Source organism: Panicum virgatum, chromosome 6K (genome assembly GCF_016808335.1).
Source record: "Panicum virgatum strain AP13 chromosome 6K, P.virgatum_v5, whole genome shotgun sequence".
Taxonomy (NCBI): domain Eukaryota; kingdom Viridiplantae; phylum Streptophyta; class Magnoliopsida; order Poales; family Poaceae; genus Panicum; species Panicum virgatum.
Window position 1 is genome coordinate 16,863,264 of NC_053141.1, and position 144,179 is coordinate 17,007,442.

Consider the following 144,179-nt stretch of genomic DNA (forward strand, 5'->3'; position numbering starts at 1 on the left):
AGGTGAAACAGTGGTTTTATAAGGAAAAAGACATCGACACCTGGGCCAAATGCTCCAAGGCGTTTCTCGCAAAATTCTTCCCGCTAGGCAAAACAAATGCTCTGCGCGGGAGAATTTCAAGTTTCCAGCAGACGGGGATGGAATCCATCCCAGAAGCCTGAGAGAGGCTGCAGGAATACATCCTGGCCTGTCCTCACCATGGCATGGACGAGTGGCTCGTCCTTCAAAGCTTCTACAACAGGCTCACAACGACATCTAGAGCCAATATTGGTGCCGCTGCTGGAGGAGCCTTTTCTTGACCTGACCATAACCAAAGCCAAAGAATTGGTCGAGAAAATGGTCTCCAATCAGGGGTGGAGCGATGAACGACTCCAACCCCGTACAAAAGGCATGCATACTGTCAAAGAGACGGATATGATTGCCGCGAAGCTGGACCTCCTAATCAAGAAGATGGAGGAACGGAGCAAACAACTGATCCATGCTCCCGTTTACGCCATGGGTTCACACTTCACGTGCGAAGTCTGCGGTAACAATGGACATTCGGGGAATGATTGCCCCGAAACCCGTGAAGACTGCGCATACCTCAACAACAACAACAACAATGGGTACCGTCCACCACAAGGAGGCCAAGGGTGGAACCAGCCACGTCCACCTTTTCAGGGAGGTAACAACTATAATCCTTCTTATAATTCGAATTTCAATTCGAACCAACCTCCCTTGAGAGAACTTGTTCTTGGCCAAGTTAAAATCAATGAAAATATAAATAAAAAGCTTTTGGCCAATGACAAATCCATGGAAAGTTTAAATGTCAAGCTTGAAACTTTGTCTTCAACTCTTAAAAACCAGTCAAGTTTCAATAAAAAGGTTGAATCTCTTCTTTCTCAAATAGCTACTTCTGTTCCTGTCTCTGAGAATGTTAAAGCGGTGACCACGAGGGGTGGTAAGTCCACTCGTGATCCACCACACCCTAACCATGCAGGAAAAGCACCGGCAACCCAGGAAGAAGTACAACCAACGGATCAAGAAGAAACCAGGGAACCAGAAAAGGGAACGGCTCCACAGGATTACATTGAGACCAGTTTCTTGCCGTTCCCCACCCGTAACAAGAAGGCAACTATGGATGAACAATTCACCCATTTTCTTGAGATGATCCAGAAGATACATGTTAACGTCCCTCTACTGGACGTTATGCATGTGCCGACCTACGCCCGATATATCAAGGACATCATTAACAACAAACGGCCGCTGCCCACCATAGAGGTTGTCAAGCTTATAGAAGAGTGTAGCACAGCTATACTCAACCAACCCCCAAAAAATAAGAAAGATCCAGGATGCCCCACAATCACGTGTTCAATCGAGGCACAACACTTCAGCCGTGCCTTGTGTGACTTGGGAGCAAGCGTTAGCGTGAAGCCAAAAGCTGTCTACGACAAGCTAAACTTCACACACCTCACGCCAACTTTAATGCATCTCCAGCTAGCAAACTCCTCGGTACAGTATCTGGAGGGGATTGCAGAAGACGTACCGGTAAAAGTCAGGGACTACTTCATCCCTGTCGACTTCGTGGTATTGGACATGGACATTTCCAAGGATACACCACTTATCCTAGGGAGACCATTCCTAAGCACTGCAGGGGCACAAATCAATGTTGGAGCCAGAGAAATCCGCTTCAAAATCAATGGCAAGGAAGAAAGGTTCCCATTTCCGCCCAGGGTTGAGCTATGCTCTATGATCAAAATCAAGTTTGGGCCAAATCCACGAGGCATACAACAAGTCGTGGTAACACCACGAAAGAAGGACAACATGATCGGCCTCGTGAAAGAAGTCATAAAGGAGGGTAATCATGAAGAGGTGGTAATACCAGCCCAGATAACTCTACAAGGTCAACCCTCCTCATCAAGAATGAAAAAGGCGGAGAAAGCACAGCAATCCGTCGCTGCTCCTCCTAGGACGGATGCTCAATCATAATCAAAGAGGAGTCGTGCATGTCGGACTTTAAACGATGCGCCCTTGCCAAAGGTAAATTGGTATTTATCTCATGTTTGTTTCATCCGCTTTTCAACATTTTCTTTGCATCTTATTTGTTTTTCTCCACTGCATGTTTTAAATTTTCAAAATTGTTTTTTTCATGCTGGAATTTTTCTAGCACTTTTCTCTTTTTACAGAAAGACCAAAATATTTTCTGAGTTTTAAAATCCTTTGGGAAAAATAATTTAAACATCTTTTTGAGCAAACTTTTGGCCGTGCACCATATTTCCAAAGTTCATAACCGTTGAATAAGCATCTGGCCAAAGGGGGGAACCAGGGGGCCCACCCTGGGGCCGGCCGACCCCACAGGTCGGCCGACCCAGGACCAACGGCTGCTGGGCCCCACCTTCTCTAATGGCTACCTGACCATTGTGCCTGGCTCTTCCTCAGGTGCACTCGCCCAAATTCCTTTAAATAGAGGCCGAGAGAGGGGTGATGAGCTCTCATGCTCACTCTCTCCACTCTCACTCCCTCTCACACATTCTTGCTCGGGTTTCCTTTGGATTTTGACTCAAGTTTGATTGCAAGAACACACACTCTCTCTCTCTCTCTCATTTCTTTGCTGCAAGATTGATCACATATTTGGAGGAACAACTTTTGGGTAAGAGTTTCATATTCATTTCACTAATGTAACCCGAATCGAGTTGTTCTTGTTCGTTCTTGTTGCAAGCGTGAGAGGTGCAGGGCGGAAAATTTCCGGATCTCTCAAGAGGATGATGAGGTTGGGCTCGTTTCGTTCGCAGGGCAAGTCGAGCTCTCATCATTCCCCCGAACCTAAACCAACACCGACTACAATGGATTATGAGAAAGACGAACAAGAAGAATAGTTCGAGGAGCAAGCTGCAGAACCGCAAGCCGAGGACATGGAGATAGAGGAAGATGATGCACCATACCTCGACTTGCAAGATGACCGCGAGCGTCAAGCCTACGCCATGATCAAGAATCGAAGCTTTGGTCATACCAGTGCCTTCGATCCGGACCTTCTCGAAAAAACAGGTATGGACATTGACTTCGCTCGTGTTTGGCATGTGGTTGGATGGGATAGTTTTGTGCCCATTGAGGAGAATGGTTCTCGTCTCCTCACCATCCAGTTTCTTTGCACTCTTCGAGAGGTAGACGATGGTGTTTCTTTCCGACCTTTTAGAGTTGAAGGCTATTTTAATTGGAAAAATTTCAGTCACCTCCTTGGTTTTAGCGCGCGCTTGCCAGTTTCCCTTGCAAAAGCTTGCCGCAGATTTGGTCGACATGAGTTTTGGGGTTTTGTTTTTGGGTCAAGTTGTTCATGGCAAGTTTGCACCTCGGTGCAATGACATTCAAAATCCGACTCTTCGTTTGATGCACAAGTGGGTGTCTATCACTCTCTTTCCAAGAGATGATCCACGACCAGTGCGGAACGATGAGTTGATGATATTATACGCCATGGTCAACAAAATCCGAATCTCCCCCGCACAAGCAATGGTTAAGGAATGGCTCACAAATTTTCGGATGATGGGTCCTATTGAATGCACTTCTTTGATCACCCGCATCGCATCAAACATTGGAATCTTAGATGGGAACCCCGTTCCCTTTATTGAGGAGCCCCGTGTTATGATCGATGAGACATACTTGGTTCAAGGCCACACACTCAAGAAAGGCCCGGATGACTCCTTGATTTTCTTTTCGCTTGGTTGCCAAATGCGGGGTATCATCTGTATAACTGCCGTTCGCTAACCATCCCTCTTGTTCCACAAGAGGAGAGCCGTAGGCATAGTGTTTCTGGTCTTCCTGGCAGGGTTACAAGAAGCAGGGCCAGAAGGGAGGAGTTCATGCAGCAGCAACCTCAGCCTCAACCACAGCAATATGAGGCTGGAGGTTCGTCATGATAGAGTGCCAGCTCCACCGAGTGGGCATGGCAGGTCTCAGGGCACCGGTCCACCAGTTCCAGCTCCAGTGGTCCCCCGTGACGTACAGCTTCTTCTAGAGGCTTCGCCACTCTGACTCGGCAGATGGGCGAGCTGAACGTGCGCACCACCAACATCGACGAGTCGCTGGGCCAGCACATCGAGTCAACTCAAAACTGGCAGCGATACATAGGTGAAAGGATCCGCAACCTAGAGCAGCAACAGCAGCAATCCTAGGAGGAGTGGAGGGCCTACTACCGTTGGGCTGGGTTTAATCCCAACCAGCAGCAGTGAGCCTGAAGCTAGCTTGGGGGAGGACCCCCATGAGAGGTACTTTGTATCAAACTCTATCTTTACTGCTTTCAAAACCTTGCATGAAACCAAACAAAAATTTGCAAAATTCTGAAAATCCATAAAAATTTGCAAAACTAAAATCAAACAAAAATTGGCAAAACTTTTAAAAACCTGTTGTCGGTCAAAACCCACCGGCGAGTAGCGACAGGCAACACGAAGAGCTGGGAGGTCACCGGGGCGCTGGTAGGCACTGCTCCCTCGTCAACGACCCACAATCCTGGCACTCGCCGCGGCTTTCTAAGATGCAGGGCGTGCCACCTGACCTATACCTGATCAGGAAGGTGCGGACGTGCTTGCAACGATTTGCCTGCATACACAAACACGTGTAAACATTAGTCTGAGCCGTGGTCGGCTCCTCGGGATAACTCTTGCATCGGTTTTAAAGAGCCGATCGAGTCCCGGTGTCAGATTGGATCTGCATATCCAGATGATAATGGATAAAGCAAATAACTGTAAAGCTACTTCAATTGAATCTAGCTAATCTAATCCACGACGGTAAAAGCTTCACTGCTAGATTAGAACATCCTACACGTAGTTAGGCCTAGCGAGCGTAAGAGATAACCGAACCTTAACCAGAAAAGAGGCCTAAGAACAAGCGAAAGCTGATTCCCAGATCAATCCCTATTAAGATCAAGGCAAAGCATCTAATACGTCGCCGGATCGTCCGATCCGTTTGCAAGGCCTAAACTAGCAGATATTACGCCAATTCTTAAGTATAAGAACAAACCATAACAGATTAGATCTACTAGATAGAAAAGAAGCAGGGTGTTGTCTCCGCGCAACTAATTCTATGCAATGAGAATTAGCATAAGATTAAAACATGACTGCACAGAAAAAACATGATATTCGTAGATGATAAGCAACAAAAGCACGATGAATCTACTAAAAATCATGCTACGAATATCAGGATAACTAGTACTACTCGCCATCAAAAATGCTTCAGTACGAGTAATATCAAGGTAAAAGCAAGAACAACGCTGCCCTGATCACAAGAAGCCATCAGGGTAGCATGGCGCTTACTTGGATGAAACCCTAGAATTAGGGGTGGCGGTGCGCCAAGAGTTGTTGTTTGCGAAACGTGATGACGTTCCCCCTTTTTACAAATATCATAGGGTACATATTTATAGTCCGGAGACTTGGAAAACAATCTAAACTAACGTGTCCATATCGGACTCTATCTCTAACTCAAACTGAACTAAATCAAGGATACATGGCCCACATGGCCCAAAAGCTCACGCAGGAGCCGATTCGCAAGCCTCCTTCAATTTCTTCATTAAGCCCAACTCACTCGCGGCCCATTAATTAACCTATTAATTTATGGCGATAACACATGCCCCCTGGTTTTGGCAATGATAATTCCAAAACCACTCCGTCGCTTCACCTTCCCGTTGATGCTCCATTAAAATGCACAACAACCGCCATGGAAGACACAACGTCTCTGCAACTGGCTTCTCGTAGAATGTGAAACTGCCGATCCGTCTTCCACATTTTTTACTATTTAATCTCACCCCGAATCGAATCCTTTCACCACAAACTCATCTTCTTCCCGAAGCCAAATAGCACAGAAAACCCCAAACCTTTAGTAGCCATGGCGATCTCTTCCTCATCCGGCTCCAACTTCATCGACTATCCTTCTTCCCCTTCTTCTTCAAGCTCCTCCGCCTCCTCCCTCGACTCTATTTCTGAGAGTCGGGAACTGACGCCGGAGTACGACCCGATGGCAGCGTATGAGGCGCTCGCTCCTCTGCACTGGGATGAAGAGGAGTTCGACTTCGGGATCGTCTCCGAAGACGACGAGCCCAAAACCGATGGCGAAGACCTCCGACTCCTATTCCAGGAGGAACCGGAGAGCGGCAGTGATGAGGGCTTCTCCTGGGATGGAGCCGATTCCTCCTCGGAAGAGGAGATCGGCTCCTCCTCTAGCGGCGACGGCCCGACGAATGGGAACAACTTCCTGTTCCTCGGGTCCTCCGAAGAGGACAGTGAAGAAGAACACAGCAGCGGCGGCGGCAGTCAAAGCAACGACGCCGAGACCGGTGGCGGCAGCAGCACCGCCGCCGCCGCCGACGACAGCGACGGCGACGACAACAGCAACGACGGAGATGCACCGGCGCGAAGCCCAAAGCGCCGTAGGAACTAGGTACCTATGAGCGGTAGATGTACGTAGTACTGTAGAAGTAGTACTGTAGGAATAGCATTATAAAGCCGAAGGATTCATCCTTTGTAAGATCGGCTCTTTTGCTTGTAAAAATCCAACTTTTAAATGAAGTCTTTTATCTTTCAACTCGTTTGCTCGGATTCCTCCCAAAAAAGCTGATGGCATCGCACCAGGCTTTACTAATATCCAAGAGCCGACGAAATTCAAAATTGGAAGCAACCCGCATAAGAACAGAACACCACTTCCACTCTGAATCCAACTCGAAATAGACACTCCAAATCCGAGCGTAATTCGAGAATCCCGCTCCATAAGTTCGAGCAAAGACTCGCAAAGCATCCAGAATTCGAACCAGAGCCCGCAAAATGACCAAACCCTAAGTCAGTAGATCTGAACCATGGCGGATTCTGCAGCTCAAACAGCAAATTCTTCAATCGACGATGCGGCAATCTGTAGCTTGAAGGTAATATTCTGCTTGCCCTTTTAACTTTCTTCAACTCATTAAGCCTCCAACAAATTAAACTTTGAAATATGACACCATATGTAAATTTCTGAATCTCTAAACTCTAGGTGTCAGACATCCTTCTGCCGCATCCTTCCAATCCCAAATCCTTTTGTCTTGGCCCACGAACTTATGAAAATCCCACAGATTTAATCTCCTGTGAAACAAATAGAATCCCTTTCGTGAGTCAAGGCATTGATTTAGATTCCTGGGCCGACTGCTTAAGAGCCTGGCTTAATCCACCCGAAAGCTGGACTACATGGTATAGCAGAGTAGCGAAAGCTCATATGCCCTTGTGGCAGGAATTGAACAGAGCTGATGCACTTAGTTTATCACTATCACCCCTTGATAAAGATGAAAACCTTCTGAAAACCATCGGCTATTTTTGGTCCGACGCTCTGAACTGCTTCCTCTTTGGTCATGGACCCATGACCCCTACTCTGCTAGATGTTACCATGATCACTGACCTTGACATTGGATCCCCTGATCGTGCAGCTCACAGAATGGTAGAAGTCCCCTTCAAACTTTCATCTAAAATAGACTGCACAAACTGGAGCACTTACATGAACCAGCACATGAAAATGAAAGGGCCAGTAAGTAAAAAGGAACACACAGTCTTTCTAAATCTTTGGTTAGAATATTTCATCTTCTGTGGTCCCTCCTTAGCCCCAACCAAGAATTACCTTCCTTTGGATTACCATCTAGCCCATGGCAACCGCACCAGCCTAGGCAAGCTTTTCCTCGGAGAAACATACAGATGTCTCCATTTGATGACAAGTAGCTTGCTCAGCCAAAGGAAACTCAGAATTGGAGGCCCTTGGTGGTTCATTCAATTATGGGCACAACTCTACTTCCAGCATCAGATTCCAAACTTCCAAAGCTTAGCCAAGAATTCCTTCCCTGAAGAGAATGGCAAACCAATTAGATGCACCAGCTATGGCCAAGCCCTATTCAGCCTCCTTGGCAGTAAACTGAACTCAACAGATGCAGCAAAATGGTTTAGAGTTTTGTACAAAGGCCTAGAGAATCCCCTCTTCTTTCCATTCACTGAATCTGAAGCTTTTGAAAATCCATCTACCTTCAGGCTGGATAGCTTTGCCGATGACAACAGCACTCGGCATCTATATTCTCTAATGATCCGACCCGGCTTCCTTCCTGTCGGCATAAGCACTTCCAACAGAATCATCAAACCAGGTTATGAAACATATCAACCAGTCATAGCAGCTCGGCAATTCGGCCTAGGACAAGTCACTCCTCACTTCCATATTCACCACTTGGTGGAGAGTAGAGCCGATCTACCTGACGGTCTTACCAGTTCAAGATGCTACAGCATGTTTGACAATCTCCACATTCCAATACCAGCCGATCTATCCTTTACTCCCTCATCAATCGGTTTTAACACTTGGTGGGAAATGTGGAAAACTCATGTATTCAGAAGAGCTTTAGGCCCTTTACTGCAGCAAATTGATCCTGAATATGCAATCCCCGAGGAAGAGGTACTGAATCTGTGCTCTTATTTTTTCTAGGCCCTCTCCCATTTCTCTTGGCTAACCTTGCTCACCTTGCTTGCAGCAACAAGATGGTCCAGAACCCATGACAAATAACGGGGAGCCATTCCACTTTCTCCCAACCGCCCCTGATGTTCTCTTTTGCAAGGGATTACCACCAATGAAGAAAGTGATAATGACTGTTCAGCTAGACTCACCCCAGTAGGCCTCTAAGCGGAGACAAACCTCTGGAAGTACTGCCCCCCGAGTCCCAACTAAGAAAAGGAAGATCTTCACGAGACGGGTCATCAAAAAGACAGCACATCCTTCCCCAAGTCCATCAGACTCCAACACCAACCAGGTAATTCATCTCTCTGAAATCTCCTGAACGTTTTTTTATATATATGCACATATACTCTGGTTGATTGTAATCCTTTCTCCAGGACGCAGCTGAAGACATCCTTAGCACCGGAAGCCCATCACAACATGGAACCGCTGTTCATGAAGTCAATACCGGAACAACTGAAATCCCTAAACAGCAAGAACCAACCATCATCCAAGCAAAAATTCGCAGCGAAGAAACTGCAACAGATGACGTGACGATGGAAGCCCAACCCGGAACTCCCAATGCTCCGGTAGAGGCGCGTGACGAACAAGCTGACATAGCCGATGCTACTGTCGCTGTCCCAACTAAGTCGATCACACTAGGACCGACCATCGCTTCTTCCTCACAACAGGTAACATCGCATGAGCCGATTCTAAATCAGCCGATAACTCTGTTGATATACCTTGCTCCCAAAACTAACTCTGATATCTCCACAGGGCTTCAACATTTCAGATTTGCTCTCCTTTGACCCGGCATCAATGGGTCTGATCGCCCCTGGAGTGAAGGTACCACCACCACAGCAGCCGGTTGACCTCGCGGATCAACTTCAACACATCAAAAATCTGCTATCTGCTCCACTCAGTACCCTGGTCGATGACTCCAGCGAAATACAGAAAGTCCTCGAGCAGATAGAATCCCAACTCCCAGAGTCACTTCGGGTCAAGCTCTGGCCAGCCGGCCATCTTCCCTTCTTTCGGGCAGAGGTGAAAGCAGCACAATAGAGGATAGAACTAAGACATTCTCAAATCCCTCTGAAAGCCGACATCGCTGAAAAGTGCAAGATGCTAAACCAGAAGAAAGCAACTCTGGATGCCAAAGCCAATATCTCAGCTAGTACAAGGCGACTCAGCCTCCTGGAGAAAGAACTGGCAGAACTCAAAGAAAAAGTCCGCACTACACAGAGACTGATCCAAGAGGAGAAAGCCTCGATTGCAAACTCCAAGCAAGAAGCCCAAGAAATAACCGAGTAGATACGAGCAGAGTTTGCAGAAATCAACACCTTGAGTCAACAGATAATAATGGGCGATGACAAAGACGACAAAGCAGCCATAGCAAGAGCCGACACCATACGCGCAGAAGCCGTCCATGCCATAGAAAGAATCCTGAACTAGTAGAATAATTCAAAAAACATTTAATGTTGCCTGTTAAACTGAAACTCGTATCTATTAAAAACATCTTAAGTCGATGGTTACACATCGGCTGCTTTGCTTCTCATATAATTTTTACTTGTTGGCCAACTAAACGTGTTGGCCTCTCTCACTTTCTTTCTTTTTTTTTACTGGCCAACTCAACGTGGTGGCCTATCTATTATTTTTTTACTGGCCAACTCAATGTGTTGGCCTTTCTCATTGTTTTTTTTTCTCTCTGGCCAACTCAATGTGTTGGCCTTTTATAATGCAGCCAGACGGATCTCATCGGCTCTTGTTAGTCACCTTCCCACATGCTCAGAAAATATTTCTTGAGGTGTTGGCCATTGACGGCTACAGGAAACTTGACACCATCTAATTCTTCAAGCATGTACGCATTTCTAGGCAGGACCTGATCAACCTTGTACGGTCCATGCCAAGTAGGGGACCACTTACCATACTTACTGTCTTTAGTTCCCAATGGTAGCACTGCCTCCCAAACTAGGTCTCCAACCTGGAATTCTTTCGGCTTGACCTTTTTGTTGTATGCACGAGCAACTTTAGCCTTGTTTTCCTTGATCTTCTCAAGTGACCAAAGTCTTAGCTCTGTAAGATCCTCCACATTATCGCTCATCAAGGTTGCATACTCTTCAGCCGATAGATCATTCTGAAACTCAACACGCCTTGATCCGGCCGTGATCTCCCATGGTAACACAGCGTCTTGACCGTAGACCAGATGGTATGGTGACGTCTTGATGGATCCGTGACATGAAATACAATATGCCCACAAAGCCTCTGACAACACCTCATGCCAGCGCCTAGGATGTTCATCGATCTTCCTTTTGATCAGCTTGATAAGGCTCTGGTTGGATGCTTCAGCCTGTCCATTAGCCTGGGCATAATATGGGGATGATCTGATTAGCTTGAACCCCGTGTCATCGGCAAACTTTCTAAATTCCTCCGATATAAAGACCGATCCTCCATCGGTCGTAATGGTCTGAGGAATCCCAAACCTATGAATGATGTGCTCTTTAACGAAACTGATCACATCTTTCGATGCCACCGACCTCATGGGTACCGCCTCCACCCATTTTGTGAAATAATCCGTGACAGCTAACACCCATTCGTGACCTTTGCTAGATGGCGGGTTAATCTGGCCAATCATATCCATGGCCCAACCCCTGAACGGCCATGGCTTAATGATAGGATTCATTACTGATGCCGGCACCATCTGAATCTTGCCGAATCTCTGACATGCCTGACATCCCTTGTAATATTTAAAGCAGTCCTCAAGCATGGTAGGCCAGTAATATCCCGATTGTCTAACCAGCCATTTCATCTTATGAGCCGATTGATGAGTACCGCAGGCTCCTTCATGAACCTCATGCAAGAGCCGATTCAACTCCGAAGGCCCCCAACATTTAAGCAGCAGTCCTTCCAAAGTCCAGTAGAACATGTCGTCCCCTATCAGAACATACTTCATAGCTTTGAGTCTTATCCTTCTGGGTGCCCCCCAAGCCGAATCCTTCAAATAATTGACGATATCAGCTCTCTAGTCTCCAGGCTCTAGAAACTGAACCACTACATCGACCCCATCGGCTATTTCCTTGTATCCGGATGCCATCTATGCCAAGTCATTAGCTTCACTGTTCAAAGTCCTTCGTATCCAGTGGAAATTAATGTACCTAAATTGTGACATCAACTCATGGCACTGCATCCATATCGGAAAAAGAGCCTCGCTCTCACATTTATATTCCTCCGTGAGCTGAGAAATCACCAGTTTCGAATCCCCAAATATTTCCACCGCTTCTGCACCAGCTTCCAGGAGTAATTCCATCCCCTTGCGAACGGCCTCATACTCTGCTAAATTATTGGTGCACGGAGTAGTCATCCTGATGGAAAAAGAATAAGTCGCCCCACGAGACGATACCAAAAGAATTCCTACGCCGCACCCATCATCACAAGCCGATCCATCAAAAAACATGGCACATGCACATACAAAAAGAGCAGACACGTCAGTGTTGTCCCTGTCTGCAATGAGATCCACCAGTGCCTGTCCCTTGACTGCCTTTGCAGGTTGATATCGGATATCGAATTCTGACAACACAAACATCCATTTTCCTAGTCGGCCTTTTAGAATAGGAGCCGACAACATATGCTTGATGACATCCGATTTACATATGACGATTGTTTCCGCCGAGAGCAAAATATGCCAAAGCTTTGTACATGTAAAGAATAAACAATGGCAAAGCTTTTCAATCTCAGGATACCTGGTCTCGGCATCCAACATGCGCCTGCTGAGGTAGAAGACAACCCTATCTTGATCGTCATGCTTCTGGATCAGAACCGAGGTGATGGAAGTGTCACCCATGGACAGGTACACGTAGAAAGGCTTGTCCTATTGAGACGGAACCAATACTGGAGGCTTCGACAAATATTCCTTGATTTCATCCAAAGCCTGCTGCTGTTCTGCCCCCCAGTGAAACTTATCCTCGGACTTGACCTTCACCAGACCCATGAACGGCTCGATACGCCCAGACAGATTGGAGATAAATCTTCTGACAAAGTTGATTTTGCCGATGAGCTTCTGTAACTCCTTCTTCATAGTAGGCGGCTTCATTGTCTTTACCGCTTCTTGACTCTTCAAGCCGATCTCGATTCCTCGCTCATGTACCAGGAATCCTAAGAACTGACCGGCCGATACGCCAAAGGCACATTTCTTCGGGTTCATTTTGAGCCCGAACTTCCGAGTCCGCTCCAAAACCTTATGCAAATCTTCCAGATGCCCCCCAGCCGATGTGGACTTGACCACGACATCATCAATGTAGATTTCTACCAACTTGCCGATGAGATCATGAAAAATGTAATTCATGGCGCGTTGATACGTTACACCGGCGTTTTTCAATCCAAAGGTCATAACCAAGTACTCGAACATGCCGACCGCGCCTGGTACTCTGAACGCGGTCTTGCTATATCCTCTAGGTCCATGAAGATCTGATTGTAGCTGGCATTACCATCCATAAAGCTCAGCATTTTGTGACCGGCAGCGGCGTTGATCAATGTTACTTGCAACGGGCATCGGATATTCGTCCTTTGGCGTTGCTCTGTTGAGGTCTCTGAAATCCACGCAGACTCTCCATCGGCCATCCTTCTTCTGTACAGGGACCACACTGGAGATCCATTCTACATACCTACATGGCCTGATGAACCCTGCGTCTAACATCTTTTGCACCTCTTTCTTGACCTCCTCCAGGACTTCAGCCTTCATCTGACTTGCTCGTTGAAACGTCCGAAATCCTTTCTTAAGCGGGAGCCGATGTTCGACGATGCTATTATCCACACCAGGCATTCAGTATACTCCCACACGAAACAATCCCGGTATTCCTTCAACAGTGCTATCATCGGCTCACACTGGCTCGGGTCTAACTTCTTGCTGATAAATGTTGGTCGCGGCTTATCCCCGGGACCAATATCAACTTCCTCCAAATCGTCAGCTGATGTAAACCCGTACCCCAACTTGCCGTCGCCTGTAAAATCAACTGTGGACGCAGGCGACTCGTCATCATCTGCCACATCAACAGGAAACACGGGGAGATGACAAAAGGAAATTTTCGGCCGACCGCATGGGCCGGCCGTCTCTATATTACCCCTCGAGACTGAATGCTCATTAATTAACCAACTGCCAGAGCAGGCTAAAGTCTGTCCGCAATGTAACAGTTTCGACTCTAAACAAGGATTGACTATTTTTTGGGGCCGATCGCCGGGACCGGCCTCTCTAAACCTGCTAGGCTCCGTAGCGTGCCAAGATGTATTTATTCTGTGAGGCCAGTGGATAAGACCAGCCTCAATCTGTTTTTTGTCTCTTCGATCCGATCACAGTCTTCCAGCGCGATCCCTGAGATCGGCTCTTGCCCTTCCGCGTCCCAGGCGTTCATGTCTGCAAGCGAAACCTCACTGGAGTCATCTGCACGGACCACCTCCACTTCATCGCCATCCCATTGGACCAAATACTGGTGCATCATGGATGGAACACAACAATTGGCGTGAATCCAATCCCTCCCAAGCAGCACTGAGTACGTACTCTTACTGTTGACGATGAAGAACGAGGTAGGGACAGTCTTGCTGCCAACTGTCAATTCCACATTGAGGACGCCCTGTGCCTCCGACGGCTGGCCGTTGAAATCATTGAGCATCACGTTGGTCTTGATAAGATCATTAGCAGAAGGACCCAATCGGCGCAGCACTGAGTACAGCATCAGATTGACCGCGGCGCCAGTGTCGACCAACATCCTGTTCACAGGCTTGCCATCGATGAGGCCCTTGAGATATAATCCCTTCAGGTGCTTGTAGCTTTTCTCCTTGGGCTTCTCGAAGATGATCGGCTGTGGGCCAAGATCCAGCTGCGCGATGGCCAATTCCTTCGGTTGGGGCGCCCAAAACTCCGACGGGAGTACGAACACCATATTCACATCAGCCGATGGCTTTTCATCGGCTCTTGGCTGCTTGGGGGCGCCACTCCCTCCTTGGAGGGCGCCTTTCCACCCTTCGCGGGTGCCTGGCTTGCTCTGCGAGATCCGGACGCGCTTTCCTCAGCACGTCGAGGTACCTTGTTTCTGCCTCCTCGAGATTGCGTAAGCGCTGCACTCTTCGCTTATGTGAGCGGCTGAGCCCGTCAGGACACCATCGTGGATGATGATACTTGTCTTCCCCTTCTAGCTCAAGATCATCCCTGGATGGCTGCTCGATATAGTCGTAGTGACGTGTTTTGGGCCCCAAGCGCTGGAACACCGACGTCCCGCCTGGCTGGCGTCCCCGAGGCCTGCACTCCATACAATCATCGATAGTAGGAAATCGGCTCATGCCGGAATTCCAACAGTACCTGAAGAACGGGCAATGCCAGTGGTCGCGTATAGCCTGGCGCCTCCCCAACGTCCTCCCTGTACGGTGCACATACTCCTCCTCTTCCGATTCATATCGGCGGTGCAACTTGTACTGATACTGGTATTTTTCAAGAAGCCGATTGGAAGCTGGGAGTTGATTGCAGATGTGACGCACTTGTTCTTCAGTAACATGTTGCTGCTCCGGCTCGTCTTCATCCTGGGGCCGTTTGCCAGAAGCAGCCTCTTTCCTCTGCTCGTCACGACGGCGCATGGGTCCTGCCATGTTAATCTGGAATGCCAAATTCTAGCCCTTAGGTCCGAAATCCGACAGCTCCACCACGTTAGCTTGTGGGAATGGTTGACTGTCCACCTTCATCGTGTGTTGGGCCAAAATTAATCGGCCTTGCTCGATAGCCGATTGGATCTGCCGACGCAGCTCCTTGTAATCATTCGTGGCATGGGTGAACGAGTGATGCCACTTGCAGTACAGCCTCCCCTGCAGCTCTTGCGTCGTTGGCAGCTTGTGATTCTCTGGGAGCTTCAACTGCTTTTCCTTGAGCAGTAGATCGAATATCTGTTCTGCCTTGGCCACATCAAAGTCAAAGCCCTTCACAAGCCCCTTCTGTTTGACCCACTTGCACGGGACGGCGTTTGCCCCCCCCAGTCCATTCTGCCACAGCAACTTCTTGTTCCCCGCCAGAATCATCGGAATCATCTGCTTGGGCCATGTTTACATGGCGCTTGAATTTTTCCTGGTACAGCTCCGGGGTGATAGTGTTCATATGCCGTGAGCTTCTGCAACATGTGCACCAAATAAGTGAATTCCAACTGAAAAGCCAGATCCTTGATCGGCTTAGTGAGCCCCAAAACTGCCAAATCGACTGCCTCCTTCTCTGTGATGCGCGATGAGTAGCATCGATTCTTAACTTCTCTGAAGCGTTGCACATACTCCGACACACTTTCCCCTCGCTTCTGCTTGACTTGGGCGAGGTCGGCAATCCCGGCTTCAGCAGCCTCTGAATGATACTAGGTGTGGAACTGATCTTCCAGCTGCCTCCAAGTCCGGATCGAATCTGGGGGCAGTGACGTATACCACCCAAAGGCTGAACTCGTGAGAGACTGGGAGAAGAAACGGACCCTTAGAGGATCCGACACTGAGATCATCCCGAGCTGCGTTAGGTATTGGCTCACATGCTCGATAGAGCTGGCCCCTTCTGACCCGCTGAACTTGGTGAACTCCGGGAACCGATACTTGGGTGGCAACAGGATCAAGTCGTAATCACTTGGATACGGCTTAGAATAGCCGATCGCCTTTCTCTTGGGTAGGATGCCGAACTGGTCCCTTAATATTGTACTGACCTGCTCCACACTCAGAACTCCTAGGGCCGAGGGCTCAGCACTCGGCCCGGTAGCGTACTTCGCTAGCAATGCCTATTTCTCCGCATCTGCTCCTGAAGCTCCTGTACCCACCAGATGTCCCGCGCGCATTGGACTGATGCTGTCAGGTATGTACACGCATGTGTAGCCGTGCGGGATCTCCTTAGGCGGCTCGTTCAGGAACTGGCCTTCTCCAGGCGTGCCAGAATGTGTTGTCGGTCAAAACCCACCGGCGAGTAGCGACAGGCAACACGAAGAGCCGGGAGGTCGTCGGGGTGCTGGCAGGCACTGCTCCCTCGTCAACGGCCCGCAATCCTGGCACATGCCGCGGCTTTCTAAGACGCAGGGCGTGCCGCCTGACCTATACCTGATCAGGAAGGTGCGGACGTGCTTGCAACGATTTGTCTCCATACACAAACACGTGTAAACATTAGTCCGAGCCGTGGTCGGCTCCCCGGGACGACTCTTGCATCGGCTTTAAAGAGCCGATCGAGTCCCGGTGTCAGATTGGATCTGCATATCCAGATAATAATGGATAAAGCAAATAACTGTAAAGCTGCTTCAATTGAATCTAGCTAATCTAATCCACGATGGTAAAAGCTTCACTGCTAGATCGGAACATCCTACACGTAGTTAGGCCTAGCGAGCGTAAGAGATAATCGAACCTTAACCAGAAAAGAGGCCTAAGAACAAGCAAAAACTAATTCCCGGATCAATCCCCATTAAGATCAAGGCAAAGCATCTAATATGTCGCCGGATCGTCCAACCCGTTTGCAAGGCCTAAACTAGCAGATATTACGCCAATTCTTAAGTATAAGAACAAACCATAACAGATTAGATCTACTAGATAGAAAAGAAGCAGGGTGTTGTCTCCGCGCAACTAATTCTATGCAACGAGAATTAGCATAAGATTAAAACATGACTGCATAGAAACAACATGATATTCGTAGATGATAAGCAATAAAAGCACGTTGAATCTACTAAAAATCGTGCTACGAATATCAGGATAACTAGTACTACTCGCCATCAAAAACGCTTCAGTATGAGTAATACCAAGGTAAAAGCAAGAACAACGCTGCCCTGATCGCAAGAAGCGATCAGGGCAGCATGGCGCTTACTTGGATGAAACCCTAGAATTACGGGTGGCGGTGTGCCAAGAGTTGTTGTTTGCGAAACGTGATGACGTTCCCCCTTTTTACAAATATCATAGGGTACATATTTATTGTCCGGAGACTTGGAAAACAATCTAAACTAACATGTCCATATCGGACTCTATCTCTAACTCAAACTAAACTAAATCTAAGGATACATGGCCCACATGGCCCAAATGCTCACGCAGGAGCCGATTCGCAAGCCTCCTTCAATTTCTTCATTAAGCCAACTCACTCGCGGCCCATTAATTAACCTGTTAATTTATGGCGATAACAAAACCCAAAAAATATTTACTTGCTTTCTAGTATGTGTAGTAAGCATGTGTAGTTTTTTCCTTGTTGAGATGATGAATAGTTGCTCTGTTAGTGTAACACCTGGTTTACAAAAGGACATAAACCGAGCAATCATATACGTGCCAGAATCAAGTCACACGTATATACAACAGAATGAACAGTAGTATCACAGCACATATCACGTAAAAAGATATAATAAAGCGAGTATGAATGTTATTTATTCCATTAATGACAAAATATCTGATACAAATATGCGGAAGCGTAGAACAAGTACGAAACTCTCTCTGAAGCTGGGCGCCACAGGGACGTCGACTGGGAGACTGACTGCCTAGAAGTCCTCGTACTCCTGGTAGCTCCGGGTGGCCTCCTCCGCGTCGCCGGAAACTGAGCAGCAGTAGAGTATCCCCAAAAAGGACAAGGGAAAAAGAGTAGAGTAGGCAAGTGTGAGTACACAACTAGTACTCAACAAGTATAACACAAACTATGAGGCTCTAAGGATGGCTGACTCAACTGCATTAGCTTTTAATCTTGGCAAAATTTTATTAAAGCTATTTACTACAAGTTGATAAATTAACATACCCGAGTTACATAGTAATTAATTAGAATTAATTATGAAACTACTGAGAACCAAACCAATCCAAACCAAACCACCCGGGGAACCCCCCTAATCAAAGGAGAATAACCCCACTAATCAAAAGGATGATCTGGGCCGCTCATGACCGTGAGCACGGCTAGTATACCAGTTTTACACTCTGTAGAGGTTGCACATCTTTACCCACAAGTCGTGAGCTACGCTAGTTGTTCATCACACTTCCATAGGTGAGATGACTAGCAAACTCACTACGAGGCCGTTACAATGGACCACGTTGGTAAGGTGTAACCGCTAAGGATTCAAGCTCCGCAATGATGGGGCCCACCTCGAGGGGGTACAAGATAACACAGACCAAGCCTCGCAGTGCAGGGACCATTGAAGCTCACCCCCCTCTTGCCCCATCGGTAAGTTACCCCCGAACCAAAATGACCTAATTAGTAAGCCAAGACCGTCCCATTCTAGTCTTGTGGTAGCGTTGTTGTCCCAGGTTGTCGCTCTATGAACCTGTCCATATGGAGAGTGGCCAACCCAGCACTAAGCACTGTGCTGGCCCCCTAAACCATGTTTCTAACAAAACACATTTTAACGAGACGTGAGCCACTCAAGTACACCGCACAGAGGGCCACTCTCAGAATTAAGTTGCATATACCATTAATCAAATTAATTAAAAAGGACCAAGTGTGTTATAGCGCGGCACCTAGCACAACTAACCAAAATGCAACCAAAGGGATATATATATAAAGGATATGAAGTGGCTAGGAAAGTGCTTATAGGCATACAGTATTAAAATGCAGTATGAAATTGTATTTAAAGGTGATAGGTGTTGTTCATGTTATACTTGCCTTCCTCAAAGTTATCCTACTGCTCAAACTACTGTGAAGATGGTGGCTGCTCCGGGTACTGGTACTCTTCCGAAGGATCAACGTCTACTCATGATCGCAACGCCAAAACAAGTCCAGCACATACACATACATGCAAACAAAGGCAAACACTAAGAAACAGTATAACAATACATAAAACCAGCAAACAAAACTAAGCTAGAACTGTTCTACGCGTTATAACGATCGCGTGGACATAAAGAACACCTAAAACGGAGCTAGAACGTGAAATCTAGAGCTAAAACAAGGTCCAGGGGCTAAACTGTGAGAAAACTGAAAGTTCTAGGGGTTCTGTGCAAAAACCGAGGACCTAAACATAATTAAACCTTAGTTCTAAGGGCTAGCACGTAAAAACACAGGGTCTGGACTGCGAGTTCGAAATCTAAAAAGCTCAGGGGTCTAAGTGCTAAAAAACTGGGCCTGGTTGGAATTAAATTTGAACTAACTGGTCCGCGGGTTGATTCTAGAGAAACCCGGGGTCTCTTTTGCAAAACTTGCAGGTGCTGACCGGTATCTGCTCCTTTGACTCGCGCGCGGGGCTCATTTGGGCCATTGGATCTATATCGGACGTCTCAGGAAGCGGGGTCGCGAGGGGGCGGCGGCGCTGTCCGCCGGAGCTGAGTTTCCGCGGCGGCGCTTCACCGGGACTCGTTGGAGCAGCCGGTCTGGGGGCTACAGCGGGTCTTTTGGCCTGCGGTTTGTCCGTAGAGCACGAGCGCGGGATGGGTAATCGACTGGTGTCCCTAGCGAGGCATGGGGAAGCCTGGAGCGGCGGGTTCGACGGCGATGGCGGCCCTATGCGACAGCGCTCGCCGGCGCGTAGGCGCTGGGTGGCTCTGGGGCTCGGATTCAGGTGCTGTGGCTTCTGCGTGCGTGCGTAGAACCATTGCAAGCCAAGGCAAAGCATGTGTGGGGCTAGGCTATGCTGCAGTGAGCTCACCGCAGGCGGGCGGCGATGGAGCACCGGAAAGCCGGCGTTCCAGCCTTTGTTACGTGCTACGGGCTAAGACAACCGGTGCACAAGATAGAGGGGATCAAGGTGGTGCTCACCTAGGGCTCGGGTCGGGGTGATTCGGTGCACAGGGTGGTCGTCGGCGAGGTCCGGGCGGCGGGTCGTGGCGGAGCTCCCGGAGGAGGTCGCTGCTGGGCGTCTCCGGGCTCCTGGATCCGTCGAGGAGATGCGGGGTTGTGCTGCGGAGGTGTAGAGGGGGTCAGACAAGCCAGAGAGCCACCGGCGGCGAGCAATTGCACGGCGGCCGAGCTCACCTTCGGTGGATGTCAGGCGCAATCCCGGCGCGGTCGAGGTGGAGGACGAGGGCAGTGGCCTCGGGAATGGTCCTGGGCTCAGGGCGAAGCTACTGTGGTGGCTTGTCGGGGCTGGGTTGCGACGGCGCGGCGAGGCTACGGCGGCGCAGGGCCCTGCTCCGGCGCGGAGGTCGCGGGGCGGCTGCGGCTAGGGTTTGGTGGCTGCGGGATGGGAGGATGAGGGCACAGGGGGTCGCGACGCTAATTAAAGGAGGGGGCCGGGATCTCGGCATGCGGGCTCGAGGGGAATCACGGCGAGGATCACGGCCGTGATTCGGGAGGTCGTTGAGTGCGGGCGCGAGGAGGACGCGGAAGTTGACAAGCGAGCCCAGGCTGACAGCGAGACAGGGGAAGACCGCGGGCGACGCGCGTGCTGCGGAGGAGCGCTGACAGGCAGGCCCGAGATGTCAGCCGCATGGGACGCGAGCGCGTGCGGGGCGTGGAAGCTGGGCTGCGGGGAAAGCGCTCTGCTGGTCCGAGGCCGCGCGGGGGAGCGAACCGGGCCGCTGCGCTGGATGTGGGCCACGTGGGAAGGAGGGCCAACTGGGCTTAGCGCGGGATTGCTGGGCCGGCACAGGGAAGGGGAGAGGAGTGCGGGCCGGACTGGGTGGGCTGCCGGGCTGGGTTTGGTTTGGTTTTGGGTTTCTTTTCCTTTTCTATTTCCTTTTCTTTTTCAAACTAACTCACACTAACTATTTGAATTCAAATCAAATTTGAATTCAAACTCCTATGCACTCAAACAATTAAAACTTAACCACCAACATGTATGCACAAACATATTGAACATAAATAAATTTTATTTACTTGTGAAAGAAAATTAAATTAAATGCAAGGCTAAGCATAATAAACTTTAGAAAATTAAATAAAGCCAATTAAATTTATTATTAAATACTGAAATTTAAATTAGGGTGTTACAGTTAGTTCCTTTCATATGCCTAGTTACAACCTTGTGCTCTCACTAAGTTCTGAGTTTGGTGGCTAGATGTTCAAACCTTAAGCTTGAAACTTATGGGTAGCGAAAAAGTAGAATTCGAATCTAGGTTGTTGAGGGTTATGATATGGCTGAAAAGAGTTGCTATGATCTTCTCCTACATGATGCTTGATTTCTGGAGTATTTCTTTTCAAAAATACAAAAATAAAAATAAAAGTTCCTTGGTGATATGCAATTCCCATCCAGAGCCATATGAGTTACAAGTTTGAACAACCTTTCCACATATGCAACTTGTCTTCTCATTGAGCTTTGTCAAATTGTTGTGTCCCTTTGTGAGAATCACTTCATACGCCCATGATCAAGATCACGTACACGACCACTCACATGCTATACTTCTAACACCTGGAAGATAGCAAGTACATCCATCCATCCACAAATAAAACTCCATGTTGTACCATGTTTATCTCTCTCCAAAGTTATCATCATGATGTATGGGCTATACAAAAAGAAATAAAAGATGCATACCCAAAGAAGGTATGCCACATGCCCACAAGGCATTTCAAAAGAGAGAGAGAGAGAGAGACAAAAGATGCATACCCATAGAAGGTATGCCACATGCCCACAAGGCGTGTCAAAAAAAAAGAAAAGAAAAAAAGAAAGAGAAAATATAGCCCATACCAAAAAAAATTATAAGGGAAAGAATTCATATGAAGGAGTTTCATCCACCATCCACCAAAAATATCCACACACTTGCACATCTTGATCAAGGCTTATGACTTGTTTCTCCTGTTGATCCGGCCTTTGACTTAGCGAAATATGAGAAGCAAGTTTGCCATTATATCCTTCATACCTACAGATCCACCAAAAATAAGCCATTAGAAGTAGGATGGAAAAAAAGGCGCATAAAAAGGCCTTGGTGAGGAATGAAACACATTGAGCAATCGAAGAGATCACCCGAGGAACTACAATATTTCTTTTCAAAAACTTTATAAAACCTCCGAATTGACGGTTGAACAAAGGAGTGGTAAGTGGTACTCTACAAGCCGTTCTGACCCTCAACCGCCAAAGATGAGGATGATGCTATAAGCCCCATAGGAGTAAGGTAAATGGTGCGAACAAGGCCAACTTATTCAGAATAAAGGTAAGAACACTCGGTTGTGCCTTGGGCATAAATCAGGAATGCGACATTGTAGCAACTCCTGATCAACAACCTAAGGGCTAGCTTGGGGGAGTTGTTGACGGTGCTTAAGTGCCATTATCACCCGTCAACTATACTCAATAATAAAGGAAAAACTACATGCCTTACTCACATATTTGAATCACTAACCTCACTCCACAGTTGTTTTCGAGTTTTGTACATTTCAGATGAGCAGGAGCGGAATAAGACGAAAACACGCAGCAGACGCCATACAACTACGCAAAATATCACATCTGGCATAACAACCTTACAAAGAGGGCCCACATGTCAGAGGAAACGGGGCCTCCACGCAAGATGCACTAGAGGATAAGGATAAGGATCAAAGAATGTACCATCCAGCAGAAGATCAGGCCGAGAGGCTGCCAGGTGGGGTCGGCCGACCCCCTGGGTCGGCCGAACCTGGCCTGGTTCCTGTCTAGGTGCACTTCAAGGAGGAGTGGCTGCCAAGGCACCTGATCACCTTCCATATGTGCGTTGGCGGGAAACCAACCTCTAGAGCTATAAATAGGCCTCTCCTCCACCCCCCTCAACACACATGCACACACTTCATTCCATTCTCTCCAAGAAGGCTCTCCTCTATCTTGCTCTCTTAGCTAAGTAGTGGAGCTAGGCTAGTTCTCTTTAGTGAGCAAGTCGTCCTCGGGGTTGTTGAGCAATCCTCGGCTCCCGGTATGGCTTTGTATCCGACTTGTCAGACTTCTATTCATAATATAGAGTTTTGCCATGGTTGCTTTGCTATCTTGATAGTTTATCAATCCATGCTTAGTTCGTTCATAAGTTATGCTACGGTCTTGGTTAGGCTAGATGATCCGGGTATGGATAGAGATTCGTTGTGCTTTCGGGCTTGCTCTAGTGTTTTACTCGTCCATCCGAAGGGTGGGAGAACTGGGGGCACTAGAGTAGTGACTTCATACACGAGCGTGGTGCTCGGGTATGCGGGATCCTTCAGATATGACCGTGCTCCACGGTGTGACTGGGGTAGACGGCAGGTGGTGACAGCCCTGTCCGTCCGGTGTAACAGCGGTGTTGCGTTTAGAGTACTCCCCAATGTTCGGGTTCGGTGTAGGAGTTCATGCAAAGAGGTAACGGGATTGGATGTACTCTGGTGCGGGACCTTCTCCCCGCTATCTCATTTTCCTGGCACCTGCAGTCCTAACCATGATCTAACATGACCCTAGCTTTGGATAGAAGCACTAGCACACCTAACCTAGCCTAAGCTCCAGCTGACTTGACGTAGGATAGAGTAGTTCTTTGTTTTATAGTTTCTCTCCTTTATTCCTTCCTCTTGGAGTGTGGATGTGTGCTGTGTTGCATTACCCTTGCTTATTCTTTATCTGTACTTACCCCTGTTAGAGTATTGCCTATTGCTTGAGGCACAATGTCATGGTTAATGTTGAGTACAATACCTTTGCTGCTGCCGTCCTTTGGAACACAAATAAATAACGATACCCTTACTCTCCGGGTGAAATGCTACAATGGTATATCCGTGCACTTGCGGATCCATCTGTAATCATATTGATTATACCACGAGAGTGGCACCCCTTGGGTGCAGCTACTAGGATGGGTTCGGCGCCCTCATTTCTAGTGATTGCACTAAGGACTGCCAACAGGCATTTCTGGCGCTGTTGCTAAGGATTAACCATTCCTAGTAATTGCGCTAAGAAATGTCAACATTGTTCTAGGGTCGGCAGGCCACCTAAAATGCCCTCAATCGACGTAGCGACAAAGGAGGAACAGCAAGTAGTAGATTGGAAAAGTTTGGGCAAAAAGAAAAGATAAAAAGATAAAAGTTGTATATTTGATCGATTGAATGCCTCAATCGGCCGTGACGCTTTATATTTATAGGGTGGCGTGGACTTATCCCACAAGAAATCCTGTTTACATATCTAAATCTATGAAAATCTCTAGTTGTACTCAGACTCTTCTTGGACCGGTCAGACCGGTCAGGCCCACCGGTCAGACCGGTCGGTCTTGCTAGACCAGCTACAACACCTAGACCGGTCAGACCAGTTGATCTTGATTGCTGCCAATTTTGGTCATCAATATATTCTCCGAAGTATATTGAAATCATTAGTGGCATGATAAAAAGTATTATGAAACTTGCAATAAGCTCGCCACATTAATTCTTCAGGCGGCGGTATAGTATGCGACATCTGATGTATCCATTCTTATATAATTCATCAAATATTCTCTCGCATTTAGACTCATCAAAAGTAAATCTTTCTTACCGATCTTGGTGAATCGGCTTAAGAGAACCACAAATGCAAGGTTTATCATTGGAAGGCCAAACAAATTCAGCAGCGTAAACAACTTTGCCTTCATCGTCCAGACAATTTGAATCACATCCAAGCACATAAACAGGATGATTAGGTTTTTCATTGGACTTTTGAGAATCTCTAACCTCTTTTGCTTGGCTTTCATTAGCCAGATCTTTTGTAAGACTTGACTAACATCTAGAAATTTTTGTTCCTCTAGCTTTGTTTTATGGAAATCAAGTAAACCAGCAAAAGCTAGATCAGCTAAATCTCTATCAGAAATTGTCAAATTATAGCATCGGTTTCTAGTATCTCTAAACCTTCTAATATACTCAGAAACACCTTCATGTATCTTTTGTTTAACCGATGTAAGATGTGACAATTTCAATTCAGTTTCACCAGTAAAGGAAATAATCATGAAATTTTTGCTCTAAATCAGCAAAAGTGAAAACTGAATTGGGCAGCAATGAAATAAACCAAATAAAAGCAGCAGCCGATAGAGACAAAGGAAACAACCTCAATTTGTAAATATCATTAGTACTAGCTTTACCACATTGTATAATAAATTGACCTATATGCTCCAATGTAGTTCTACTATCATTACCAGTGAATTTAACAAATTTAGGAATTATAGTCTTTGATATGATCGGCATTTGATTTTAGGTTCTATACCAAATGTTTGCCGAAATATCTTAATCACCTCATCCTTAATACTACCTGATCCAACATCATCAACATTTGGCAGATTAGTGATCGGTGTATTACTAGGTTGAGCAAAGTTCGGCGGTGTAGAATGTCGCAACGAACTTGCTGCCCCATATGGCACAATTGTATTAGGTGATGCATTATAATTAATTCGGCTATGCTGATTAGCCGAATTACTCACAATAGCATTATTAGTTGGAATTCTACCGCTAGCCGAACCACCCATTGTCTTTTTTTTTGAACCAATCCACCCATTGTCTTATCGGTATTTGATGTAGATGCATTATTACTGACAGATTTCATACCAAGATGTATTTCAATTCGGCTAAAGAGATCATCAAACATATCATGCATATTTTGACCAATAAATTCCAACTTATTATTTACATGATAAGCAATAGCACTATCTATCATATTAGTTACTTCTGAATCAAGAGCAGGCTGTTTATTCACATCAAATTTTACCTCAAATTGAGAAGAGTTGAAGGCATCATCCTTTGTAACCTTCCCCTGTCGGTCGATGGAGAAGTGCGAGATGTATTGCTTCATGGCTTCTTCTTCCAGCCTCTGAATCTCCTTCTCCTTCTCTTTTCTGATCTTTTTTTGGATGTCATCAAGAACCTTCTGATGCTCGGTTGAAAGTTGCTGAAAAATCGGCCTCTTGATGTTGGCAGCATCAATTTCGCCAGGTTTAGGAATACCGGCCAAGGCAGACGATTTATTTTGTCGCCGGGTATACCGGTCAGACTAGTTGTCGCCGGCAGACCGGCGATGAAACCAACGAACATCGCCCGGGAAGGACCCGTCGGGGCAGGCGCACGCAGGGTTGTTCTCGGGTCGGCAGGCCACCTAGAACGCCCTCAATCGATGTAGAGACGAAGGAGAAACAACAAGTAGTAGATTAGAAAAGCTAGGGCAAAGAGAAAAGATAAAAATATAAAAGTTGTATATTTGATCAATTGGATGCCTGAATCGGCCGTGACCCTTTATATTTATAGGGTGGGGTGGACTTATCCCACAAGAAATCTTATTTACAGATCTAAATCTATAAAAATCTCTAGTTATACTCGACTCTTCTTGGACCGATCAGACTGGTCAGATCCACTGGTCAGACCGGTCGGTCTTGCCAGACTAGCTACAACACCTAGACCGGTCAGACCGCTTGGTCAGACCGGTTGATCTAGACTGCTGACAATTTTGGTCGTCAACATATGCCCCCATGTTCTTTGGCAAAGCTTGCGTGCCAAAGAACACTTTTCTGGTCCAAAATTGTCTAATGACGATGAATAAAAGCATCAGCCATATTTTATACTAAGGGTGACAAAAAAAACTATCAGCCATAACTTGCTTTTTAATTCAGGTTGACAACGAAACAACTTGCTTTGGCTTCTATATCTTCTTTGTAGTTACTGACCTTGTTGGCATGACCTCAACATTGGGTAAATGTTGTAATCTTCTTTTTTGAGTATGAAACAAGCTTGCGGGACACCACCTCGGCATTAAATATTTTGAATCTTGTTTTATGTCCTTCTCACACTCTTTGCTACAATTTATGTCTCTTTTGACCAGATTATCACTAATCGGTCTTTATGAAGCACAATTTGGATATATATATAGGAGGATAATAAATGTAATACGACTTCATGTGCATTTTACTATAATCCAAAGACATATAACAAGGATACCAGCAATACCATGGAGCAATCAGCTTACCAAATGCATACGACTGAGTATAATCACCTTGACTTGGACGAGGATCCGATTGTTCTTGATGCTTTGATGGTGACTTTGTATCCTTGACTTTATTCTGTTGTCTCTTCTGCTTCTGGATGACTCCTTTCTTCTCATATTTAGCCAAGAGTTCTTTAAAAATCGGCCTTTCTTTTTCCCTTTTGTTTCTGGAATTTTTTCTAGAATTCCCAGAGCGACCGGTCAGACCGGTTTCCAAACTGGTTAGACCGGTCTCTGCAGACTCGACTCCTTTTTTTCTGCTTTTGCCGCCCGAGCTTTGAATTCTTCAATGAATCTACAGGGAATTTCTTTGCTGGGACTTCCTGGTAAGATTTTGAAAGCTCAGATCTCTCTTCACCAATAATTATATTTTTCCTTTTGCTGATTTGGCTTGATTTGGCCGAATTAACACTTTGGGATTATTCAACTCAAGCACATGTGTATGTGCAGGAAAGGGATTCTGATTAACTTTCATTTGTGGAACAATTATTCGGCCTTCACTAACAGCCGATTGAATTTGTCTCCGAAGTACATTGCAATCATTAGTGGCATAATAAAAAGTATTATGAAACTTGCAGTAAGCTCACCATTTTAATTCTTCAGGCGGCGGTATAGTATGCGACATCTTGATGTATCCATTCTTATATAATTCATCAAATATTCTCTCACATTTAGACACAACAAAAGTAAATCTTTCTTGCCGATCTTTGTGAATCGGCTTAAGAGAACCACAAATGCAAGGTTTATCATTGGAAGGCCAAACAAATTCAGCAGTGTAAACATCTTTGCCTTCATCATCCGAACAATTTGAATTAGATCCAAGACCATAAATAGGATGATTAGGTTTTTCATGGGGCTTTTGAGAATCTCTAGCCGCTTTAGCTCGGCTTTCATTAGCTAGAGCTTTTTGTAAGACTTGACTAACATCTAGAAATTCTTGTCCCTCTAGCTTTGCTTTATGAAAATCAAGTAAACCAGCAAAAATGTCTCATACCGACCTATGTTATCCAGAAAGAGCTAGAAATATTACTACATTGGAATTCGGGCAGAAATACAGGTAAAACAGGTAAAACAGGCTCCAAGCATGAAGATACAAATCCGACCATCAAAGCAAGCTATCAGCTCCTGCATGGGCGTACGAAAGACGAGCGTCAACACTAGTGGTAGGAGTTATTGCTAACAAATTCCACAAAGTGTTGGTGTACATATTATGTGCAGGTTGCCTATGCTTGGAAATGAGAGGAGAATGCAGCCCAAAGAGCAAGGTGACACATCATGCATCCGAGGCAACAACTTCTCGACGAATCAGACATGTTCATGAGGATCTACGGGCCCACCAAAGCACCAAAAATGACTCAAGACAAGACCATACCCATATATATGACTTGGGGGCCCACCTAGAAGTCTTCTGACCAAAGATTGGGGCAAACGGCGCCAGCCCACGGTCAGCCGACCACCATGGTCGGCCGAGCATGTGGTGGCGGCCCACGGGCCCCACTGCCTCTCAGATGACACGTGGCGAGGTGTGGTTGGTCACCAATGGTGGTTTGGCTCAATCCCCCGTCGAATGGCAGGTGGTTCCCTCCTATAAATACAAGGGGAGTGGGTGCAAATGAGAACACACTCCACACAACACATTTCACTCTTTCCTTGAGTCCTCACTTGAGGTGTAGAGTTGTCTTAGGGAGTTTAGGAGTAGAGGTACTCAGGAGGGGTTCCGGTAACGGCGCTCTTCTCCAATTAGTACCTCTACAAGAGAGTGAGGAGGAGTCGGGAGATGTGCCGGGCTTGTCGGCGCTCTTCTCCACTTGTACCTCGACGGATGCTAATTCAGTTGTAAGTGTTCGATACTTCCTTATTTAGAATTAGAGTTAAGATTGCAAGTTATTATATGTGCCTTATATTACATGAGTGTATGCTTAGAGAGTAGCATTTGACTCTAGAGTTGGGCTCCGGATAGAAAAGGATAACCCTGATCGCCTCTAGAGTTAGTAGGGAATAGCGTAGACGTGGTGTCTAGGCTGGACTATACCACTCTGTTGTCTGATAGTACCACGGTTTGTAGACGTAGCCGGCAAGTGGTGGCAGCCTGTTCGAGCCCTAGTAATCCTCCACATTTGGATATCGAATAGAGCACGTATTATTGGAGCTATCGGCTTGTATAAGCCGGTCGAAACCAGTAGCTCGAAGTATAACGGCGACGAGATCTCTTCTTCTAATCATAGATTCTAGATCTTAGAAAGTTCTCTCTTCCTATCCTCCTGCACCAGTATGTGTGTGTCCTTGGACGAGTCTGAACCCGTAGAAAGTGCACTCACGTTCCCCAGTGGATACGATACCCTGGAATGCTCTTGGGTGAAAGCTACAGCGGTATCCGTACGCTTGCGGATTTTATTCTTGATGTTACAAAGTACCAACAAGGTTTCTGGCACCGTTGCCGGAGAACGGCAGCTACATTATCTTCAGACTCAGTCATCCTCGTATCTTTTTCCTTTTCTTTATTTCTACCTCAACCCCCGCTACCCATGGAGCAGCTATCCTTTTCACAGGTCTCTACCCTAAGGGGCGAGTTCTTTGAGCCATCACCATCTTCCTCATCTAACCATGAACTCGACCCTGGCTTTTTAGCCATGGTTCGGAAGCGACTCTTCTCTGGAACAATCAATGATGATCCCATTGACCATTTGCAAGAATTCGAGGAACTGTGTTCGAGCTTGGTAATCCCAAGCATGACACAGGATGTCTTACGGTGGAAATTGTTTCCTTTCTCTCTCATTAGGAGGGCGGAACAATGGTACACCCTCATGATAGGGAGTATGAGCGGTGATTGGGAAGAGCTTCGAGCTGACTTTTGTCGCTCGTTCTCCCTCACTAAACGCATAAACTCCCTACCGATTGATGTCCTCGACTTCGAGCAATTAGAGGAGTCTATAGGTGCAGCTTGGGCTAGATTCTTATATCTTTTGGTATCTAGCTCAGACTTATCTATACCCGATGATGTATCATTGAACATCTTTTGCTCGAGTTTAGACATGAGGTCTGCTCTAAAACTCGACATCGCCGCCGGAGGTTCGTTTGCACACATAACTCCAGCGGAAGGGAGAGCAATCTTGGATAATTTCTTAGAAATCTCTTCCTTTCCTACTGACCAAAGAGAACCCCGTCGTGTGGAATCCATGTCGAGTCATGAGAGTCTCTCAACACTCGAATCTGAGCTTTCATCTTTCATATCCCAATATTCATCTGTTGAGCCCTCTCCCGAACCACGAACACCGGAGGAAGAAGAAATTCAACCTTCGGAGTTCTCTTTCCAATTCGAGGATGATCCTTCAGGAAACATCCAGAACACCTCGAATCTCCATGACGCCCGATTAAGGGAGGAACTTTCTTCTGTCAGTATCGATCAATTACACAATCTCCTGACAGAACCTTCCCTTAGTCCTACGGTACCTCCTTCTCCTACCAATTCTCTTAATAAACCATTTCTCGAGGAGGTCATAAAGGAGGAATGGTCAGATAGAGCAACATGCTTTTCCAAAGATGTTTGAACGAGTATACCCTCCACGTTCATTCCATGCTCTATAGGAGGAATTACCGTAGAAGCCCATGTTAGTCCCATCATGGAGATTAACATCATGCCATGGCACTTAGCGTATACTTTGTTGGGCGATGTTACACTAAAACCATCTGACAAGCTACTCAAATTTTATCCATTTGGACACATTATTGAATGTCGGGGGGGGGGGGGGGTCGCAAGTGCTGTGTTGCTAACCTTAGACAAAATCGAGGTACACCTAGACTTTCATATCTTCAATGTCCTCGATTTTAATCTTCTCATAGGCTACCCACTCAAAATTTCACTCACATCTCATCAAGGGAGCCTAGCTGGACTGCTTAGGGAAACTGCTTTTGCCACCGCTACATCTTGCTTAGAAAATCCTCTGGCTAAGCCTCTTCCCGAGCAAAACCCGCTCGAGGAGATGATGCATACATCTCCATTCATATCATCTGAGCCCGTTCTCTTGGGAGTTTTAGAATCCTCTGAAGAATACGACTCGGAGGGTAGCCTTCACTCTTGCGAAGATGAACGATCATCATCATCCTAGACCAAGTTTTAGCCACTTCCTGCAGGCCTAGAATATGTTGTTCTCGACCTTGATCAAGATGCAACTATAATCTTTTACGATGAATCTCTTGAGATGGAGAATCAATGGGCCATGGAACTTTGTGAGGTGCCAACTCTGGAGTCCAAAGAAAAGGATTCCACAAATGAGCACGAAAGTTTCACTCTTGAGATGCCACAGAAACCATGCTCATTCAATGCAACTCCAGAGTCAGGCATGCTTAGTGCACTGTGCACACACGAGGACTACAACCACCTTATAGTCCTCTTCTGCAAAATCTTCAGAAGGTTGGTTGTAGATGTATACGTTTATCGCAAACATTGCAGATTTCGTGGGTGCACCGTGGCACTAACCTTGTAGCTAGCTTCAACAATTGGTGGTGAAACAATGACTCATCACCAATGATGGCTACAAGAGTTATCATGGTCGAGCTTATGACTAGAAACAAAGCACTGCCGGGAGATAGCCCGGACTATTATTTGTTTATTTACTTATTTATTTCCCTTTCAATAAAAAGCAAGAGCATGTTCTAGGATATAGTTTTCCTTCAGGTATTTTTGGTCGCTAACCTTTCCAGGGGAAGATCAAGAAGAATGATGGACAAGCAACACCTACGAACATGAGAGCTACACCGACTACAACACCTCGATATGCCTTGATGAAGGAACAACTAAAGGAGACTTGAACTCCATACACTTGAAGTTTTGCAAACTCCAAGTGTGGGGGAGGTATGTGTGTACCCCGAAGTAAGTTCTTTTCCTCAATTCATATCTTGTCTTGGAATTGGTGTATGTCCTCACATCTTGCTCTATAAAAAAATGAAAAAAAATAAAAGGAGTTTCCATGGCGACATTATTGTCTCCATCAACAAAATGCCGTGGCAAGTACTCTCAATGTCCTGCTTTTGACATTAAATAAAGTCCTGCCGCGAGGTCGCTCGAGGATCACCAGGTTCGTGCTCATGCTCATCTCTCTTTTGAAAGATGCTCAATCATGTTGCATGCTCCCTTTATCTTTCCTTGTATGCTCTAGTTTGAATGTGTGTCCGGAAATACATTTCATAGGCGTTCTAAATCAAGTATGGTGCTTGGGTTAAAATGTCCTCTTCAGTCAGACTAGACTTTGTGTCAAGTTTGATTGACGTTCTTAGAGTTAATACTTCTATAGATATTGGTTGCATATATGGACTAACCCCTGCAGAAAAATCAAATCCAATTGGGTGAGTCAATGAGCTGAATTCAAATGGAAAGTTAAGACAAGGTTTTGGATTAATGTTGCACAACATATGCATGTTAATGCAATCTTAATTCGTCCTTGCTTGAGTAAGTATAATGGTGAGATTAAATTTTTGTTTCAAATAAATTTTAGGAGCTATCTTGTTCTTAAAACCACTAGAGCCGTTAGTTTGTTTCCATATTTTTGTTTTTGAATAAGCACCAGGTACAAGAATAAGTGTGAGGGACATCTCTCGGAACTTTCAAGCATATACACTCGAGATCTCCCACAACACGTGCACAACACCGAACGAACCAGAATGCAAAGAGCCAAGACGAATCAGAGCTAGTATTGGGCAGTGGAACCTCAGGTTTGGCTAACTAGCACTAGCTCTGCTCATCTTCATCGCGACGGTTTGTGCACTCTAACCCTCACTCTCTCTAACCTATGAGTTTAAATGAAATCTTGGTTAATCATTAAAATTAAACTCAAGGTATCCTCTGGTATTGTGCTTCTCAATGATTGGCTTGCATACCTTTTATTCTTTGCTAAGCCTGAGCTTGTGAATTATATCTTAGGGAACCCATAATTGTTAAGTTGTTGACTGGTGAGATATGGTTTGATGGAAGAATCCTTGCTTTTTTGTTTATATGTCTGGGAAATTTTTATCAAAAGGAAAACCTCCATAGCTTTACAACTCCACATGTTTGTCCTACCAATGCCATATGATGATCTTCATGATACAAATCTTTACGCATATGTGCCTTGTTGTTGCATTGAGCTTCATCAAACTTTGTGACCCTAGTGAGATGTCTTTCATACTTGTTTGATCAAGATCATGTGCACTCCACCAGCTAAACTTCTATACTAGAAGTTAGCTATGCCATTCCATCCATCCACAAAATAAAACTCCATACTTAATGATCTCTCTCTATCTCTCTAGTATCTTTCAAATGAGGCATGGGCCATTAAAAAAAAAAGATGGTATGCCCAAGAAGCATGACTCAAAAAAAAATGGACACACAATGTCCATGAAAAAAAAGAGAAAAGAAAGAGAAGAAAAATATATATATATAGCCATGTCCTCATGTTATCCAAATAAAGGAGAGAGAGACTCATAAAAGGAGTATTTCATTCCATCATCCACCTTCCACACATGTGCACAATCTTGATCAATTTGTGTGATTTGTCATCTCCATGGATCCAAGTGCTTGCTTCCACTTCTCCTACCATGAGATCCACATAAGCTATCTTTAGAAGTAGGATGAAAAGAGGTAATGCCTTGGTGAGAATATTTACACAATGAGCGACATGAGAGATCCTATGGAGAAGTAAAGCTATGGTTGGTCTTTACAAAAAATATTTTCAAAACCCCAGTCATATAGCAGGAAAGTGGAGGAGACTGAAGTCAACACCGTTCTGCTCTTCAACTTCCCAAATAATTCAGGGTAGACACATCAATATTCACAGGTAAGGATAAAATTTAGAATAATCTATATGCAGGTGCCATATCATATGAAGTCGGGTCCGCCTTAGTTCTTGCCTTTACTCGAGGACGAGCAAAGAACTAAGTATGGGAGATCTTGTTGACGCTCGCTAACTACTTATTTTAAGCGTCAACTGGAGCTTGAAATCATGAGAATAATGCCACATACCTACCTATATTATCCAGAAAGAGCCAATTCCACGTTTTATCTTAGAAATATTACTACATTAGAATTCAGGCAAAAATGCAGGTAAGACAGGCTCCAAGCATGAAGATACAAACCCGACCATCAGGGCAAGCTATCAGCTTCTGCATGGGCGTATGAAAGACGAGCGTCAACACTATTGGTAGGAGTTATTGCTAACAAATTCCACAAAGTGTTGGTGTATATATTATGTGCAGGTTGCTTATGCTTGGAAATGAGAGGAGAATGCAGCCCAAAGAGCAAGGTGACACGTCATGCATCCGAGGCAACAACTTCTCGACGAATCAGATGCGTTCACGAGGATCTGACTCAAGACAAGTCCATACCCATATATATGACTTGGGGGGCACCTAGCAGTCTTCTAACCAAAGATCGGGGCAAACGGGGCCATCCCACGGTCGGCCGACCACCATGGTCGACCGAGCATTTAGTGGCAGCCCACAGGCCCCACCGCCTCTCAGATGACATGTGGCGAGGTGTGGTTGGTTCCCAATGGCGGTTTGGCTCAATCTCCGGGCAAATGGCAGGTGGTTCCCTCCTATAAATACAAGGGGAGGGGATGCAAATGAGAACACACTCCACACAACACATTTCACTCTTCTCTTGAGTCCTCACTTGAGGTGTAGAGTTGTCTTAGGGAGTTTAGGAGTAGAGGTACTCAGGAGGGGCGCCGGTAACGGCACTCTTCCCCAATTAGTACCTCTACAAGAGAGTGAGGAGGAGTCGGGGGATGTACCGGGCTTGTCGGCGCTCTTCTCCGCTTGTACCTCGACGGATGCTTATTCGGTTGCAAGTGTTCGTGACTTTCTTATTTAGAATTAAAGTTTAGATTGCAAGTTATTATCTCTTCCTTATATTACATGAGTGTATGCTTATAGAGTATCATTTGACTCTAGAGTTGGGCTCCGGATAGAAAAGGATAACCCTGATCGCCTCTAGAGTTAGTAGGGAATAGCGTAGACGTGGTGTCTAGGCTGGACTATACCACTCTGTTGTCTGATAGTCCCACAGTTTGTAGAAGTAGCCGGCAGGTGGTGACAGCCCTGTTCGAGCCCAAGTAATCCTCCACATTCGGATATCAGATAGAGCACGTATTATTGGAGCTATCGGCTTGTATAAGCCGGTTGAAACCAGTAGCTCGAAGTATAACGGCGACGTGATCTCTTCTTCTAAACATAGATTCTAGATCTTAGAAAGTCCCCTCTTCCTATCCTCCTACACCAGTGTGTGTGTCCTTGGATGAGTCTGAACCCATAGATAGTGCACTCATGTTCCCCAGTGGATACGATACCCTGAAATACTCTTGGGTGAAAGCTACAGCGGTATCCGTGCGCTTACGGATTTTATTCGTGACGTTACAAAGTACCAATAGCCTACACACTAAAGCGCTAGAACGCGCAGCGAGCGGCGGCACGACGCAGCGCTGATGCTCAGACCGGTCGGGTATATCGGTTAGACTAGTTGTCGCCGGCAGACCGGTGAGGAAACCAATGAACGTCGCCCGGGAAGGACCTGTCGAACCGGCGCACGCAGGGTTGTTCTAGGGTCGGCAGGCCACCTAGAATGCCCTCAATTGATGTAAAGACGAAGGAGGAACAACAAGTAGTAGATTGGAAAAGCTACGGCAAAGAGAAAAGATAAAAAGATAAAAGTTGTATATTTGATCGATTGGATGCCTGAATCGGCCGTGACCCTTTATATTTATAGGGTGGGTGGACTTATCCCACAAAAAATCCTGTTTACAGATCTAAATCTATAAAAATCTCTAGTTGTACTCGGACTCTGCTTGGACCGGTCAGACCGGTCGGTCTTGCCACACCAGCTACAACACCTAGACCGGTCAAACTGCTTGGTCAGACCGGTCAGACAGTCTGATCTAGACTGCCGCCAATTTTGGTCATCAACATGTAGATTTCAAAATGTATCTTTGCCATGTCACAGTCCATATGTAATACCATGTAGGCAAAACCCCGCCTTCAAAATCAACCGAGGGGGTTATTTTGGCAGTTTTTAAGAGTCGAGGGGTAGAATATCTAGTTCTATATGTGAGGGAGGTAAATAGAACCTTGATAGGTCAGTAGGTAAAATAGACTTATTTCAGGAATTATTGGGTTGTGAAGTTATGAGGGATGATGAGATAACGGATTAACCTGTTTTCATATCTCAATTTTCAACATGTTTGAAAGATAAGTACATAACTGGATGGGAGTTAGGGTCGCTAAATTCACTCACTCCAGCGGCCCCACTGTCAGATTAAAATGGGCATTACCAACAGTTTGGGTGCCTGTTGGATTTAAGTCAATGGTGATGGGAGGCATCACTGCCTCAAAAAAAAAAGAAGAAAAGGTCTGATCACATGCCCCCTCCCCCAACCCCCACGTCGGCGGTCGCACATGTGCTAGCGGTAAGTGCACGTATGGCGCCTGTTGACACCATTTTTTTTTTGCACGTGTCAATCTGTTGGGCGGGCGGCTGATGAAAAATGGGTCGACACGGGATCAGAAGGAAGAATGAAGGACATTGGGCCTATGGGCCAAAGATGGGCGTCGCAGCCGATGTAGCTAAGAAATTAAAGAGCTGGCGGTTAAATGTAACAAGTTATCTTTTAGATTTTCGTGTCATTGGGTTTGGAAGGTTTATTTTTTTGATTCCCAAAGGTAATCTCGTCATATCGGCAAGGGAGGTCTAGGTTTAGGCTATAAATAGCTGATCTCTGTCATTTTGTAAACTTTGATCAACCACATCCAAACAAAACTCAATATTTTTAGCACAACTACATTCATGTCGGTGGCTTCGCCAAACCGGTAGATGCAGTAGTTTTTTTCTTTTATGAGTTTTTCTTAGCAGGTATGCTCGTATTGACCAGAAACTTGACCAGAAACTACAGGCGGAAAGCTGGTTCAGTTACTCTGCTGCCCCCCCCACCCCCCCCCCCCCCCCCCCCCCCCCCCCCCCCACCACCCCACCCCTCACCCACACAGAAACCAGTACGAACTAGGAAGTAGTCATGCCTGAAAACTGACATAAGAAAACCACACGGGGGGTTGTGTGGAATTCAGAGATTATTTTGAGGTTGCTAGACATGCTCACATGGTGTTATGATATTCTATTGCCTACCCTAGAAAAGATTCCTGCGATAAATTTTTTTCCCTATAATAAGGCGTAAATATATATGTTGCTCGACGTGCTCGTTGCCGAGGACTGTGGTTAACAGGAAGTCAATGTATATGCATATATATAGCTCACATGTGGCGATGTGAGCTGGTGATTTGGCTAATAATCAACTTATTCATGTCTTCGTATTTACTCTCTCTATTCTAAATTATAATTCATTTTATTTTTTTATTTCAAGTTTAACTACTTATTTTATTCAAAAATTTATACAAATATCACTTTTTATTGTGATTTGCTTTATTAATAACAGATTTTTTTCAATCAAAGCCGTCCATTTAATAGAATCGTACGGTGATACCTCGATTAAAGTACGTGCTACAAAAATGCGGAACCAAGTACCAAATAGAGTGGAACTGAATGCTAATTTAATTTAATTTTTTATAGATCAACGGTCAGAAAAAATTTAAGAGAAAATTACCCGAAAGTACCCTATACTTTACAATCATTGTAGCAGAGCTCTATTGACAAAAGTTCTTCGTAAATAATTTAAATTTGACTATGTTTGTATAAATTTTTTGAATAAGACAAGTGGTCTAATTTAAAATTAAAAAATTCAAATGACTTATAATTTGAATCGAGTGGAGTGTATGCTTGTATTTGTTGTCCAAGTCTTGTCGAAGAAGTCAATGGTACCGGGTCTTGTACAGTTAGGGCAATGTGAGGATGAGGATATGCCGATTAAAGTACGTGCTACAAAAATGCGGAACCAAGTACCAAATAGAGTGGAACTGAATGCTAATTTAATTTAATTTTTTATAGATCAACGGTCAGAAAAAATTTAAGAGAAAATTACCCGAAAGTACCATATACTTTACAATCATTGTAGCAGAGCTCTATTGACAAAAGTTCTTCGTAAATAATTTAAATTTGACTATGTTTGCATAAATTTTTTGAATAAGACAAGTGGTCTAATTTTAAATTAAAAAATTCAAATGACTTATAATTTGAATCGAGTGGAGTGTATGCTTGTATTTGTTGTCCAAGTCTTGTCGAAGAAGTCAATGGTACCGGGTCTTGTACAGTTAGGGCAATGTGAGGATGAGGATATGCCGTGGAGCTAACAAGACCGGCGTTCATGGGCTCGATTGGATTTGATACGCGATTACACCGAGATCGTGATGTTGGACCAAGCTGCACCGACTCTTCTTCGTTGCCTACTAGTGGCAACGATACGTGATCCCCTGCTTACATAATCGACTCATTCATTTATCGCCATCGTAGCGCTCATTTCCCCAACAGTACCACTGTTTTAATCACTTATCCGTGCTACTCGTGTGGCATAGATATTTTTTTGAAACACGTGTGGCATAGATATTGATGGTTGTGCTAAGCTAGTCACGCTGGAAGACACGATCGAGCTTACGTGGTAAAAAGGTTACGGTAAATTTAGAGGTGAATTCTGAACACAATTGATAATCACAATTTATTTATCACAGACAAAAGAAAGGGTCGCTCACCCGTCATCTTATTATATATCTCCCATATTAGTATATTGCGCATTGGTGGTGTGCATATTTAATATTTAAGATAGGGGTTCTTTGGATCGAGTCTAAACTTTAGACCATTTCACATAAAAAAGAATCTTACTATTTTGAACATGATCTTAAATCGCCGGCTAAACCATTTAGCGGTAAGGTCGCGCGTTTAGCGGGCTATAACTAGCATTTAGCGAGCTATAGTTGGCTTTAGCGGGTTAAATGCCATAGCGGTTGTCCTTCCTAGAAGCTATAGCCGTCTATAGCAGAAGCTATAGCCGGCTATTTAGAACTTTGATTTTGAAGTATTAAATAAAATTTAATTATATAAATAATTGCAGAACCCGAGCTGAACTTCGAGACGAATCTAATAATGTATATTAATTCATAATTAGAGGATGGTCACTGTAGCATCACTGTATCAAATCATGAATTAGTTAGGCTCATTAGATTCGTCTCATGAATTAGCACTTATCTGTAAAAGAATCTATAAATATATTTTATTAATACTCTTAAATAGCAAGATTCTTTTTAATGTGATAGAGCTAAATTTTAGTCTCAGAAAACAAACAGGGTCTTAGTTGCGGTGTTGTTCCATAGAGTAGAAATTAGTACGAAATACATAAAAATACCAAATTATACTTCTGAGTTAGCCAATAGATATGGTTTGACCTTCTGACAAGACAGCTCAGGGACCATCTTCTAATCCAACAATGATACGCCACCCCCTGGAGTAACATACATTTTACAAACCACTCCCTCGCTGGTCACACTTGGCACCTCTTATAGCAATTTGTCATTTCCCACCAAATGCGGCACGGCATCATCTCCGTTTCTGCAAATCACGCAAACCTCGGCAGAAGCAAGCCAAGCCCGTCGCGCCTTGCTTTGATCCATGGGGTCCACCGAGCAGCAGCAGCCGCCGGAGCCGGTGGCCGCCGCCGTCACCGCCGTGGAGGAGGCGTCGCCGGAGATCATCTTCCAGTCCAAGCTCCCGGACATCGCCATCACCAACACCCTCCCGCTGCACCGCTACTGCTTCGAGCGGCTCCCCGAGGTGGCCGACCGCCCCTGCCTCATCGACGGCGCCACGGGCGCCGTCCGCACCTACGCCGAGGTCGACCGCCTCACCCGCCGCCTCGCCGCGGCGCTCCGGCGCGAGCCGTTCGGGCTCAGCCGCGGCGCCGTGGTCATGAACCTGATGCTCAACTCGGCGGAGTTCGTGCTCTCCTTCTTCGCCGCGTCGCGCGCCGGCGCCGCGGTCACCACCGCCAACCCGATGTCCACGCCGCACGACATCGCCAACCAGATCGCAGCGTCGGGCGCCACGGTCGTGTTCACCGAGTCCATGGCCGTGGACAAGCTCCCCGCCGTGGGCGGCAGCCTCACGGTCGTCCTCATCGACGCGCGCCGCGACGGCTGCCTCCACTTCTGGGACGACGTCATGGCCAGCGTCCCCGACGACGAGGCCGCCGCCGGCGGCGGCGGCGGCGGCGGCGACGAGGAGTTCGACCCCGACGACGTGGTGGCGCTGCCGTACTCGTCCGGCACGACGGGGCTCCCCAAGGGCGTGATGCTGACGCACCGGAGCCTGAGCACCAACGTGGCGCAGCAGGTCGACGGCGACAACCCCAACATCGGCTTCACCGCCGACGACGTGATCCTCTGCTCGCTCCCCATGTTCCACATCTACTCGCTCAACACCATCCTGATGTGCGGGCTCCGCGTCGGCGCCGCTATCGTGGTCATGCGCCGCTTCGACCTCGCCAGGATGATGGAGCTCGTGGCGCGGCACCGGATCACCATCGCGCCGCTCGTGCCGCCCATCGTCGTCGCCGTGGCCAAGAGCGACCAGGCCGCGGCGCACGACCTGTCGTCGGTCAGGATGGTGCTCTCGGGCGCCGCGCCCATGGGCAAGGACCTCGAGGACGCCTTCATGGCCAAACTCCCCGGCGCCGTTCTCGGACAGGTGCGTGCGCGTGCGCCGACGCGCATCGATTTTCTTTTTTACTGCATTGCGAATATTTTTCTGTTTAGTGCGCCTACCAATTGACAAATTGCCGGTGAAACGATGACGACGGCATTGGATAATCTTGATAAGTTCTAGATTGCCGTTGGTGATTCCTCAAATAATTTTGATTGCCTTATGTCCTTATCTATTTTTGCATAGGTCAAACCATGTAATCTCGTCGTTCATTTGCGCATTCTGAGTAATCCGATGGCTTAGATTTGTCATCTTTCGCTTAAGAAACACCTCAGTTACTCAACTTGGGCAATCGGTTAGTGTCAGCGGTCATTCCTGAGGGATCGAAAGGGCGACCAGAGGGGGTGAATGGGAGCCGATTCAAAATTCTTGGAAACTCAAGCTCCGGCTTAATCCCAAAGTGCACACCCAATCCTAGAATCCTAGGCACTATGTGGAGTAGCTATGAAGGAGCTATACCAACATGAAAAGCCTTAGGAACCAAGGTGAACTGATGCGGAAGCAAGCAGAGAAGAGATTGTGCAAGAGACAGCAAGGTATATATCACCGGTTGATCCGACGCACAGCAGATGAGTACGTCGTTCAAACCGATGACACAGAGCCTGCAGCGAAGAAAAACAGTCACCGGTTAAACCGATGCCCCGGTTTGAACAGCGTTGATTCAACCGGTGATAGGGCACCAGATGATCCGACAAAATCCAACACCAACGTCAGTGCAGTTGTCCAGAGGGACTACAAAACCGACAAGCCAAGAACCGGATGAACCGACGTCCACAACCACAAAGCACCGGTGCAGTTTGTCCAGAGAGTCTGCAAGACCGATCACCCAGAGCACCGGTTAAACCGACGTCTAGAAAAATCTATACATCGGTTGAACGGGCAAAACAGCAAGCACCTCAGTAACGTCGGTTGATCCAATGCATGTAGTTACTAATGCACCGGTGCAACCAAAAACCAAGGTTGAAAACCCTAACGCAGAACAGCCTATTCACCGGTTGAACCGACGCACCATGTTCAAAGCGTCGGTTTAACCGGTGATAGGTAAAACCTCAGCCCGATGCAAAAACCCTGTTTCTCAGCCCGCGCCTCGTCAAAAATTCGATGTTCGAGGGATCAAATCAAGTCCAAATCTTACCAAATTTTGAGGGCATGGTCACAAAGGACTTGTGAACACATCCACAGAAAGAATCAACGAATCACTCCATGGTTTGAGAGGAATCGATGAAAAACCGAGCTAGAATGGGGTTTTCTCTATAACGTGAACACTTCAAGAACTTCAATCCTAAAAGCTCGTGATTCCCAGAGGTTTTGCACTAGGCAAGAGGGATTAGAATCACTTCAAGGAGCTCAAAGAACCATCACAATCTCGTGCATAAGAATCGACAAAGGAAAATCGTATTCATTCAAAAGCAAGCACAAATCGTACGAGATCGAAATGAATTCAAAACCCCGGAGGGCACAAGGAGGGAAGGGCCTCCTTTCCCGATCAATCTCAGTACAAAATCCTCAATAATACATGGCTAAAAACCTACCCTAGAGAGGAGAAGGAAGGAACCAGCAAGGAGGACGAGGAGGAGGACGCCAGCCAGGGGGAGGTCGCGTGCTGTCCAGGCGCTGGAAGAAGAGAAAGAGACAGGGGAGGGGGGAGAGAGATATTTAACCCCCACTAACTCTAAACTAAAAGACTAAATTACCCCTAGACTTAACTAGACACTAGAAAGCCCGTAGGGACAAAACCGGAAAAAGATACAGGGACTCATCCGATGGTCGAGGTTCTTTCTTCGAGTCGAAGTCTTCTCCGCGATGCCGCCGTGTGGATGAAGATCCGGTCCGCGGTTTTGGAGGGTCCGCGAAACCCGGGTAGATGGCCGGTTTTGAGAAAACTGCCAAAACTCCATGCGCGGGAAGATTCCCGCCTCCACGTCATGGCCCTAGACGCCGTTCCCGCCTCGGCCTTCTGACAGTCCTAGACGCCGCCCGACGCCCGTCACCTCCTCGCCCGCAGCGAGGCCCTAGACGCCGTCGACGCCCGTCACCTCCGTCAGTCCAGAGACCGACGCCCGTGCCTCCACGACTTGGCGTCTTCAACCGCCGTCCGCCTCCTTGGTTTTGTGGCGCAAACCAAGAAACCCGCCTTCCGTCGCCGCTTGCGCCCTCGATCCAGGAGTGGACACCACAGCTGCCGCCCGGCCCGAGCTCGTCCACGGCAACTCTCCGTCGACACTCGACGCCCGTGTACCTGCAATCCAAAGACCAAGCGCACGATCATACCGCACGGTTGACAATTCACTCATCACAAGTAGGATAGAGTACTCAACATTCCTCAATCTCCCCCTTGATGAGTGCATTGTCCACACACCACAAACAAACCAAGATTGAAACAAAAATAGTGAAGAACAAAGAAGCAAGAGAGAACTTGAACAAGTGACAAAAGCTCGAAAGAAGCAACAACAAGTCACTTGACCAAGCAAAGATCGATTCCCTCAGACAAGGGCAATGGCTCGACGCAATCGATCAAACACAAGCTTGACTCCTCAAAGACAGAGGCAGGGCTCGACACAGTCATGCTAGAAGCGGAGGGAAAACCAGGAGCTAAACAAAGCAAAAACTCCCACTGAATGCATTTCCCCCTTACCAGTGCAACTCTCACCAAAAGTATGCACTCTCAAAGCCCTGTGCACAACAAGTTTTTGGTTCTCTCAAAAATCAAACAATTCTCCCCCTTGTTGGCACATGCACACATCAAGGCTAAAAAAATGACCTAAAGCTCCCCCTGAAACTGAAACTCCCCCTGAACATATGCTATGCAATGAATGCAATGCAGGAGGTGTAAGTGAAAGCATTCAGGGATACAATGATATGAGCAACAACTAGTCACAAGCACGTGTGCATCCATAAACAAGACCTGCATGTAGCTCAACAGGGTATATCAAATCAGTCTAGAGCTAAGCAAGTTCCAGTTTAGGAGAAAGAAAAGCATCACCCTTGATCTAGCACTAGCAAGTAGGGAATGAAAGACAGTGCTAATCAAACTCATACAGGTGGGCCAAAAGCATCCAAAGCATATTGTAAACATTAATTTTGCAATCTCATTATATCAAGCAATTTAATGCCAGGGGTTGAAAGCTTGTCAAGCTTTACTTAGCAACGAGACCAAGCCTATGCCAAAGACAATCAGAAGCTTAAGGCACTCGTTTCAGTCATGCATAGCCTTGCCCGGGTTCTCACAAGTGCAAAGTGAGCCATCCCGAAAGCTCGATCAGTGCGACAAGCAATCCCACCTGGATCTTTCCAATCCATTTCAAGCACAATTCAAGCAATTTTATCAATTTTAGATCATGTCACGTATGAATTGCTGAATGAAGGGCTACACTAGCATGAATGAGATAGCAAAGCATATCAACACGCCCTAACATGCTAGTAGTCAAGACAGGGTGACCATGTTTTCAAATTTTCAAATCAAAATAGCTTAACTCAGATGATGTCATATACACAGTGGAGCAAGCTATACATGATCACATTTATAAACTCACACTAGCAAGCACTAGAAGATCATAGCAATGTATACAAGAATGCTAGTGCAAGTGAAGCAATGCAAAATGCATAATTGTACAATGCATATGCACAATGCAACTACCAAACCTAGAAAACAAAGAGAAAAACAACCAAGACCTACAAAGCTAACCAAAGAAAAGTCAGCGATCAAAAGGGGTAACAAACCCCAAGCTCCCCTCGCAAGCGAGCAAAGGTGTCCTGCTCAAGAGGTTTGGTTAGGATATCTGTGGTTTGCCTCTCTGAAGGGACATGGATCAAGTCTACGTGTCCTCTCTCATGGTTATCTCGCAGGAAGTGGAACCGGATATCTATGTGTTTGGTTCTGGAGTGTAGGACAGGGTTCTTTGCAATGCTAATAACAGACATATTGTCTATGAAAATGGGAACCATATCATAACTCAGTCCATAATCCTGCAAGGTTTGTCTCATCCATAGGATCTGGGAGTAACAGCTAGCAGCGGCAACATACTCAGCTTCTGTGGAAGAAAGCGCTACGCTAGCCTGCTTGCGAGAGGACCAAGACACCAAAGATGTACCGAGAAATTGACAAGTGCCGGATGTCGACTTGCGATCCAACCGACACCCACCGAAATCGGCATCAGAAAAGCCCACCAAAACCAGAGAAGAATCCGCAGAGTACTAGAGACCAAACTCAAGGATGAATTTCAAATACCTGAAGATGTATTTCACCACCTGCCTATGGGAGGTGCGCGGCGAAGCCTGATACCGTGCGCAGAGGCCGACGCCGAACTGAATGTCTGGCCGCGTCGCCGTTAGGTACAGGAGGGAGCCGATCATGCTCCTGTACTCCTTCTGGTCCACCGCCTTGCCGTCCAAGTCCTCATCAAGCGCCGTCGAACTTCCGCAACAAGTCCTTGGTGTACTTCGCTTGATGGACGAACATGCCCTGACGAGTTTGCTTGATCTGCAGCCCGAGGAAGAACTGCAGCTCACCCATCATGCTCATCTCGAACTCCCTGGACATCTGCTCAGAAAACTTGGAGACAAGAGCGTGAGAAGAGCCACCAAAGATAATATCATCCACGTATAACTGAACTAATAGGAAATCATTGCCAGACCGCATGAGGAACAAAGTTTTATCCACACATCCCATTTTAAAACCCTGAGCCAGCAGAAAAGTTTTCAATCTATCATACCAAGCTCTGGGTGCCTGTTTCAAACCATAAAGTGCTTTCTGAAGTTTGTAAACACGGTTTGGAAACTTTGGGTTTTCGAAACCAGGGGGTTGTTTCACATAAACCTCTTCTTCGATAAAACCATTTGAGAAGGAAGATTTAACGTCCATTTGGAAAACTTTAAAACTCTTAGAAGCAGCAAATGCAAGAAAGATTCGAATCGCTTCCAAACGAGCAACAGGGGCAATAGTTTCCTCAAAATCAATCCCTTCTTTTTGGCAAAACCCCTGGGCAACAAAACGAGCCTTGTTTCGAACAACCAACCCATCCTCACCTTGCTTGTTTTTGAAAACCCACTTCGTTCCGATGGGATTACAAGCAAGTGGAGGCTCGACTAAAACCCAAACTTAGTTTCTTTCAAAATTTTCAAGTTCCTCATGCATGGAATTGACCCAATTAGAATCAGAAAGAGCATGTCCAATATCTTTGGGCTCAAAAGAGGCAACAAACGCTGAATGAGCAAGGCCAGCGATACTTGTTACCTTGGATCGTGTGACTCGCTCATTGAGGTCACCTAGCATCTGTTGAGGTGGATGACGACGCTGAATGTGTCGCGGTGCTTCCCTTGTAGAAGTCGCCTCCTCCTCAACCAAAACTGGTGCCTCCTCAGGTGCAGCTGGGGAAGGCTGAGTCACCTGCTCGACTGGCCCCCGAGAAGTAGACGTAGTAGGATCGGGGCCGTCATCATCGTCCGAGCTCGTGGCAGAGGCGACTGGGTCCACAGCTCGCGTGGTAGCCTCAGCATCACCCTCCGCAACTTCTTCTTCCTCATCTTCAAAGATGGAGGTGCCGAGCTCATCTTCTCCTGCAACTTCAAAGACAGAAGCATTGCATGGTGCAGTCTCGTCGAAAGTGACTTCACAAGTCTCTCTGACGATGTTAGAATCAATAAGCAACACACGGTATGCTCTGGAATGAGATGCATAACCGAGAAAAATGCCGTCAGACGAGTGAGACTCAAACTTATCAAGATTTCCTTCTTTCAGCACAAAGCACCGGCAACCGAAAACTTTGAGATGGTCAACACGGGGCTGGTGTCCAAATCGCAACTCATAAGAAGTCTTGTGCATGAATGCACGCAAGAAAATACGGTTGGACACATAACAAGCTGTATTGACTGCCTCAGCCCAGTACTTTCGAGGAGTCCTATGCTCGTCGAGCATCGTCCTCGCCATCTCAACCAGCGTCCGATTCTTCCGTTCTACAACTCCATTCTGCTGTGGAGTGTAGGGAGAAGAATACTAGTGTTCAAGCCCGTGCTCACTGCAAAAGGTGTCAAAATGAGTGTTTTTGAATTCTGTGCCATTATCACTGCGAATCGCTCGGATGGCCTGGGGTAGCTCATTTTTCAACCTCAAGATCAAGTCTCGAACAAACTCGAAAGCCTCATCCTTGGTTATCATGAAAGAGACCCAAGAATAGCGAGAAAAGTCGTCCATGATCACAAGAGCGTACCACTTCCCACCAACTGACATCACCCGAGAAGGATCAACTGTGTCCATGTGTAGCAACTCTCCAGGGTGAGTGGTCATCACCTGATTAGCAGGCGGATGAGAAGTAGAAATCATCTTCCCGTGGCAACACGGATGGCAAACAAGGTCCTTTTCAAACTTTAATTTGGGCAATCCTCGGATTAGGCCAAGTGAGCTAAGTCTAGACAACAAGTCGAAGCTCAAATGTCCAAGTCTCCTATGCCACTTCCACAGATCAGAAGAAGGACCAGCCAACAAGCAACACAAAGGGCCAAAAGGAGTTCTAGAGAAATCGACCAAGAAAACTCGGTCACGAGGAACGATCCGGCAAACAAGGTCTCCTCTGGAATCCAAAACTCGAGAACAACCCTCCTTGAAGCGAATTTCAAACCCCTCATCAAGGAGTTGCGAAAAAGAGAGTAAATTAAAGCCAAGATTCGAAACCAAAGCAACCTCTCTCAGGGTGAAGCGATCAGAAACTCGAACAGCGGCAACACCACGTACCTTGCCCTTACCATTATCCCCAAATATGATGTATTCTTTGTGGCGCGTTGGGGTGAGGCTGGAGAACCATTTGTCATTCCCGGTCATATAGCGCGAACAACCGGAGTCCATGATCCACCTGTTCTCCAAGCCTCCAACCTGCACAACAGTAGAGAGACAAAGGGTGAGCAAATGTCTCAACACTGGGGTTAGCAAAGTGAGAAGCAAACCAGTGTCGAGCCATTTGCTCTACAGAAGGGTTAGCAAGATCAAAAGCGGGTCCCCTGTCCCGTCTACCGCGAGGCTGACGACCACCACCACGAGAAAAACATGGTGCATCGTAACCTCCTCCAAAGCCTCGGTCCCGTGGTCCATAGCCGTACTGAGGACGACCAGGAACACGACCGGCAAAGCGACCACCCGCTGGAGCATGGTAAACACCACCGTCTCCCTGTCCTCCACCTACACGGCGCGCCCTAGCATCTTGCCTATCACCACGCCGAGGAGGACCATGCACCCGAGCAGAGTACATGTCCGCGTTCCGTCTCTCCTGCTCACGCCTCACAGCTCGCTTCCTTCTGAAGCAAAACTCCTCCAGGTGACCTTCTCTGTCATAGAATTCGCAGTGGTACCTCACCTCTCTCTTGGGAGGTGGAGGCCTAGCCTGCGGACGGGGAGGAGCAGCCCTCTTCTTCTGGGCAACCTGAGCTGCGGCAGCAGGGAGCGTGTCGAGGGGATTCCTCAGCTCATTGGGCTTTGGAACCCAAACCTGCTTTTGTGGAGGTGCTTTTTGTGGTTATTTTAGCATACCATCCACGGGGTCAACAAACGAAGGTTGCGTGCTCGTGCTAGCAGTGTTTAGAGCACTTGGAGCTCCAGCAGCCTTGCCGATCTTACCATACAGCTTGTCAAAGTCTGACTTTGTGTACGTGTAACCGACCCCAAAACCATCACCACGCTTAAACTGCTTGATCATCATGCTCAACTGCGGCTCACTGCTAGAAACCCAACTCAGAATCGCTCTAAGATAGGTATTCTCATTCTCCAAGTTGGCTTTCTCTACCGCAAGATTATCCAAATCAGAAATCAAACCAGGGCAAACATGACAATCAATAGGTGGGCTAGACTCCACGACCTTAGTCTTCCCTAAATACTTAACCAAGGCGTTCTTCTCATCTAGCTCCGACCTTAGCGTGGGACAAAGCTTATAAGCACCAAGCAGAACAGGCCTAGACCTAAGCTCCTCTAGTTCACACACAACAATAGCAAACTTTGACTGTAAAGAAGCTAGATCAGCCTTAAAGATAGGACACTCATCACATTCAAGCACATCACTAACAATGGGAGCGTCCTTAACCAGTTCAAGTTCATGCTTGGCCTTAGCGAGCTCATGAGACACGTCAGCAAGCGAAGTCTTAGCAACATCTAAGTTCGCAACGTTCTCATCATGCTTGGCACGGAGAGCAACAAGATCGTTCATGTGAGATATGCAGCCAGTGCACTCATCCTCACTAGATTTCTCCATAGCACAAGCCAGCTCAGCCCTAAGCTTTCTAAGCTCTCTAGTTGCTTCCTTAAGCAGCTTCTTCTGGTTGTCGAGAGCGGCGTACAACTCCCTAACCTCCGTATCAAGCAGGTCGATTATGGAGTTTATCTCTGAATCACTCTCGGATCCAGGAGAAGAGTCGACGTGCATCGTTGTAGCATGTCCACATAAAGACGCACGAGCACCATCGACTTCGCTCGCCATGGTGCAGAAACCCTTGCGCCGACCGGCCGCCAAGCACAGACCGATGAAGCCGGTGGCTTCCTTGTCCCGCTTCTTCTTCTTCTTGTCGTCGTCGTTGGAGGTTGGTGAAGAAGAGCGGTCGGTGTCGGAGCTCTTGTCGAGGTCGCTGAGCTGCGCTAGGAAGGCCTTCTCCTGCTTCCTGGCCTTGTACTGGAAGCACTTCTTGAGTGACTCCTTGTCGAAGCGTCTTCCCTGGTCACGACTGCGGTGCTTGTGGCGCCGACGCTCCTTGTTGGAGCCTCCCTCGTCATGGTCGCGGTGGTGGTAGTAGTCGGGGTTATTGTTCTGGCCACCGCCGGACTTCTTGGGGCACTCAGCGATGAAGTGGTTCAGATCGCCGCAGTGGTAGCACCCGAGGTTCTTCCGTCTCTGCCGGTTGTGGTAGACACGCTGGAACTTGTTGATGAGAAGGCACAAGTCATCATCGCCCAGCGTCTCTAGCTGCTCATCTGTAATAGAGGGCAGAGAGGCAAGAGAAAAGCCAAGAGCAGAGTTAGCGTTAGAGCTCGATCCACCTGGGCCAGTCACAAGAGCGACGCTCTTGGAAGGAGGGGCACCATTGAGCTTGGCTCGTGTCTGGTTATCCACCTCTGTGGCCTTGAGCTTGCTGAAAAGCTCATTCACGGTCAGAGTCTCATAGCCTGCAGACTCGATGATCGTGTTCACCTTGAGATCCCACACAGAGAGGTCAAGTGCGTAGAGCAACTTGAGGGCCTTCTCATGCTCTGTGTACTCAAGGGCATCAACAGATCTGTTCGCATTGACTTTGTTCACAATCGATTGAAACCGACTGAACATGTCGCCAATGCTCTCACTCGGCCTCTGTGTGAAATTCTCATATTCACGACGGTGAGTCTCGAACAGTCTAGCCTTCACCTGAGGTGTGCCCTCATGGTAGTTCTCAAGCACGTCCAAACTTTATGGCCTTCCTGAAAACGCTGGATGCGTGAGAACTCCGCACGAGAAACGCCAGCGAGCAAGGCATTGATAGCCTTGGCGTTAGCCTCGTGCTCGGACACCTGAAGAGGAGTGGTCCGAACGGCAAGCACCTCGTAAGCCTGGTTCTTGCTAATATCCCAGACCTCGGGTCCCATGCTTTGCAAGAAGGCACGCATGCGAACCTTCCAATATGCATAGTCCTCGCCGGTAAACATTAGGATCTTATCAAGACTCGCCATGGTCGCCAAGTGGTTTCCGAACCGGTTAAGGTACTGAAAACCTCAACCAAGCTCTGATACCAATTGAGGGACCGAAAGGGCGACCAGAGGGGGGGTGAATGGGAGCCGATTCAAAATTCTTGGAAACTCAAGCTCCGGCTTAATCCCAAAGTGCACACCCAACCCTAGAATCCCAGGCACTGTGTGGAGTAGCTATGAAGGAGCTACACCAACATGAAAAGCCTTAGGAACCAAGGTGGACTGATGCGGAAGCAAGCAGAGAAGAGACTATGCAAGAGACAGCAAGGTATATATCACCGGTTGATCCGACGCACAGCAGATGAGTACGTCGGTCAAACCGATGACACAGAGCCTGCAGCGAAGAAAAACAGTCACCGGTTAAACCGATGCCCCGGTTTGAACAGCGTCGGTTCAACCGGTGATAGAGCACTGGATGATCCGACAAAATCCAACACCAACGTCGGTGCAGTTGTCCAGAGGGATTACAAAACCGACAAGCCAAGCACCGAATGAACCGACGTCCACAACCACAAAGCACCGGTGCAGTTGTCCAGAGAGTCTGCAAGACCAATCACCCAGAGCACCGGTTAAACCGACGTCTAGAATAATCTATACGTCGGTTGAACGGGCAAAACAGCAAGCACCTCAGTAACGTCGGTTGATCCGATGTATGTAGTTACTAATGCACCGGTGCAACCAAAAACCAAGGTTGAAAACTGTAACGCAGAACAGCCTACTCACCGGTTGAACCGACGCACCATGTTCAAAGCGTCGGTTTAATCGGTGATAGGTAAAACCTCAGCCCGAAGCAAAAACCCTGTTTCTCAGCCTGCGCCTCGTCAAAAATTCGATGTTCGAGGGATCAAATCAAGTCCAAATCTTACCAAATTTTGAGGGCATAGTCACAAAGAACTTGTGAACACATCCACGGAAAGAATCAACAAATCACTCCATGGTTTGAGAGGAATCGAGGAAAAACCGAGCTAGAACGGGGTTTTCTCTAGAACGTGAACACTTCAAGAACTTCAATCCTAAAAGCTCGTGATTCCTAGAGGTTTTGCACTAGGCAAGAGGGATTAGAATCACTTCAAGGAGCTCAAAGAACCATCACAATCTCGTGCATAAGAATCGACAAAGGAAAATCGTATTCATTCAAAAGCAAGCACAAATCGTATGAGATTGAAATGAATTCAAAACCCCGGAGGGCAAAAGGAGGGAAGGGCCTCCTTTCCCGATCAATCTCAGTACAAAATCCTCAATAATCCATGGCTAAAAATCTACCCTAGAGTGGAGAAGGAAGGAACCAGCAAGGAGGAGGAGGACGCCAGCCAGGGGGAGGTCGCGTGCTGTCCAGGCGCTGGAAGAAGAGAAAGAGACAGGGGAGGGGGAGAGAGAGATATTTAACTCCCCACTAACTCTAAACTAAAAGACTAAATTACCCCTAGACTTAACTAGACACTAGAAAGCCCATAGGAGCAAAACCGGAAAAAGATACAGGGACTCATCCGACGGTCGAGGTTCTTTCTTCGAGTCGAAGTCTTCTCCGCGATGACGCCGTGTGGATGAAGATCCGGTTCGCAGTTTTGGAGGGTCCGCGAAACCTGGGTAGATGGCCGGTTTTGAGAAAACCGCCAAAACTCCACGCGCGGGAAGATTCCCGCCTCCACGCCGTGGCCCTAGACGCCGTTCCCGCCTCGGCCTTCTGACGGCCCTAGACGCCGCCCGACGCCCGTCACCTCCTCGCCCACAGCGAGGCCCTAGACGCCGTCGACGCCCGTCGCCTCCGTCAGTCCCGAGACCAACGCCCGTGCCTCCACGACTTGGTGTCTTCAACCGCCGTCCGCCTCCTTGGTTTTGTGGCGCACACCAAGAAACCCGCCTTCCGTCGCCGCTTGCGCCCTCAATCCAGGAGTGGACGCCACAGCTACCGCCCGGCCCGAGCTCGTCCACGACAATTCTCCGTCGACACTCGACGCCCGTGTACCTGCAATCTAAAGACCAAGCTCACGATCACACCGCACGATTGACAATTCACTCATCACAAACAGGATAGAGTACTCAACATTCCTCAATTCCGATCATGGATTTCATGATACTTATAGGCAAGTTTTAGCATTCCATATTTGGAATTTTTAACCATGCTGGATAAAAATTTGCAAAATACCGAGTTGGTAGACCACTAAATTAACCTGTATTTTTGTTTTGGGTTTTCATCAAAAAGAAAATTAAAGCAACAATTTTCATTAGCTTTAAGATCTTTAGAATTCTTGGTGCAGAGTTGTTGGGAAGTTTGACTAGATCATGCGCCCTCCGCCCTGGCACAGTGGCGCCTAATAAGTTGGCCATAAGTTGGTACGGTAGTTCCGTGGTTGGGTAATGATTGATGTTGATATTAGAACGTTGCTAACTCATTGATTTTGATGGTCGAATACAGTATTGCATTTCATCTACGAGGACTTTGTCTAAGCTATTTCCCTTGGGTTTTCCCCGAAATTTTCAAAAAAAGCCTAAGAATCCCCATGTTATTTCTTATCTTAATCGACTACTCCATCCAAGAATGTCGTCAAATATGAAACATTGAGTGTCTGGGCTAACAGATATACCCCGTCATGATCTGTCACCTTCACAGTACGGCTGTATTAGTATCTTATAACTCCTGACAACCAAACAAATTTTCTACTTCCCAAAAAGAACATGTCAAGGATGGAAGTCTATTAGACAGAGAAACTTAAAAGTTTTCTAAAAAGATTTTGGGAAAATTCTGTATTGACTTGTTACCTTGGCTTTTGGCTCTGATATTCTCCTTTTGGCCTTGTTCTACCCACATAATTAAAACAAAATATTCATCCGGCCATCTTTTCCCAAAAGGAAAACACACTTGAAAAGGACGGTTCATACTGATGACTAATACAAGCAATCAAGTTGCCGCTGTTTTGTCATTCGAGTATTCGATTTCGACCACGCACAAGCCGCACCATTGGAGAATATTAATAGAACTAAGCATTATTATGGGCTCTTAATTGTCTCGATTATATTAATTTGCCTCAACTTGCCGTAGTTTCATTATTCTGAGAAGTCCATCCATGTTGCCTCCCGTGTGCCATGCAGGGCTACGGCATGACGGAGGCCGGTCCGGTGCTGTCCATGTGCCTGGCGTTCGCCAAGGAGCCCTTCAAGGTGAAGTCCGGCGCCTGCGGCACGGTGGTGCGCAACGCCGAGCTGAAGATCGTCGACCCCGACACCGGCAAGTCCCTCGGCCGCAACCAGCCCGGGGAGATCTGCATCAGGGGGCAGCAGATCATGAAAGGTATGGTGCAGAACACATCCCATGCCTTCCCTGGTCTCCTGCACGTTCCAACGAACCTCCAAATGTTGACTTCAGCAACCACTTGAATGATGAGCTGGCCCACAGGTCCCCAGAACTATAATCTGACTTGGAACCATATAGTACAAGATATGGAGCAAGTGGTTCACCAGTTGCATATGCACATTAGTGCCTCACATATCCTTGATCACTTCTCAACTTGCACGAGTAAAAGTAGGCAGGTAAGCACACCATGATAATGTGAAGGAAATCTAGGTCAACAGGATGAGAGGTGTGCCACTGCCTTGCAAGAAACGATTTTTTTTTTTGTTTTGAAAATGCAAGAAATGGTCAGAAAGACGGTATTGCGTGTCTGTTTGTCGACTAGGCCTTTTCGATGTCTCATTGGTGCAGAGGTTGAAAGTTGTACATTATTGTGGAAAAAGTATTAATTGGTTAGATCAGGGGAGGCATAATTAGCACACCTGCAAATTTGAGATGAACCGTTCCATTCCCATATGTAGCTTTCTGTCCAGACTGGAATGAGGACCAGGCAAAGCATGACCTGGGAAAAGAAATAAATAAATCTTACTAGCTTCAGACTGGCTATGGAAAGTCTGGGTGTGATAGCTGAAATAATATCATCATGAATGGAGTGTTCAGAATCTGAAGTTCTGAACGCATCACCGTGAGGTCTGCAGATATGCTTGTTTTCTATACTAAATTTGTTGGGTTTGCGTGGCTACACTTTTTTTAATAAAAAATATTGCAATCTCTGAACAACTAGCATTGTCGATGATCTTTTCTTGTACTGCTGCTGCTCAGGTTACCTGAACAACCCGGAGGCGACGAAGAACAGCATCGACGCTGACGGGTGGCTGCACACCGGTGACGTCGGGTTCGTGGATGACGACGACGAGATCTTCATAGTCGACAGGCTCAAGGAGATCATCAAGTACAAGGGCCTACAGGTGGCCCCTGCCGAGTTGGAGGCCCTTCTCATCACTCATCCGAGCATCGTTGACGCCGCCGTTGTTGGGTAATGACTTGGCTCTCTCAAGTCTAGATCGTTTAATTTGGTGAGGAAGCCATCACATGAACTAGAACTTGACGTTTCAGTTGTTGAGATGGAATTTTGTGGTATCCATGATCATCGCAGGAAACAAGTCGAGCCAGAAATTGGAGAAATCCCGGTCGCCTTTGTGGCCAAGGCAGAAGGGAGTGAGCTCAGCGAAGATGACGTGAAGCGATTTGTGGCAAAGGAGGTAGTATTTCTTTTCTTGTGCTAAAATCTTTACTCTCCGTTTTAAGTTTATTATGTTGTCATGCTAAATGTGAATACTAGGAATGGTTCGAAGTATAAAATTCAACAAACAGATACAAAGCTAGAAATATGTTCGTTCAAAGAATGATAAAGCCACAAGCAAAACAAAAACAAAGAAAGGAAAAGAAGATAAAACCAGAAATTCATATGTTGCCCCCTTTTCGTTTGACTTGAAGGATCCTGTTCCTGTTTTAGGTGATCTACTACAAGAAGGTCCGCGAGGTGATTTTTGTTGACAAGATCCCCAAGGCGCCATCGGGCAAGATCCTTCGCAAGGAGCTAAGGAAGCAGCTTCAGCAGCATCACCCACAAGCTGTGTGATTAGAACAGCCCATGCATCGATCGGTATTCATGATTTGTTCGGCTGTTGACATGTGGAGGAAGAACTTAATTCAGAGGCACAGAGTGTTTTTATCTGTTGTTGTGTAATGTAACTAGCTGGCTGGTGAGACAGATAAGGATGGATTCGGATGTCTGAACATTCGAATTATCCGTATTCGTATCCGCTTAAAACGTAAATATGAATATTCGTATCCGTATTCGAATTTAATATGGATGTCATATGGATGCATCCGAATTCGATTTTAAGAACTTTTCTCTATCCGATTCCGTATTCGTATTCGAAGAATATCCGATCACATCCGTATCCATCCGTATCCACAAAGAAAAAATGACTAGTGAGACAATCTTAAACTTATCTTTATACCTATTACTTAATGATGTACACTATTTAAATTATTTAGAAAGCTAGATAACTAATAATATATTTATTAAAATTAATAATGATATAAAAATTAACTTTAACTATTTAATATATTTATTTCATGATTAAAATTATTTAATACGAGTCAAATTAATTACTTATTTAATGATAAAATCTTTTTTTATATCGTAATTATTAAGTATTTAAATATTTATTTATTTTACATTTATAATTAGTATTATATATTTAATATAAAAGCTATGCATAGATAATTATATTCTTTTTTTATTAGCTATCTCCTAATCCTTTACTCCCTACTTGTATAATGATTTTGATCTGCTATAAAATTATTGAAAAAATAAATATACTTATGATAGCTTTATGTTTCAAATCGAGAAGGTATCCGGATTCGTATCCGGATTCGAACTATCCGTTTTGTATTCGTATCCGATGAGATCCGCATTCGTATTTGTATCCGGATTAAAATGTGGTAAAAGGTGACATCCGGATCCGATTTCATCCGTATCCGATCCGAATCCATCCTTAGAGACAGAGAGGATCGATTGATTGGAAAAATTGGACTTTTGAAGTACATCATGTTGGGGAGTCATGCTCGCGGTATGTTTGTTGTCGTTCGTGATGCTTGTGCTGCCTGCCTGTAATATTTCTCGTTGTCCGGTACGTTTAATTTTCGTCACCGCAGATTGGAATGGAATGAACCGAAAGCTGTTAATATTTAATTATATAGATGCATACAAGCGCACAGCGCCCATGGCCTAATGGATAAGGCGTCTGACTTCTAATCAGGCGATTGTGGGTTCGAGTCCCTCTGGGCGTGTTTTGTTTTTTATATTTGTTCTTTTGCACATTGACTGCGTGTTTTGTTTTTTATATTTATTATTTTGCACCTTGACTGATTTCCACATATTATGGTAATACTAGCAAAATGCCCGTGCGTTGCTACGGTTAAACAATTATTATGCTACTTTTTGAAGAATCCTACAAAGTTTCTTTTTTATCTTTTCTACTTACACTTTACATTGCGCTTAATGAATCTCTCTATATATATTCTCCATATTTCCTTCCATCTATGTACTCATTGCACCTTTGCCATTTTTATTTGTCGATAGAGTTCCTAAACAGTAGCGATAAAAATGATTAAAACCATAATTTACCTATGACGCATCTTGAGATGGTGTGAATACACAAGTAAATGTAATTGCAGAAGATGATTCATAAGCAAATAAGTAAAAAATAAAAACAAAAGGAAAGGTATATTATACTGCAATGAGCTGGCCGATGGAGCCCACTGCCCATTTAATTCTAGCGCTCCTTTCTCTCGAGCCATGACTAATCTAAGCCGTGTGTTCCTTTCCTCCTCAATTCTCTGACTGTTCTCAGGTAACTCAGTGCTACTGCTGACAAAATCGATCACCGTCAGACAACATCTCGCAAAAGGGTCTAGAAAAATCGAATGCCAATGGCGTGGTCTTTCCTCCAGTGCTCCAAAATTTGTTGGAGATGGCATAATTAACTTGAGCTAGTTGTTGCAGCGGCTTCCCAAGAATGGTCCTCTTCTTCTAGGTACTTATTAGCGACTGAATTGAGTAGGTCCTAGCTAGTAGTTAATTGCAATTGCAAGCAAGGAAAAAAGGGCGCAATTGAATTCTTTTTCTGCTACTGTTCATCTTACTGGTAGGCAATGGTAGCACCAAAGCGGCACCAAAACAAAGAGCATAGTATTGTCAGCCTCAAACTCGTCCATGGACTTAGGGGTGATGTTAGACGATGACACAGGATGGAGGCTGAATCAGACTCAAACTGGCAACGGATAACGTGTCACGTGATGGAGGTGGAATAAGACTTGGCCCAACTTGCGGAAGGACTAAAGGGGGGTGATCCGCGAGAATTAATATAACGTGTGGGACCCACATGCCGACGTCTAATAACGGACCAAAAATCAAAGTACCACAGAAACAGTCCACTCTTTATAAATAGAAATATACTCATTGCTGCAAGCATCAAACCCAAACATATTATTGTGTGGAATTGAACCAAACGTCAAACCCTTAGAATGAGTCCCATTGGTGGTGGTTATTTTTTCCTAAATATTTATATATTTTGCATCTTGACCTTCCACACATTTTTCTTATTTATAAAGCACGCAATATTCTAATATTGCAAAAACTTTTTCATAATTAATATTGCAAAAAACCTTGCCATTGCAACTGAACAAAAACTAACCAACAATGCATCTAGGAATTACGTTGTCATTAACGAAGCTAATAAAAATCAATAGACCATCAGGCTTAGCAACTGTACCTGCTGCATTAGAACAAATTTCAGAATCAATAATAATTTCTACATACTATCACAAGATCGAAGGTTTCGATCTCTCTGCAATACGCTCTAAAATTTGTCTATGCATGAAGCCATGTGCTCAAAGAGAGACATGTTACTGATCGCCTGAAACTGTTGCCATAAGGCTGTCCAGACTCAAACTGCTCGCAATTATTCTCACTGGGCTCAATTGAAGCCGCAGAGTCTGCGGTGTACTTTGAGGAGTTGCCGAGAGCAGCTATCTCGAGGTGTGCACGGGCCACACATGAGGTATATCACGTTACCTAGGGGCCTGACATAGATATTATCCTCTCTGCGGAGTTGCTGTACCAAGGAACTTGCATAGAGTGACGCGTACCTGGAAAGGGAACAGCATGAAATTCATAGCATAATGATAAATAACTATCAAGTATTACTTAATAAATTATCACAATTAAGCATGGATGTTTTTCCTAAACTGAAACTGTAAGAACCTCTATGCACTGAATTGAGCCTGCCTTACTATAGCAATGATGGGATCGGAAAATGGTCCATCATTATTTGCGGTGATTCTAGCGCAATCGTGTACATGAATTTTTTTTATACGTGGCATCCAGTATAAAATGCAGAGAAAGCGAGCTGCCCGGGTAGAGGTGGTGGCTCAAGAATCAGCAGGGTCGGCCTGTACAGAAGATCAGGCTTGACTTCCTTATGTTCAATTAGTTACCTCAGGAGATTTGTTACTTAGATTGTTACAAATATTAGTTGGATTGTTAGGTAGTTAGCTGGCCATATATGGTTGCTGTCATTATCGTCCACGCAAATAAAAAAGATCAATCTATGCCCCCAACACATTTCTCGAATTTCTCATCTACCTTCAGCCACCCAACATGGCAGAGGCCGGCCAAGAGGCCAGGAACATCCCACAGTCAACCCATTTGGTCATCTTCTGCAAGGACGTCACAAAATCACTACACAGAGGTTAGTAATCCATACTACAGGTTTCTAGGAACGGATTACTCACATTTTTCAGGTATGTGGTATGGATTGCTTAAAATTCACAAATGGTGACAATGGGAGAATAAAATTAATCATGCATTCATGCTTTTATAAACTGGGAGCACAGCAATAATTTCAATAAAATTTCTTTTATAATCAGAAAACATTCTCTAGAGAAAACTCTAAATGACCATAACAAAACTCAGCACAGAAAAACAATGGCAAACTGACCATCATTGGATTCTCTTTGAAAAACTTGTTATGCAAACAAAAAATACCAAAAAATCATCAGTTAAGCTTTTACTATAAAGACTCATAAGAGACATACCCAGCATCCAATCCCTCAGCCTTGAGCTCAATTGCACAGAGAGTTCCTATTGAGACCACTCTTTTCACATTCGGTAGTGATGATAATTGCTTCACAATTGCATTGTCCCATAGCTGCAAATCGAGAGTAAACATTATCATTTGTATTTTTAAATGCATAATTGAATGCATGACTTGACAGATATGATGTTAACATAAGAGACATGCTCCTTCAGATCATATTATACTTGTATAATAAAGTTTCGGTTCAATGGGGTATGTTTAGTTTGAGGGCAAGGATGGAGGGGATATGACTATCAATGTTTTTTTGGGATGAGCCATTTTTTTGTTTGTTGGTCCAATGACGGTGGATGGAATGAGAATCATGAGAATAATTATAAGTGTTTGTTATTTCCCGGCATAGAATGAGGCTGATGTCTGGATGCTGGCAGGCACCAAGGGTTATCGAGTCTGGTCACTGCTCGACCTGGCAGTTAGCAGCGTGTGGTGGTAATTGTGGTCACCTCATGTTTAGCATGGGCGCGTTTGTAACTTAACCCCAGGGTGTGTCAGGTGTGTGTTCTGTATGGCTATTTTAGCGTTTCTACTTCTTTTTTTAATGCACTGACAAAATCAATGCTAATCTTACCATGATAATCACTGCTCCCTAAACAATATTTAGGACCAGCTAATTATTCAATGTCATATATTTGAAAATGGCGGGAGTGATTAACAACAAAAATGCTACTTAGCACATATCATAATATCAACACATCAATTATATACAAATCATTATCGTAACTTATTAATCATAATCTTACATTAATGAATATAGTAATTAGTAATACAATGTGCTAATTATCAACAACCACATACTAACCATCATGATTAGACAAAGTGGATTCATTCAACAGAAAAGTACTCACTCACTCCATCCAGCATCTGAGGAATATTCCTCCAAACTGGATGGCATACCGATCACTCTCAATCTCTCATCACGCTTGTTTTTTAAATTATCAAATGGCTTCAAATCATGAAATGTACTTATATAGCAGCACCATATATATCCAAGAGGCAAGGACACTCAACAACAACAACAACATAGCCTTTTTTCCCAAGCAAGTTGGGGTTGGCTAGAGATGAAACCCGAAAGAAATAAGTTCAAGGTTCAGGCACATTGATAGCTAGTCTCCAAGCGCTCCTATCCAAAGCTATCTCTTTAGAGATATTCCAAGCCTCTCTCTCCTGACTGGAAGACTCTCCGCCTATGCTGACTGGAAGACTCTCTCTCCTGAGTCGTCTCAGCATAGCCGGTCCCAAGCCCGGGTAAAAGAGGAGAGTTGCGTTAGGTTTTGGCAAACCAGTATAAAAAATAGCCACTCTAATGGATTTGAAACCCACAAGGCAAGGACACTCAAAACGGAGAAAAATTCACAAACCATAGTTCTGGTCCACCTTAATGTCAGTTATATAAAAATACAAGTTCTGCTATTCAGTGTAGCATAATTAATTACCTCCTGTAGCTTCATATGATTAGCATCAAGGTTCAAATTGGTGGATGGATCCCGGTACCACTGGATAGCTTTTAGTGCTGCAGCACAGCCCATGGGATGAGCGGTATAGGAATGACCATGTAAGAGCGCCGTAAGCTGGACCAGATAAAAAAAATATCAGTGCTAACATGTACTGCCAGATTGTTGTGGTACTTCTCACATGCACAACATCAAATATGCTTCACGATGGTTAAGGCCAATTATGCAAACACATTCAAGATGAGTACCTTGGAGTCGCTTCTGAAGGATTCAAAAACTTCCTCTGTTGCTAAGGTTGCAGCTAATGGTATAATTCCCCCCGTCATCAGTTTTGCATAGCAAGCAATATCTGGTGAACATCCAAGTAACTCTGAAGCAGACTGAAAGAGAAGTTATCAAGATTATGAAAAATACAAAATAAAAGAAATTCTATTCTCTGAAATGATATTGCATATATTACCTCCACACCAAGACGCCAGAATCCTGTAAATACCTCATCAAATATAACAGGTATTTTTCGACTTTTACACTCACTGACGAGTATTCGCTGGAAAAGGGGATCTATCATGAGCATTCCCCCAGCACCTTGTATTACTACACAAATACCAGTTAATGAGATTAAACCAGTAAATATCAAAGAGAAGCACTGAAATTGTGTTTAGCCATTAGTATGAAAAGATTGTAAATGAACTAAAGACTGATGGAGAATAAGCAAAAAATGATAAATATTCCAAAAAAGTTCAAAGCGAGAAATTTATTTACCTGGTTCTATAATTAGTGCTGCAAGATACTCTGAATTGCTTGATAGAGAAAATTCTGATAGTTGCTGATTTATATAGGACAAATATAAATCAGCAGCAGATGATTTGTCCCTGCTCTTGCAAAAGACTTCAGCTTGTGAAGAAAAACCTGCATTGTCAATCAAAGAACAAGTTAAATAAAAACCCAAAAGGAATTAGATCTGACATGTTAAACACAAGTCACTGACATGTATCATCAGAAGTCTGTGGATCATGTGGCATCGACAGAGGCAAAGAAAGGTTGTACATCTCACTTTTAATATACACAGTTGGAGGATCTAGAAAAAGTCCTCTACCTGAGTACCTTCAAAACAAATCTCATGTAACTGATCTTGGCTTACTGATATAACCAACAAGACAGGTAGTTGAAAAAACCAAGGATATGCTTGAGTCTTAATAACTTATCAGGACAACTAAAAAAAGAAAACCCCATTAGGCCATTAAAGAGACAGCTAGTGCAGAAAAGATAAAGGTTGGCAAAGAGAATCATTACCGAAAAGTATAAACACCTAGACATTCAGTTCGGCATAGTAAAGAGACACAAAAAGGCGTAGTTCAAAAGGAGAACTGCAGAAAAGTATAAAGGTCCAAAAAGTTTGTGTGTTATGTGGTCCAGATTAATTTGGGAGGCCCAGATATGGTTGTTATGGTGTGGCCCTTAGTCCACTTGTTTCTGACATAGTAACTACAATTCTCAAATTCAGGCATACCATGGCTGCTGAAGAAAAGACGTATAGGCTGATGGAGCTTGAGCTTCCATAGCGCCCAATGTATCACCATGATAGGAACCGTTTAGAGCAAGGACCTAGAAAGGAATTCATTAATAAGAATGCAGATCAGGATGAAAAAAATGGAGGTTTATACTCAACATTTCGTTAATTTGTCCCCTATAAATATTAAAATATAATCGAAATATGATAAATCAGGTAAACAGAGATGGGTGATTGTGATTAACTGAGGCTGCCAAAGGTAAAGAATAAACAAGGGATAACCATTTTTGTATCATGTAATAATGATTTAAGCTTCATAATGTTATCTTGTATATTAATGAGATTTATGGGGCATAAGGTCCATTTGTACTGTCATCTGCTGACTTAAAATTATTAATAAATTCTGGCCATTGTAGATCACAATACCCAAAATGTACCATGTGAGCTCCTAGCTCTGGCGTGTATGCAGTGGGAGGTGGCACTGAAAGAAGCACGGATGAGATGAATCATGGGTTCAGAGGGGTGAACAGTAGCTGCAAAGGGTTAATGATGCATGGAGTGAATGTCAAAGAACAGTGCGCTCAACGAATGAGTACAGCTAGCAACGAGTGAGTGCCATGATCGGCACAATTGGAATGAAGGTATGGAAACATCAGCATTGCAAGATGTTCCCATGTTGTGTTGCGAAGGAGAGCATGGGAGTCAATACAAGTTTTACAAAGGAATTAGAGACCTGTGACGGGTATCAGAGAGGAGAGAGCCACAATATGAAGCGGACACCAGCGAAGCAGCAGGGAATCAGGGGAAGGGTTGAAAAGAAGTGGCATGGGGTGGGGCAACCCAATGGGTATAGCTAAGGAAAGTAGTGTCAATCGTAAAAATGATTCACAGAAAAATAAGATATGAAACCTAGTAGCAACAAAGGGAAATGCGGCTGTTTATTTAATTATAGAACACAAGTGTACTCAAATTACCCATTAAATGAATCATCTACCCGCACTCACAGCCAGCACTTAATTTTTTTTTTGGTTTTTGGCCTATATGCAATATGTCCAGATACCTTAATCATCAGCCTAACCATAATTCCCTACTATTATTTTGACAGGATTTCACCATAAATTTAACAAAAGTAAGAAAGAATCCACAAAAAGGAAAAAACAGAAACTTCTATTTGATCCATGTTTAACTATAACACTTGGTATTTATGATTAAACTGTTTTTGACTTCATTTTCATCTTGTCCATTATTCAAGTTAACATAATGAGTAATGCGCTTTCTGTGATAAACATTAAACAACATTACACTAAAATATTTAAAATAAAATTTTAAAAATATTGTCCAAGCAGTTCTGGTGAGCCGGAAACTTAAGCCTCAACTTGTACAGACAAATATTAATTGTAATTTTCACTCCACGAAAATAAAATTCCCTTGCAGTGAACTTATTTATAGTTCAGTTGATAAAATTAAGCGAGGAAGCCAGGGATGTTTAGTATGCCAGTAATAGACCTTAAACTGAATATTTCTTTCGTTCTTGATACTATTTTCACTGTCCGCTAGAATTCCATGATCAAGTGAAAATTTACGGAATGCCATCTTCAGAGCAATTTCAATTGCAGTAGATCCATTGTCTGAATAATAGACTCGAGAAGCCCAACCTGACAAAAAGGGGGAAGTTGTGACACAAATAAGACAATACAACTTTGACACAAATAAAGGCATGCAATGAGGAAAAATGCTATACTACAATGTGGATAGAGTTGACAAAAATAAAGGCACGCAATAAGAAATAATGATACTGTTGGGGCTAGATTAACAAGCAATGCAATACGATAACAGGTGATAAACCCTAGTTCGCCCTCCCTTGGAGGCTCTGAACTCTTGAGGTTTATTCTCTGCTTAACCAATCCAATGTGCCGACTCTCCTTTAAATAGAGCCGGCCCTAACAAACCCTGTAACAAACTCTAATGTTTTATCTCTAAAATAATCTAAATTACAAACCAGGACACAAAATATCTTAGCCAATAATAGATGTGTCCTTCTTCTTGCGCCGTTGGAACTTGTGGCCGAAGAACCGGTCCACAACACTTCCCTCCCCGTATGAAAACAGCTTGTCCTCAAGCTGGAAATCAGGGAACGATTCCTTGAACTGCTCCAATGGCTCCCAGGTCGCGTCGGCATCGGACTGACCTTGCCACTGGACGAGCAGGTCCCACGAAGTACTAGATGGGCGAGCGTGGAGAACCGAAGCCGGTGCAGGGACCGCGTGGCCGTGAACGACCAGAGGAAGAGGAACTGAGGTTGCTGGAGAGCTGCCGGTATACTTCTTGAGAAACACCACATGGAAGACGTCGTGCAAGCGGGACTTGGCCGGCAGCTTGAGGCGGTACGCGACGGAGCCCACGCGTTCCAGGATCTGTAACGGTCCATAGTAGCACAGCAAGAGCTTGGAAGAATTGCCGCCCTTGATCGACGCAACCGCACGCTGGTGGAGGCGAAGCCACGCCCATTCGCCAACCTCGAACTCAACATGGCGATGAGTCTTGTCGTGGTACTCCATGTAATCTTGAGCTTGCTGTAAGGATCGATGGACCAAGAGGGGGGTGAATTGGGCCTTTTTCAAAATTCTAAGATAGATAAAACAACCTTAACCTATGCAATGCTAGTAAAGCTCAATTCACCAACGGGCTAAACAAAGCAAACTACACAAGCTAACAAAGATATGAAACTAAGCAAGGTAGAGCTAAGCTATGATCTCTAAGGTCAAGCACATGAAAGAATGCATGAAAGTAAGTGCTTGAAATGAAAGAGAGTGCAAGAGACAACCGGGTTTTTTTCCGTAGTGTCGATGTGTTAGCACACACCCCTAATCCACGTTGTGACACTCACTAAGAGTCTTGTCACTTCCCATGTCACCGAGACTTGGGTGCTCACTAAGAGTCTCCGTTCACCATCCCGGCGTGGTGGAGCTCAAGCCACGTACAAACTTCTTCTCCGTGCTCCCACAATCCTTGGCAAGCTCCGCGAGAAACACTTCGATCACCAAGATCGTCTAGGTGCTGCCAAACACCAAGAGTAACAAGCTCCTAAGCCTTCACTTGACCTACACTCAGTTGGCCCTAGCTCAAGCACACTTGCTACACTTGCAAAGGATGAGTTCTTCAAAGTTGAAGCACAAACTAAGCACTAGATCTTCTCTCTTTTGCTCAAAGCTCTTTCTCTTCTTCTCAAGGGTGGCCTCAGGTTTTCAAGATGTCAAAGGCAACTGAAATGAGTCAGGGGGTACCCTTATATAGAGTGGAGGAGGTCACATAGCCGTTGGAAGTTTTCTGCAGAAAAACAGTGACCACCGGAAGAACCGACGGTATAGAAAATATGAGCATCGATTCAACCGGTCTCTCTGTGTCAAAGAAGTAGCCGTTGGAGTTCTGACACAGTATCCACGCTTGCGTTATTGCACCGGTGCATGCTCCGAAGGTGCATCGGATCAACCGGTGCTGAAGAGGTTCACTGATCAACTCAAACAAGCGTTCTGGAACAAAGTACATCCAATGCACCGGTGCTTTGATTCTGAACCGTCGGTTCAACCGGTGCTGAAGAGAAGTTGGAGTCCACCAAAATATGCTCCCTGGAACAAAAGACTTTCATTGCACCAGTGCTTTGATTTCGGAGCGTCGGTTCAACCGGTGCTGAAGAGAGGTTGAAGTCCACCAAAACATGCTCTCTGGAACAAAAGACTTTCATTGCACCGGTGCTTATCTTTTTGACCATCGGTTCAACCGGTGCTAAACTTGATTTCTGCATTTATCCAGAGAAGATAGACCGACAGGGCATCGGTCCTTCCGCCATGCATCGGATGCTCCGATGCTGGGGCACCGGTTCAACCGGTGCTACTGATTTTCTTTGTTTTCAGCTGTTTTGACTTGGATTCGAATGTGACTTTAATTGTTTCTTCTTCCAAGAGTTGTGTTGACTTCTATTGACCATCTTTTACTGTTTTTGAGTGAGTGTGCAAGATTTCTAAGACCAACTCAAGTTTGATCAAGCTACTAACTCATGAACCCCTCTTAATAGTACGATCAAGAACTAGAAACTATAAAACCTAACTAAAACAAGTGTCCTTCAACTCCTTGTGACACTTGAGACTAGAAAGGTCCTTAATCTTTCAAATTGAGTCCTTGGTACGCATGATTGTTTCGAATTGAGGGGTCTCCTTTCATATTACATATGAGACTAATCCAGTTATTGAGCTTTCCTTTAAAACACACGTTAGTCGCATACGGTTGTCATTAATCACCGAAATTTACCATTAGCATCTATCGGCCTAGATGCGCTACACTTGCAACAGGCGTTCCCGAATGTCAGCCAAAAACGTGTCGCTTTCCTGGAGTTGGCGATCCAGGGCGACGATGCGAGCCACGCCCGGCTCGTAGGACAACATGGTCGGCGGCGGCCGACCATAAACCACCTGGAACGGAGTCGTCTGGAGGGCGGACTAGTACGACGAATTGTAACAAAATTCCGCCCATGGAAGCCAACGCAACCAGCTACGAGGGCGATCACCTGCAAGGCAACGGAGGTAGACGCCCAGGATGCGGTTAGTGACTTCAGACTGGCCGTCTGTCTGTGGCCGGAACACCGAGCTGAGACACATTTTGACGCCGGCGAGGGAGAACAGCTCCGTCCAGAGCTTGCTGGTGAACACCGGATCCCTGTCGCTCACAATGGAGCAAGGGAGGCCGTGGAGCCTGACGATCTGATCGAAGAAGACCCTGGCGACGGACATGGCGGTGTAGGGGTGGCCGACCGCGATGAAGTGCGCGTACTTGGAGAACCGGTCGACGACGGTGAGGACGACCGATTTCCCGCCAACGCGAGGGAAACCCTTGACGAAGTCCATGGCTATATCCGACCACACCGAGCTCGGAACGTCGAGAAGTTGCAGAAGTCCGGCAGGGTGCAGGTGTTCCGACTTGTTGCGTTGACAGACGTCGCAGCCCTTGACACAGTCGCGGATGAGGCGGCTGGCGTGCGGATTGTAGAAGGAGGCGCGAAGTCGGTGGAGCGTCTTCTGTACGCCCTCATAACCCATGCCGTGGGCCGTGGCGAGGATTTGCAGCCACAGCGACAATGCTGAAGGGACGAACACCCGACCGCGGTGCAGGACGAATCCGTCCACCATGGACCAGGCAGCACCGGCCGTACCTTCAGCGATTTCCTGACGTTTGGTGACGATGTCGTTGAGGGAATCTGCCTCCTTCCTAAAGTCGTCGAAGAAGGCGAACTCGGGCGTGGACAGCGCGAGAGCGTGCGCATGGCCCGTGTCCTCATCGTGTCGAGACAACGCGTCCGTGGCTGCATTCTGGCGACCAGGCCTGTAAATCACAGAGAACGTGTAACTGAACAGTTTACTAACCCATGTGTGCTGCGGAATTGTGGAGAGCCGCTGGTCGAGCATGTGCTTCAATCTGCAGTGGTCTGTTCGGATGGTGAACGAACGTGTCCAGAGGTAGGGGCGCCAATGACGAACGGCCTGAACGAGGCCGATGAGCTCCCGCTCATAAGCGGCAAGCTTGGCGTGCTGCAGCGCCACGGCGCAGCTGAAGAAAGCGATAGGCCCTTGGCCTTGGTGGAGGACCGCCCGGAAACCAGATCCTAGGACGTCACAATCGACGATGAATTCCTTGTCGAAGTCAGGAAGCTATAGGACCGGCGCGGATGTCAGGGCGATCTTGAGTGCGTCGAACGCTGTTGTGGCATCGTCCATCCACCGGAACACTTCTTTCTTGAGGAGGGCAGTCAACGGGGCAGCGATGATGCCGTAATTGTGGATGAAGCGCCTGTAGTACCCCGTGAGGCCGAGGAAGCCGCGCAATGCCCTGATCGTCTTGGGTAGTGGCCACGCCTTCACAGCATCAATCTTGGAGTCGTCCATGGCGATGCCAGAGCCGGTGATAACGTGGCCCAAATATGCCACGTTGCGCTGTACGAACAGGCACTTGGAGCGCTTGAGCACCAGGCTGTGTTCCCGCAGAATGGCGAATACCATGCGCATGTGTTGGAGGTGCTCGATCCATGACTTGCTGTAGATTAGTATGTCATCAATGAAAACGAGGACACACCGGCAAAGAAAAGGACGAAGAACCTCATTCATCAATGCTTGAAACGTCGAGGGCGCGTTGGTGAGGCCGAAGGGCATCACGAGGAACTCATTGGCCATGGTGAGTGCGGAACGCCGTCTTGGCAATGTCATCTTCATGCATCCGCACTTGGAAGTATCCACTGCGCAGATCCAATTTGGTGAAGAATGCGGCGCCGTGGAGTTCATCCAGGAGTTCCTCAACGACGGGAATTAGGAACATATCCCGTCCTGTCTTCGCGTTCAGTGCCCTGTAGTCGACGCAGAATCGCAAGCTGCTGTCCTTCTTGCGCACAAGGAGGACGGGAGAAGAGAACGCCGAGGTACTGGGGCGAATGATCCCCTGTTGCAGCATCTCTTGACATTGTCGTTCGATTTCGTCCTTCAAGAGCTGGGGGTAACGGTATGGGCGAACCGCTACAGGTGCTGTGTCGGGGAGGAGGTGAATGCGATGGTCCAGTTGGCGCTGAGGAGGGAGACCCGTCGATTCAGCAAAGAGATCGCTGAATTCCTGGAGTAGGCGATCCAGTAGATCCGCCGTCGCTAGGGGCAACAACATGGGCGTCGAGGTGGTGCCGACGCCTTGCCAATGGACACGGTGGTCACCCCGCCAGAACATCATTGTCTTCAGCTTGAAGTCCCACTCCCACAGCACCGGGCCCAGGGTGCGTAGCCATTGGCACCCCAAGACCAGCTCGTATCTCGCCAGAGGTATGATGAAGATGTCGACGTAGAAGTCTTCACCAGATATGGAGATCAGGGTGTTGGGGCAGACTCCGGCGGAGGGAACGCGCTCGCCATTGGCGACGCCGACCGAGAGGCCAGGGCGTGGCATCGGCCGAAGGCCGAGATGCTCGGCGGTGGTCGTAGACATGAAGCAATGTGTTGAACCAGAATCGACGAGCGCGATGAACGGCGTTTGAGACACCGTGGTAGACAGCAGCATGGTGTCGCCTGTAGTGATGCCAGTCATGGCATGGATGGAGACTTCTGTAGCGCCATCAGAATCTGAACTGGAATCGGCATCTTCCTCCATGTCCATGATGTAGATGCCCCTCCTGGGACATTGCTTCAAGTGTTCCTTGGAGAATTTCGTTGGGCAGTTGAAGCAAAGGCCCTCGAGGCGACGCTGGGCCATCTCTTCTGGTGAGAGACGGCGAGGACGTGCGCTGGGCGCGCCTGATTTGGCCTGTGTGATCGCCGTGGGCGGTGTCGGCGATGGCATGGCCACCGTTTTGGCGGGGCGCGCAGGTCCACGCGCGACATCGGTTGTGATCTGCAGACGGCGTTCGTAAGTTCTGGCCAACGCCATGACATCTTCCAGTGTGGCAGGAGCGTGCATTTCGACATCGGTGCACATGGGTTGGAGGCCCACGGTGAACAGATCAATCTGTTGTTTCTCGCTGACATCCTCGCATCTGGCCAGTAGCTTTAGGAATTGATCGACGTACTCGTCGACGGATCCCGTGCGGCGGCAATGAGAGAGCTCGCCGAGGGGGTTGCTCCGGAGGGGGGGCCGAACCGTTTGTGGACGCCGTGATTCTTCTCCCAACTGTAGTACCACTGGCTTGCTGCGCCTTGGAGGTAGAACGTGGTCGTCCACACCTTCTGGTCCTCTGGCGTGCCGTGCGCACGAAAAAACTGCTCGCCCTTGTGGATCCAGGTGATGGGATCCTCGGAGCCGTCGTACTTTGGGAAACAGAGCTTGTGGACGGGTGGCGCCGAAGCCTTGGCGCCGCCGGAGTATTAGCCCGAGTCAAAACAGCCTTGTTTCTCCAGGAGTTGCGTCTGCACGTTCTTGATGGAGGTCGACAGGAGGGCGTAATCCTAGCGAACAGAGGACACCTCCGTGTTCACCTTCTTGCCGATGTCGCCGATCATCTTGATCATCTTGTCGATCGCCTCGTCGAAGGCGGCCTTCGAGACGGGTGTAGTATCGTCTTCATCGCCGGCCATTGCAGTGGATGCGGTGGGGTTTAGCGGCGCGCCGGGAAGGGGGGGACGTGGAGATTGGAACAGCCGAGGAAAGACCTAGACTGATACCAGAGATGTTGGGGCAAGATTAACAAGCAATGCAATACGATAACAGGTGATAAACCCTAGTTCGCCCTCCCTTGGAGGCTCTGAACTCTTGAGGTTTATTCTCTGCTTAACCAATCCAATGTGCCGACTCTCCTTTAAATAGAGCCGGCCCTAACAAACCCTGTAACAAACTCTAATGTTTTATCTCTAAAATAATCTAAATTACAAACCAGGACACAAAATATCTTAGCCACTAATAGATGCGTCCTTCTTCTTGCGCCATTGGAACTTGTGGCCGAAGAACCAGTCCACAACAGCTACACTACACAAAGCTAAACTATTGATATGACTCAAAAGCATGTCTCGTTTCATGCTGGCATCCTTATAATTGCTTCATTTCTTGCAGTAAATGTAACTATCATCAAGCACACAAGCTCTAAATATATCCAAGAAAAGTAGAATTTGAAGCTGAGATGTCTTTTGAGGTCCATGTTAACTTTTGCATTAATCTCCACTATTGAGTAACATACAATTAGAATTGAGTAAATGTTACCTTTGCCAACTCCTCCAAGCAAAATTTCCGCAGAATGAAGAGCAGGCTCATGAACATTCTCCGGAAACATCACATGACCATATCTTGCAGCAGCATAACCCATATCTCTTGCAAGTTCAATCTAATGAGTAAAGAGAAGTTTAGTGCTTTAGGCTACAAAAACTGCCTGTCAAAAGTTCAAGTACACAAGTTTAGGCTACAAAAATTGCCTGTCAAAAGTTGAAATACACAACTTGAGTAATAAAACAGTGTACAAACAGAGTTCTTGTAGAAAAATAAAAGAAGATAGACAAGAAATTCACATGCTGCACGAGATGTGAGGACTAAACCTGCAAGTTGGAATCAGGGCCTTGAGTCCACCAACTTGCACATGCATCAAATTGAGGGACAAGCATCATCTTGTTGTCTTTAATCTGCATGAAGATATAGAACTAATGGATTTACTGTTCATCCACCATGCTGTGTAACCGAAGCTTCATCACAATTATATTTTTTAAGAAAAATAAATAGAGTAGAACTAGTACATACCTTGTATGCAGAAAAATTCTCACCACAACGTGAATCAATTACTGTAACAGATTCTTGAGGGACAAGATTGTGCTGAGTAAAAGGCCACCATAGTAAATCCTTGGATTTTCTTTGCATGCTGTTTAACCGCTCAATTCTATTCAAATGAAATGATTGCAGGGCATCCTTAAGAACATTAAATACTGATGATGACTCAGAAAACCAATCAGTTAGGTCATCTAAAGGATCTTCAGGAATTTGTGGCAAGCCATGCACATGTACCCTAAACAGCAAAGTCAATAAAGAGTTGAAAGCTGTCATATCTAAACAAAAAATAGAGCAGTCGAACCATTCATTTAATAAAATAATAGAATTAACTGGATGGCCAAGAATGCAAACCTGTTTCTCAAGAAAGAAAGCAAGAATTTGTCATTTGATAAGCCACGGTCTTCCAAAATAACTGCGCTCACATCATACCCTCTTAGCAACAAGGTTTCATATGCAGACAAAGTGGATGAAATGCCACCTAGGCGGCCATCTCCAACAAGAATAGCAGGTAACCTAAAAGGTCTGTCAAGAGTTCAAGCAATCAACAATGGCCACCTAAAACATCAGCTCAACACGTTTTAAAACTTCAAGCTAACAGTTAACAAATCAGAAGTTGATTTAAGAATTGAGGTAAAACCAGGTCAATCCATTTGAATTCTTATCTAAAATAGTAAAATGTCTGGTGAGTTGGTCATTCAGGTGATCCCACAAAGTTGCAACATGGGGATGGAAACAAGAGAAGAATGAGATACAGCGCTTCTCTACTGACTAGGGTGGTGTATTTAGAGGAGCCAAGTTGCTTCATAAGACCCAAGCAGGCTATTCCCTCGTGCCTTTCCACATTTGAGATTTATACTAAGCAGGGCCCATATAATTAACCATATGATAGTCTGATAAATGACTGGATCAAAAGGCATGTTTGCCCTTTTATGCATGTTTGCATAAAATTGTAGACTTTTGGATCACTACAGAAGATATTCAATATACAACCTAGTAAACTAAGAACAGCTAATTGTTCACCGCAATTCAGTCCATCCGCACACATTAACCTTGGCTGCTGGTTTTACAGATTACTATTTGGTTTGAGTCTGCAGTTTCTATAGAAGAGTCTAGTACACATGGTGGTTTCATTGAACTATTTTTCTTATAGAGAATATAAAATAATGACATCAGATCAACTATCTTGATCCTGAATTATAATGTACAACCACTAAGGCAACAAACAAAACTCAAATGTCATTTTGTTCATTCTGCCTGAGATACTCCCTCTTTCTTTTTATAAGGCATATTCAGATTTGGAAAAGTCAACATAAACTTTGACCAACAATTAGTCGTATTATATGCACGCATTGGGCACAAAAGTTGTATCACTGAATTCATATTTCACAGAACTTGTAACACCACATTGATTTTTATAGCAGCTTATGAGGCGTTGCAATAAAAATATGCTTCTAAAGAGTTCTCTAAATCCTAATGTGCTCGGACTACATTATACTCGTATTCAATGACATCAAGCAAGGAAACAAGCATGTCTCAAAAACCGATAACAGAATCCGCTGCAAGCAGTGAAAGTAATGCACCGGTAGAGGTCACATTGCAGCGCGCCGGATGCACCGGGGCTAGCGACGCCCCCAGCCGTCTCCAGAACCTTCCACGCCTCCCCGCCCTCCCCCACGTCTTCCTCCAGCAGCCACTGCTCCACGCAACCCCTGACCTCATCGTCCCCCGCCGCCATCCCCTCCCTCTCGGCCGCCAGGTGCGGCGACACCGGCTCCCGCCACGCGTACGCCGTCCTGCACGAGAGCACCTTCGTCTCCTCCACCGCCCCATCCCCTCCGTAGGTCACCACATTCTCCTGGCTCTCGCGGAGGGGTTCCGCCTCCGCCCCCACGGCGGGGGACGGGAAGAGGGTGCGGCATGAGGAGACGAGGCGGGTGGCGCGGGGAGAGGAGGAGGAGGACGAGGCGCGGAGCAGCGCGGGGGTCCTGGCGAAGACGAATCGCGCGTCGGAGTCGGCGGGGTAGCCGGTCTGGAGCGGCTTGAGGTAGCTGACGGCCGAGACGGAGGGGGAGCGGGAGCTGAGGAGGGCCGCGGCGAGGCCCGCGGAGACGAGGGTCTTGCCGACGCCGGTGTTGGCGCCGAAGACGGCGAAGGTCGGTGCGGAGAGGGGCACGGTGGCGGCGGCGGAGTAGTAGCGGCGCTGGCGGAAGCGGAGAAGGAGGCGGCGGAGCATGGCAGCGGAGGTGGGTTTTGGACGGGGTTCGGGGAGGAGTGAGGACGAGAGACCCGCGTGACAGCTTTGGATTATCTGCTAGAGACTGGCGTTAGAAAAAGGGTGAAAAATGTCCTATTTATGCTCGGAAATTCGTTTCGTTGGAGGACCAGACGGTCCTTTTTTTTTTTGAATCGTGGACCAGACGGTCCTAGGTTAGGTGGTGTTTAGATTCACCGAGTAATCTTAGTCTCCGTCACCTCAAATAAAAATCTTATTATTTAAAAATATTAAATAAAATCTGATTATAAAACTAATTGCAGAACTCTCAAACTAAACTACGAGACGAATTTAGTAAAATAAAACAATTCATGATTAGTAGATGGTTAGCATCACAGTTACAAATTGCGGATTAATTAGGCTCATTATATTCGTCTTGCGAATTAGCACACATTTGTGAGGAAAAATATAATTAAATTTTATTTGACATTTTTAAATAATAAGGGCGTGTTTGGCACAGCTTCGCAAATAACGGCTTCGGCTTTGTGCTACAGTAGATGGAACTGTAGCGCAACTATTCTGGAGTGTTGGTTCAAAATGAACTGGGAAAGGGACGAAGCAACCGAAGCCAGAAAACGTGGCTTCATTGGCTTCAGCTTCGGTTCAGCACAGTACTGCTACAAGCTTTCAAGTAGTGGACTCAAAGTTGGAGGGGAGCTTACAAGCTTTCAAGTAGTGGACTCTCCCTTTTTCTACGTGAGGGACTCCCCTTTTATACTTCAAGGTGAGGGCCCCTGGTTTACATATTTCTATCGTGGTGCCTTAGTCCGATGGAAGGTCCTTCGTCTTCGTCAGTTGGCGGGTCCCACTTCGTCGGTCGGGAGTGGAGGAGCTGCTCCTGGTTGGTTTTCTTGGGCGACGGGTTGTCGTGCTGTTGTCCCATCCCGGTCAGTCGGAATGGTTGCGGTGCTTGGTTGGGGCTCGGCGCTCGTCTTCTCATCTGTCCGTCCATATCGGCTCCGCACGTCCTTCCCAGGTCAGTCTCTGACTCGAGGACGGCACACCCGTTGAGGGGTGCCCTGCTATGGTTAGGCGGCCTTGCCCCGTCACAGTCCTCTGGCATAATGGAGTGGTGTCAGCATGGTCATGATGACGCGTGCGGTGTGGAGGAGTTGACGCCCCCTCCCATCTCTCATCCACAAGGACGGGTAGGTGGCGCAGTATACACTGTGACCCTGTCAGCGGGTCCTGTTGAGCATGCAGGCGTGGCGTGCAGCTGGAGTGGACGGCGCGTACGATGGAACGGGGGCTCGCTTGACAAGCACGCCCATCGTCCCAAGTGGTGTCCTTGGTGCGCTCGGTTCGGGCTGCGGGGTACGGAGTGGACCCGGCCTAGTGCCATCAAAGTAGGCCCGCTGGGGACCCGGGTCCCTGCCCCCATCATAATGCCTTCCGCGTCAAATTGCAACATAAAGCCCCAAATCCATACTTGCAACATAAAGCCCCAAATCCATACTTTTACAACCAAATTATCCCCAAATCTCGACCTCCCAAACCCTAGACTTCTAGCCCCTACTGTCGATGGATCGACAGTCCAGGAGGACCTCTACGCAGGTGGCCATGGAGGATTCCACCCACTAGGGCTCTGGTTGTTACTCCCCTAAGGACTCAGTCTGTTCCACCGCCTGCCATCTCTTCCATGTTTGGACCAGGTGCTTGGTGTCCACCAGACTAGCGCAATTGAAGGTGTCCTCTGCGCCATACTGGCTTGCTGGGCAACATCACCAGATCATGGCTGGCTCGTTGACTAAAGGCCCTTGGTGGGCACCTTCTTTCATCGGTGCCTCTGCAAATACTAAGAACTCTGATATGCAAGCATGGTATGTGTTGCCTACTATCTTAGTTGGTCAATATTCATATGCGGCCACTCACGCACGAAGTGAAGCTTGTTAGTCACTCTCATGTTATTTACTTTAGTATTTTAGCATCTCAACACAGATGTCCTATTAGTATGAAAGAATTTTCAAATGAAAAGGACTTGTTGCTACATGATTTTCTGTAGTCATTGTTATTTGCAAGGATGCAGCTACCTGGTCATGTATATTATTTCACACCAGTATTCAATTAGTTTGGGATGCTTCAGTAGTCGTACTTTGTTATTTGCAGTTACATGGTCATGTGTATTATTAACTACTGATTTCTAGTTATAGTTATTGTCAAGGGCGTCGACGCCCAAGATGGCGGCGCCCTGGCTACAGAGTTCGTAGCCGAAACTGGTAGAGGCAGTGGCGCTTTCGCCCGCACGCGCTATGGTGAAGGGGGAGACTAGAAGAAGAAAGGAGGATAGGGAAGTAGATTAATCTTGCTTAATCTCAAATATCTGAGTACAAATGTTTAAATAGGCACCAAGCCCCTAATCCAAGCCAACCAATCGAATCCTAATCTCAAGCAAATGGAAAACCAACTAACAAACTATCCTGAAAATCAGCCATTGCTGGACCGCCGGCCATCAGCTTGGGCGCGCCCACGGTGCTAGTAGTGGCGACCCCACATGACATCTCCCCCCCCCCCCGCCCTCGACGAGCAGCTCGTCCACGAGCTGGAAAACCGGGTAGCGGTCGACGAAACTGTCGACGTCATCCCAGGTCGCTGACGCCGTGGGCTCTCCGTTCCGGAGGATGAGTATCTGGCGCACGCCACGAGCCAGGCAAGCGCGCACTGCGCGTTCTGACTCCGGGACCGCGGCGCCGTGATGAATGGGCGGCAGAGCCAGTGGTGCAGACAGCGGTTCTCCCACGAAAATACCTCGCTGTGAGGCGCGAGATGCCGGCAATCCCGGCGCGACGCACAGATCGCGTAGCTCAGCTTGCGGACGAGGCTCATGGCGACGGCGAGCAACTGCGGGTTGTAGATCTCGACGTCGAGGCTTAACGGCGGTTGTAGCCCCGCCATGAAGAGTTGCACCTTCTGAGCCTCGGAGAGGTAGCCAGCGTGTGGAAGCCGAGCCACGAAGTGCTCCTGATAATCGACGACTGAGCCTGTGAGCTTGCAGGTGTTGGTGTTTGTTAAGCTCAATAGAATATGGATTCCGCAAGCGCACAAAATCACCGCTGTAGCACTTCACCTTGGAGTATTCCAGGGTATCGTAATTTTCCTCAGGGAAGCATTATGGTAAAGAGTATCGAAGAATCGAATGACAAACTTTACTAGAGATATCAACCTACTAACTTAGTGGGGGTAAGCCTGATAGATATGATAAGATAATGGCCAACGAAGACCGTCTGGCACAGGAGACTCTAATCCTTAGAGAGGTAAGCAGCTGAGAGAACAACGAGCGAGAAAGACTCTTAAAACACTTCTAAACTATCGAGCTAGCCTCTCTAGACTAAACCTTGCTTCTAACTAGTTATCGGGAACCTAGAGCTTACTTCGGTGGCCTCAGAGAAGGACTCAGACTGGGGTGAGAAGGGAGTCCAACGGCAGTCGGCACTACTGCTATGAAAGCACCCGAACGTGGTGGACTACAAGGGACGGACATGGCTGTCACCACCTGCCGCCTACCACAACGGCACCGTGGGGTGGAACACACTTTCTAGCTAACACTAAGCTCAGACACCACGTCCGTACTCGGTGTTAGGATTTCTCTTGTCGCGTACAAAAGAAACCCCCCTCAACCTAGGGACCTAATTTGAGTTCCCTAGTCCGGGCGAGAAAACCCGTAAGGTAAGATCCCGATAAACAAGAAAGATACAAAGCCTAAGCTAAAGGAATTACTTCCGCACACAAGTATGATAAATTGATAAGATAAATAAATGCGGAAAGTAAAGCTGACTCGACTTCCGATGACGACTCCGGAATCCCGAGACAAGCTCGACTCAACTCTAACTCCCAACTACCTAACCTACTCTAGAAAGTAAAAGTGAGAGAAGAGAGCTCCTTTTGTGTGTCTACAAGTGATGGATGGAGGTCCTATTTATAGTGGTTAGAGGTCGGTAATTGACCGGTAGCTGCAAGTGTAAGCAACCCCTAACTTGGCTTCAACTCCACATGAATGGGAGATGCCAGAGGATGCCAGGTGGGGCCGGCCGGCCTCCCCTAGGCTGGCCGGCCTGGGGATGCCGCCTCTCGGGCACCGCCTTCGGATGGATACTCCTGATCTCTCCTGGATGTCGGTTCTCGTTGCTTATCTCCAACGCAGACAAGGCCAAGCCGGCCGGCCTCTCCATAGCATGTGCTGGCCCTCTGTTTCACCGACATTATGACTTGATGCTTGTGATTGCTCTAGGGTATTGGATCACTGATTTGTTCTCAATGTTGCACTGACTTGTGGGTCCTTTGATCCATGGATAAGCCTTTCGGTCCATTTGATCAAACCGACCTCCAATCTATGTCTCAGGGATAACTTACTCGTGTCATATTGCCCCTGAACCGAAGATGTGCCACACTTAATGGAGGTACTAGGCCGGCCGGCCTAGGTGAGGCCGGCCGGCCTGGGTTTTTCCCAGTTTCGGCTCATTTTTGGTATATTATCTCCTGAAAGCAAAACTCATCCAAAACTTGTTGCACTTATTAGAAAAAAGGTAAAATATGGATGGAACATGGTGCAAAGCTCAATTTATTCCCGAAAAGTTGATGGTCAAAATGGGAAATAATAGCCGTCAACACCCCCCAAGCTTAAACTTTTGCTCGTCTCGAGCAAAGCTCAAACTGAGGCTTGGTGGATCAGGAGTTGCATCGATGTTCATACCCTGCAGATACCTTATGCACAACATATTACTCTAACCCTTGTGTACTTTGAATAAGTTGGCTCATACCTTGATTTCTGTAGATGGGGCTTACTCGCATTTCATCCCTCGTCTTGAGCGGTTGAGAGACTGAACAACCTTTACCAGAATATTTCCTGTTGCCTGTTCAGGTTCCTATCTTGGAGTTTTGCATGTTTTCAAAAATAGTTTAAGATTCCCCGATGGTGCTCTCAAATCGCTCAAGGTGTATGATCCTCACCATGGTCGGGAATTTTGACCATCTTCATCCTACTCTAAGGCTGATATCTGGAGTTTTCGGTATGAAGAGTGTAGCATACCTTGGTTACTTGTGTTGTCGAGCCGAAGAGTGGTTCGCAAGAGGTCGGTACTCGATCAAATCCCAATCTTATGGAAGGTGAAAAATGTTCAGGGAAGAGGGAGGAAATGGACTCACGCTTAGAACATCTCTGGTCTTTTTATTTGAGCTCCTTATTTCGTCTCTCTTGAGTGGAGGTATGGGTCTTGTCTCCTTTTTCTTTTTTCTTTCTTTGCTTCTTTGTCTAGTTTTTTTTAAGGAAGATGACCCGTACTCCATGAGGATAAAGTTGTTGGAAGGGAGCATTTCTTGGATAGATCATTTGAGATGGATAGGCTCACTGTGGAGATTTTTGGTTTTGTTGTGAGGGGAATTGTCCGGCGAAGGTGGATATCAATACCCGGAGTAGGTAATTGACATGCCAGACATCTAAGGCTAGCAAACAATGGGTACACAAAGGAGAAAGATCGGTAGATGACAAGTACCTTCCTCAAACGGACTCACCATTCGGCAAAGTTCAAGATAACTCAAGATAGCTTATATCAGTTCATAAGATAAAGCATTATGGCTCTGGGTAAGACATGTAAACCAAAGGGGAAATCTTTACCATGTTTTATTTTAAAGAAATTCCGAGAGGTTCCCTACTAGAGCATGCAGTTTTATTCCGGTTCGGGCTATCTCAAATCTCACAACAACTTAGACTTGGAAATCAAGCTCATGCTCCCACTCAAACCAGAATTTTAGTGATTTTTCCATGAGCCAACAAATTAAGTACTAGGAGAGTAAAAAGTTGTAAACGAGGTACTTGTAAAGCATGGACAGAGCAACTATTCATCATCTCCATGATAAGAGCTTATACGGATTTGCACACATATATGTCGGGAGTTTTATTCAAAGCATGAAACATTTTTGTGTTTTATTTATTTATTTTGTTTTGTGTTTATTTTATTTTCTTTTCTTTTCGAATTTTTGAAAGACTCAAACAAACTATTTTTTTATTTAAGGATACAAGATGAAAGGACATGATGGATGACTTACTTGGATACATTGGCATCCCCCCAAGCTTGAATGAAGCCCAGTAGGTCTGCCATCTTGGCTGATTTTTTTTTTGTTTGCAATGTAGAATTGAAAGGATGCATTTGCGAGAATTTAAACATGCCATGATGCGGAATAGAAAACTATGCAACAAGATAAATTATCCTATATGCAAATGCAGGAATGGATAACTACCACGTACCTCATGGCAAGGGCTCGAATTTTTCGTCCTGAGCGAGACTATCCATACCTTGGGTTTGGTCATCGTCACCTGATGGAGATGTTGGTGGCGACACTTTCTTCCGCCATAGGCAGAGTTTCTTCGATCTCATTCTTCCCAAATTCTAGAAATTTCTTACGTTGGATGTTCCGCTTCGTGTTCCATTGGTTATACACCTTGATCTCCTCCCGAGTTCGAAGATTCTCCACGGATTCGATGAGGGTAGAGTTGGATGGGGTATATGGCTTCTCCAGCTCTTTCACGGATTCCTTCCGGTTGAAACATTTGATCTGTGAGCATTGCTCATCCTTCGGTCTAAAGCCGAATCTCTCCTTCTGCTCATTGATGTTGAGTTGGATTGCTCCAACTCCCGCATCAATGTGTGCAGTTGTTATACTCAAGAATGGCCTCCCCAATATGAGAGGGATCTTGGTGTCGGCTTCCATATCGAGAATGACGAAATCAAGGGGGACAAAGAAATTCCGTATTTTCACCGGAATATCCTTGGCGATCCCCGTGAGATGACGAACCCATTGGTCTGCTAGCTGCAAACACATGGCAGTAGGAGCAAGCGCATGATAGTTAAGTTTATCATAAATTACCTTTGGCATGGCACTGATGCTTGCTCGCAGATCGCAAAGAGCGTGCATAAAGTGTTGAGCTCCGATGGAACATGTGATGGTGGGGCATCCTAGTTTCTTCTTCTTCTCCAGGAGAGGGTTGAGTATAGCTGTGCTACACTCACTTGTAAGCTGCACGACCTTGGTGGTCGGCAGGACCCTCTTGTTGCCAAGGATATCCTTGAGATACTTGGCGTACGTGGGAACCTGCATAGTGTTAAGAAGTGGTATGTTGCCATAAAGCTTCTTGATTACCTCGACGAACTTGCCGAATTGCTCGTCGGCCACCGACCTCCTTTTCCGCTCTAGAAACGGTAAGGCGGTTGTATCGTGACAGTCCCGTGAAGTTCTAGGGGGTTCCACGGGGTCTTCATGGGTAGCAATGTTGTTGGATTCTTCAGCCTCCTCCAACACCCCGTCTTCAACATCGGTATTCCTGGCGGTTACGGTCTCCCGCCGTGTACCTACATCCTGTAGAAGATGTGGTCTCTGTGCGGATTGTCTTGCCCGCACAACTATCGCATTCACGCTTTCTTTCGGGTTCACTCCCGGTTGCTCGGGAAGCTCCCCCGTGTTATGGTTATGATAGGATGAGGCCAGCTGAGTTACTTTAGTTTCTATCAATTTATTGAAACTCAGCTGATTTTTAATAACAGAGTTAAACCCTTCTAGTTGCATAGCCAAAGATTCAAGAATTTTACCATTAGCGAGAAATTTCTCACTAATGTTATCATTGATTTGTTTTTGGCCGTTCATGAAGTTTTTAAGCGAGGGCTGAAAACTATTATTAAAAATGTTACCTTGCTGTTGGCCGAAGGGGAGGTCGGGCTTAGAATTCCAACCTTGCTGAGGACGATAGTCTGTGTCATCGGGAGTGTCATTCCCAATGGATTTCTCATCCTCTTGAGTGAACGGGCAAGATTTGCCCGAGTGTCCAGTATTACCACATTTCTCACATGTCATTCGAGACTCAGTCTGGTCAACCTCCTGGTGTGGAGATTCCAGCTTTTTCATGAGAAGATCCATCTTGGCTGCCAGCATATCAACACTGTCTATTTTATGTATTCCTTGTGCATGGGTTGGCTGCCTATCTGCCTTTCCAACCCTGGTTGGAAACAACCTTGTCAATGAGCACTCTAGCTCCTGCCACATCGAGGGAGAGGAATGCTCCTCCCGCTGCTGCGTCCATGTGATCTTGCGATCGCTGGTTCAGGCCATGGAAAAACTTCTCAATGATAAGCCATTCTTCCATGCCATGGTGTGGGCATGCTGCAATGTATTCTTGAAGACGTTCCCATGCTCCCGGGATTGTTTCGTCCTGGAGTTGTTGAAAACTGGAAATCTTGTTTCGAAGGGCATTGGTTTTGCCCACCGGAAAGTACTTGACCAGAAAAGCATTGGAGCATGTATCCCAAGTGTCAAATTCTTCCTTGAAGGTGTAAAACCACGTCTTTGCTTTTCCAAGCAAAGAGAATGGGAACAATCGAAGACGAATATTATCCATCATAGTGCCTCTTGGGTTGATTATGATGCTCACTTCTAGATAATTCTGAAGATGAGTGTTGGCATCCTCTGATGCCTTTCCGCAGAAGGGACTTGCTTGGATCATGTTGACAAGACCAGTCTTTATCTCAAAGCCATCAGTGCCTTGGGCATTGTTCAGTCCAGCAGGGATATGGCTATTGGACGGGGTTGAGAATTGACGTTTGTCTTCTGAGCCATGGGTATTGAAGCTGGCATTGTCAAATCTTGATCCTAAGAAAGTTCCTTCTGGTTGGACGACTATGCGTCAAATAATCCACTCAATTCTTCTGGATCTGAATTGAAGTGATATGGTAGATCGAATCTGGTCCTGCATTGCTATGCAAAAATCACAAGGAGACCGAGAGCAATAGTAATCCCACTAAAATTACCGGTGATAAATCAGTAAATTTTGTCAGACTATTCAACAATATATTTAGCCAATTGCTTCCCCGGCAATGGCGCCAGAAATGCTTGTTGGTGTTTGTTATGCTCAATAGAATATGGATTCCGCAAGCACACAGAATCACCGCTGTAGCACTTCACCTTGGAGTATTCCAGGGTATCGTAATTTTCCTCAGGGAAGCACTATGGTAAAGAGTATCGAAGAATCGAATAACAAACTTTACGAGAGATATCAACCTACTAACTTAGTGGGGGTAAGCCTGATAGATATGATAAGATAATGGCCAACGAAGACTGTCTGGCACAGGAGACTCTAATCCTTAGAGAGCGAAGTAGCTGGGAGAACAACGAGCGAGAAAGACTCCTAAAACACTTCTAAACTATCGAGCTAACATCTCTAGACTAAACCTTACTTCTAACTAGTTATCGGGAACCTAGAGCTTACTTCGGCGGCTTCAGGAAAGGACTCAGACTGGGGTGAGAAGGGAGTCCAATGGCAGTCGGCACTACTGCTATGAAAGCACCCGAACGTGGTGGACTACAAGGGACGGACAGTGTTGTCACCACCTGCCGCCTACCACAACGGTACCGTGGGGTGGAACACATTTTCTAGCTAACACTAAGCTCGGACACCACATCCGTACTCGGTGTTAGGATTTCTTTTGTCGCGTACAAGAGAAACCCCCCTCCACCTAGGGACCTAACTTGAGTTCCCTAGTCCGGGCGAGAAAATCCGTAAGGTAAGATCCCGATAAACAAGAAAGATACAAAGCCTAAGCTAAAGGAATTACTTCCGCACACAAGTATGATAACTTGAGAAGATAAATAAATGCGGAAAGTAAAGCTGACTCTTAAAGATAAAGAAGATAACTATATTGATAAATGTCAAAGGAAAAGATACAAGAGCTTATACCCGACTTCCGATAACGACTCCGAAATCCCGAGACAAGCTCGACTCGACTCTAACTCCCAACTACCTAACCTACTCTAGAAAGTAAAAGTGAGAGAAGAGAGCTCCTTTTGTGTGTCTACAAGTGATGGATGGAGGTCCTATTTATAGTGGTTAGAGGTCGGTAATTGACTGGTAGCTGCAAGTGTAAGCAACCCCTAACTTGGCTTCAACTCCACGCGAAGGGGAGATTCCAGAGGATGCCAGGTGGGGCCGACCGGCCTCCCCTATGCTGGCCGGCCTGGGGATGCCGCCTCTCGGGCACCGCCTTCGGATGAACGCTCCTGATCTCTCCTGGATGTCGGTTCTCGTTGCTTAGCTCCAACGCAGACAAGGCCAGGCCAGCCGCCCTAAGGGAGGCCGGCCGGCCTCTCCATGGCATGTGCTGGCCCTCTGTTCCACCGATATTATGACTTGACTCTTGTGATTGCTCCAGGGTATTGGATCACTGATTTGTTCTCAATGTTGCACTGACTTGTGGGTCCTTTGATCCATGGATAAGCCTTTTAGTCCATTTGATCAAACCGACCTCCAATCCATGTCTCAGGGATAACTTACTCATGTCATATTGCCCCTGAACCGAAGATGTGGCACACTTAATGGAGGTACTAGGCCGGCCGGCCTGGGTTTTTTCCAGTTCCGGCTCATTTTTGGTATATTATCTCCTGAAAGCAAAACTCATCCAAAACTTGTTGCACTTATTAGAAAAAGGTAAAATATGTATGGAACATGATACAAAGCTCAATTTATTCCCGAGAAGTTAATGGTCAAAATGGGAAATAATGGCCGTCAACACCAGGCCGCGAGCTCGCCGAGAGGTTGGAGCGGAGGGGAGGCCCGAAGCACAGATTCAACAGCTCGATGAAGCGTCTCCACGACGGCGTGCCCTCTTCACGCTGTACTTGGATGACCATCGGAGCTCTAATACCAGGTTGTCAAGGGCATCGACGCCCAAGACGGTGGTGCCCCGGCTACAGAGTTCGTAGCCGGAACTGATAGAGGCGGCGGCGCTTTCACCTGCGTGCGCTATGGTGATGGGGGGAGACTTGAAGAAGAAAGGAGGATAGGGAAGTAGATTAATCTTGCTTAATCTAAAATATCTGAGTTCAAATGTTTAAATAGGCACGAAGCCCCTAATCCAAGCCAACCAATCGAATCCTAATCTCAACCAAATGGAAAACCAACTAACAAACTATCCTGAAAATCAGCCACTGCTGGACTGCCGGCCATCAGCTTGGGCGCGCCCACGGCGCTAGTAGTGGCAGCCCCACATGACAGTTATATAAAGTTCTATTTTGTCATCTAAAAGAATTTGTGCAGTACTCTTTTTTGTTGATTTATCTGTATACACTTTTTTTTGGACAAGGGATCACATTCTGAACCACATGGTGGTTTCATTAATTTTTTGAAGAAAAACACACCCAACCCTTCACAAGTTGTGAGCAATGGGAGCTCGTCACAACCCATCAATGGTGGTGATGACAATAATAATGGATATGGTGCTAGGACTGAAATGCGCTTGTTATGGACAAAAGTGTAGGATCTTAGATTGGTAAAAAAAGTTATTGTGCTTTGTGGCCTTCAACTACTACATTTTTAGTACAGCAGTAAATATGTTTTGATGATATTGTAGGTGAGCAATTAGTTGAATAGTTCAAATGATCCAATCCAAGCAAACTACAAGAAGAACTACCAATATTGGAAAGATGTTACTACTGTCTTCAACAATACCACCCCCAAAAATTGTGCAAGGCTAGTCAAGCAAGTCAAGGATAACTTTGGGAGAATTAAGAATAGGGTTGCATGGTTTTGCCATAGCTGGAAGGAAGATAATGCTTTATGGGCTAGTGGTGAATCTGATATGGATTTAATGGAAAGGGCACTTGCAAGTTATGAAGCAGATAACAAAAATGATGGTCCATTTATGTTTAAGCACAGTTAGGATGTTCTTCACAAGGAATCAAAAGTGGATGCCCATTTGGAGCATCTTGAAGAGCTAGAAGCCAGAGAATAGGAAGTTCAGTGTTGCTAGTGACTGGTGTTGCAAATGGGTTAATTTGCTGCTCCTTTCTACTGAAGATCCATCTATGACATTCTTTTTTAGAAACAAGAGTCAATACAAGTTTCAGACTTGCAGAGCAAGTTCAGAAAAGAGCACCAAATGCTCAAAATTTGAAGGGGAAGCTAAGCATCTTGTCATATTTTTTTCATCAACAAAGCTCTGTTGTTCAGTAGACTAATCCTCTTGGGTGTTTGGAATCGCCACCCTCACGTCCTCATGCCTTGACGCAGGCCAGCATATGCAAAGTCATTGGCTAGGAAGTGTCCCACCCATGCTCCAGAGGTTGCGCCACCTTCATCTCTAGTAAAGTAGACCATTCCACCTGACACGGCTGGTCTTTTTCTCTATATAGGTTACCACCTCCTCAACATTTTTGCTCTATTGATCAGCAACATCTGAACATCTTTCCACGCCACACCCTGAAAATAAATTTCATTTCATAACTTCCAAACCAACCATAGAGTAGCACCACAAATAACATTCAAGACAGTATTTTTTATTATTATACTGATCCACTATTTAGCTGCTGATTAAATCAACACCCACCGCTTTCTCATCAGGGATGTCTGAAATATCATACCAGACAAGTCTGGCAACACAACAATCAAACAACAAGTGGAGAAAAGACTCCCTTTTCACAGTAGAGAATGCAAGAGACATCATCCAAATTTTTCCTTTTAGCCAGATTGTCTCCAGTGAGCAATCTATTTTTGGCTACTAGCCAAGAAAACATTTACTCGTGGGGGTATTGTTAATTAGTTTCCACATTAATGGGGTGTATATAGATTTAATTCCTCTAAAACTTAAAAAGAGTAGAGGGACTGTACCGAGTAACGACCACAAGAATTGTATTTCCAAATAATGGCATAAGAATTATCAGTGAAATTAATACTCTTGGCAATTGTTCTCCCACATTCTCATCAAATTTTCAGACACTTCTCTTCTAAAAGTGCATTTCAGACTAGATCTATCCTACAGGTCAGCTACACAACAACTTTGCTCATTAATAACCACATTGATTGGCCAGAACTGGATGGCTAAGCTGAAAAACGCAAGCCAGTGGTCTTCCCAAAATCTCACATTCCTGTCATCTCCAATTTTCCAACTATAATCCACTTGGGCAACTTTTGCTGCCCAAAGCACCCTTTTCCAGAAGGGGGAGGCACCAATTTCAGAACAACAAAACAGATTAGGTCTATCATTTCCATATTTGTGATCCACAATTTTCCTCTAAAGGACATTGTCCCGCAGGTGGTATCTATTTATCCAAGAAGCTAATAAGCAGATACTTAGGTTCTCTAAGTCAGGGATACCTAAGCCCCCAAACTCCTTTGTTTGAGATATCAGTTGGATATTATCCAAATGATATCTATGTTTGTCTTCCTAATTATTCCAGAAGAAGTTAGCTATATGAGAATTGATAGCTTCTACTGCCCATTTAGGAAACTTGATCATGGACATGAGGTAGATAGGGATACTAGCTAGGCAAGCTCTAATAAGGGTTAATCTTCCTCAATAAGAGAGGAGACACCCTTTCCAGCCTGCAATCTTTTTTCACAAGCTTATCCACAATAGGTTGGATATCTATTGACGGTCATTAACAACTCATTTTGACCGTCAACTCCTGCACAAAATTGAACCATAATGTGGAATAAATGTTAGGACAGATTTATTTACTAACGAATTCACAGATGATGTTTGAGAATGCGTGCAGGTGAATTTTAGCTATATTTGCAGCATAACGGTGTGGCGGGATCCAAGACACAACATTCCGGCAAATCAGAGCATGACACGTGTCATAACATGGAATAGAGGGCCTACCAGAGCTAGAAACCAACATGACAAAAGCCAAATCACAGGCCAATGACAAGTGGGCCCAGAGATCAGCCAACCAGAAAAAGGAGCAAGGTCGGTGGCCCCACTGGGTGGCCGGTCGACAGCCTAGTGGGCCCCACTACCTTCAGGCTACACGTGGCACTCCCTAGTTGGCTCCTTAAGTCGGTTCAGCAAGGAATAACTGCAAATGAAGCACCCCTCGGCTGTGGCTCCCTCCTATAAATACAGGGGGGTTGAAGAAATGAAACACACACCACACACCTCACCTTCTTCCTCTATTCCTTTGGAGTTTGAAGATCTTCATCCTAGATGCTTTAGGCAGCCTAGGGGTGTAGAAGATTAGGGGGAGAGTGAGGAGGAGTCGGGGGAAGTGCCGGGTTTGTCAGCACTCTTCTCCGCTTGTACCTCGACGGATGCTTATTCGGTTGTAAGTATTCGAGACTTTCTTATTTAGAATTAGAGTTTAGTTGCAAGTTATTCCTTCTGCCTTTTATTAATTGAGTGTATGCTTAGAGTAGCATTTGATCCTAGCTTAAGACTCCGGATAGAGAAGAATAATCTATTAATCTTGACCAGGGTTAGGATTAGTACGGAATAGGGTAGACGTGGTGTTTAGGCTAGACTTTACCACTCAGTTGTGTTATACTCCCACAGTTCGTAGAGGTAGCCAGCAGGTGGTGACAGCCCTGTTCGAGCCCTAGTAACCCTCCATGTTCAGATATGGAATAGAGCATTATTACCGGAGCTACTGGCTTATATAAGCCAGTCGAAACCAATAGCTCGAAGTACAAGGCGAAGTTATCTCTTCTTCTAAACATAGATTCTAAATCTTAGGAAGTCCTCTTTGTCCTATCTCTCCTACACCGGTGTGTGTCCTTGGATGAGCCTGAACCCGTAGATAGTAGACTCACGTTCCTCAGTGGATACGATATCCTGTAATACTCCTGGGTGAAAGCTACAACGATATTCACGTGCTAGCGGATTTTATTCATGAAATCCCCTAGTTATCAACTCACTTTTATCATAATTTATTCTCATGCCCGACAATTATTCAAAGCAAGATAAGACCCATTTATTTTTTTTTTGCTTTTTCCATGTCATTGCCAAGGAACAAAAGGGTGTCATCCGCATATTGCAGACTGACAATCCCTCCTAGGGAAGCATCATGCATAAGACCCCTAGTAAGATCTTGCCTACTAGCCTTACCCTTCATCCTAGTAAACACATCAGCTGCCAAGTTAAAAAGCAGCGAAGAGAGAGGGTCTCCTTGCCTTAAGCCCTAGCCTGTTTTAAAGGAAGTGCTATTTTCATAATTAATTCTAACACATATAGAACCTCCTCCGACTATATAATTAATCCACTTGATCAATTGTTGGCTAAAACCTCTAGATATGAGCATATCTTCTAAGAAGTTCCAGTTGACTTTATCGTAAGCTTTCTCATAATCAAGTTTTAAGATTACTCCCTCTTTTTTTGCTCTTAGTTACTTCATGAATAATCTCATGAGCAGCTACCACACTTTCTAAGATAAACCTGCCTTTTATGAAGGCTGTTTGGTTTGAAGAAATAAGTTTATCACAGACTTTGATGAGTCTATTGCTCAAAATTTTTGAAAAGGTTTTGAAACTACAATTTATAAGGCTTATGGGCCTAAAAATTTTAGGGAAATGGCCTTAGGTTCGTTAGGTATGACAGTAATGATAGCATAATTGAGTCGAGCTAAGTTGTGTCACCCTTTGGACATATCTTAAATGGCTAGAGGGACCGAACAAATCGTGTGTTCTGGCCAAATGTTTGCTTCTCTCGCCCGAGCGTGTTCCCAAAAGTTTGGTTGTTTCACAGGGATCGCTTTTGGGAGGAACTGGAAGATCTTGGTCCATTCCTATTGAAAGGACCTCGGATGTCGCCTAGAGGGGGGGGGGGTGAATAGGCGTTTCAATAAATTCTGCAACTAACAACACTTAAAACAAACTGTCAGCCACTGACCGGTCAGACCGGTTAGATAGACCAGTCAGACTAGTCTAATCTTAGATGCTGAACCAGTAGACAAACCGGTCAGACCGGTTTGGGTGACCGGTCACTTGCAGAATCTACACAAATATCAGAGTTTCTCCCCTCCTCGAGCTCTAGCACTAATGCCACTTGGTGTAGTGTTACTGCAGGTGAATATAAATGTATTGCAAGTCCCTTCACACACAGAAACAACACACCAAAGTAGATCGATGTGGAATTATAAAACAAATGCTAGAACTCAAAGTAGTGAGGCAAACCACAATGGAGACACAAGGATTTGTTTCTCGAAGTTCAGATTCACCACCGTGAATCCTATGTCTCCATTGAGGAACTCGTTGGGTGTGAGTGTCTTTCAACTCGATCCCTTGAGTTGGGTCTCTTTCAACCACTTCTCTGATTCCACTAACTTGATCCTTTCCACCAAGGGGGCAAGATCACGCCCGCACAGACTCGCCACTGCTCACCACAACATTGCGAGCTAGCCGGCGACACCTAGCCATCTAGGAGGCAACCTTCCAAGAGTAACAAATGCGAACTTTGAATGCTTCGACAAATCTCGAGTGCTCAAGCTATGGTTGCTCACTTGCTGCTCAAAAATTGCAATTCTCACAATGCTCAACAATTTCACACATGCTCAATCTCTCAACCCAATCGAAAGATATGCAATCTAATGGCTCAACTCACAAAGAGTGTTGGGGAGATCTTGCTGGTCAAGAAAATGCTCCTAGGATCTCAAGAAAGGTCAGGGAACCAGCAACCCACGCAAGAGGGGGCTGAGGAGGTATGAATACCCCACATCTAAAAACTAGCTGTTGCTTAGTCAGTGCAGACCGGTTCCCCAGACCGGTCAGACCGGTCTGTTCAAACTACTAGCCATTAGCCCCAGACCAGTCGGACCGGTCTGGGCCAGAGAAACCCAACCCCAAGTTTAGGTGCTCCACTCGGTCCACCAAGTCAACACTTGATCATCCAAGTAGCACAAAGTCAGTTCTAAGGGGTTTTCTCTCAGAATTCTCACTTAGGGTGACCTATGAGCACTTTTGACCATGTCAATCAATCAATGTTGCATCCCTCTTGATAATACGACATACCTATACTCAAGATTAAATATCAAACACAATTCAACCACTTGAGTTTTGAATTACTTCAGCTTTGCCATACTTCGATTTTCTTCAACTTTGGGATTCCAACATTGCACAACATTTTTTTGAGCAAATCCATACTTGAGCTAGTGACTTAGAGCTCCAAATCATTTTGCAAAGCTATCCTTGAATACTCAAGTCATCCAATAAAAATATTTGATGCATTGCATTGCTTCTCCCAACAAGGCTTGGATATGATACTTCGAACACCCCACGAATACTAGCACTTCACCTTAGCACATGCACACTTGGTAAGCCGTCGCTTCACCAAAGCTTGCTTAGTCCCTCGCACTAGTCATCTGAGTTGGTTTCTTCATCACTTATCCTTGCCATGTTGAGCTAAACTTTGCACATTAACAAGGAATTCCATATTTCACTCTTGTGTCTACATTTCTTTGTCTTGCTTTGTTAATCATGAACTTTTGATCCTAAAGACAAAGCATATCTCACTTTGACAAGTCATATTTAGAAATCACCGGATAACACATATGCACTTGTTTCTATCTTTCTTCATAATGTACTTGTCTTTGCTTTGTAGTCATGAATGATACTCATATTCCATGCATTGCAAGCTTCCATGTATAAGACCAATATGTAGCACATAAGTGTATGTCTTCTCTTTTTGTTTAATTCCATGAAGCCTTGCAATCAACACTTTCAACAATTTATATCTCAAATAATCTTCAAATATGTCAAGCCATGAATAGAAACCTTATATTGTCATTGCATGAATACTTGTTTCACATTTCTCATCACAACATGCTTGACTTTGTTTAATAAGCTCTCTTTTATTTGATTCCTTGATACATGAGACAATACACACAATGATAAACAAATAAATTCCTACTCATGATATCTCAAATAAAGCATTAGTTCTTTAACCATGTTGTCATTAGTTTCACCAAAACCCATTAGGGGCCTAGATGCACTTTCACCTATCTTCATCCTCAATGGTCACTTTCCGGATGGTTTCCCCCTAGATGAGGTTCCAGTTCCTTTTGATGGTAATCCCCATCCAGTGAATGGTGTTGTTTAGGGGGGAAATCCAAATGTCCCTCAAGGTTGGCAGCATGATTAACATGGAGCAGCTCAGCAGGTACAGATTGATCATGGTCTTAATGATGTCCAGACGGCAGATGTTACGTAGGATTTACAAGAACCTCTTGATGAAGATCTCGCAGAAGATGAATGGGATGATTGGCCTGAGGTTAATCAACAGGATGTGGAGGATCAGAATCACTTGATCCAAGAGGATACAACAGCAAGAGTGCATACCTTTTGATCAGTCAGGCTCTAGTGCTGAATACTTAAGAGCTTTTGGTGCTGATATTACTCTTAATGTGGAGGATGTTTTGGCTGGCAATTACATGGACTCCTCTTCCTCTTCAATATCCTCAGAAGTCTCCTTAGGCCTAGCTATCACTCAAATGCATACATCTTTCCTACCGTATTAGTTCTTGGCTTTTCAGAGACTAAATGTTGATTCCATCCCCAAGCCACTCCGCTTGCCAATTGTTTTGGAAAGATTCAGTTTACCTTTGCTCAGCTTTGGCCTCTTTGCAACTGATCAGAGCTCCTTTGTAGCTCCAGTTTCTGACAATGATGGACTTGCTGCTTTGGTCCCTTTTAGACCCAGTACACATGCAGTTCTGATTCAAATATGGGCTGGTGCATGTCGGTACTTTGTAACATCACGAATAAAATCTGCAAGCGCACGGATACCGCTGTAGCCTTCACCCAAGAGTATTCCAAGGTATCGTATCCACTAAGGAATGTGAATACACTACCAGCGGGTTCAGACTCATCCAAGGACACACACACTAGTGTAGGCGGGATAGGACAGAGAGGACTTCCTAAGATTTAGAATCTATATTTAGAGGAAGAGATACTTCGCTGTTATACTTCGAGCTACCAGTTTCGACTGGCTTAGACAAGCCAATAGCTCCAGTAGTAATGCTCTATCCAATATCTGGACGTGGAGGGTTACTAGGGCTCGGACAGGATTGTCACCATCTGCCGACTACCTCAACAAACTGTGAGACGACTATCAGACAACTAAATTGTAAAGTCTAGCCTAGACACCAAGTCTACGCTATTCCATACTAATCCTAACCCTGGCCAAGATTATCCTTCTCTATCCGGAGTCTTAAGCTAAGATCAAATGCTACTCTAAGCATACACTCAATTAATAAAAGGCAGAAGGAATAACTTGCAACTAAACTCTAATTCTAAATAAGAAAGTCTCGAACACTTACAACCGAATAAGCATCCGTCGAGGTACAAGCAGAAAAGAGTACCGACAAACCTGGCACTTCCCCCGACTCCTCCTCACTCTCCTCCTAATCTTCTACACCTCGTAGGCTGCCTAAAGCATCTAGGATGAGGACCTCCAAGCTCCAAAGGAAGAGAGGTCAGTTGTGCTGTGCATGGTGTGTGTCTCATTCCTTCACCCCCTTTGTATTTATAGGAGGGAGTGTTTGTCGGTGTTTTACCGTCGGGTTCTCCGATGGGTATCCCGAGGAGAGAGGTTATGAGTAGGGACTCGCCGAGATCAAAACGCAATGGTTCAAGGAACACAAGGATTTAGACAGGTTCAGGTCGCCGGAGCGTAATACCCTACGTCATGTGTGGTGGTTTGTATTCCCTCTGGTATTGTTTGATGTTTTGGAGGGGTCCCTGCTCGCCCTTATATGATCTGGGGGAGCAGGATTACATGGAAATCCTAGTCGAGTTCTGTTAGGATCCTAGTCCGAGGAGTTTGGCTAGTTCCCGAGTACGTTGACTAGTTCTACTCCTATTCAGGTAGATACAAAAAAGGTAGGGCATATCCATGTGCTATTCCCTACTCTAGAATATTTTGTGCCCGTAGGCAGTCCTGCTACCCTGGGTCTGACAAGCCTCGGAGCTCTTTGTAGTCGAGTCCTGCAGGCGTCGAGCGCTTCTGAAGACATCCGTCGGGTACTTCGAGAGCTCCTGGACTTTCGTTTGCGTAATCGAGCGCTTCGAGTGCTTATGGAGCAAGTTTTCCATCTTCGGAGTCCATCGATTGTTTCGAGTAGTCTTCCGAGTGCTTCTTCGGCTGCTGTTGGTGTTTCTTATGCCCAATAGAATATAGATTCCACAAGCGCACAGAATCACCGCTGTAGCACTTCACCTTGGAGTATTCCAGGATATCGTAATTTTCCTCAGGGAAGCACTATGGCGAAGAGTACCGAAGAATCGAATGACAAACTTTACTAGAGATATCAACCAACTAACTTAGTAGGGGTAAGCCTGATAGATAGATAAGATAATGGCCACGATGACCGTCCGACACAGGAGACTCTAATCCTTAGAGTGGTAAGTAGCTGGGAGGACAACGAGCGAGAAAGACTCCTAAAACACTTCTCAACTATCGAGCTAGCCTCTCTAGACTAAACCTTGCTTCTAACTAGTTATCGGGAACCTAGAGCTTACTTCGGCGGCCTCAGGGAAGGACTCAGACTGGGGTGAGAAGGGAGTCCAATGGCAGTCGGCACTACTGCTATGAAAGCACCCGATCGTGGTGGACTACAAGGGACGGACAGGGCTGTCACCACCTGCCGCCTACCACAACAGTACTGTTGGGTGGAACACACTTTTTAGCTAACACTAAGCTCGGACACCACGTCCAGACTCGGTGTTAGGATTTCTCTTGTCGCGAACAAGAGAAATCCCCCTCAACCTAGGGACCTAACTTGAGTTCCCTAGTCCGGGCGAGAAAACCTGTAAGGTAAGATCCCGATAAACAAGAGAGATACAAAGCCTAAGCTAAAAGAATTACTTCCGCACATAAGTATGATAACTTGAGAAGATAAATAATGCGGAAAGTAAAGCTGACTCAAAAAGATAAAGAAGATAACTATATTGATAAATGTCGAAAGAAAAGATACAAGAGCTTATACCTAACTTCCGATGATGACTCCGGAATCCCGAGACAAGCTCGACTCGACTCTAACTCCTAACTACCTAACCTACTCTAGAAAGTAAAAGAGAGAAGAGAGAACTCCTTGGTGTGTGTCTCACAAGTGAGGGGTGGAGGCCTATTTATACTAGCTAGAGGTCGGTATTTGGCCGAGGCGTCGGGTGTACGCAAGAGGGTTGGTTGACGTAGCTTCCATGAGAAGATGAGCTTGAGACGATGCAAAGTGGGGCCAGCTGGCCTCCCTTAGGCCGGCCAGCCTTTGATTTCATCCGTTCGGCACCGACCTTCTCGTGGACGCTCCTGATCTTCTCTAGATCTCGGTGTAGGTTGCTTCGCTTCAACGCTGAAAATTGTATGTCAGCCGGCCTCCCCTAGGCAGGCCGGCCTAGAGTTGGCACTTCTCGGCCCTCCGTTTCACCGACATCTTGATCAAAGGGTGCATGAAGTCCATGGTGGTGCTCCGGTCCAAAAGATCTCGGCAAGTGCTGAAAATTGGTCCTTTAATCAATGTGCTAGGCCTTTCGGTCATAACTTTTGTATTTGCTTGTATATACAGTTCATAGGGGTCCATTGGAGGGTCCCTAGTGGTCTTGTGGCAAGACAAAATGTGTTTGGCAAAGGTGCCGGGCCGGCCGGCCTAGGTGAGGCCGGCTGGCCTACCACCTCTGCAGAACACGAGTTCAGAACTTGTAATTTTCATAACTTTTGTGTCCGAACTCCGAATTGGGTGATCCAAGTGTCCAAGTTGATCATCTCGACGAGCTCTTCAACATGGCAATGCCAAATTTGAGATTTGACATTGTTTATAATGGTGTCATCTTATGTCTATATTTTACCATCCTTGTAGATGCTCCATTTAGTGTTGTTTCTTGCATATTCTGAGCATAATCCTGGAAAACCTCTCAAACCACCCAAACTTGTGGAAATGTTAGGAATAGATAAAATATGTATAGAACATGGTGCAAGGCTTAATTTATTCCCGAGAAGTTGACGGTCAAAATGGGAAATAATGGCCGTCAACACCCCCAAGCTTAAACTTTTGGTCGTCCTCGAGCAAAGCTAAAGCTGAGGCTCGGTGGATCAGGAGTTGCATCAATGCTCATACCCCATAAATACCTTGTGCACAACATATTACTCTAACCCATATGTACTGTGAATGAGTTGGCTCATACCTTGGTTTCTGGTAGATGGTGCTTATTAGCATTTCATCCCTTGTCTTGGGCGGTTGAGAGACTGAACAACCTTTACCGGAATATTTCCTGCTTCCTGTTCAGGTTCCTATCTCGGAATATTTTTCAAGTTTTTTGAAAATTGGTTTAAGATTCCCCATTGGTACTCTCAAGTCGCTCAAGGTGTATGGTCCTCACCATGGTCGGAAATGTTGACCAACTTCTTCCTAATCCAAGGCTGAAATGTGGAGTTTCGGGTAGGAAGAGTGCAGCGTACGTTGGTTACTTGTGTTGCCGAGCAGAAGAGTGGTTCGCAAGAGGTACGTACTCGATCAAATCCCGATCTTATGGAAGGTAAAAATGTTCAGGGGAGAGGGAGGAAATGGACTCACGCTTAGAACATCTCTGGTCTTTTTATTTGAGCTCCTTATTTGAACTCTCTTGAGTGTATGTATGGGTCTTGTCTCTCTTTCTTTTTCTTTTTCTTTTTTTTGCTTCAGTTTTTTTTTAAAAAGAAGATAACTCATACTCTACGAGGATAGAGTTATTGGAAGGGAGCATTTCTTGGGTAGACCATTTGAGATGGATAGGCTCATTGTGGAGATTTTGAGTTTTGTTGTGAGGGGAATCATCTGGCGAAGGTGGATATCAATACCCGGAGTAGGCAATTGACATGCCAGACATTTGAGGCTAGCAAACAATGGGTACGCAAAGGAGAAAGATCGGTAGATGACAAGTACCTTCCTCGAACGGACTCACCATTCGGCAAAGCTCAAAATAACTCAAGATAGCTTATATCGGTTCATATGATAAAACATTATGGCTCTAGATAGGAAATGTAAACCAAAGAGGAAATCTTTACCATGTTTTTTTAAGAAATTCCGAGAGGTTCCCTACTAGAGTATGCAGTTTTATTCCAATTCGGGTTATCTAAAATCTCACAACAACTTAGACTTGGAAATCATGCTCATGCTCCCACTTAAACCAGAATTTTAGTGATTTTTTCATGAGCCAACAAATCAAGTACTAGGAGAGTAAAAAGTTGTAAACGAGGTACTTGCAAAGCATGGACAGAGCAACTATTCATCATCTCCATGATAAGAGCTTACAGGATTTCCACACATATATGTCGGGAGTTTTATTCAAAGCATGAAACATTTTTTTGTGTGTTTATTTATTTAATTATTTTGTTTTTGTTTTTGTGTTTATTTTATTTTATTCTCTCTTTTTTTTGAATTTTTGAAAGACTCAAACTAATTATTTTTTCTAGGACACAAGATGAAAAGATAGGTTGGATGACTTACCTGGATACAATGGCATCCCCCAAGCTTGAATGAAGCTCAGTAGGTCTGCCATCTTGGCCGATTTTTTTTTGTATGCAATGTAGAATTGAAAGGATGCATTTGCAAGAACTTAAACATGCCGTGATGTGGAATGGGAAAACTATGCAGGAAGATAAACTATCCTATATGCAAATGTAAGAATGGATAACTACCACGTACCTCATGGCAAGGGCTCGAGTTTCTCGTCCTGAGCGGGACTATCCATACCTTGGGTTCGGTCGTTGTCACCTAATGGAGATGTTGGTGGCGATGCTTTCTTCCGCCATAGGCAGAGTTTCTTCGATCTCTTTCTTCCCAAATTCCAGAAATTTCTTATGTTGGATGTTCCGCTTCGCGTTCCGTTGGTTATACACCTTGATCTCCTCTCGAGTTCGAAGATTCTCCGCGATTTCGATGAGGGTTGAGTTGGATGGGGTATATGGCTTCTCCAGCTCTTTCACGGATTCCTTCCGGTTAAAACATTTGATCTATGAGCATTACTCATCTTTCGGTCTAAAGCCGAATCTCTCCTTCTGCTCATTGATGTTGAGTTGGATTACTCCAACTCCAGCATCAATGTGTGCAGTTGTCATACTCAAGAATGGCCTCCCCAATATGAGAGGGATCTTGGTGTCTTCTTCCATATCGAAAATGACAAAATCAACGGGGACAAAGAAATTCTGTATTTTCACCGGAATATCGTTGGCGATCCCCGTGAGATGACGAACCGATTGGTCTAGTAGCTGCAAACACAATGGCAGTAGGAGCAAGCGCATGATGGTTAAGTTTATCATAAATTACCTTTGGCATGACGCTGATCCTTGCTCGCAGATCGCAAAGAGCGTGCTTAAAGTGTTGAGCTTCGATGGAACATGTGATGGTGGGGCATCCTGGTTTCTTCTTCTTCTCCAGGAGAGGGTTGAGTATAGCTATGCTACACTCACTTGTAAGCTGCACGACTTCGGTGGTCGGCAAGACCCTCTTGTTGCCAAGGATATCCTTGAGATACTTGGTGTACGTGGGAACCTGCATAGTATCAAGAAGTGGTATGTTGCCATAAAGCTTCTTAATTACCTCGACGAACTTGCCGAATTGCTCGTCGGCCCCCGGCCTCCTTTTCCGCTCTAGAAACGGTAAGGCGGTTGTATCGTGACAGTCCCGTGAAGTTCTAGGGGGTTCCACGGGGTCTTCCTGGGTAGCAATGTTGTTGGATTCTTCGGCCTCCTCCAACACTCTGTCTTCAGCATCGGTATTCCTAGCGGTTATGGTCTCCCGCCGTGTACCTACATCCTGCGGAAGATGTGGTTGCTGTGTGGATTGTCTTGCCCGCACAGTTACCGCACTTGCACTTTCTTTTGGGTTCACTCCCAGTTGCTCGGGAAGCTCCCCCGTGTTATGGATATGACAGGATGAGGCTAGTTGAGTTACTTTAGTTTCTATCAATTCATTGAACTCAACTAATTTTTAAAAATAGAGTTAAACCCATCTAGTTGCATAGCCAAAGATTCAAGAGTTTTATCATTAGCGAGAAACTTCTCACTAATGTTGTCATTGATTTGTTTTTGGCCGTACATGAAGTCTTTAAGCGAGGGCTGAAAACTGTTATTAAAATTGTTACCTTGCTGTTGGCCGACGGGGAGGTCGGGCTTAGAATTCCAACCTTGCTAAGGACGGCAATCTGTGTCATCGGGAGTGTTGTTCCCAATGGAGTTCTCGTCCTCTTGAGTGAACGGGCAAGATTTGCCCGAGTGTCCAGTATTGCCACATTTCTCACATGTCATCCGAGACTCAGTCTGATTAACCTCCTGGTGTGGAGATTCCAGATTTTTCATGAGAAGATCCATCTTGGCCGCCAGCTTGACACTGTCGATTTCATGTATTCCTTTTGCATGGGCCGGCTGCCTATCTGCCTTCCAACTCTGGTTAGAAACAACCTTGTCGATGAGCAGCCTAGCTCCTACAACATCGAGGGAGAGGAATGCCCCTTCCGCTGCTGCGTCCATGTGATCTTGCGATCACTGGTTCAGGCCATGGAAGAAGTTCAGAATGATAAGCCATTCCTCCATGCCGTGGTGTGGGCATACTGCAATGTATTCCTGAAGATGTTCCCAGGCTACCGAGACTGTCTCATCTCGGAGTTGTTGAAAGCTGGAAATCCTGTTCCGAAGGGCGTTGGATTTGCCCACCGGAAAGTACTTGTCCAGAAAAGCATTGGCGCACGCATCCCAATTGTCGAATTCTTACTTGAAGGTGTAAAACCACGTCTTTCCTTTCCCAAGCAAAGAGAATGGGAACAGTCGAAGACGAACATTATCCATCGTAGTGCCTCTTGGGTTGATTATGTTGCTCACTTCCAGAAAATTTTTATGATGAGCGTTGGCATCCTCTGATGCCTTTCCGTAGAAGGGACTTGCTTGAATCATGTTGACAAGACCAGTCTTTATCTCAAGGCTATCAATGCCTTGGTCATTGATTAGTCCAGTAGGGATATGGCTATTGGACGGGGCTAAGAATTGACGAAGTGTCATCTGAGCCATGGGTATTGAAGCTGGTGTTGTCAAACCTTGCTTCTAAGAAAATTCCTTCTGGTAGGATGACTATGCATCAAATAATTCACCCAATTCTTCTGGATTTGAGTTGAAGTGATTGGTAGATCGAATCTGGTCCTGCACTGCTCTGCAGAAATCACAAAGATACCAAGAGCAATGGTAATCTTGCTAAAATTAGCGGGGATAAACTAGTAAATTTTTGTCAAACTATTCGACGATATCTTTAGCCAATTGCTTCCCCGGCAACGGCGCCAGAAATGCTTGTTGGTGTTTCTTATGCTCAATAGAATATAGATTCCGCAAGTGCACAGAATCATCGTTGTAGCACTTCACCTTGGAGTATTCTAGGGTATCGTAATTTTCCTCAGGGAAGCACTATGGCGAAGAGTATCGAAGAATCGAATGACAAACTTTACTAGATATATCGATCGACTAACTTAGTGGGGGTAAGCCAGATAGATAGATAAGATAATAACCACAATGACCGTCTGACACAGGAGACTCTAATCCTTAGAGAGGTAAGTAGCTGGGAGGACAATGAGCGAGAAAGACTCCTGAAACACTTCTCAACTATCGAGCTAGCCACTCTAGACTAAACCTTGCTTCTAACTAGTTATCGGGAACAGTACTCCACTCTAGCCACCTGCCGCCTACCACAACAGTACCGTGGGGTGGAACACACTTTTTAGCTAACACTAAGCTCGGACACCACATCCGTACTCGGTGTTAGGATTTCTCTTGTCGCGAACAAGAGAAACCCCCTCAACCTAGAGACCTAACTTGAGTTCCCTAGTCCGGGCGAGAAAACCCGTAAGGTAAGATCCCGATAAACAAGAGAGATACAAAGCCTAAGATAAAAGAATTACTTCCGCACATAAGTATGATAACTTGAGAAGATAAATAATGCTGAAAGTAAAGCTGACTCGAAAAGATAAAGAAGATAACTATATTGATAAATGTCAAAAGAAAAGATACAAGAGCTTATACCCGACTTCCGATGACGACTCCGGAATCCCGAGATAAGCTCGACTCGACTCTAACTCCCAACTACCTAACCTACTCTAGAAAGTAAAAGGGAGAAGAGAGAACTCCTTGGTGTGTGTCTCACAAGTGAGGGGTGGAGGCCTATTTATACTTGCTAGAGGTCGGTATTTGGCCAAGGCGTCGGTTGTAAGCAAGAGGGACGGTTTACATATCTTCCACGCGAAGATGAGCTCGAGACGCTGCAAAGTGGGGCCGGCCGGCCTCCCTTAGGCCAGCCAGCCTGTGATTTCCTCCGTTCAGCGCCGACCTTCTCGTGGACGCTCCTGATCTTCTCTAGATGTCGGTGTTGGTTGTTTCACTTCAACGCTGAAAATTGTGGGCCGGCCGGCCTCCGTTTCACCGACATCTTGATTAAAGGGTGCATGAAGTCCATGGTGGTGCTCCGGTCCAAATGATCTCGGCAAGTGCTGAAAATTGGTCCTTTAATCCATGTGCTAGGAAATCGGTCATAACTTTTGTATTTGCTTGTATATCCAGTTCATAGGGGTCCATTGGAGGGTTCCTAGTGGTCTTGTGGCAAGGCAAAATGTGTTTGGCAAAGGTGCAGGGCCGGCCGGCCTGCAACCTCTGGAGAACACGAGTCCGGAACTTGTAACTTTCATAACTTTTGCGTCCGAACTCCGAATTGGGTGATCCAAGTGTCCAAGTCGATCATCTCGACAAGCTCTTCAACATGGCAATGTCAAATTTGGCATTTGACAATGTTTATAATGGTGTCATCTTATATCCATGTTTCACCATCCTTGTAGCTGCTCCATTTAGTGTTGTTTCTTGCATATTCTGAGCATAATCCTGGAAAACCTCTCAAACCACCAAAACTTGTGGAACTTGTTAGGAATAGGTAAAATATGTATGGAACATGGTGCAAGGCTCAATTTATTCTTGAGAAGTTGACAGTCAAAATGGGAAATAATGGTCGTCAATAGCTGCATCGAGGCTATGAGGTGCTCAAGCCCCGAATCTGTATATATGGTGTGCAATGTACTTGCTCTCCATATGTTGTAGCCCCCGAGCCTTAGATTGATTTGATGAATCGGGCTGAGTATCAACTCGGTCTTCTGGGTCCTTTGATCTTCTGTCTGAGGTTTGGAATTTTTCGAAAAAGTTGCCATTTATGATATGTATCCCGCAGCCCCCGAGCCTTTAGTTCAAATCCGTGATTTGGGGTTAAGGGTCCAGGAGATAATATCGTGTCCTCTGCAATCTTTCTGAGCTCATCAGTGCTGCAGCGAATCTTCTGAAAAGGTGGCAGAGTGGAGTACTGTTTGCCCGTGGGTTCACGTGGCGAATGCTGTTGTAGAATCTTTTCTGTTTTGCCCGTAAGCCTCCCTGCTTCTTCGTTGATGTGGGCTGGGCCGTGGCTCTGCTATTTCCTCTATTTAAGCAAGGTCTGCTGAGTTTGGATCTTCATTCTTGCAGGTGTAGCTATGGGTTCCGAGTGGAGTTCTTCAATGGAGAGTACTCGACCTCCTGATGAGAGTACTCGATTTGTCCTCGTTGGTGCTACAAGAGTGTTTGCGAGCAGCACAAACACTTGTTATCTCTCAGGCCACCACCTTTGCTCCTCACATCGCAGCCATCGTAGTTGTCTAGGTGGGGAGCTGGTGGAAGCCGTGTCCGAAGCTTTTTTGGGTGGGAACTGTGGTTGTCTCCCCCACGATGGCTTCTGGAGAGATGGCATTGTTTTTATTGCAAAACATATCAGGGAGAAGAGCAGATGCAAGAAGAGGATTTGCGATGTTCCTGGCCACGCATATCTTCTTACAACAAGCCTTTTCCTCCCTGAATGTACCTGGATTACTCCCTTTTGGGAGTAACAAGCTTTGTATCTTTGTATCAGCCCTTGGGCTATTTTTCTTGTAGTTGAGATCGAGTGGTTTCGAGTGGTTAAGCCGTTGAGATCTGTGTATTTTTTGTATTGGGATGTAATCCTTATAATTGGATTTCCTTTGGAGTGAATCCCGAGGTTGCTGGTAGAAATATCTCTGATAATTTGGTTCATGACCTTTGAACTTCTTGTTATTTACCGTACTACCACTCGTTGTGCTTATTTAACTGTTTGAGTAGATCTAGGTTTAGCACGTTTCCTTAGCCTTCTCCGCCACCGCCAAAAAACTCATCTGCTCTCGCCTCCAAGTGCTACGAGAAACTAGCCACCGCTAGCCCCCGAGCGTGAAGCAAGAGAGAATCTGTTTTTCTCTGTTCCAATGGCACCGAAGAAATCTGCTACGAAGGGGAAGGCGGGCGGCACTGCCGGTGCCGAGGTGGAGGTCCGTGGGTGGAAGTCGAGTAAGTGTATCGACTCCCATCTGTTGAATCTAGTAGAGAGTCATCTTCTTCAGCCCCAGAATGTGATCCATTGGAGGCGTTCGGATGGGGAGTCCTTTCCTCATGAGGGGGGAAACGAATCTGTCGTTTTTCTTCCTCATGTTCTTCGGGGCCTTGGTTTTCCCATTTCTGATTTCTTCCGAGGCCTCCTTCATCATTGGGGGGGGGGGTTCAGGTGCATCACTTGACCCCTAACTCGATTCTTCATATCTCGATCTTTGTTCATCTGTATGAAGCTTTTCTGGGGATTGAGCCCCACTTTGATCTTTTTTAGTATTTCTTTCATCTGAAACCCCACCCTAACGAATCGAATATAGATGTAGTTGGGGGTGCCGAGTTATAGTTCCGTCAGGGGAAGAAACCCGAGTACATCTCCTATGACTTGAGTGACAAAGTCATCGACTGGAAGGGGATGTGGTTTTACGTTAGGAATCTTTCCTCTACTCTTCCTGTTCGTACTCCTGGTCCCCCTATGAAGAGACCAAGTTGGAATTCCAGGGGTGGCAATGTAGATCAGGTCAATTTTCTCCTTGGAGAAATCGAGAAGGTGAAGGCGGATCACCGAATTTGCGGTGCTTCTGTGATTGCGCATTGGTCAATGCGGAGGATCTAGCCGCTGCAGCGGCTGGTCTATTTGGGCTTTCAGTATACGGGAGGGGCGGATCCTTCCCGTTATAGCCGATCAAGGATTACTGAGGATGATTTGAAGGATCGGGTGTTGGGATTGCTGAAGAACGTGGCTGGAACGGCCAATATTGCCGGACTTTCAGTGCTGGCAGGCGTCCATGGGAGGTACTGTTTCGAGTAGTTTACTGAAATGTAGTTCGAGTACTTTTTGTCGAGTAGTCGAGTTGATTCGGTATCTTTCGTGTAGATTAATCCCAAAAACTATCAGAGTAGGCCTCCGCTGCCTGAAGATGTGCCTTTGACGTATACTAACTCAAGTGTGCATCTGACTTCTTTTGCCTTGTATTTCGGTTCAAAATTGCCGTTGGATCCTTGTTTGATCGCAGTTGTATCTTGTTTGCAGGTCTTTCGGCCAGTCGGACGGCGTCGGATATCCAGGACCGGGCGGCGGATGAGCCGCCCGTCGAGTCTGTGAAGACTCGGAAGCGGAGCGCCGCTTCTGCTGGAAGTAGTGACAGGTAAGTACGGATTGGTACTTTTCTGAGGTGTTGCGCTTTTTGATGGATTTTCCTTTTCTCATGCCTCCTTCTCCTTCCAAGAGGCAGGCAGTGGGCTCAATCATGAGCCCTGCTGTCTCGACTCCTTCTGCGCCGGCCGAGTCTGGTGGCAGTGGTTTTGCCAGAGGGTAGGGAGCTTCGGGACAGCGTGGTCCTGAAGTTTGTCAAGCCGAAAAAATTCATCTTGAAGCAATCTTCTCAGAAAGTGTAACTGTTGGTCGACTACTTGTATTTGCTTTTTGGTTTTGTGGTTGAAGCGTCGGGTACTTCCTTTTTGTAGCAATCCGGATGCTCTAGGGATTGATGAGTCGGAGAAGGGGATTTTTGATTCCCTTAAGAATATTGCCCAATTGCCTCCTAGCCCACCGAAGGGGGGCGATCGGTTGGGCGACTCTGCTGCTGGTACGGCGGAGAGTCCTACGGCCGAGGAGGCGGGCAAAGATTTTTCTGTCGCTGGCACTAGTGAGTGTCTTGATGTGATCGATTGGTTTTTCCGTCGAGCTTTTGCTAACGTTTTTGTATTTTTTAGATAAGGAGATTGAGGATCAACCGAAGAGCCCTCCATCTGCCGCCAATGTTGATCTGATTTCACTGGGGACGCCATGCCAGGAGTCGGAGGAGCCGGTCGGGGAGTCGGCTGATATCTCCCATGGGATTCTGGACTGCCATTCTGCTCTTGTCGTGAGTGACTTCTTGTACTCGAGTTCTTTTGTTGAGTTGTCGAGTACTTTGTCTTAGCTGTGTTTTGTTTGCAGGCTTGTTGATGGCAATTATTTCACATTCTGGCCGTCAACTTCTCAGAAATAAATCGAGCTTTACACTATGTTCCATTCATATTTTATTTAATTCTAATAAGTTCCATAATTTTTGGATGAGTTTTGATTTCAGGAGAACACATGCCAAAAGAGGATGAATTTGGGTGAAAACCCAGGCCGACCGACCTATCCTTGGCCGGCCGGCCTGGCACCCCTACACACCGAGTCATGACTTCGATCTAGGGGCAATGTCAGGCACCCAAATGTATCTGAGCCGAGGATTGGATGTCAGTTTGATCGTATGGACCGAAAGGCTTGCAAAAGGATCAAAGGACCCACAACTCAGTGCAAAGCCATGTCCAAGTCAGCAATCCACACCCTGGAGTAATCACAAGCGTCAAGACGTAACGTCGGTGGAACGGAGGGCCAGCACGAGCTAGAGAGAGGCTGGCCGGCCTCCCTTAGGCCGGCCGGCCTAGCTTTATCTGCGTTCGGGTAACGCAAGCTACACCGACTCCAAGAGGAAATCACAGACGTTAACGCAAAGGCGGTGGCCAGATGGCCACACTCCTAGGCCGGCCGGCCTAAGAGAGGCCGGCCGGCCCCACCTTGTAGCCACTTAGGCTCCGGATTCATGTGGAAGCTAAGTACAATAGCCACAACTGCCTCCAACCGATGCCACATGCTTCACCTGCTCAGAACCGACCTTGGAAGGCTATAAATAGAACCCCCATCCATCACTTGTAACACACACCTTGGAGCTCATTTCTCTCTTCAATTTCTGGAGTAGGATTACTAGTTTGGGAGTTAGAGTTGAGTCGATCTTTGCTCGGGATTCCGGAGTCCTCGGAAGTCTGGTAAAGCTCTTGTATCTCTCTTTCGAAGTTATCAATATAAGTTATCTTCTTTACTTTTCTGAGTTAGTTTTACTTTCCGCTTTCCTTTATCTTCTCGAGTCTAAGTGTTCAGCTCGAGCACGGAAGTTGTATCCTTTAGCTTAGGCTAAGTTATCTCTTTGATAGTCGGGAATCTATCTTACGAGTTTTCTCGCCCGGACTAGAGTATCTCAAGTTAGTGCTCTAGGTTGAGGTGGATTTCTCTTGAAGGCCTTGAGAGAAATCCTAACACCAAGTGCAGACGTGGTGTCTGAGCTTAGTGTTAGCTAGAAAGTGTGTTCCACCCCACAGTACCGTTGTGGTAGGCGGCAGGTGGTGACAGCCCTGTCCGTCCCTCGTAGTCCACCACGTTCGGGTGTTTTCATAGCAGTAGTGCCGACTGCCATTGGACTCCCTTCTCGCCCCATTCTGAGTCCTTCACTGAGGCCGCCGAAGTAAGCTCTACTTTCCCGAAGATTAGTTAGATAGTTAGTCTAATCTAGAGAGGCTAGCTCGATAGTTCGGAAGTGTGTCAAGTATCTTGTCTCGCTCGTTGTCCTCCCAGCTGCTATCTCTCTAAGGCTTTGAGTCTCCGTGCGTCACTCGGTCATAGACAGGCCATTTATCTTATATTGTATCTAGCTTACCCCCGTCTAGTTAGTCGGTTGATTAAGCTAGTATGGTTATCATTCGATTTACGATACTCTTTACCATAGTGCTTCCCTGAGGAAAATACGATACCCTGGAATACTCCATGGTAAAGTGCTACAACGGTGATTCTGTGCGCTTGCAGAATTAACATTCTTTTGGGGCAAAAGAAACGCCAACAAGGGTCTAGCCAGACAAGTCGCTGAGCAGGCCGAGTTCCTTCGGCGGACTGGGGAGGATCTCTGGTTGACTGCTGACCAGGCGCTGCAGTTTGAGAAGATGGCTGCTCTTGAGGAGACTTCTCGGGAGCAGTCGGAAAAGGTCAAGCTTCTGGAGGCCCACGTCGAAGCTTTGGAGCAGGATAATTCTTCTCTAAAGGATAAGGCCTCCAAGCTGCAAGAGAAGGCCAATGCTGCTGCCAAGGAGAAGAAAGGTATTCTTTTCCTTCTTTTGTGTCCTTCGAGTAGTTTCCTTTTGTTCTCATGTTTTCCTTGCTTTGACAGTGCTTAAAATCTTGTTGTCGCGAAAGGATAATGAGGTGACTGATCTGACCAATATTATGTATCGTCACACAGATGCTGTGGAGAAGCTGACCAAGATCAAAGCTGATGCTGACAAGCAGACGATCAGCGATATGAAGCAGATCAGGGAGTTATCTCAGCAACTGGCTGATCTTGAAGTGGCGACCAAAGTAGTTGTCGACATGGTGGAGAACGAGGGAGCTGCCAAAAAAAGTTTGCTGGAGCGTCTTCGTGAAGCCCCTCAGCCACTTAGTAGCTTTTTCTCCGATACCTCTAGAGAGTACTTGGCCCATGCTTTAGGATTAGTTAAATCTTTTCTCCCCTCCATGAACTTGTCCCCTATTGGTGATGGGGTTGTCGTTGGCTGCTCAGAGGAGCAATTCTCTGAGTATGTCACAGAGATGAAACCCATCGCTGATAAGGTTATTGTTGACGTTTCTTAGCACAATCACTAGGAATAGATAATCCTTAGCAACAACGCTAGAAATGCCTGTTGGCAGTTCTTAGTGCAATCACTAGAAATGAGGGCGCCGAACCCATCCTAGCAACTGCACCCAAGGGGTGCCACTCTCGTGGTATAATCAATATGATTACAGATGGATCCGCAAGCGCATGGATATACCGTTGTAGCATTTCACCCGGAGAGTAAGGGTATCATCATTTATTTGTGTCCCAAAGGACGGCAACGGCAATGGTATTGTACTCAACATTAACTATGACATTGTGCCTCAAGCAATAGGCAATGCTCTAATAGGGGTAAGTCCAAGTAAAGAATAAGCAAGGGTAATGTGACACAGCACACATCCACACTCCAAGAGGAAGGAATAAAGGAGAGAAACTATAAAACAAAGAACTACTCTATCCTACGTCAAGTCAGCTGGAGCTTAGGCTAGGTTAGGTGTCCTAGTACTTCTATCCAAAGCTGGGGTCATGTTAGATCATGGTTAGGACTGCAGGTGCCAGGAAAATGGGATAGCGGGGAGAAGGTCCCGTACCGGAGTACATCTAGTCCCGTTACCTCTTTGCATGAACTCCTACACCGAACCCGAACATCGGGGAGTACGCTAAACGCAACACCGCTGTTACGCCGGACGGACAGGGCTGTCACCACCTGCCGTCTACCCCAGTCACACCATGGAGCACGGTCATATCCGAAGGATCCCGCATACCCGAGCACCACACTCGTGTATGAAGTCACTACTCTAGTGCCCCCAGGTCTCCCACCCTTCGGATGGATGAGTAAAACACTAGAGCAAGCCCGAAAGCACAACGAACCTCTATCCGTACCTGGATCATCTGGCCTAACCAAGACTGTAGCATAACTTATGAACGATCTAAGCGTGGATTGATAAACTATAAAGATAGTAAAGCAACCATGAGAGAACTCTATATTATGAATAGAAGTCTGACAAGTTGGATACAAAGCCATACCAGGAGCTGAGGATTGCTCAACGACTCTGATGACGACTTGCTCGCTAAAGAGAACTAGCCTAGCTCCACTACCTAGCTAAGAGAGCAGGAGAGAGGAGAGCCTTCTTGGAGAGAATGGAATGAAGTGTGTGTGTGTTGAGAGGGGGGGGAGGCCCTATTTATACTACTTGGAGGTCGGTTTCCCACCAACGCATATATGGAAGGTGATCAAGTGCCTTGGCCGTGACTCCTCCTCGAGATGCACCTGGACGCATTTGCAGGCCAGGTTCGGCCGACCCTAGGGGTCGGCCGACCCCACCTGTCAACCGTTCGTGCTGATCCTTTGCTGGTTGGTTGATTCGTTGGATCTTATCCTTATCCTCTAGTGCATCTTGCGTGGAGGCCCCGTTTCCTCTGACATGTGGGCCCTCTTTGTAAGGGTGTGACGCCGGATGCGATATTTTGCATAGTTATGTGGCGTCTGCTGCGTGTTTTCGTCTTATTCCGCTCTTGCTCATCTGAAATGTACAAAACTCAAAAACAATTGTGGAGCGAGGTTAGTGATACAAATATGTGAGTAAGGCATGTAGTTCTCCTTTATTATTGAGTATAGTTGACGGGTGAAAATGGCACTTAAGTACCGTCAACAACTCCCCCAAGCTAGCCCTTTACTCGTCCCGAGCAAAGTTTTAGACTTAGGTTGTTGATCAGGAGTTGCTACAATGTCGCATTCCTGACTTATGCCCAAGGCACAACCGAGTGTTCTTACCTTTATTCTGAATAAGTTGGCCTTGTTCGCACCTTTTACCTTACTCCTGTGGGGCTTATAGCATCATTCTCATCTTTGGCGGTTGAGGGTTAGAACGTCTTGAAGAGTACCGCTTACCACTCCTTTATTCAACAGTCAATCCAGAGGTTTTTATAAAGTTTTTGAAAGGAAATATTGTAGTTCCTCGGGTGATCTCTCGGATCGCTCAAATGTGTTTCATTCCTGTAACACCCTAATTTAAATTCCATCATTTTAATAATAAATTTAATTGGCTTTATTTAATTTTCTAAGGTTTATTATGTTTAGTCTTGCATTTAATCTAATTTTCGTTTCACAAGTAATTAAAAATTTCTCTAAGTTTAAAATTTTGTGTTGCATTCATGCTGGTGCATTGTTTTATTTATTTCAGTGCTAGGGTTGAATTCAAATTTGAATTTGAATTCAAATAGTTTGTGTGGTGTTTGAAATAGGAAATAGAAAAGAGGAAAATCAGAGGAATAGGAGAAAACAAACCAACCCAACCCAGCTCGGCCGGCCTAGCGACTCCCCGGCCCACTTTCCTTCCCCCGGGCCCAGCCCGACCCCTCCTCCCTTCCCACCCCGCGCTCGGCCCAGCAGTGTTGCTCCCCCGGCCTGCCTCGCACGCCGCAGCCCAGCGCCCCGCTCTCGCTTTGGCCCGCACGCCGCGCTCTGCCCAGTACGCTCAGCCGCGAGCGCGTCGCCCCGCCGCTGACAGCTCGACCCCACCGGTCAGCTTCGCCATCCTCCTCCCGCAATCCTCGCCCGCCCAAGATGCCCGGGCCTCCTTAAAGTGGCCCCTGTGGCCCTCTGCGCCCTTATCCCCCACGCTAGCGCCACGCAAACCCTAGCCGCCGCCTCCACGTTACTCCGCCCGGAGCAGAGCCCCGCGCCGCCGCGGCCACGCCGCTCTGCCGCACCGGAGCCCCGGCCAAGCCACGCAACAGCACCGCCTCGCCGCCTGGAGTCTCACCGAAGCATCCTCCCTCGACTCTAGCCCGCGTGGCGCCGGAATCGGACCCGAGACCCGCCGTCGGTGAGCACCTTCGCCGCCGCGATTCCTCGCCGCCGGAGTAGCTCAGACTCAGCTGATCCCCTCTGCACTTCCACAGGTCCTGCGCGGATCTTCCCCGTGGATCAACAGACCCGGACTGCCTCTGCAGCGCCTCCCCCACGAGCTCCGGTCAAGCGCCGCCTCTGCGCCGCCGCCGAACTCGCCGTCGACTCCTCTACGCTGCAACTCTGGCCACCACAGGCCCCCGGTGAGATTCAGCGCCCCCTCCTACTCCTTTTTCGCTAGATCCCGTAGGCCATAGCACCCTCTAGTTGCCAGCACGCCGCACTCCGGTGATGTTCTACCGCTCAACCCCGCCATCGCCGTCGAGCACCACACCCCGGGCCCCAATCCACTGCTCTGAGCGCACAGGTGGATTGCGCATGCCAAGTGGGTGCTCCCCAGCCAAACCGCGCGGCTCGAATAACCCCCTGGAATGCCGATTTGGCTTTCTCCGACGAGCCACCACCACAGCAATGCAGCGCCGCCGCTCGCCATCGCGTCAGCGCCGCCGCCCGCGAGCCCAAACCCTCTGAGCCGCCCGATTAGAAGTCAACGGGTGAGATTAGATCAGATCTAGATCATGTCCGGATCGTCAGATTCAAAACCAACGGCCTTGATTCAAACATACCCCTTCGCCTGGCAATCTTTCTAAAGAGCCCCTGATCTTTTGCAGTATCAACCCGCAGTCCACATCTGTTCAAAAGTATTTACAGTTTAGCCCAGATTTTATCATTTAAGCCCCTGACCTTTTTAGAAATTGAACCCGCCATCCAGACCTGCTGTTTTTGCGAGTTAGACCCCAGAGTTAATGTTTAATTATGTTTTAGTCCCTGGTTTTTACAGAAAAACCCCAGAAACTTAGTTTTTCTTGCAGAAAAGCCCCTAGACCTTGGTTTTGCTCTAGTTTTCACGTTTTAGCTCCGTTTTAGGCGTTCTTTATGTCCACGTGATCGTTGTAATCCGTAGAATAGTTCTAGCTTAGTTTTGTTTGCTGTTTTTATGTATTGTTGTACTGTTTCTTAGTTTTTGCTATTATTTGCATGTATGTTTATGTTGTGTATTATTTTTGGCCATGTGTTCGTGAGTAGACGTTGATCCATCTGAGGAGCCCCAGTACCAGTACCAGGAGCCATCTTCTGAGCAGTTTGAGTAGCAAAAACAGTTTGAGGAAGACAAGTATAACATGAACACCACCTATCACCTTTAAATACATTTTCATACTGTATTTTAATACTGTACGCCTATAAGGACTTTCCTAGCCACTTTATATCATTTATATATATATCCTTTGGGTTGCATTTTGGTTAGTTGTGCTAGGTGCCGCGCTATAACACACTTGGTCCTTTTTAATTAATTTGATTAATGGTATATGCAACTTAATTCTGGGAGTGGCCCGTTTGAGGGGCTCACGTCTCGTTATAAAATGGTTTTGTTAGCAACATGGTTTAGGGGGCCAGCACGGAGCTTACTGCTGGGTTGGCCACTCTTCATAAGGACCGGTTCATAGAGCGACAATCTGGGACAACAGCGCTACCACAAGACTGGAATGGGACGGTCTTGGCGTAATAATTAGGTCTTTTTGGTTTGGAGTAACTTACCTGCGGGGCAAGGGTGGTAAGATTCTATGGCCCTCGTATTGAGTGGCCTCGTCTGTGGTATTCTTGACGCCCACTAGACCTGCTCCATAGTCGCCGATCCAACCCTCGCGGTTATTCTTTACCAACGAGATTCTTTGTAAAGGCCTCGTAGTGAGTTTGCTAGTCATCTCACCTAAGGAAGTGTGATGAACAATTAGTGTAGCTCACGACTTGTGGGTAAAGATGTGCAACCTCTGCAGAGTGTAAAACTGGTATACTAGCCGTGCTCACGGTCATGAGCGGCCCAGATCCTCCTTTTGATTAGTGGGGTTATCTTCCTTTGATGAGGCAGGTTTCCTCGGGTGGCTTGGCTTGGTTTGGTATGGTTCTCAGTGGTTCATGGATAATTTTGATTAATTACTATATAACTGGGTTTGTGGTAATTCATCAACTTGTAGTAATTAGCTTTAATAAAATTTTGCCAAGACTTAAAAGCTAATGCAGTTAAGTCAGCCAATCTTAGAGCCTCATAGTTTGTGTTATACTTGTTGAGTACAAGTTACTCACTCTTGCCTACTCTACTCTTTTTCCTCTTGGGGATACTCTACTGCTGCTCAGTTCCTGCCGACGCGAGGGAGTTCACCCGGAGCTACCAAGAGTACGAGGACTTCTAGGCGTTCGTCTCCCAGTCGACGTCCCTGTGGCGCCCTGCTCAGCTTCCGACGAGAGTTATCGTTTATGTATTACGCTTCCGCATACTCTGTACTAGACTTTTGTCATTATTGTAATAAATAACATTCGTATTCGCTTTATTATATCTTTTTACGTGATATGAGCTGTGATATATTGTTCATTCTGTTGTATATACGTGTGACTTGATCCTGGCACATATATGATTGCTCGGTTTATGTTCTTTTATAAACCGGGTGTTACACTTAGCCAAGCTATTATACGAGCTACCTGTTTTATTATCTGTGTATGACATGGCACTTGCGTTTAGCCAGCAGGCTAAAATTATAGGCATTGCTCTTAATAGATGGAGGGCACTAGCAACAATCAATTGCTAGTATAAAGCTGAATTTATAGCAAACCACATTATCTGAATTTGCATCAATCAATAGTTTGATGGGAGCAGCAATCATTAATTGATTGATAGTATAAAGTTGAATTTACGGCGAGCCACTTTATCTAAATTTGATGGGAGCAGCAATCTACTTTTGGATCTGGTCTTTTTTTTTTTACAATGATTTATATTTAGTCTTTATCTTTATCTATTTCTATATTACACATCTATTTTTTTGTTTGATTCAATCTCTATTTCTATCTATTTCTAAAGAGAAAACCATTTTCCTTGTTTCGTCGTTGTCATTTCTCCATTTTATTGTACCCATAATGGTGGTGGGTACGTGAATAAAATAAATCGAATCAAAATCAGAAACCAGACCGTACGTTGAGCCAAAAGTCTGAAGCTAAGTAGAATTATTGCTTGACTAGTAAAGTAGGAAAAGACAACGTACTAGGTTGTTACATTTTTAAATATAATCACAATATAACAATAAAATATCTACTATATAATATATTATATTTATAAAAGGACTCCGCTAATAGATACCTTGTATTGAATATTATTCTGTACCCAAGCCGACCTCTAACGCACGCCAAGCGCCCCACCCGTGCCGTTCCCTGCGCCCACGTTCCCTTCTCCCTCCGGTTTTTTTCCTCGTTGACTCCGCCCGTCGGGTTTTTGTAATTTTTAATCGGTGGTTACTGGTTTTTTATCGGTGGTGAAGGGGCAGCCGGGTAGGCATGCAGGTGCATTTTTTCCGAGGTCATGCGAGTGTGACGTCCTGACGGGTTGCCTGGCGTGCGCCCACTTTCCCTCTCGCGCCACCGGTTTTTCTCAGGCGCGCAGGGATGGCCCTTCCTGTCCCCTATTTTTTCCTGTTTTGTTGGGTTTTTTTGTCTCGTCGAGGTAGGTAGCACCGTGGTATAGATGCTGTTTTGGTGGAGGACGTGAAACACATTTCAAAGCTGGTTAAGTTCTCAATGGCTGAGATGAGTATTAGCCGTAAACACATGCCGTAATACTATAAGCGGAAAAATAATTCTCTTGAATCACACAAATCTTGGAATGATTTTGTAACGTGAGCAAAGTTCTCAGCATTATTGAGACTTGTATTTGCAAATGTCGTTATCTCATTGTAAATATATCATTAACTGCAAAGAGTTAGATATCTTAAATCTAGAATCAAGCAAGGATTGCCATACAAGTGAAGAAAAGGAACAACATGAGTGCACCGGCCTTGGCACAAGCACGATTTCTTTGGAACACATCATCACACCGCAAGGCTTAGAAAGGATAACATCACATGCATGCAAATGGATATCTCAGAAAGAGTTTGTCTTGGTACGTACCAAGATTTCAGATATGATACGAGGTCATTTTTTCTTGTCAAGAAAATATTGGGATTGCAAATCCCTGAAGTCAATAAACATCAGGATTGCACAGACCATCAAATTCAGATTACATTTGCCATTAGCAACAAAATTGGTCATTGCCAAATGATTGCACAAACTACAGTTCCCTCTATATCCTCCTCGAGGTCTGAGTCAGAAGACTTGAGAACGGAAATGGCCATTACTTCCTCGATTGGCTCGTAAGTAGAGGGCTCCACTGAGCAATTCATTGCTCGATCTATTAGAACATGGAGAGTGTCCTTCCCTAGATTGATGTTCAGGTACCCTGTCTTAGATACATCCTTAAGGAGAGCCTTAATGGGATGTCCTATCAGAAAATTGAAGTTGAGAACTTCGAAGATATGGAAGTTTAGGTATACCTTGACATCACTGTGCGAAAATGTCATGTTTGTGAGTACCCCGTAACTGCTCATAAGAGAACCAGAGGGTCTCTTGAGCTGTTTGTCTGTCGGAGTGAGCAATTGGTTGCCCAAAAAGGCTAATGCAAACTCATCTGACATAAGATTGGCTCCGACAATAGGGCTATAAGCTTCCACATTTTGGTCTCGTAGACGGCAACAAAATGACAAGGAAGGGGAATTAAGCTGAATTGGGTTCAGGGATAACTCTCCTTCTTGCCGTCATTCATTACTCATCAACGCTGTCAACTCTTGAATCGTTTCCCGAAGATGATTCTCCTCGGAGGGATCCATAGGAGTGACAGGATCGATGGTCACTTCTAGTAGAAGTATCTTAAAGTGTTGCCGAAATCTTCAAAGAGAGCGTACTCGATACTTCGAAAAAACTCTGGAGATAGATGATCCTCTTTCTTTGGTGTTTCGGGTTTAAGTTCAAGGGAGGGTTCAGGGGTCGAATCTACTAATTGGCTTTCTATAGTTTTTGATTTGATCTCTGAAGTTTCCTCTTGACGCACCTTGGGTTCTGTGGGGATTGGCTCGTGGATACAAGCAAAAGAGGTTCTTTCCAAAATTCAATTATGGACTTCCCTGCCTTTTGGATGGGGTAAGATGAGCGAAAGATCCTCCAAAAGTAAGGTCGAGATGGTGTGCAGACTCCTTATCAAGACTAGCATAAAAATGCTGGAGAAATAAATGCTCAGGTAATGACAAGTCAGGACCTGATTGAACCAATAAGGTAAATCGAGACCCAATCGTGGTGCCGGGGTGGGGACTCCAATTGCGGCGGCGAAGAAATAGCGGCGGACTCTGAGTTCGCGAAATGAAATGTCAGAGGAAAAGAAACGTCGGAGACACGGTCCCACAAGTTTTGAATATAGAGAGTCCAGATTATACCTAGTCTGTTGGGTCCTCCCCCTTTTGCAGCTCTTTATATTTTTTTACAGACAAATTTTAGCTAGTAGTATTACTAATCTCCTGGAGTTGCCCTTTGGAGAACTAACTAAGGAGAACAAACTAGACTTCAGAAATTACAAGGGAATTGAAAATAGTGCTCTGATCAACTTCATTTTATACGGTGTCACATGATCAGCTTCATGTTTGTCCTCCATGCCTGCATTGACTCCAGTATTGCTGCTCGCCTGTTCATAGGTGCATTGTTCTGTAATTATACATGCAAAACATGAGATTGAAAGAAAAGTAAGTAATTGAAAATGAGACACGAATATAGTTTTTTTTATAATTTGGTCGAACAACCTCCCCTAGGGTCTTAATATATATGTCTGAATTCCACTTCCTATGCAAGATATTATAGTAGGCTAGTAGCCTTTTCTTTTGAAAAAAAAGTATCATATAAACTTAAGATTTGAACCCCCTCACTTATAAACAGTAGGTAAGGTAAAGTGCCTGATTTGGATGTCATTGCTTACTCTAGAGTAGTTTGTCGTTTCACAGCGCTGATAACAGTCATGATGTTCCTCAAGTCACAAGGTTTATATCCTCGATCTTTAGCACTTCACTAGAACCTTGCGTTTTGGCAGAACTGCTGGGAGTGGTGCTTGCTGTATCAAAGTTGTAAACTGAATCCTCACTGAAAAAATAGAAAGCAATTGTATATATCAACTTAGTAAAAATTACAATTACAGAGATGTCTAGAGAGAACATCTTACAGTATTTGACTAAATTTTTGCTTCGGTGGCATGTCCAGTGTATCTACGCCTCTTTCAAACATTTCTAAAACCTTGGTCATTGTAGGCCGATGCGTTGGTAAGACTTGTATGCACCACAAACCAATTAAAATCATCTTTCTGGCAATTTCCTCTACTTCACTTGTGACTTCACAAACTTGTAATCCGTCATCCTGGGCAAAGTGTTCATGGATCCAATCTGGAAAATACTTTTCACTTGACTTTTGAACCTCTAAGTTAACATTTTTTCTGCCTCCAACCATCTCTAGCAACATCATTCCATAACTATAAACATCTGATTTTGTTGACACAACTCCAAAGGTTCGAGAGTGAACTTCAGGAGCAATGAATCCAATCGTTCCTCTAGCACCAGTCATTGAAAGCTTACTTTCCTTAGCAAGACACAATTTAGCTAAACCAAAGTCAGCAATCTTTGGGCAAAAGTCCTGATCGAGAAGTATATTTTGGGGTTTGATATCAAAGTGGACTATTCGTGTATTACAACAATGATGCAAGTATTCTAGGCCACGAGCAATTCCAATTGCTATGGTGTAGAGCTTTTGCCACCCTAAAGTTTCTTTGGGGTTCTCGGAGTAAATGTACTGATCCAGAGAACCATTAGGCATGTACTCGTATATAAGAGCTCGTTTTGAGCTCTCCAAACAAAACCCAAATAAGCTAACGATATTAATATGAGATGTCCTTCCAATGCTCATAACCTCATTCACGAACTCCTCCCCATTTCCTTTGCACTCATGCAAAAATTTCACAGCAACTAGATGACCATCATGTAGTCTTCCTTTGAAAACTGTTCCATAACCACCTTCTCCAAGCTTATTATTTAGAGAGGAAGTTATATTCAGTACCTTTGAGTACCTGTACCTTTTTGGAGCTAGGGATCCGTATGATAATATTAGAGCCTCCACGTTCCTTTCATTGGTGCTCCTAGTCTTTTCGCCAAGTAGAAACCATAGTTTTTTCACCTTCCTCTTGCGTATTAGCACACAAATACATGTAAAGAGTAAGCTTGCAGCTGCTGCCATCGAAACTGAGATCAAAACACTGTGTTATTTACTTTATAAAATCGAGATTATATAATTATTATTACTCTTTTCTAAGGAATGATTCCATTCATGCCCCCTCAACTCTTTTCATGGTCTGATTTTCATCGCGCTATAAAAAACTGTTAGCGAGGTGAATAGGCTGGCCCATGGGCCTTGGTTAGTTGGCCGTGTTGGCCTTTAGGGTTGGGCGCAGCACCTGTCTAGGTGCGCCCCCCTTGGGATTTTCCTTGATTGGTTAGGATATGCAAGGATCCCCTAGATAGGATATTTCCATATTCCTGGGCATCCTTGCCTATATGTACATGTACTCGTGCTTTGCACCCTAATCAATACATTCAATTCCCAGCCATATCTTCCTTCATGGTATCAAGAGACCGGACTTCTTTCCCGGCCCTCTTCCGCTGCCCTAGCGTGCTACTGTAGGCGCCACTAGTCCTACACCCCTGCATGCGCGTCCCCTGCGCTGCAGTCACCATGGCCGGCTCCGCTCACCCCTCCCAGATTGCTGCCGACGAAACTGAGCGCAAACGCCTGGAGAACGAGCGTGCTGCCAAGGCTGAGGCCCTTGCCGCCGCCCTTATCTGCGCCGCGGAGGCCGAACCTGAGGCTGCCATCGCCGCCACGGAGCACGCCGCCGCCGCCGCACGTGTCCGTGCGGCCCTGGATCTGGCTGCCAAGGAGCGGGCCGCTGCCGATCCTGACGCCGATGCCGACGCCGACGCCGATGGTGCGTCCTCCATCTCAGAAGGGGTTCGCTCCTCCGTTCACGCCGCAATGGTGTTCCAGGAAGCCACCGTTGTGTTGAACCTGCATGCCCAGGCCGTTGCCATTCAAAACATCCGCAACCTTGTTCCCATCGTCCTCGACGTCGCCGCCAGCAACTTCACTCGGTGGCGCGAACAGTTCTTGCTCTCTTTGGGCAAGTACTCCCTCCAGGGCCACGTCCTTCACGACGCCGCCGCCCCTGACTAGCCTGATTGGGAATGCATGGACTGCATTGTTTGTTACTGGCTCTACGGAACCCTCTCCGGCGACCTCCTCGACATTGTCATGCGCCGCGGCTACCGCGGCGTCACGGATCATGCCACCTGGCTTGCCATCGAGAGTCAATTTCTCGGCAACCGGGAGGCGCGCGCCCTCATCCTCGACGCCAAGCTACGGACCTTCGTCCAAGGGGACCTCCCCGTCGCGGACTACTGCAAACGCCTCAAGACGACGGCCGATGACCTCGCCGATCTCGGAGAGCCCGTTACGGACCGCTCCCTCGTCCTCAACTTGATCTGTGGGTTGAACGAGCAATTCTCCTCCGTTGGGCACCATCTTCAGCGTGGACGCCCCTTCCCCTCCTTCTTGGAGGCATGCGATGAGCTCGACCTCGAGGAGCTCACCATGGGGAGCTCTCCCTCGCAGTCAACCGCCCTCGTTGCTGGCACGGGCGGGGCACGTCCTCCCGCCCCTCTGCACCAACCTCCTAGCAGCCCTCCGGGCGCACTGGCTCTGGCTCCGGGGGCGGCAAAGGGGGCGGCTTCGGCTCCAACAGCAAGGGCGGCCGCGGCAACCGCGGCCACGGTAGCAAGGACGGCGGCAACAAAGGGGCCAGCTCCAAGACCGGCGCAGGCGGTGGCGGTTCTGGCACCTAGGCTCCCAGTGGCCAGGGGACGAGCGGGCCTTGGCCCACCTATTACAACCCCTGGCTCATAGTGCCAAGATCCCGCCCCTCTACCCAGCTCCCTCCGGCGGCCTAGTTCCCCTTGGCGGCCCACCACCAGTAGCAGCAGGCGCTGTTGGCCCAGCAGCTCACCTTCCAGGCCCAGCAGCAGCCCCTGCAGCATGCTCCTCCCACGGCATACTACGGGGGCCAGCTACAGGGGGGTAGTTGTAATATTCCGAAAATTCACCCAAATAAATCACCCACTAAAAATATTATTTTTCAAAACCTTTTTCAGCACTGAGCTCAAATCACTCCAAAATCGTTTTCCGCCCGAACTCCCAATCTCCCGAAATCATGTCCCGACAATCCGCTGTCCCGACACCAGTACCAATCCCTGTCCCATCTCTCTTTTTCTCCTTCCGCGTGCAAGTCGTCGACTGGCCGATAGTCGCAGCGCGCGCGTGGCCGACCACCGCCGGCAGCTCTCTTTTTCCCTCTCTCTCTTTTCTTTTTTTTCCTTTTTTCCTTTTTCTCTTTTCTTTTTCTCCTCCTTCCCTTTCTTCCTTCTCCCTCCTCCCCCTTTCTCCCCCTCGCGCTACCCCGAGCAGGGCTCGGCGCGAGCACCCCGAGCTCGACGCCGGCGCTCCTCTCCCCACCAGGGCCCCACCGCCGCCGGCCATCAGCCCCCCACCAGCGGCCCCCTCCGCCGCACCCCTTTGCCGCCTCGTCGCGCGCGCGTGCCCGAGCAGCTGCAGCAGAGCAGAGCCGGCCGTGCACACGGTGCCCCGCCATTGGCCGCCATCCCCCCTCCACTTGCCCACTTGCCGTCCTTCTCTGCGCCGCCCGTCACCTCGCCGTCGCCTCCGAGCACCACCGCACTGCTCCACGACAGCGAATCGGCCCCCACCTCCATTAATCGCCGTCCTTCGAAGCTCACCGGCCGGCCACCGCGGCCCCTCCTCCTCGCCCCAGCCCGGCCTATAAATACCCCTCCCCGCAGCTCCCCACCACCACCAAGGCCACCTCCACCACTGCGCGCCCCCTCCCTCGCCCCGCAGCACCGCCAACAGAGCAGCCGCCGGCCACCTCCGCCCGTCGCCGTGGGCATGCCGCCTCGGGCCGCCTCCTCGCAAGGTGAGGGCGGGAATCGATTCCCCGCGCCTCCCTCCCCGTTTTCCACTTCTTCCCGAGCGCCGCCAAGCCCCCAGGGCCGCCGGCCCCTAGCGCCGCCGCCCCCCATGCGCACTCCCCTATTTCGGTCGACAGGAGGAAGAAGAAGGGGCAGTTTTGCCCCTAGGCCCCTCCCTTCCCCTCTATTCTTTTAAGAACCCTCCCCCTCTTATGTCCTTTTCCAAAAAAACCCTCCATGTTTCTCTATTTAAGAAATAACCCCTCCATTATATAAACATAATTTCAAATAGGTCCCTGCCCCTTTTCAGAATATTTCAGATATTTTCCAAAATTTCAACCAAGTCCTTTTCTCTCCCAGAGTAATTACAAAGAAGCCCCTCTCTTAGTTCTTTTAATGAATAAGCCCCTCCACTATATAAAATATTTATGAGTAGGTCCCTGCCTAATTTCCAGAGTAGCCCGAACCTTTTCCAAAATTCTAATCAAGTCCTATCACTCCCAGAAATAATTATAAATAGGCCCCCGAATCCTTATTTAGCCCCTAAACCCCTCTTCGGCCTATCATTTCATGCGCCAAAAATCCTCCGTTTGCCCCGAAACTTTACCACACTATTTCTAACATAATTCCGGCCATGCCATTAGAAAACCACCCAAAAATATTACTCCCATATCCATATCTTAATTTCTTCCGATTCGAGCTTGACGATAAAACCTTTATTTCTTTTTCTTTATTGTGTGTTTGTTTGTGTGCGCCATAGATCACGGTGTGAATGAGGGAGAACCCGTCAACGAGCAGTACCACGAGCAGGTGTGCGAGGACTAGTATTGCAAGCCCGAACCCGAAGGACAGTACCTCGATCAGGACTTCCCGGAAGGCTTTGTGAACGGCAAGTTCAATCTCATCCTTTGATTGCATATTTCGACCCAGTTTTATAAACACAACCTATTGGCCTGTTTTACAAAATTGCATATGCTTTTACTGCTGAAACATGGTTTCATAGGCACCCCTAGATTTGTTATAGCCACTCCTTGACCACATAGATTAACGTCTATATATGATTTATTCTTTATGGATGTTAATCGCTGCTAAAGCTTAGGACCCGATACTCGTTTTATTACACTCAAAATGGTTACAACATGCTTTATAAAAGGGAAAATGCGTGAGTATGAAGAAAAGGGAAGTTGGGTTATAAAGAATAAAATGTTAAGATGGGATGGATGAATGGCATTCCCTGGAAGGATTGTCATGCGTCGGAGGCTCGTACCATTGTGGTAGAGCAAGAAGGTTGGGAGATATCCATCCTGTCACAATTAAGGACTGAGTTGATGTGTCATCTTGTCTAACTCAACTATCGTGCGAACCACTCGACCGTTGTATATGGCAACGGCTTAGCATAAACCCCACTAGTTATTCTGACAGCCATCAGGAGAGCTGAGAGCAACGGGTGACCAAGGAGAAGGGATAAGATCGTGGTTACTTATGCCCCGGTTAAACCTCGCTGTCAGGTCAATGGCCCCTTGGTGGAGTCTGTGTTGGCTAGTCAGATCTAGCTAATGTGGGTAATGGCTTTGATGGGATTTGTACCGACACTAAGGTGATCATGCTGTGGTACCCCACTTGTTGGTAAAGTTGCACACCTCTGCAGAGTGTAAAACCTATTTGAAAAGCCGTGCTCACGGTATTGAGCGGGTTACGGTTTGGTCACATAACTAGCTTCTAGGATGGAAGGTTCCATGGTGTGAGTTGTTTTTGGAAGGTGTTCGGCAGATGTGCCGTGAGCTACGGCGGATGAGGAGTCTGGTAGCATTTAAAACTTGGATCCTTTGTGTAGGATCAACCCCACTGATTACTCGGTTACTAAAGAATTGCTTTGGGAAAAACTCTTTTCAAAAATAAACCCTTGCATGTGTAAAATCTAGCCTTACTGCAAATAAACCTCAGCCTTATCCTTGATTTACCCTGTGCATATCTGTATTTACCCCCCTCTATGGATGGGGTTGGACTTGTTGAGTACTTTTGTACTCACCCGATATATATTTGTGGTTTTCTTCAGAGGAAGATCCGGACTATGCTGTTGAAGACGTCGAGTAGAGGTTGCGTCCGAACCCCAACTTTGCCTGTGGTGTTGGCCCTCTGCAAGATGATTCTGCTGGCGCGATAATCTGAGCCCGAGCTGGATCCCATGTGGGTCGTGCTTTGGTGTATCACCGTAGCCTTTTTACTTCTTATTATCGTTTGTATCGAGTGTCCACCTCCTCGGAGGTTTGTACGGTGATGTACCATCTGATATAATAAATGTGTATCAGCCTCCTGGGACTGATATTTGTATCACATTTAAGTCACCTCTTATGAGGGGACGCTTCAGTAGTTCCCCTCCCTCGGTGCATCGGTCCCTCCTAGGTTCTACAACCCGACCGGGCTCCCGGCGGCCTAGGACCAGCAGTCGCTCGCATCGACGTTCAGCATGATGACGCTGAACCAGTCACAGCAGCACGAGTGGTACTTCGACTCAGGTGCTACCTCCCACATGACATCTGATTCTCGTTCTCTCTCACATATTTTTCTCCAGCGGTACCCTTTTCCTTCAGCTATTATTGTCGGTGATGGATCTTTACTCCCCGTCACCTCCACTGGCACAACACACCTGTCAGGACCCCTGCATCTTAATAATGTTCTTGTTTCCCCAAAACTTATTAAGAATCTTATTTCTGTCTGCCAGTTTACCTCTGATAACAATTGCTCAGTGGAATTTGACCCCTCTGGTTGTTCTGTGAAGGATCTCGGGACTCGGAACATGATCGTTAGGTGCAATAGCTCCGGGCCCCTGTACCCACTCCATCTCCCTACTGCTGCCACCGCCTTAGCCGCCGGCTCCACTTCCACTCTATGGCACCATCGTCTGGGTCACCCTGGTCAGGAGGCCCTGACCAAGTTAGCTTCCACACTACTGTCATGTTATAAAGATGTTAGCTCCTCTCTTTGTCATGCATGTCAACTCGGGCGCCACACTCGTCTTCCCTTTCGGGTGTGGTTGTCCTGGGCGTCAAACAAGTTTGATCTTATTCATTGTGACCTATAGACCTCTCCCATCGCTAGTGTCTCTGGTTACAAGTATTATTTGGTTATTCTTGATGATTACTTGCATTATTTGTAGATGTTTCCCCTACGTCTCAAGTCTGACACGTATGACACTCTCGCTAACTTCTTCTCTTATGTGACTACACAGTTCAGTACCAATGTTAAAGCCGTGCAGTGTGACAACGGGCGCGAGTTTGACAACTCTAGTGCCCGAACCTTCTTCCTCACCCGCGGCACCCACCTGCGCATGTCATGCCCCTACACTTCGCCTCAGAATGGTCGAGCCGAGCAGATTATTCGTTCCACCAACAAAATCCTTCGCTCGCTCCTATTCCAGGCCAGTCTGCCGCCCTGGGTCGAGGCCCTGTCCACCACCACATACCTCCTCAACCTCCTCCCGACCAAGATGTTGGACATGTCCATGCCTCACATGGCGCTATACGGCTCGCCACCATCCTATGATCATCTCTGCGTCTTTGGTTGCCGGTGCTACCCCAATATGACAGCCACTGCCAGTCATAAGCTAGCGTCCCGCTCCCTCCCTTGCGTCTTCCTTGGATATTCAGCTCGTCATAAAGGGTACCGTTGCCTTGACACCTCGTCCAACCGTGTCATCATCTCGAGACACGTAGTGTTCGACGAGTCTAGTTTCCATTTCGCTGGGCTATCGTCCCCCCCACCACTCACGCATATGATTTTTTGGAGGATTCCACTGACTTTGTGCCGGCTCCAATAGGACTGTCACAAACCCCTTTCTCTACAGTAACTCCACCAGCTCTTCCCGCCGGACCGCCGCCCCAGGTGCCGTCACCTCTGGTGCCGGCGTCCGTCGGCGTGTCGACCCCCACACTGCCATGTGCGGCCCCCGGAGCGTTCTCCCCCGCACTACCATGTGCGGCCCCCGGCGCCTCCCTCACACTGCCATGTGCGGCCCCCACATCGCCTACTCCTGGCCCGGACCTTGCCTCGCGCCAGGCAGCAAGTCCCCTCCCACCGGTGCAGCCCTACGACAGCGTCTACACGTGCCGAGGCGGGGCTGCCCACCGCCCCCCGTCAGCACCGGCACCCCTCCCCTACCCAAGGGAGCCGTGTCGGTGGTTCTTGTAGTCAACGAGCATCGCATGGTCACTCGTGCGAAACTCATCTTCTGGCAGCCTGCTCTCTTCACCGCGGCTCCCTTGTCTCTGGTTCCGAAGACCTTCCGTAGCGCCGTTGCCGATCCCAATTGGCGGGTGGCAATGGAAGAAGAGCATGCTTCCCTCCTGAGGAATCAGACCCGGGTTCTTGTCCCTCAGCCACTGCATGCTAATGTGGTCACCGGGAAGTGGATCTTCAAGCACAAGCTCCAAGCTGACGGTTCACTGGAGCGGTACATGGCTCGCTGGGTTCTGCGTGGATTCACTCAGCGACCAAGTGTTGACTTTGATGAGACATTCAGCCCTGTGGTGAAGCCGGCAACAGTTTGCACTGTTCTCTCCTTGGCGCTCTCTCGACGGTGGCCCATCCACCAGCTCGACGTCAAGAACGCCTTCCTCCATGGCACATTCTCAGAGACAATCTACTATGCTCAACCAGCTGGCTTTGAGGACCCTACACGCCCTGACTTCGTCTGTCGGCTCAACAGATCTCTCTACGGGTTGAAGCAGGCTCCCCGAGCATGGTACAGTCACTTCATAGCATACCTACTCAGTCCGGGATTTGTCGAGGCCAAGTCAGACACCTCCCTGTTTGTCTACCGCCGCGGTACCGACACCATCTACTTGCTCCTGTATGTTGATGATATCATCCTCATAGCCTCTTCACCAGCTATTCTCGAGCGCACCATTCAGGCCTTGCAACAGAAGTTCAGCATGAAGGATCTGGGCGACCTCCATCACTTTTTTGGGGATGCACGTACAGCGGTGTGGTTATGGACTTCTCCTTTCTCAGTGGCAGTACATGCTCGACATCTTGGACCGTGCGGGTATGGCCGAGTGCAAGCCTTGCTCTACTCCGGTGGACACCAACTCCAAGTTGGCGGCTGATGGTCCACCTATTCAGGATGCCTCTGACTTCCGGAGTCTCGTCGGTGCCCTGCAGTACCTCACCTGCACCAGGCCGGATATTGCTTATGCCGTTCAGCAGGTTTGCTTGCACATGCATGATTCACATGAGCCACACCTAGCTGCCTTGAAGCGTATCCTTCGTTACATCAGAGGCACACTGCACCTGGGACTTCTTCTTCGGCCGTCTTCGCAGAGTAAGCTGACTGTATACTCTGACGCCGAATAGGCAGGCTGTCCAGATACTCATAAATCCACATCGGGTTATGCAGTATTCCTCGGGGACAACCTGGTTTCCTAGTCTTCGAAGCGGCAGAGCACGGTGTCCAGATCCAGTGCAAAGGCAGAGTACCGTGCTGTGGCTAATGGCATTGCCGAAGCCACCTGATTGCGCCAGCTTCTCCTCGAGCTCCATGCACCTCCTCGACGTGCTTCCTTGGTCTATTGTGACAACATCAGCGTTGTCTACATGTCCTCCAACCCGGTCTAGCATCAACACACCAAGCACATTGAGATTGATTTTCACTTCGTGCGGGAGCGTGTTTCTATTGATGTCCGCGTCATGCATGTTCCAACATCGTCAAAGTATGCCGACATCTTCACCAAGGGACTCCCGTCTTCAGTGTTCTCAGAGTTTAGGTCCAGTCTGAACGTCCGCGCCGCCGACGATCAGACTGCGGGGCGTGTTAGCGAGGTGAATAGGCTGGCCCATGGGCCTTGGTTAGATGGCCGTGTTGGCCTTTAGGGTTGGGCGCAGCACCTGTCTAGGTGCGCCCCCCCCCCTTGGGATTTCCCTTGATTGATTAGGATAGGCAAGGATCCCCTAGATAGGATATTTTCATATTCCTCAGCATCCTTGCCTATATGTACATGTACTCGTGCTTTGCACCCTAATCAATACATTCAATTTCCAGCCATCTCTTCCTTCAAAAATTGGTTAGGATACATCTCCTTATGTTTAAAACGCTGCAAATCACATCCCTAGGCTGGCATCTTATAAGGTCTGTGCCATGTTAATCACCATGTCAACGACTTTGGTTCACATTAATGGTGCTTTCGCTTGCTTGTTCTGTAAATGGAATATGTTGACTTTATGGGGCAGTTCACTCTTCAAGTTTTCATAGCAGCATGGGTGTGACTACTAGATTTTTTTTTTTGGAGAAACAGAAGGAGGTGGAACAAAATATTATCGCCTTGGTTAGTCATTTTGGCTAGCAATGTGGGTCAAGCTTAGTGAAAACCATATTTTATCTGTGCTGGGGGTGGGGGTTTTAGATGGATCAACTGTTGCAGAAGGTGTTTCTCCCATTACCGCATACAAGGAACCAAAATTATATCAAGCTAAGAGTTGAGGGACTATGGACAGACTTTTTCTTTTTTACATGGATAACATGTTATTCTCCAGATGAACCAGTCGTTAATGAGATGTCAGCCTGCTAAATTCATTTTTCTTTTCCGGACATGAGCCAAAGTGAGAGTTATGTACCTATTAATATTATCGTCGCCCCTCTGTTCTTCCTCTTGCTTCCTGCAACAACCATAATTTTAATACAGTATTGATGTCAAGGCAATAGATTTGACTGTTACTCAAGTTAAGAGAACATATGTTTGGCACATCATATTTTAGAGATATCTGTGGTAAAACTGCTCTATTACTTTTACTTGGCTGCATATTGAAATTCGTTGCCTCGAATACGAGTGCTAGCTAGCAGTAATAATTTTTTTTTCCAATCGCAAAAAAAAGTAATAATCTTTTTCCATCAACAAAGCTGCAGTTAATGCAAGGTTTGCCTTGTTAGTTGTTACTGAAAAATCATGTACAAAGATTCCACAAGTTTATCAATCATGTAAGCATTGGTGGTTATCCTGTCTATTCTAGTACTAGCAATAAGCGTACGAGTTGTTGCTTTGTTTTCTAGGTTTAGGTTCACCATACCCAGCTAATACTCCAAAACCCATCTATACCTAACTGTTTATAATACCACTGGGCCTGCTCGGGAGAGATTCGACTTCTGCTGTTGCTGTTTATGCATGTGCGCCCCGCCGGCACAGCAAAAGCGTGTCTCGACTCTCGCCGGCAGCCACAGCACTGTCGTAGTGTCGTTGTCTTTAGCCAACAGTTAATAATATACCAGCGGCAGCCGGCTGGTGCTGCAGAGTTGGCTAGGCCAAGTCTTGGTTCTCCTCCAACACTGGTCAATCCAAACGTGACAAGTACATGTCATAGCGTATTTCAAAGTATTATGTTGTTGCTCGAGTAGGACCTTCGAATGATTGGTCATTGATGGGGCAGTAGTTAGACAACGCCAAATGTGCTGCCAGGATGCCAAGGATCAAGAAAGTATTCTAGATTTAGAAGTGGCTACATCACAACAATTGACATTGGTGGTCAACATGCTTTTTACCCGGGCATATGAGGGACGGTCTAATCTTAAAATTGATTGTCACTAGAGTGTTTGCTACTACTATTTCGGATGTGTGCATCTAGCGATGCAGTGACCGGGGATGTTTTCTAAGACTATATCAACTTGATGTAATGTTCTTTCAAAAAAAAAAATGTATGAAATCTGGAACTCACCTTCGGTGGCGCATGTCGACCCTTGCTGATTGCCGTTGGGGCAGACGCAGGCGAACACAGCGTTAACGTTCCGGCACTTCCCGCCGCTTGCGGTACAGGCAGAACAGTCGCCTTCCGCAGGCGCCGGCCAGTCGACGACATACCCGTCCTTGAGGAGCCGGGTGTAGTTGGCCGCCGACATGGTTTCCGGCTCCTGCTCGCGCACCGGGACGTACGAGAGCGTGCACCCTCCCATCTCGATCGCCGACATGTCCATGCTCCCGGCGAGGTACGCGTAGACAGGAGCACTGCAGGTGGAGGTGGCGTTGACGTAACCGGGCCCCGACGGCTCCGTGCCGTTGCAGTTGTAGAGGAAGCACAGGGCCCGGTTCCGGCTGATGCTAATCGTGAAGACGCTGAGCCCGATGATGGTGGATCCGTTGACGTCGGCGCGGCACACGCCATTGTTGCCGGCGGCGACCCTGGTTTGGGAGGCGACAAAGGAGCGATCGGTGTAGTTGATGCTGAGGATGTGTATGTCGGTGTCGGTGCCCTTCAAGGAAGCCACGGTCCCGTCGTCGCTGCACTGGATCTTGAAGGCTGGGTGGCCGCAGTTTGACCAGGGCTGGTTGCTGCTGCCGAGCCAGAATGGGTATCTGATGGTGAGGTTCCCGCATGCTGCGGACTCGCAGTCATCGGCATGCGCGTGGTGATGGAGCTGGAGGAGCAAGAAGGCCAAGAGCGGGAGAAGCTGTAACGCGGGGCGCATGTCGACTGGACTGGGAATTGGCGGCAATGGCGGCAGGACAAGTACTATATATATACACATTTGATTATCAGGATGAGAAAACAGTAGGTCATTAGCTTGACTGATATTTCATTTTTTTGTGTTTAGGATGAGACTCATTGGAGATTAGTATTTTGTTCAAATCATACGAAGTTTTTAATACGAAGTTCAAATCATACAAGTACTATAAATCTCCCTGGGTGGAGAACTGACAGGACGTTTCTATAGCGGTAAACAGAAAAACTGTTGCCACAGTCAGAAAAAGAATCTCCGATCCGTCGAGCCGACAGAAAAAGACTGGTTACCACCCAGCACTGCTTGCAGAAGCTGACAGGAAAATTGATCACGCCGGGATTGGTTTCAAATTCAATTTCTTACCAAAATGACAAATCACAATTCACATCCATCATTCAGAATAAAATTACAAACGAGAAGACCATATCAATCATTACATATATTATCAAAGCAGAGTCATAATAGCAAATTCATACAGATATGATGTCAAGAAGCATGTAGAGATATTGGTAAAATATGAAGCCCACAAAAGCAATAACCTTCTAGCACATTACTAACAAGAGATGAGCACAATTACTCCAAGTGATAGTTGTACTGTCACATAGATGAATTGTTTCCACTTTGGCGACTGCTAGCATCTATCAATTTGGAAGGTCCTCACCGCCATGGCCATCAACAGCAATGAGTGGACTTCGAGTCAACACACAATGAACCAGCCATCTGCATGAGATGTGAGTGATAGTTAAACAAGCAGCTGAATCAGGCCTCTAGCAACAGGCATAGAATCACACCATTATAAAAATGAAACATGTAGAGGAAGATGTTTATTACCTTTACCAACAAGGGCAATCACTAGGCCTGAAATATTCTTGACTACGTTGAAAGTGCAGGCCAGCAGCCTAATGCCAGACTACTCCGGTCCTTGTTCAGCCCCAAATCCTAACTGCAATACATGAAGGGCAGGAGATCAGAACATCCAGTGTAATAATATCATTCTCCTTATCCAATCGACCGTAGAATTTGTCCCGCAAATAATGAAAACATGGAGGCCCTTTGCATACTACTACAACACAAACATAATAAGTGAAATAATGTGAAATTTAATACTTTGAGCAAATTAGCACACATTAAGTTGGTAGAAACCTAAAATAATGAAAGAATAGGTCAATTCTATGCAGTATAAACAGACCTAAGTGCACAGATCCACAATTACCATATATTCATGTGTATTTATTTAAAAGTATAGAGTAGAACTATAAGAATATGCATATGAACGACTTGACAGAGATGTGTCGCAAGGGGCCTTAATATCACCCTCTCACAATATATTCCACTAACACACTCCTGCACAGCTAAGCCCTTAGAATAAAGAATAAAGCACATGCATACATTCACATATACATCATACGTAGGTACATCAGACCAGGCAAAAACAATGGCGGAAGTAGCACTCGATCAGTACCGGTTGCACGAGATTCTTTTGAATAAAAAAGCTAATTGCATGTGATCGGTCATTCTCTCACGCGTCCCTATCAATATGTCAGTTTTCCTCAACGTTATTTTCCATGAATCACCCTGATGACGAGCTACAGTAAAATATTTTTTTGAATACGGCAAAATATGTTAACCCGTTGCCTATGTAGATAGAAATTTTGGTTCACACAACTGGCTGCCCGACCCAAGGAGCTAGCATTAATGCATTAACATCATGGAATGATTTTGTAACTTGAGTAAAGTTCTCAACATAGAGACTTTTATTTCCAAATGGAGTTATCTCATTGTAAATATCATTATTTGCAACGAATTACATATCTTAAATCTAGAATGAAGCCGATGATTGCAATACAAATGAAGGAAATGAAGAACATGAGTACACCAACCTTCACCTGCATCAGGCACAAGCATATCATGCTAGAAGGTTTAGAAAGGATTATATCACTGGCATGCAAATGGATGTCTCAGAAAGACATGAACCCATCACTGTAACAAGAATTTCATACAATTCTGTCAATCATTTGACCAATCTGCTCTAAGGTGATCTTGGAGCTGCAGGCAGATGTCAATAGTTCATGACAACACATAATTGCCCACTACCAATTCAGCTCGGAGCCTGCAGAGACTGACTCATTGTTTGCCATCTGCGTAGCCTCCAGGTTGTCGATCGGAACCGGCATCAGAGGTAGATGGATCCTATCATCCCTGCAGAGACAACACAACTCACAATCTGAAGACATTACAAGTTCAAGCATCCACATTTTTATGCAACAACATAGCTATTATTAATTGTAAGGAACATGGCCCCATTTAGGCCATTCTTTGTGATTTTGATGATTGAGTGACAACATAATCAATGGGACTAACAAGTTTGTGAGATCACATTTGTAGGAGTTTCTAGGTCCCATGGATACAATTCAAGATGTCCAAACTACCATCAAGACGCAATGTTCAATCAATCGTCGAGACGCCATATCCAATCCACCATCAAGATGTCAAGTCCAATCCGGAGTAGAGGTGCCAAAGCATAGTTACAATCCCGAGATAGAATATATTTCAAGGATCCAAATGATCGCCGCGACGAATTGGACGAAAGAAAGTAGAGTCAGCACAAGCTTTGTGAGTGTTAGTGCTAGGTTAGCTCCAAAGTGAGTGAGAGAGCAAGGTGTTGTAGCCTTGTGCATTGGTTCTAGAGTGAACCGCTCTTGTATCTCGGTGCGCCGGCCCCTTGGAGCATTGGTGGCTCGCCGGCAAGTCAACGACCCTCTGGCTTGGTATGGTGCGGCGTCGACAACTTTGTACGGGGTACGGAGACCCCTTTTTCATGGGTGTTGGCGCAGAACTAGGGCCAACACACCAAAGCGCTAGAATGCGCAGCGAGCGACGACACGATACAACGCCGATGCTCAGACCGGTCAGACCGGTCGGGTATACCGGTCAGACCGGTTGTCGCCGGGCAGGCCAGCGGTGAAACCAACAAACGTCGCCCGGGAATGACCCGTCGGGGCAGGCGCACACATGGTTGTTCTAGGATTGGCAGGCCACCTAGAATGCCCTCAATCAACGTAAAGACGAAGGAGGAACAGCAGATAGTAGATTGGAAAAGCTAGGGCAAAGAGAAAAGATAAAAAGATGAAAGTGTTGTATATTTGATCGATTGGATGCCTCAATCGACCGTGACCGTTTATATTTATAGGGTGGGTGGACTTGCCCCGCAAGAAATCATATTACAAGATCTAAATCCATCAAAACCCCTAACTGTATTCGGATTCCACTTGGACCGGTCAGACCCATTGGTCAGACCGGTCGGCCCTGCTGGACCAGCTACAACATCTCAGACCGGTCAGACCGCCTGGGATGACCGCTCAGACCGGTTGGTCTTGACTACTGCCAATTTTGGTCGTCAACATATGCCCCCTATTCTTTGGCAAAGCTTGCGTGCCAAAGAACACTCTTCTGGACCAAAATTGTCTAAGGGCGATGAATACATCGACCATTTTTTGTAAAAAAGACGATAACAATTTATCGGTCGTATCTTACTTCTTCTTCAAGCTGATGTCGAAACAACTTGCTTAGGCCTCCATACCTGCTTCATGGTCGCTGTCCTTGCTGGTACAACCTCCGCTTGCTGTTCTATGGACTCCTTCTTGCGCATCCATTGGAGTCTCCTCTTTTGGGTGGGAGACAAGCCTGAGGGACACCACCTCGGCTGTAGATACTTTGAATCTTGCTTTATGCTCTCCTCACACTCTTTGCTACAATCAATGTCCCTTTTGACCAGATTATTGCTAATCGGTCTCTGTGAAGCAAAACTTGGATATATAAGAGGATAATGAATATAATACGACTGCATGTGCGTCCTACTATAATCCAAAGGCATATAACAAGGATACCAGCAATACCATGGAGCAATCGGCTTACCAAATGCATACGGCTCAAGAGTAAAATCACCTTGACTTGGATGAGGATCCGATTGTTCTTGATGCTTTGATGGTGGCTTTGTATCCTAAGCTTTGTTTGGCTCTTTCTTCTATATCTGAGCAGCCAAGAGCTCTTTGAAGCTCGGCTTTGCTTTGTTCTTTTCGCTGCGACTTTTTATAGAACCCCCAGAAGGACAAGTCAGACCAGTTTCCAGACCGGTCAGACCGGTCTTAGCAGACCTGGTGCCTTTATTCTATTCTTGCCCCCTGAGCGCTGAATTCTTCAATGAAACTTCAGGGAGCTTTTTTGCTGGGACGTCCTATCGAGATTTTGAAAGCTTAGTTCTCACTTCACCAATAATTATATTTTTCCATTTTGGTGATTCGGCTTGATTTGGCCGAATTAACACTTTGAGATTATTCAATTCAAGCATGTGTGTATGTGCTGGAAAAGGATTCTGATCCATCTTCATTTGTGGAACAATTATTCGGCCTTCATTAACAACCGATTGAATTTGTCTTCGAAGCACATTACAATCATTAGTGGCATGAGAGAAAGTATTATAAAATTTGCAATAAGCTCGCCACTTTAATTCCTCAAGCAGTGGTATGACATGAGACATCTTGATGTATCCATTCTTATATAATTCATCAAATATCCTCTCGCATTTGGATACATCAAAAGTAAATCTTTCTTGCTGATCTTTGTGAATCGGCTTAAGAGAACCACAAACGCAAGATTTATCATTAGAGGGCCAAACAAATTCAGCAGTATAAACATCTTTACCTTCATCATTCGAACAATTGGAATCACACCCAAGCACATAAATAGGATGATTAGGTTTTTCAATGGACTTTTGAGAATCTCTAGTCTCTTTAGCTCGGCTTTCATTAGCCAGAGCTTTTTGTAAGACTTGACTAACATCTAGAAATTCTTGTCCCTCTAGTTTTGCTTTATGAAAATCAAGTAAAACAACAAAAGCTAGAACAGCCAAATCTCTATCAAAAATTGTCAAACTATAGCATCGGTTTCTAGTATCTCTAATTCTTCTAATATACTCAGAAATACCTTCATGTATTTTTTGTTTAATCGATGAAAGATGTGACAATCTCAATTCAATTTCAACAATAAAGAAATAATCATGGAATTTCTGCTCTAAATCAGCAAAAATGAAAATTGAATTGGGTGGCAATGAAATAAACCAAGTAAATGTAGCACCCGATAGAGATAAAGAAAATAACCTCAATTTGTAAATGTCATTAGTGCTAGCTTCACTACATTGTATAATAAATTGACCAATATGCTCCAATATAGTTCTACTATCATCACCTGTGAATTTAACAAATTCAGGAATTTTAAACCCTTGAGGATATGCAACATAATCGTAATTCTCAGGGTATGGTCTTTAATAAGATCGGCATTTGGCTTTGGGTTCTATACCAAAAGTTTGCTGAAATATCTTAATCACCTTCTCTTTAATACTACCTGATCCAACATCATCGGCGTTAAGCCAATTTGTGATCGGTGTATTATTAGGTTGAGCAAAGTTCGGTGGTGTAGAATGTCGCAACGAACTCGCTGCCCCATATGGCACATTGGCATTAGGTGATGCGTTATAATTAATTCGGCTGTGCTGATTAGCCGAATTAGTAACAATAGCATTACTGACAAACTTTATACCAAGATGTATCTGTTATCGCCATAAATTAACAGGCTTAATTTATGAGCCGAAAGCAAGATGGGCTTAAAGCAGAAGATTAAGAAGGCTTGTAAATCGGCTCCTGCGTGAGCATTTGGGCCACATGGGCCATGTATCTTTAGATTTAGTTCAAGATTAGAGATAGAGTCCGATCGGGACAGGACAGAATTAGATTGTTTCCCAAGTCTTCGGACTATAAATATGTACCCTATGTTATTCATAGAAGGAAACGTCATTACGTCTCACAAACAACAACTCTCGGTGCATCGCCACCCCTAATTCTAGGGTTTCATCCAAGTAAGCGCCATGCTGCCCTGATCGCTTCTTGCGATCAGGGCAGCGTTGTTCTTGCTTTTACCTTGGTATTACTCGTACTGAAGCGTTTTTGATGGCGAGTAATGCTAGTTATCCTAATGTTCGTAGCATGGCTTTTAGTAGATCCGTTGTGCTTTTGTTGCTAATTGTCTACGAATATCATGTTGTCTTTACGCGATCATGTCATCATCTTATACTAGCTCTTGTTGCATAGAGTTAGCTGCGTAAGGGCAACACCCTACTTCTTTTATGTTTAGTAGATCTGATCTGTTATGGTTTGCTCTTATTCTTAAGAGTTGGCATAATATCTGCTAGGTTAGGCCTTGCAAACGGATTGGATGATCCGGTGGCGTGTTAGATGCTTTGCTTTAGTCTTAACAGGGAATTGATCTGGGAATCGGCTCTTGCTAGTTCTTAGGCCTCTGTTTTGGGTTATGGTTTAGTTATCTGTTACGTTCATTTGGCCCAATCACGTGTAGGATGTTCCGATCTAACAGTGAAGCTTTTACCATCACGGATTAGATTAGTTAGATTTAATTGAAGTAGCTTTACAGTTATTTGCTTCATTCACCAATATCCGGATGCAAATAGATCCAATCTGACACCGGGACTCGATCGGCTCTTTAAAGCCGATGCAACAGTCGTCCCGGGGAGCCGACCATGGCTCGGACTTATGTTTACACGTGTCTTTGTACGCAGGAAACTGTTTGGAGTACGTTCGCACCCTCCTGATCGGGTATAGGTTAGGTGGCACGCCCGACATTCTCCAGAATCTCCGGGCGCGTGAAAGAATTGCGGGCCGTCGACGAGGGAGCAGTGCCTGCCAGCGCTCCGGTGACCTCCCGGCTCTTTGTGTTGCCTGTCGCTGCTCGCCGGTGGGTTTCGACCAACAACACATTCTGGCACGCCCAGTGGGACCTTCATCAACAACAACGCCCACCGCAGAGATGACAGGAGCTCAGGACCAAGCATCGGTTCTGCCGGTCACCAAACCTGTCACGTATGAAGAGCTGACTCTAGAACATAAGCAAAAATACGATAAGGTCAAAGCTCAGTTCGAAGCCGATCTCATCGGCGCTTTTGAGAGGACCTGCAACCATGGCATCAGGTGGAAGGGGTTCTCACCAGAGGGTGCTCTCGACAACGTTGATCTATCTGTGCCGTCAGAGGAGCGCACCAGGGCCCTACGGCAGGAGATGAACTACATGGTGGCTCACACGCTCCATCGGCACTCAGAAAGCCTGGTCAACGAGCTCGAGCGCATGGCGCATCACGTTGTCCAGGAGGTGATCAAGAACCAGTACTCCCCGTCAGGACCAATCCTGGGGAGTCATAGGGGGGAAGCTACACTGCAATCTAGGTCGCCAGTGTCCTACTCGCTCGCGGCAGCAGGACAGCAGAGTTCGCCGATCTATGTCGTCCACAAGATCGGCGGTGATCCTGGAGAAGGCGTTTTCCTCACCGAGCCACCCAAGGAGATCCCGCACGGCTACACGTGCGCATACATTCCTGACAGCGTCAGTCCAACACGCTCGGTGCAGTTGGTAAACCCAGGAGCTTCTGGAGCAGACTCGGAGAAACAAGCGTGGCTGGCAAAGTACGCTACCGGGCCGAGTGCTGAGCCATCGGCCCCAGGAGTTCTTAGTGTGGAGCAGGTCAGTGCAATACTGAGAGACCAGTTCGGCATCCTGCCCAAGAGAAAAGCGATCGGCTATTCCAAGCCGTATCCAAGTGACTACGACTTGATCCCATTGCCACCCAAGTATCGGCTCCCTGAGTTCACCAAGTTCAACGGGTCAGAAGGAGCCAGCCCCATTGAGCATGTGAGCCGATACTTAACACAGCTTGGGATGATCTCAGTGTCGGATCTGTTGAGGGTCCGGTTCTTCGGCTAATCTCTTACAGGCCCAGCTTTTGGATGGTACGCGTCATTGGCTCCGGATTCTATTCGAACTTGGAGGCAGCTGGAAGATCAGTTCCATACCCAGTATCACTCGGAGGCTGCTGAAGCTGGGATTGCCGACCTCGCCCAAGTCAGGCAGAAGCGAGGAGAGACTGTCTCAGAGTATGTACAGCGCTTTAGAGAAGTCAAGAACCGATGCTACTCATCACGCATCACAGAGAAGGAGGCAGCCGATCTGGCAGTTCTGGGACTCGCTAAGCCAATCAAGGATATGGCTTTCCAGTTGGAGTTCGCATCTCTGGCGCACCTGGTGTAGAAGCTTACGACATATGAGCTTTACCATCCTGAGCTAGACCAGGACAAGTTCAAGCGTCATGTGAACATGGCCCAAGAGGATGAATCTGATGACTCTGGCGAGGAGCAAGAAGTGGCCGTGGCAGAGTGGACTCGGGGGGCAAACCCCGTCCCGTGCAAATGGGTCAAACAGCAGGGGCTTGTGAAGGGCTTCGACTTCGATGTGGCCAAAGCAGAGCAGATATTTGATCTGCTGCTCAAAGAAAAACAGCTGAAGCTCCCAGAGAATCACAAGCTGCCAACCGCACAAGAGCTGCAGGGGAGGCTATACTGTAAATGGCATCACTCGTTCACTCATGCCACGGGTGAATGCAAGGAGCTGCGCCGTCAGATTCAATCGGCTATCGAGCAAGGCCGATTAATCCTGGCCCAACACACGATGAAGGTTGACACGAAGCCCTTCCCGCAAGCCAATGTGGTAGAGTTGTCGGACTTCACTTCTATGGGCCAGAGTTTTTCATTCCAGATCAACATGGCGAGGCATGTACGCCGTCGTGACGAGCAAAGGAGAGAGGCCGTTTCTGGCAAACGGCCCCAGGATCAAAATGAGCCAGGGCGACATCATATTACTGAAGAGCAAGTGCGTCACATCCATAATCAGCTTCCAGCTTCTGATCGGCTTCTGGAGAAATATGAATATCAGCACTAGCTGCGTCGCCGATATCAATCGGAAGAAGAGGAGTATGAGTGCCGCACAGGGAGGATGCTGGGAAGGCGCCAGGCTATACGCGACCACTGGCATTGCCCGTTCTTCTGGTACTGCTGGAATTCCGGCAAGAGTCGATTGCCCACTATAGATGATTGTCTGGAGTGCAGGCCTCGGACACGCCAGTTCGGCGAGACATCGGTGTTCCGGCGCTTGGGGCCCAAAGTGCATCATGACGAACATATTGAGCGGCCGGCCAGGGGCGATTTCGAGCCAAAAGAAGAAGACAGGTACCATCGCCCACGGTGGTGTCCTGACGGGCTTAATCGCTCGTAGAAGCGCAGAGTGCAGCGCTTGCGTAATCTAGAAGAGGCAGAAGCAAATTACCTTGACGTGCTGAGGAAGGCATGTCCGGATCTCGCGGAACAGTTCAGGCACCCGCGAAGGGTGGAAAGGCGCCCTCCAAGAAAAGAGTGGCGCCCCAAGCAGACAAAAGCTGATGACAAGCCATCGGCTGATGTGAACATGGTGTTCGTGCTCCCATCAGAGTTCCGGGCACCCCAACTGGAGGATTTGCCTATTGCACAGTTGGATCTTGGCCCCCAGTCGATCATCTTCGAGAAGCCAAAGGAGAAAAGCTACAAACACTTGAAGGGGCTGTATCTCAAGGGCTTCATCAACGGTAAACCCGTTAACAGGATGTTGGTTGACACCGGTGCCGCAGTCAACCTGATGCCATATTCAGTGCTGTGCCGGTTGGGGCGTTCTTCTGCCGACCTAATCAAGACCAACGTGACGCTCAACGACTTCAACGGGCAGCCATCAGAGGCAATGGGAGTTCTTAATGTGGAATTGACAGTGGGCCGCAAGACGATCCCGACTTCGTTCTTCATCGTCAACAGCAAGAGTACATACAAGGTGTTGCTTGGGAGAGATTGGATTCACACCAACTATTGTATCCCTTCCACAATGCATCAGTATCTAGTCCAATAGGATGGCGATGAAGTAGAAGTGGTCCCTGCAGATGATTCTAGCGAGGTCTCGCTTGCAGATATGAACGCCTGGGACGCAGAAGGACAAGAGCCGATCTCAGGGGTTTCACTGGAAGACTGTGATCGTATCGAGGCGACAAAAAACGGACTGAGGCTGGTCTTATCCACTGGCCTCACAGAGTAAACACGTCCTGGCATGCTACGGGGTGTAATAGAGCTAGAGAGGCCGGTCCCGGCGACCGGCCCCAAAAATAGAAAAATCCTATTTGGGGTCAGAATTGTTACATCATGTACATACGATGGCCTGCTCCGGCAGTTGGCCACTCTTTGACTATTTGGTTTCGAACGATAATGGAAGTATAGAAACGGTCTCCCTGTGTTTGCCGCTGATCTTGTGGATAACGAAGACTCGTCTGCGTTCGCAGCTGGTCTGTGGCAAGCTGGGATACGGGTTCATGTCAGCTGATGATTTGGAAGAGGTTGACATCGGTCCTGGGGATAAGCCACGGCCGACATTTATCAGCAAAAAGTTGGATTCGGTCTTGCGTGAGGAGATGATTGTACTGCTGAAAGAGTACCGGGATTGTTTCGCATGGGACTACACTGAGATGCCCGGTCTAGATAGAAGCATCGTCGAGCATCGGCTCCCGCTCAAGAAAGGGTTTCGGCCGTTTCAGCAACGAGCACGTCAGATGATGTCCGAAGTCCTAGAAGAAGTCAAGAAAGAGGTGGAGAAGATGTTGGATGCTGGGTTCATCAGGCCGTGCCGGTATGCAGAATGGATCTCTAGCATGGTACCGGTACAAAAGAAGGATGGCCGATGGCGTGTCTGCGTCGATTTTAGAGATCTCAACAGAGCGACACCGAAGGACGAATACCCGATGCCTGTTGCAGAGACATTGAGCAACGTAGCTGCCGGCCACAAAATGATGTGTTTTATGGATGGTAATGCCGGCTATAACCAGATCTTCATGGCCCTAGAAGATGTGAACAAGACCGCGTTCAGAGTACCAGGCGCAGCCGGCTTGTTTGAATATTTGGTTATGACCTTTGGACTGAAAAATGCCGGTGCAACATACCAACATGCCATGAATTACATTTTTCATGATCTCATCGGCAAATTGGTAGAAATTTATATTGATGATGTCGTGGTCAAATCCAAATCAGCTGGGGGGCATCTAGAAGACCTGCGTCAAGTCTTGGAGCGGACTCGAAGGTTTGGGCTCAAAATGAACCCAAAGAAGTGCACTTTTGGCGTATCGGCCGGTCAATTTCTAGGATTCTTGGAGCATGAACGGGGAATCGAGATCGGCCTGAAGAGTCAAGAAGCTGTGAAAATGATGAAGCCACCTACTACGAAGAAAGAATTGCAGAAGCTCATCGGTAAAATTAACTTTGTCAGACGATTTATTTCTAATCTGTCTGGGCGCATCGAACCATTCATGGGTTTAGTGAAGATCAAATCCGATGATGAGTTTCGCTGGGGGGCAGAACAGCAGCAAGCTTTCGATGAAGTCAAAGAATATTTGTCAAAGCCTCCGGTGTTGGTTCCTCCTCAGCAAGATAGGCCGTTCTACGTGTACCTATCCGTGGGTGACACTTCCATTGCTTCGGTGTTAGTCCAGAAGCATGACGGCCAGGAGTGGGTGGTTTTCTACCTCAGCAGGCGCATGTTAGACGCCGAGACCAGGTATCCTGAGATCGAGAAGCTTTGCCTTTGCTTATTCTTTACATGTACAAAGCTTCGTCATATTTTGCTCTCGGCGGAAACAATTGTCATATGCAAATCGGATGTCATAAAGCACATGCTGTCGGCTCCTGTTCTGAAAGGCCGACTTGGAAAATGGATGTTTGCATTGTCAGAGTTCGATATTCGGTATCAGCCTACAAAAGCAGTCAAAGGACTGGCACTGGCGGATCTTGTTGCAGATAGGATCAGCACTGATATAGCTGCACTGTTTATTCGTGCTTGGGCTATGTTTTTTGACGGATCGGCTTGTGATGATGGATGCGGTGTGGGAATTCTGTTGGTCTCGCCTCGTGGGGTGACTTACTCCTTTTCCATCAGGATGACTGCCCCATGCACCAATAATTTGGTGGAATATGAAGCCGTTCGCAAAGGGATGGAACTGCTCCTTGAAGCTGGTGCAGAAGCGGTGGAAATATTTGGAGATTCGAAGCTGGTGATTTCTTAGCTCACGGAAGAATATAGATGTGAGAGCGAGGCTCTTTTTCCGATATGGATGCAGTGCCGTGAGTTGATGTCATAATTCAGGTACATCAATTTCCACTGGATACGCAGGACTCTGAACAATGAAGCCAATGATTTGGCACAGATGGCTTCTGGGTACAAGGAAACAACTGATGGAGTCGATGTAGAGGTTCAGTTTCTAGAACCCGGAGACTGGATAGCCGATATCTTCAATTACATGAAGGATTCGGCTCGGGGGGCACCCATGAGGATAAGACTCAAGGCTATGAAGTATATTCTGATAGGGGATGACATGTTCTACAGGACCTTAGAAGGACTACTGCTTAAATGTCTGGGACCTTCAGAGTCAAATCGGCTCTTGCATGAGGTTCATGAAGGAGCCTGCGATACTCATCAATCGGCTCATAAGATGAAGTGGCTGATTAGGCGATCGGGTTATTACTGGCCCACTATGCTTGAAGATTGCTTCAAATATTACAAGGGATGTCAGGCATGTCAGAGGTTTGGCAAAATTAAGATAGTGCCAGCATCAGTAATGAATCCTATCATCAAACCCTGGCCATTCAGAGGTTGGGCCATGGACATGATTGGTCAGATCAACCCGTCATCTTGCAAGGGTCACCAGTGGGTCTTAGCTGCTATAGATTATTTCACAAAGTGGGTGGAGGCAGTACCCATGAGGTCAGTAGCATCAAAAGATGTGATCAGCTTTGTCAAAGAGCACAACATTCACAGATTTGGGATTCCTCAAACTATGACAACCGATGGAGGATCGGTCTTTATATCGGAGGAGTTCAGGAAATTCGCCGATGACATGGGAATTAAGCTGATCAGATCATCTCCATATTATGCCCAAGCTAATGGATAGGCTGAAGCATCCAACCAGAGCCTCATCAAGCTCATAAAGACAAAGATCGATGAATATCCTAGGTGCTTGCATGAGGTGTTGTCAGAAGCTTTGTGGGCATATCGTATTTCATGTCACGGGTCCACCAAGACATCGCCGTACCATTTAGTCTATGGCCAAGACGCTGTGTTGCCATGAGAGATCACGGCCGGATCAAGGCGTGTTGAGTTTCAGAATGATATATCTGCTGAACAGTATGCAGCCTTGATGAACGATAATGTGGAGGATCTGACAGAGCTAAGGCTTTGGTCGCTGGAGAAGATCAAGGAAAATAAGGCTAAAGTTGCTCGTGCATACAACAAGAAGGTCAAGCCAAAGAATTTCCAGGTTGGAGACTTGGTTTGGGAGGCAGTATTGCCATTGGGAACTAAAGATAAAAAGTTTGGTAAATGATCTCCAACTTGGCACGGGCCATACAAGATTGATCAGGTTTTGCCTGGGAATGCATACATGCTCGAGGAATTGGACGGCGTCAAGTTTCCTGTTGCTGTCAATGGTCAACACCTCAAGAAGTACTTCCCGAGCATGTGGGAAAGTGAGTAACAAGAGCCGATGAGATCCATCTGGCTGTACTGAGAAAGGCCAACACGTTGAGTTGGCCAGTAAAAAAAAATCATGACAGGCCAACACGTTGAGTTGGCCAGTAAAAAAACAAACAAAAACAAGAGAGGCCAACACGTTGAGTTGGCTAGTAAAATACATATGAGAAGCAAGATAGCCGATGTGTGACCATCGACTTAAGGTGTTTTTAAATGAGTACAAGTTTCAGGTTTTAACAAGCAACATCAAGTGTTTTCTGAATAGTTCTGATAGTTCAGGAATTCTTCTATCGCATGGATGGCTTCTGCACGTACAGCATCTGCTCGTGCTATGATTACTTCATCGTCCTTGTCATTGCCTGATATTATCTGCCGACTCAAGGTGCTTATCTCTGCAAACTTTGCCTGTATTTGTTCAGTCATTTCTTGGGCTTCCTGCTTGGAGTTTGTGATCGAAGCTTTCTCCTCTTGGATTAGTCTTTGGGTAGTGCGGACCTTTTCTTCAAGTTCCATCGGTTCCTTTTCCAAGAGATTGAGTCGTCTTGTGTTCTCGGAGATATCAGTTTTAGCATCCAGAGTTGCTTTCTTTTGGTTGAGGACTTTGTACTTTTGAGCTATGTCAGTTTTCAGAGAAACTTGAGAACGACGTGCTTCTATTCTTTGTTGAGCTGCCTTCACCTCTGCCCCGAAGAAAGGGAGATGGCCGGCTGGCCAAAGTTTGACTCGAAGTGATTCTGGAAGCTGGGATTCTATCTGCTCAAGAATTTCTTTTATCTTGCTGGAATCATCAACCAGAGTAATGATCGAAGCAGATAGTAGATCCTTGATGAGTTGAAGCTGATTTGCCAAGATAGCGGATTGCTGCAAGGATGGTGCTTTTGCTCCAGGGGCAGTCAGACCCATTGATGCCAGGTCAAAGGAAAGCAAACCTGAAATGTCAAAGCCCTATGGACATATCTGAAGTTAGAGCAAGGTGCGTTTATGAAGCTATCGGCTGATTCAGAATTAGTTTTTGTAATTTTACATGTTCTGAAGAAGAAGCGTTGGGCGGTTCAAGAGCGATCGTCCTGTTAGAGCTTGTGTCGACATCAAGAACATCGACTGTATCGGCTTGCTCCTCGTTTGCCTCCATCAGTACATTAGGAGTTGCAGTTATCCCATGTTGTACTGGACTTTCTGTATTGGGGATTTCTTCAGCTGCATCCTGAAAATAAATTACAGTCAACCAGAATACATGTGTATGCAATAAAGAAAAAGTTTTAGAAAGATGCGTTACCTGGTTGGTGTTGGACTCTGATGGACTCAGGGAAGCTGGTGCTGATTTCTTGATGACTCGCCTCGTGATCATCTTCCTTTTCTTGGTAAAGACTCGGGGGGCAACGCTTGCAGAAGTTTGTCTTCGTTTGGAAGCCGACTGAAGTAAGTCTGGCTGGATAGTCATTATCACTTTCTTCATTGATGGTGACCCTTTGCAGAAGAGTACATCAGGGGCAGTTGGAAGAAAGTGGAATGACTCCCCGTTGCTGGTCATAGGTTCTGGACCATCCTATTGCTGCTAACAGGGTGAGCAGGATTAGTCAAGTAAAGGAATGGAGGACTTAGAAAGGATGAATGTATAAATTCAGTACCTCTTCCTCGAGGATTACATATTCAGGATCAATTTGCTGTAGTCGAGGACCTAGAGCTTTTCTGAAAACATGGGTTTTCCACATTCCCCACCATGTGTTAAAATCGATTGATGAAAGATCAA

At 46.4% G+C, this 144,179-nt stretch overlaps 4 protein-coding genes and 4 non-coding genes across 9 annotated transcripts; 4 read left to right on the plus strand and 4 right to left on the minus strand.

Annotated features, from left to right (window-relative positions):
- Positions 1-96: 96 nt before the first annotated feature.
- LOC120639413 lies at positions 97-205 on the minus strand. Its single transcript, XR_005661416.1, has one exon. It is a non-coding gene; the product is annotated as a small nucleolar RNA R71 (small nucleolar RNA).
- A 39,491-nt stretch (positions 206-39,696) lies between these two features.
- On the plus strand, positions 39,697-56,640 carry LOC120711918 (probable 4-coumarate--CoA ligase 1). Its single transcript, XM_039997595.1, has 6 exons — positions 39,697-40,863; positions 53,660-53,858; positions 54,681-54,894; positions 55,015-55,120; positions 55,375-55,633; positions 56,436-56,640. Exons 1-5 carry the CDS (start codon positions 39,790-39,792, stop codon positions 55,498-55,500), a joined length of 1,719 nt encoding a protein of 572 aa, XP_039853529.1. The 5' UTR covers positions 39,697-39,789; the 3' UTR covers positions 55,501-55,633; positions 56,436-56,640.
- Positions 56,641-56,647: 7 nt separating this feature from the next.
- On the plus strand, positions 56,648-56,720 carry TRNAR-UCU. Its single transcript has one exon. It is a non-coding gene; the product is annotated as a tRNA-Arg (tRNA).
- A 1,416-nt stretch (positions 56,721-58,136) lies between these two features.
- Positions 58,137-74,141, minus strand: LOC120711920 (bifunctional dethiobiotin synthetase/7,8-diamino-pelargonic acid aminotransferase, mitochondrial-like). Its single transcript, XM_039997596.1, has 14 exons — positions 73,396-74,141; positions 72,167-72,337; positions 71,789-72,050; positions 71,590-71,673; positions 71,261-71,381; positions 64,055-64,203; positions 62,549-62,643; positions 62,027-62,142; positions 61,801-61,947; positions 61,499-61,632; positions 61,287-61,418; positions 61,021-61,155; positions 59,529-59,641; positions 58,137-58,580 (listed from the first exon to the last, which is right to left on the minus strand). Exons 1-14 carry the CDS (start codon positions 74,046-74,048, stop codon positions 58,409-58,411), a joined length of 2,484 nt encoding a protein of 827 aa, XP_039853530.1. The 5' UTR covers positions 74,049-74,141; the 3' UTR covers positions 58,137-58,408.
- Positions 74,142-80,390: 6,249 nt separating this feature from the next.
- LOC120713306 lies at positions 80,391-81,989 on the minus strand. Its single transcript, XM_039999294.1, has 3 exons — positions 81,764-81,989; positions 80,946-81,268; positions 80,391-80,888 (listed from the first exon to the last, which is right to left on the minus strand). Exons 1-3 carry the CDS (start codon positions 81,987-81,989, stop codon positions 80,391-80,393), a joined length of 1,047 nt encoding a protein of 348 aa, XP_039855228.1.
- Positions 81,990-82,213: 224 nt separating this feature from the next.
- On the plus strand, positions 82,214-82,320 carry LOC120639387. The gene has a single exon (XR_005661390.1). It is a non-coding gene; the product is annotated as a small nucleolar RNA R71 (small nucleolar RNA).
- Positions 82,321-99,389: 17,069 nt separating this feature from the next.
- On the plus strand, positions 99,390-99,496 carry LOC120639357. Its single transcript, XR_005661362.1, has one exon. It is a non-coding gene; the product is annotated as a small nucleolar RNA R71 (small nucleolar RNA).
- Positions 99,497-115,802: 16,306 nt separating this feature from the next.
- LOC120711921 (LEAF RUST 10 DISEASE-RESISTANCE LOCUS RECEPTOR-LIKE PROTEIN KINASE-like 2.4) lies at positions 115,803-128,923 on the minus strand. Of its 2 annotated transcripts, none has more exons than XM_039997598.1 (5): positions 128,167-128,923; positions 127,075-127,116; positions 116,604-117,669; positions 116,364-116,524; positions 115,803-116,075 (listed from the first exon to the last, which is right to left on the minus strand). In XM_039997598.1, exons 1-4 carry the CDS (start codon positions 128,912-128,914, stop codon positions 116,413-116,415), a joined length of 1,968 nt encoding a protein of 655 aa, XP_039853532.1. In that variant the 5' UTR covers positions 128,915-128,923; the 3' UTR covers positions 115,803-116,075; positions 116,364-116,412. The 2 variants fall into 2 exon arrangements, with proteins under 2 accessions (XP_039853532.1, XP_039853531.1); XM_039997597.1 differs by having other exon boundaries at positions 115,803-116,095.
- Positions 128,924-144,179: the final 15,256 nt, after the last annotated feature.

Coding starts and splice junctions, on each gene's coding strand:
- LOC120711918 (XM_039997595.1), top strand. CDS start 39,790: ATGGGGTCCACCGAGCAGCAGCAGCCGCCGGAGCCGGTGGCCGCCGCC. Junction 40,864..53,659: donor CCGGCGCCGTTCTCGGACAG/GTGCGTGCGCGT, acceptor TGTGCCATGCAG/GGCTACGGCATGACGGAGGC. Junction 55,121..55,374: donor AGCGATTTGTGGCAAAGGAG/GTAGTATTTCTT, acceptor TTCCTGTTTTAG/GTGATCTACTACAAGAAGGT.
- LOC120711920 (XM_039997596.1), bottom strand. CDS start 74,048: ATGCTCCGCCGCCTCCTTCTCCGCTTCCGCCAGCGCCGCTACTACTCC. Junction 62,644..64,054: donor AAAGAAATATTCAGTTTAAG/GTCTATTACTGG, acceptor ATTCCTTTCTAG/GTCCTTGCTCTAAACGGTTC. Junction 62,143..62,548: donor TCTTTTCTTCAGCAGCCATG/GTATGCCTGAAT, acceptor TTTGTTTTGAAG/GTACTCAGGTAGAGGACTTT.
- LOC120713306 (XM_039999294.1), bottom strand. CDS start 81,989: ATGGATCTTCTCATGAAAAAGCTGGAATCTCCACACCAGGAGGTTGAC. Junction 81,269..81,763: donor CCCCTTCGGCCAACAGCAAG/GTAACATTTTTA, acceptor TACCGTTTCTAG/AGCGGAAAAGGAGGTCGGTG. Junction 80,889..80,945: donor GCATCAGTGCCATGCCAAAG/GTAATTTATGAT, acceptor ATGTGTTTGCAG/CTAGCAGACCAATGGGTTCG.
- LOC120711921 (XM_039997598.1), bottom strand. CDS start 128,914: ATGCGCCCCGCGTTACAGCTTCTCCCGCTCTTGGCCTTCTTGCTCCTC. Junction 117,670..127,074: donor GGCGACGATAATATTAATAG/GTACATAACTCT, acceptor TTTTGATCTCAG/TTTCGATGGCAGCAGCTGCA. Junction 116,525..116,603: donor CAAAAATTTAGTCAAATACT/GTAAGATGTTCT, acceptor CTATTTTTTCAG/TGAGGATTCAGTTTACAACT.